The 139,084-nt window shown below is 47.0% G+C and overlaps 4 protein-coding genes across 4 annotated transcripts; 2 read left to right on the forward strand and 2 right to left on the reverse strand.

Moving 5' to 3' along the window:
* Positions 1-4,735: 4,735 nt before the first annotated feature.
* On the reverse strand, positions 4,736-9,482 carry LOC144254605 (protein RoBo-1-like). Its single transcript, XM_077797977.1, has 7 exons — positions 9,411-9,482; positions 8,902-8,998; positions 8,328-8,435; positions 7,707-7,786; positions 7,637-7,676; positions 6,826-6,957; positions 4,736-4,999 (listed from the first exon to the last, which is right to left on the reverse strand). The coding sequence occupies exons 2-7, from the start codon at positions 8,981-8,983 to the stop codon at positions 4,794-4,796; spliced, it is 648 nt and encodes a 215-aa protein (XP_077654103.1). The 5' UTR covers positions 8,984-8,998; positions 9,411-9,482; the 3' UTR covers positions 4,736-4,793.
* Positions 9,483-35,876: 26,394 nt separating this feature from the next.
* LOC144254621 (olfactory receptor 11L1-like) lies at positions 35,877-80,637 on the reverse strand. Its single transcript, XM_077797999.1, has 8 exons — positions 80,602-80,637; positions 79,626-79,697; positions 78,171-79,124; positions 43,900-43,969; positions 41,163-41,264; positions 39,028-39,186; positions 38,101-38,226; positions 35,877-36,094 (listed from the first exon to the last, which is right to left on the reverse strand). The coding sequence occupies exons 1-8, from the start codon at positions 80,635-80,637 to the stop codon at positions 35,877-35,879; spliced, it is 1,737 nt and encodes a 578-aa protein (XP_077654125.1).
* A 13,719-nt stretch (positions 80,638-94,356) lies between these two features.
* LOC144254629 (E3 ubiquitin-protein ligase TRIM58-like) lies at positions 94,357-107,413 on the forward strand. The gene is made up of 6 exons (XM_077798029.1): positions 94,357-94,779; positions 96,935-97,030; positions 100,144-100,374; positions 102,365-102,387; positions 102,481-102,581; positions 106,827-107,413. Exons 1-6 carry the CDS (start codon positions 94,357-94,359, stop codon positions 107,411-107,413), a joined length of 1,461 nt encoding a protein of 486 aa, XP_077654155.1.
* Positions 107,414-122,911: 15,498 nt separating this feature from the next.
* LOC144254137 (olfactory receptor 2W3-like) lies at positions 122,912-123,856 on the forward strand. Its single transcript, XM_077796861.1, has one exon. The coding sequence runs from the start codon at positions 122,912-122,914 to the stop codon at positions 123,854-123,856; it is 945 nt and encodes a 314-aa protein (XP_077652987.1).
* Positions 123,857-139,084: the final 15,228 nt, after the last annotated feature.

Raw genomic sequence — 139,084 nt, forward strand, 5'->3', positions numbered from 1 at the left:
AACTAAGAGCTCTACAGGACACCCAGGGACACCACTCCACCCGCAAAACAGTTTCGCTTTGTAAAATGTAGTATTTCTACCTAAAACCATACTTGTGTCGTTGTCTAATTATTTTTTGAGTGAATTGTACATGATTTCTGTATTTTCTTAGCTTTGACTTCTAAGAGAAAAATATGTAAATAAATAAAATATAAATAAATAAAAGCCGTCTGGGATCCTCAGAGTCTTCACAGATGACCTGAGACCCTGAGTTTGAGAACTACTGAGGATATCCACTGCCCTTTGCACATCAGGGTACTACTGAGGGGGGACAGCATGGTAGCAGGGCCAGTTCGTCACACTGGTTCCTCACGTAATTGTTGCACGTCAGAAGGGAACGTCACCAAGGGATGCAGAAAGTGCTGGGAATTGAGGTCCCCCGCAGGGGAAGGGGCATGGGCACAGAGGGCAGGAGTAGGAGGCGGGCAGCAGCCCAGGCCAGCACACACTCAGGACATCACTGGCATTTCCACAGGGCTGTCCTTGGCAGCATTGGCTGGCAAAGTGGACGTGCTTCCCTGAAACCACGTGGACGGTGAAGGGATCCAGCTCATGCATGCAATTCTGTCCTGAGCAGGACATGTCCTGGTACAGCCTGAGGAATTCTCCTGCACAGAGGCAAGCACGGCCATCACCGGGGCTCAGAGGCTCCAGCAAGGCTCCCAACAGCCACTGCAGAAGCACAAGCCGCTATCCCAGCTCAGTGCATCTGGAGGCTCCCCTCAGGCACCGCCCTGACTGACCAGGAGCCCCAGGGAGGCCAGCTGAACACAGGCAGAGGCTGAGAGAGGCCTGGAGGTGGGGGGTACTGGTGACCCAGGGCCACCTGTCAATCCCAACCTCCGTAAAGCCCAGGAAGCAGATGTGGTGGGTTTGGGGCCCTGACACCAGAACACTGCCTGTGTCCCTGCTCAGAACCAGGTAGCAGCTTGGGCTCTGAGTCTCTCCTCCTCCCTCCTCCACACAGCCTCCTGGCTGGCTCACGGAGCTGGCAGAACTGGTGCCTGGTGAGGAGCCCTTGAGGAGGTGTTACCCAGGCCACCTGTCTGAGTCCAGCAGCCTCTGACCACAGCTGTCCAACAAGGCAGCCCTGGCTCCATGCAGGACTGATGGTGAATCTAGATTAATTACAATTAAGTACTGTTCACAGTTAAGCACTTAGCCACACTAGCCATATCACCAGTGCCCCAGAGCCTCCTCAGCCACCTGCAGGCAGTGTGCAGGACCCTGCTGACATGAACAGTCCCCCAGTTGAGGACGGGGCCTCTGGACAGCAGCAGGCAGGGCACAGGGATACCAGGAACAGGAAGACAAGCTGAAGGTCACCACGGGGAAGTCCTTACCACAGCCAGAACACGGGACAGCCCCAGGGAGGAAGACCCTTCCTCCCAACAACCAAGGGGACCTCACAAAACTGAGGAGACCATCATAAAGCAAGACCCACAGAACAGGTCTGAGGGAGGATCTCAGTGTGGGCTGGGGGTCCTCCTTCTAATGCCAGCTCACTGCACATGGCATCTCTGAGACAGCTAAGAAACTGTACCAGGCTCGGGGTTGGAGGAGATTAAGGGATCACAGCTAATCTCTTGGTGGGATTATGATACAGCAATCATAGCTTACAAGTCTAATCAGGGATGGACAGTGGGATACTTATGAGGGAAATGGCAGGTGACAGATAGCTTTCGGTCACAGAGATACATGTCACACACACATACACATTTCAGAATACAGTGGCGAGGCACAGGGAGGCTGACAGCTGCTGACATGGGGCAGGTGCGAGGGCTCTCCGGTCCCCCATTGCTCTGAGGGGGGAGCAAGAGTCAAGGTACCTGCTGAGCAAGGCTGAGGGAAGGGTGTTTGTTAGAAGAGAAGGAAACCAAGAGGGGGACAGGACAGTGCTCCAACACAGGCCTCTGGTGCCCCATCTCTCACACTCTCAGCAACAGTGCAGGGTCAGCTGCCCCCAGCACGGAGTCCACCTCCCGTGACTGTGCCTCAGGCCCATGGCCCCTCCTCAAGGGCACCTCGCCAGGCACCAGTGCTGCCAGCTCCATGAGCCAGCCAGGAGGCTGTCTGGAGGAGGAGAGATGCAGGGCCCAAGCCACCACCTGCTTGTCATTGAGGACGGCCCAGGGGTGGCTATGGGGTTCCCTGGGCACACACCCACCTCAGCCTGGAGCTGCACAGAAGGCCCTCACTGGTGCCAGAGCCCAGCACAGAGGATCATGACTGCATTGAGAGGTGGACACAGGAAAGGGCCAGGTCAGTGGTGAGCAGTGGCCACAGAGGGAGGATCCCAAACACGGCTTCCCCTGCTCTTCCCTTGGTTGGTACCTGAGCTTGTGCCCCCCACCATGGCTCCATCTGTGTGTCCAGTGTAACCGGGGAGAACCAAAGTAAATGTTTCATTTTTATTTTCTGTTTAGCCTACCCCACTTTTAAAATCTCTTTTATAGATCAATAATCTTCCCTTGCTTTAAAAATAGATAAGCATAATGTTTGCATTTTATACTAAAATCATTTTTTAAAGTATTTTTATTTTTTTAATATTTTTTTAGTTGTAGTTGGACACAATACCTTCATTTTATTTGTTTTTATATGGTGCTGAGGATTGAACCCAGGGCCTCACACATGCTAGGCGAGCGCTCTACCACTGAGCCACCACCCAGCCCCTATACTAAAATCATTTTTTAAAACTAAGTTAATTTGCTTTTTGCCACTGTGCCCAAAACAGAATATCCCCCCACCTCCTAGGGCAGCTCCTCTAAATGGCACAGCAATATGGGTCAAATAATGAAATTTATTTTTTTAACTTTGTAAGCAAACTAATTCCTTGTCCTGCAGCTCACCTTCAGAGGTGGCCAAGGCTTTCCTGGGTCATAACTCAACCTTCCTGCTGCTGGCAGCTCCTGAGGCCCAAGGTCTCATGAGAATCTCCAGGCACACATGTGCCCTGGCAGCCAGCTCCTGGACACCTTTCCCTCCAGGCCCAGCAGACGCTTCCTCACCTGCAATGGAAGTCCATGAATCGCGTGGCCCTGGCTCCACGTTCACCTGTTATCTTGGAGAAAAAGCTGGAAGAAGAAAGCTGACCGCTCCTCCCTCCAACCCCAGGAAAGCCGGGGCAGCCAAGGAGAGCAGGTCTGCTCTCACAGGCGCCCTGACTGCAGGGTCCCTGCAGGGGCAAAGGCTGCTCTCAGCCCTGGTGAAGAGAAGGGACAAACCTCAGGCCCTGAGATTGCTGATTAGAGGAGAGAAATGCAGGGAACACTAGTGACACTGGGAAATGATCATGGAGAAATAAAAGGAAAATTGAGTGAGAAATGAGAAGACAGGGGTAGAGATGAGGAGGAAAAGGGAAGGGGCTTGTGTGGAGTGAGGAAGACCTTGTCTCTTTCTTCATCTGGGAGATGGGGATGACCATAATACATACATTGCATTTTGTGAGAATGGAGTCAACACATCTGGAGTGAGTAGTACAGTGGCTGGGGTGTAGTAAGCCCTCCACATGTGTTACGCCTTTTTATCATTTTTTGAAATCCAATCTCTGCTCATGGGGAACACAAGGAATTAATTCTTCCTCATCAATTACCAGGTCCAATAAGGACCCATACATCCCTTCCCATATCAACTCTGTCCATCAACAATCCTAGTGCCAACTTGGGCATCTTCTCTCCTATTGAGACTCCTATTGGGTCCCAGAGTCTACCACACACAGCTACAGGTACAGGAAACGAAGATGGGCATGTGTCAAAGGGCTCCACAGAGCAGGCTGGAGGTGCGCTGCCCTCACCCATGGAGAATGGCAGAGAGAGCTGTGGGCTGGGCATGGCTTGTGCCCAGGAGGAAAAGAAGAGCTACTCACAGGAGACCCAGGAAGGCCCCACCTGGGCAAGGACATCCTTGGTTCTACAAACGCCCAAGAAAGAAACACCTCCTGGGACACTCTGCTGTCACTTCAGGAGGGAGGCTGCACCCTGAGGGAGAGAGAGCTAGAGAACCAAGGTGTCCCTTTGAGAAGAATGCAGGGGCACTTTGTGGTGGAGTCAGCACCAGGAGGTTTCTGTAAAAGGCTCTTCCTCTCCTGGAACCCCCACCTCCTCACAGGCACCATCTGAGGTGTGCAGTGGCCACCATAGCCTCAAACCTGCCTTATGAAGATGAAACACACCTGTCTTGAGTGCTGATGATGCATCTTCATTCTTTAATGTAGCCTTCAGAGACCACCTATGCCTGTGTCCATCTTTGGAAGCAGAAGTGTCCAGAGACCATGGAAACGATTCCACACAAGTAGATCTGAGGTAGGGAGAGTCAGCTGAACCCAAGACTCTACAAACTGTGGGAGAGCACCTGCTGCACCCTGAATCGTTCATTCAAAATCATTTTCATTAGCAGAGGGAAATTGAGGATTGGGGGGCAGGGGCTGAGCATATCAGAAAAGAGGTGTGATCCTAGATGTGTGGCCGAAAACATGCATTGAGACCATGGAGGGACTTTAGAGATTCTTAGAGATCTCATCTCAGACTTCCTCTGAAGTGTGCTACTTGGGTGAAGAAAGAGCCCCTGAGAGAATGAATAACAATTATTATTTATTTTAACTTGAGGTACAAACAAGTAATCCCATATATGTGTATGTGTGTGTGTGTAAGCATCAGCTTTTTAATTCTGTCCTTTTGGGATGTTGGAGAAGCCACAACCCAAGGAAGCTCACATTTGGTGGTTGTCAGATGATAGGCTTGCCAGCCCCTGAGTCATCAAAGCAAGACTTTGAGCAGGAGGAGACTAGTCAGAGTGGACGAGATGATGGGTGTCAGCTGGGAGCTCGCACTGATGGGGTTTTCACAGTAGGTCCAAATGTTTGTAGGAGTTTGTATTACATTTATGTCTTTCAAGTTGCAAGCACTTTCAGTTGCACAACCCATAGCAGACATCGTTAAAGAAGAAACACCATTAAACACTCCTGCGGGAGAAAAATTGGCAATGAGACTCTTTCTCACCCTGTCTCCCCTCCTTCCCACTGTGCTCAGGTTAATCTGTCTGCTGGTTTTGCTCAGAATGGCCCTTGACCCCTGACCTCTGTCTTCTGCATGAAGAAGAGTCCCATCTAGGGACCAAGCTAGTTTCCCTAGGTCCCTCTGTCTCCCCAGAACTGGAGGTACCTTAAAGGGACCCTGCTAGCTGGGCACAGTGGCTCATGCCTGTAATCCCAGAGGCTCCGAAGGCTGATGCACAAAGATGACTCAGCAAAAGTGAGGCACTAAGCAACTCAGTAAGACCCTGTCTCTAAATAAAATATAAAAACCGTGCTGGCTATGTGGCTCAGTGGTCGAGGTCAATCCCGGGTACCTCCCAGAAAGGGATGTGTGGTGGGGGTTGGGGGGCTGCTGTCTAAGATGTGAACTGAGACTTGAGCCTCTATGGCCTCCTGAGGAGAGATGTGGTTGATAAAGGCAGGGAAGGAGGTGGAGGTCGGACCTCAAGGGTTTGGCTGAACACATCTGGGATCCCTGTCCTCTTCTGCACCTTCACTTCCTTTGGGAACCCAGAGGGAAATACTGTAGATAAGGTCCCCTCTGCCCAGGGTTGACACATACTACAGAAACCTGGAGCAGAAAGGCTGCCCCACTGCAGAGAGCCCACCTCTCCTCTGTATCCCAGGTGACACCCATTTCCCTCATTCAGGTCAGCTCAGCTAGACAGAGGGCCCTCCCTGCTAGTCTCAGACCCTCCTCCAAATTACTCAAAAAGAAAAAGAAAAGAAAAAACCGTGACAAACCTTCATTCTCAACAAACTCTCAGCTCCAACATTCTTTAGTTCCTCAAATGCCACTAATTCCAGGGAACCCTTTACATGTTGATCAGAAAATACTTGACAGTGCCCCATCTAGCTGTCCAGCCCAGAAAGGACACCCCATGGTGACTTCTCCTGCACCCATCTGAGGGGCTCCTGCACCCTCACCACAAACACAAGCATTCTCCTACTCAGGAAAACTCGAAAACCTTCACTGGAGTCAGAATGACACCATGCAGAACGTCAGTGCTTGGCCCCGAGGGTTTGCTCTTAGAGGTATTGGTGTTGAGGGTGACAGAGAGGACTGTGGGTGTCCACACTTCATGTCACTGAGACACGGTCGTCCCTTTCCAGGACAACATGACAGCCTGTGTGTCCCCAGTCCTCTCCTCTGTTCTCCTCGGAGCTGCTCAATTGTCTCCTGCCCCATGGCTCCCTGCAATCCTAGGAGGAATACCCAGGCCCTTGGCCCTCTACCACCTCTTGCTTGTGGGCGTCAGGCACTGTCACAGCAGCTGCAGGTCCCACCCCTGCTGACGGTGCCTCCATGCCTTCCTCCCCCAGTGCACCAGGGTGGCTCTATGTGACTAGGAAGGTAGGAGAAATGAAGCAGTGTCTCTTCTCAGATGAGCTGTGAAGAGCCTCAGCTCCCCCATCCACTTCTCATCCCTGCTCTAGGGAAGCCAGCTGGCAGGTCATGACCCCCAGGAGGACTAGGAAGAGGCCCAGGAAGAGGAATGGAGGCTACCTGGGCTTGGAAGCACATCCTGCTCTGAGCGACCTCAGCCCCTGCTGCCTGCTGGACCACAACTCAGGAGACAGCCTAAAGCAGCACCACCTCTATGACGCTCTCAGACCTGCCACCTGCAGATCACGGGGGGACAAATATCCTCTTAAGCTGTTAAGTTTGGGTTTAATTAGGTACACAGCAATAGATGGCTGACACCTTGTGCCCATTAAGAGGATGACCCAAAATGCTTGGGAAATCTCCATACCTTTGCCTGTAACCTTGACACACTTTGTCTCTGTCCCTGTGCACTTGAGGGGCTGTGGGGTACAGATCGTGCCATTGTCAGAGAAGCAGGCAGGACATACAATGCCATTTTCTTTCTTGGACACTGGAGACACTGAATAAAGAGAGAACGTTTTCATGGTGAGCAATGGGCAAAAAGAATACCTGAGAGAATTACAACCCCTCAGGATTCGTGGATATTCCAAAATCCCTCAAACCATTCACAGCTAGATTGGCATAGGAGGGATTAGGGACAGGATTCATGGATTAGGTAGGAAATAGTAATCAGAGAAAGCTTGTAGGGATTTAGTGTTATCTTCCCCCTTCATCAAAGACTTTTCTTTCCCTAGATAATGGGGCAGAAGGTAATCTGAGGCCTGAAATGATGCTGCTCACACAGTGGAGGACAGGTGGGTGTGGCCTGGGCCGCGACAGTCCTAGCCATGCCCACCCTAGAGGCTGAGGTTGCAGGGTTCCTCAAGCCTGGGAGTTGGAGGCCAGCGTGAGAATATAGTGAGAGTCCATCTCAGCAAAGCAGAACAAGAGAGGTGAGGAGTGAGATAGGTAAGGAGAGTCTCTCTGCTGGGATGCTGACCCAAAGCACAAATAGAGAAAATGCCCAGGCCTGTCCCACCACTCAGCTGCCCATCTCCCATGCAGAAGGGACTTAGGTCCAACCTGCCCCTTCACAAGAAAAGAAGAAAAGGCTCTGGGCCTCTCGGAAGTGGAAGTGGGTTGTGGGTGACTTCCGAGGCAGAGGAAATCCAGGGGCTAGGAGAGCAGCAGGCACTCACGTTGGATGTCAGCTTTGTTACACTGCTCGCCCGTGCAGCACTGGTTCTCTTACACAAATGTCCGTCCAGTCCTCAGGGTGGCAGAGAAGGACAGGGGAGTGCACGCACGTGAAGAGCAGCCTTTATCCTGTGTAATTATTGGTGAAATACCTGTGCAGAACCAGAACCAAAGAGAATGTTCCCTCTGAGTCCTAGAGAGGGGGGGGGTGTCCAGACGGGCAGCCAGTATCAAGGAATTCTGCAAGGGCACCCCTCTGTCCTTAGTGTTTCCACTTTCCCGAGAGTCCTCCCCAATGGTCCTCTTCATAGAACAAACTGATGGAGGAACTATTTGTGGGTGCTGCTGGAGTGCTTGCCTGTTATATGTGGGACCCTGGGTTTGAGCTCTAGCATCACAAAAAATAGAGGGTGTCCTTTCTCACTGATCCCCCACCTCTGAGACGGATGTGGGGACTGGAATCACCCAGCACCTCTCCCTGAGACCCTTCACTTGGCACAGTGCCCACCCCTGCCACCACTCCCCACCCCCCGCCCACACCCAGCCTCATCCTGGCAGGACCTTAGGTGAGGGAGCCAGGGTAGAATAGAGGAGTAGAGGGGAGGGAGCGGCTACACCGAATCCTGAACTGAGCAGCTCCTCCCTCCCAGGTCCTGTGTGCACCCACATGGGCCGGAGGCAGGCAGGGCTCACCTGGTGGGCTAAACTGTTGCTTGTTATTGAAGCAGCCCTGAGGGGCCTCACAGGTCTCAGGTTTAGACTGACATGTGTTCCCAGTGCATTTCGTACACGTGTAACTCTCTACAAGAGGGAAATAACACCAAGGGAGGATGATCCAGTTATGTTGTGTACACTGGCAACTCTGCCACAGTGAATTCCTCCATAACCACATTGGCGAAATTTAAAGATAGGTTAATGGGAGGAAGACCAAAGTGTAGAGGAAGCAGGGAGGAGGGGAGGAAATGGAGCACTGGGCACTGGAATACAAATAACTTCCCATTATGCATGAAAAGAGCCCCACAGTGATGCAAAACTGCAGGGCATTGGATATGGCCATGCATGTTGATTTAAGCAACACTTTAAAGTCATCTAGGAGGGAAAACTAGCAAGGGTGGGAGTTGCTCTTTCTAGTAGACAGACACACCTAGGGATGGAGGGGACAGGACATCTCTCTCCCTGTGGGCAAGATGGGTCCCGCAGGCTCCCTCCCTGAGGGCTTATTGCCCACCTTCCCACCCTTGGGAGAGGGTTGCTTGCTGGTCCTTACCCACGGTGCTGAAAACCAGGGCCACGAAGATGCACAGAGTGGAGAGACTCCTCAGGGTGGAGGCCTGGACACTGGTCACCATGCTGACTCCAGGACACTGCAGAGGCCAAAGGGAGCAAAAGGGTCAGAGGGACAGTGCTCTGGCCTAGAGTCCAGCCCTCCAAACGCCAGACAGCTCCAGGGGTGGCTCCTGTCAGGGATGCAGGAAGGAAAGTGGCTATTTCCATCACCAAGGCACCCAGGGAAGACAGCCGCCCTTCCTCAGAAGGCCTCTCCTGCAGTGGGTGGAAGGTGCTGGGGCTCCCTCCAAATCTGAAGTGGGTGACGGGGCCAAGAGGGGGAACCCCCCATCCAGGGAGCAGATGGGGTCTCTCCTGTGCTGGGAAGTCCAGGCTGTGTTTCCCCATAGCCCTCAGCTGAGGACATGGATTTCTCAGTCCCAAAGTCATCCTCTCAAGAAAAGCGGAGCCCCACCATGCAGGTGTCACCACCAAATTCAAGGTGCTCACCACCAGGTGTGTATGGTCTGAAGAGACTGCCTCTGGGTGGAGAGGGAGGTCAGCTCTCTCTGCCAGGCAGAAAGGGATGTCACACAGTGATGAAGGAAGGCAGGCTCTGTCCCTGCCCTGATGTCTTCACCGCACAGGAAAGAGTCATATTCAACCTTGCACACACTTTTTTTTTTCTTTTTTTGAAATATGTTGGTTATATACCTAGAAGTGAAACTGCTGGGTCATGTAGTTAGTAACTCTGTCTTAACTGTGTTTAACCCCCCAGAGCACATTCCAAAGTAATTCACCAGTGCATATTCTCAATGCAACAGGGTTCCAATTTCTCCACATTCTCACCAATTCTTTTATTATTTGTTAATTTTTTATTGTAACCATCCCAAAAGTTAGGGCATGTCTCACTGTGGTTTTGAGTTGTTCTTCTCTGAATGTTAAGATGTTTAGCCTCTTTTCATGGATTTATTTTTGGCCATTTGAATAATTTCTTGGGAAAAGTCGACTAACGTTAATCTTGTAACGAATGCAAACTTTCGTTAGCTAATTTTATTTTTTTCTTTTAGTGGGTAAACACAACCCTCTTTAAAACTATATCTGAGGGGCTGGGGATGTGGCTCAAGTGGTAGCGTGCTCGCCTAGCATGCATGAGGTACTGGACTGGATTCTCAGCACTACATAAAAATAAAATAAAGATATTGTGTCCAGCTAAAACTAAAAAATAAATATTAAAAAAAAACTACTGAACCCTAAAGAACACTTTGATAGTGCAAATGAAATCATGCTCCAGGGTCTCCTGCTAGGCTGATTCCATGATTTGCACCGAGCTTCACCTAAGTTCTAGGGAGACGTGAGACCTGGAGACACTGCACAGTTGGATAAGGAAAACACAAGAATTGTGTGTTTAAGTCACATTCACAGAGTTTGCCAGTGGGCACCGGAACATAGTTATTAATTTGGGGACAAGTTGAAAGCAAAAAGGTGTTCCCGTCCACCAACAGAGCCCATGGCCTCCTCTACTCCCTCTCCTTCAGAACACTTGAAAGGCTGAGGTGAACCTGGTTCCAAATCCAGCACCAGTGGCACATCCACAGCCCATTCTGAGGAAACGGTAGAGGCTTTCCTGTTTGGGCAACCAGTGGTAACACTGCCGAGTCGAGGTGTCCTGTGTGGGTTTCCAGGAATGTTGGCAATACTCACCGAGGGCAGGGGAGGAAAGCCGGAGGAGAGCTGAACTTGGCTGCAGCAGCCATCCCAGGCAGCCCTGTCTGGAAGGAGCATTTCATGTGGAGGCTCAGGAAAGTCCCTAATTGGGTGGGATGCAACAGGAAGACAGTGGAATTGTTCAGGGGTGCAGTGTCAGTTGGAGGTGATGACAGGCTTGGGGAAGGGCAGTGCTTGTGGGACATGGTGGAGGTGCTGAGTGCCACCCATGTACACTTGGAGTTGGCTTCCAGGGTCAGTCCCAGGGTTTGCCACAACAAATATAATTTTATAACTTTATGACTGTTAAGGTCTGTAAACAAGTCAAGATGGCGCCTGGCATTTTGCCAGAGGGAGTGGTTTGTGAAGTAACGCCAGCAAGCCATTAAGTGTGGAGATTCCTTATTGGTTGATTGCTGTATCTAGTTTATGTTAATTAAGATAAGCTGTGTGGAATGTATAAATACCGCTCCTGTCCTACAATAAACGGCTCCCACTCCTGCTGTATCAACGTACACAAGTTGTTCGTCACCCCCCGGTTATTTTGCCCAGCCAGCCGGGCTGCGGCATATGACAATAAAAAGATTTTTAAAAGAAACAATAGGGTACATTTTTAAACACAGTATTGGGGTTTAAAAGGAGGTTCCAGGAGGACTGAAACACAGGAGAAGGCAGAACAGTGCACGTCAGCCTTTGGGGACCCTGTGCGGGAACCCCACACCCAGGTGGCCATGGAGGCTGGGCCCTCCACACAGGCTTGGTGTTCAGAGGGAAAGAAACAGGGACATGCAGCCAGGTCAACAGCAAACCAAGCTCCTTGCCTTGGGGAAATTTGTGAATCTGTTCAACAAAGACTTATTTATTTTATTTTATAGCATGGCAATTTTTTCCAAAGGTTCGTGCACTTATTACTCATTTTATCATCACTATAATTCTCTGAGAAAAATGAAATTCAGAAAGATAAAATTTACGTAAAACCAAAATAAGCCACTCTTCAAATACACATATTTTAAAATTTCAAATCTACCCTTTATTTTTTGACAAGTCTGGGAGTTGAACCTGCAGCCTCACACTCGCTAGGCACATCCTCGACCGCTGAGCTACACAGGAGCACCTAGCATGAGAGCTACCTTCTTAATAAATTTTTAAGCATATCTACAGAATTGTTAACGTGGGCACTATAGCCTTGCAGATCTCCAAAACTTACTCATCTTTCGAATCTGAAAACAGGGTCTCAGGTTCATTGCAAAACTATTCACCAAGATGTGGACACAACATGCAGGTTGGTCAATAAGAGGGAAAAAAAAAATAAAGACTGTATATACACACACTCATGTATTCACCAGCCTAAATCCTGAATTTCAGGGGGAAACTTGGACATTTTCAATAAATGGATGAACCTCAATGACAGTATCTGAAATAAAATTTATCAGGCACAGGAAGACAAATGCCATGTGATCCCACTCCTAAGAGGCATCTGTAAGAGTTAGATTCATAGAGCTGAGAGGAGGACAGTGACCGCCAAGGTCTGGGCAGAGAAGCGTTAGCTGGTGTCGAAAGTGCTCCAGGGTTCAGCATGAAAATTGGGGGCAGGGCTCAGGAAACATTTGTAAGCAGTGCATAGCCCTAAGCAGTGCATAGCCGCAAGCAGAGACAGATATCAGGAAGTCATAAAGGAAGTTGCCAGGAGCTGATTAAAAATAAATTCCCAGGGTTGCCCTAACCAGAGAGACTGAAATAGGCACAAAGAAAATTAATTGGACCCCAAGGTCCCAAATCCCAAGGGAGAAAGCTCTCTGGAGGTGCCCCATGAGAGCTCCTGGGAAGAACCCTACTCAGCCTCACAAGGCAACTACACCAGGGCGGATACAGGAAATGTAATGCCTCACTGAAAGTTAAACCTGGGGAGGTTCAGTTCCTGAAAGTGGAGTTTACAGGAAGCCCCAGAAACCACAATGTATATATAGCAGAGACCAGCATCTCCCAGCAACAGGTGCATGGATCAAATCCCCAACACCTAGGCTCAGAGTTCCCCAGCTCAGACAAGGCAAAACCCCAATTACTAGAACATGCATAATAGAACTCTACCCCACTCTGCTGCAGGTCCACACAGTTTATCAGCACCCAAGACTGTGCCACCCTGTGCTAGGAAGCTAAGAGCTACTGCAGCCAGCCTTGGCTCCCAGCCACACCAGAAAGCAGCCAGGGGAGGAGCACAAACATTGACTGCACAAGCCCAGCCCTTGACCCCAGAGTCACAGAGCCCAAAGGAAATATGAAGATTGAAAACCCAACCCTTCAACGTTTTGACCACCTCAGCAGAAACAAACCCCTTATTTCTCAATAAAATGTTCTATATTTTCCTGTTTCATTTTCCTTATTTCTTTCTCCATGTTCCCATGCTTTATCTCTTCTTTAATATTTTGACTTTTAAAATTTCTTACACATCATTTCATCACATTGCATCACTTTCCACTTTCCCCATCATTCATGATTTTGAGTGCATGGATGTGGGGGAGGGGGGTCTCACTGTGCTGATAGGTGCAAAGATATGTGTATATTCATGCCATCTTACTTTCACATCAATTGCTCTCCCCTGCACTTGTTCATTAGTTGTCATTGGACATGTGTGGGGTAAACTTGTACAAGGGTTTGAGTTGTTTTGATCTTACATTTGCTACTTCGTTCGATTCTTGGTTCTTGGTCCCAATCTCCCCTTCTTCACTCTCGTCCTCCACTGACTGACAGATTTTCCTGTTCCCTCTTCCTCTTTTTCCATTACTTTCAGTTAATTTTTATTTATTCTTCTTTATAAGCAGCATCTGCTACCCACTCTCCCTCTCCTCTTTCAAATGTTTTAAACCTTCTCATTCCCACACTATTCTCTCTTTACTTAAAAACTTAATCCCATTAATAATAGAATTATGTCATTCATATCATTCCTACCCCCATGCATGTTGTACTTATTAATATATAGATGATGTACTATACTCCTGCTATTGAATGCCTGATATAGTTAAGGTGTTTTTTTTTTTTATTGTTTCTAGTGATGTTAAATGCTGACCCCAACATTCCTGTACTGGTGACAGCTCGAGTTATAGATGTCAAAGTAGACACCACACATTTATCCTAATGTTATATATCTGTTGCTGACATTAGTGCAGTTCTGGCTCCCCCTTCCTCTAAGAGGGTCTGGAAAGTGATTGGGACACTTCAAGATCACAGAATAGAGATCCTGCTGCCAAGCAATAATCACAACTCAGCAAAGCCACAGTTAATCTCACCCACACACAATCTAGCCCCATTCACGTCTCAACGTTACTTCAACTTAGAGAACTGGAGAGAGAAAAACTCCAAACCCACAACTAGGCCCCAACTAGAAGCAACCCAAGGGGAACTTCAGGTCCCAGCCCTTGACATCTACCCATATATCAAAAAGGCAGAGAAACCCCACAACACAAAAGATAACTACATATGAAAGGACATGTGTATAAAAGAGGAAGAGGAATCGATCTCAACTGATATGCAGATGCTAATCCTCTGAAAATATGAGGAAACAGGCAAACCAATCCACCCCACCCCCAAATTCACAATCCTTCAACAAATGATCCCACAAATATAGAAGAGGATGAAATTCCAAAGAAAAATGATAAAAAATTGACTTTAAAATATTCAATGGCTCAAAGAATAGCTAAGACATGAATTAAGAGAGCAAATACAGGAGATGAAAGCCCATTTTATCAAAGAAATAGAAATATTGAAAAGAAACCAATCAGAACTGGAATGAAAGACACAATGAATTGATTTTAAAATGTCTGTGAGAGCATCAGAAAGAGATTAGATCACATAGACAATAGAACTTCAGGCATGAAGACAGGGTATATGCACTGGAGTGCACCATGTATGAACTAGAGTGCACTATGTATGAACTGGAGTGCACAGTAGGCAATAAAGGAAATCAAAAAGAACGTGAACAGAATATACACGAACTCTGGGACAACAGCAAGAAACCACACCTGAGAGTCGTTGGGATAGAGGAGAACAGGGAGATCTGAGCTAAAGGCATCAAGAGATAGTAACAGAAAACTTTCTCCTGATCAAAAATGAGATATACATCCACATACAGGGTACTTATAGGACCCCACAGAGACAGGATCAGAAAAGAAGTTCTCCAAGATACATCATAAAGAAAATATGCAACCCTGAAAAGAAGGAAAGAATATTAAAAACTGTAAGAGAGAAACATGAGTTCACATTTAGACGCAAAACAATGAGGTTCACTTCTGACCTCTCAACACACACTGTCAAATCAAGGAGGGCCTGGAATGAGATATTCCCAGATCTCGAAGGGAACAGTTGTCTGCCAAGATTGCTATTTCCAGGAAAGTTCTCCTTCAACACAACAAGGATGAACTAAAAGAATTCATGACCACCAAGTCAACATTACAAAGAATATTTAAAGATAAAAGCACACAGAGGAATACATAAACAAACCCCAAAGCTCCCAAATAGATGAAGACCAGAGAAAGGTCTAATCAACAAAATGAGAATCAAGACAGAATTAAACATAACAAAAAATAAAAATGACAGGAAACCCCCGCCCACATCCCATGTGGGCAGTGGTAAGGGAGTTCCCCTCCGTGGAATGGGTTGGCTGAGAAATAAAAGCTAAGGGAAAGAGAATGGCAAAAAAAAATCCACAGAATACAGTAGTTTCAAAGCAGGGGCAGGACAAACAAGCTGACCAGAGGGATTGAGCTTCTAGACAAAATGGAGCCCGCACCTGCTTTATTTATATGAGGGAACATCAAAGAGATTCTATAGAATGTTCTTCTCCAAAAACGGTTAAAGGTGGGCAGTTCAGTTCCCAATGGATTATGCCCATGTCCAGAGCTACTATGAGGAGCCCTCCTAGCAGAGCAGAGGGGAAGGTCACAGGCATTGGGCAATCTATTGCTGGGGGAGAGCCATGGAAAGTTCCCAGTGCCAGGCCTCACTCTCCCTGGCTTCCATGCTGACAGAAGTTCCTCATGCATTTCACAGATGGCTTCCCAATAGTCCCCCCTTTTTACTTTGCAAATGTCAATGATGAGCCCTTATTTCAAGTTCCTGGATTCTTGTTCTGAGGGTGTCACAACCTAATATCACAATATAGAAGAGAACAAGTAGCAAACATTTCATTCCAATAATCTACCATGCAGGGTGTTTCCGCGTGTTTCCAGGAGGAAAGCCTTTCAATCTTGAAGTATTTCATCAGCTAGAGGGTCGGGTCCAAAGTTCAATTTTGCTTTGTTGAATATCCTGGATGTGGTGATGTAACTCCATAAGATCCAGGCTATTATAATTTCTATGCCAAATACCCATTCGATGATTTTTAACCTTTTCCCAATCCCAGTGGGAAGCATTATATTTGACCACAGTAACACAGACATATTTATAGTCAGCATGGCATTTAGGCCTTTCCTCATGCTTGAGAGCAGAAAGCTCATTGCCAATATTTATGACAGTGAGTATCTAAGGCATTCAATTTAGTTTCAATCTTTTCACCAATGTTTATCTGATTATGGGAGGTTTTGGAAGTATTTTGAGCCAAATTACCAAGAAAATTTGCATATTGAATGTTTGGAGAAATAGCCACTGAGTTTGTAACCATAGAAGCAATGAATGAAATTAGAGCAGCCACTCTGAGAATTTTGAGACCAAGAGTTTGCTTGGGTTTGGTTAACTGAGCATGCCTCTGTGTAAAACCTCAACACCAGCATCAGCATACCATGGTTCTAAAATATTGGCTGTAGTAAGACAAAGGAAGGTTGGTGAAGGATTAATGTTTCTTTCCCTCTGTTACATCTAGAGATACAATTAGATTGCATTTTTTACAGGCTACAAGATGTTTATCATCCTTTCTCTTAACTTTTATACTTCCAGTAATTAAAGCAAAAGGAGATTGAACACAGGCCTGAAGGCCATAGCAGGAACCCTCTTTGAAATTCCTGCCTACAAAGTCAGGCACAGGGCTATTTTTATGATGTAGAAAATCTGAGGCTGCAATTAAGCACCAAAGATCTTTCTGGATACTGTCTTCACCGAAGGTTAGAATATTACCAACAAAATTTCCAGGGGTCATGGCATCCTTACATAATTGTCTTTTGCCAATTTTTGGAGACCAGTCTAAAATATATCCACTATTTATAGAAAATTTATGTTGTGGGGCTGGGGATGTGGCTCAAGTAGTAGCCGCTTGCCAGGCATGCGTAAGGCACTGGGTTCAATCCTCAGCACCACAAACAAAGATGTTGTGTCCGCCAAAAACTAAAAAATAAATGTTGAAATTCATTCTCTCTCTCTCTCTCTCTCTCTCTCTCTCTCTCTCTCTCTCTCTCTCTTTAAAAAAAGTAACATTGTAAAAGAACATTAATTATATATAATTTAAAATGATTTCATAAGTTTTGAAAATATTAGTATGATTTTATATTTATAAGACCTGTATATCTATATATATAGATAACAGTTTTGAAGGCTATATATTAAATGTTAACAGTAGTTATTTATGGACAGTAGAATTTTATGAGATTTTTATGTATACTTCTTAATTTTTGTAACAATGGGTCTCTTGGCAAAAGTTAGATAAGGTGCTTTAATATTGAAATTAATCTCAGTTTCTCATTTGAATATCAGCCTATAAACTTTGTTATGTAATCCTTTAGGTCAATATAAACTAGTGAGCCCATTTTAATATTATATCTAGAACATGAAATGGGCAAATTAAGAGAACCTTTAATCCCTTCTTGACAAAGGTCTTAAAACATTTTTATAACTTATAATAATACCCTTTAAATAAGCTAGTGTCTCTCAATTTTTTTAAAAAATATAGCTAAGTTTATTTCTCAGTGTAGAGAGTAACATGAAAGTTTTCTATTATATAATAATAGAAGAAGGAATCATAGGATTAGATTTTTAATTATTTCGTTATTATTGTATAGGTTAGTAAGAGCATTATATAAAACTTTAGTTTGGAGACTATCAATTTAGTAAAATGTTCTCTTAAACCTAATACTTTAAAGATTTATATATTTAGGAAACAGAGAAATAATTTATATATAAAAATGGCAATAATTATCATAATTACATTGATACTTTTAAAGCAATTAAATTTAGCTTTTAAAGAGAAGTTTGAAAATTGAATTTAAGATGGTATTTGAAAATAGTTATTACTTGATTGAAACTGTAGGAATCTTATTTTTTTAATTAGCCCTTTATTAAATAATCAAAGTTATGAGGCATAATAAATTAATCTATAATTTGATTTACATTAGCATATTCATATTTGATCTTAGTGAAACATCTTAAATATTTTTAATTGATCACTCCATTTATTTATTTATTTATTTATTAAGTATTTATTTTTTAGTTGTAGATGGACACAATGCCTTTATTTTATTTATTTGTTTTTATGTGGTGCTGAGGATCTACCCCAGGGCCTCACATGTGCTAGGTGAGTGCTCCACCGCTGAGCCACAACACCAGCCCCTGTTCCCTGTATTTAGTTACATACAAATTGGGTTTTTATTTACTCAAATCATTTACATCACTTTTGGAGATAAAGGGCACGTGCATTGGGCAATCTATTGTCATGGCAGAGCCACATGTGGTTCCCAGTGCCAGACCTAATTCTCCCTGGCTTCATACCAAGAGAAGATCTTCATGTATTTCATGGATGTCTTGCCGTAGGAAACCACAAACACATATCCAGGGCTGGGGATATAACTCAGCTGGCAGAGTGCTTGCCTCTCATTCACAAGGCCCTGGATTCTAATTCCCAGCACCACAAAACAATAATAATAATAACAACAACAACAACTGAATATAAATGGTTTAAATCCCTAATTAAAAGATATAGATTAACAGAATGGATTAAGGGAAAAAAAAAACAAGATCCAACGACATGCTATTTGCAAAGACTCAACTCATAGGCAAAGACACAGGCTGAAGGTAAAAGAATGGAAAAATATTCAATGCAAATGGAATAAAAAAGAAGCAGGAATGGCTGATCTCATATACCACAAAGATGGTTTCAAGCAAAAATTAATCAGAAGAGACAAAGACTATCACTACATCCTGATGAAGGGAAAAATCCAACAAGAAGTTATAATGAATATACTACATAATGTTTAGATAGATATAAAGATATAAAATATAATGCATATATCATATTATATATATATACATTATATAATGAGTATAATATATACACATTTCAAATGTCAGCACACCAATTATATTTAAAAAATTCTTTGACATTAAATCTCAGACAGATGTCAATATAGTAATAATGGGTGATTTCAACACACCCTAATCACCTGCTAATGCAGGTCATCAGAGTATAAATCAATAAAGATTTATGGCTGAAATTATACCATAAATCAAATTGACCTAATAAACATCTACAGAATATTTCACCCCAAAACAGCTGAATTCACATTTCTCTAGTAATTCATAGAACCACTTTCAAAATAGGCCATATTCTCGGTCACAGTGGAAATCTTGGCAAATATAAAATAATTGATACAATTCCATGTATCCCATCAGAACATAATGAAATTAAAATAGAAATCTACAGCAAGAAAAATAATATAAACCACATAAACACATGGAGACTGAACAATACTCCCTTAAGTGAAGAATGGATTGAAGAAAAAGTGAAAGAAGAAATCAAGAAACTATTAGAAACCAATGAGAACAGAGATGTAACATATAAAAATCTCTGGGACAGTAAGAAAGTAGAACTAAGAGGAAAAATCATAGCACTGAATGCCTACATTAAAAAAAATAGAGAGATCTCAAATAAATAAGCTTATGCTCCACTTCAGGGCCTTAGAAAAGGAAGAACAAACTAATTTCAAAATCAGTAGAAGACAAAAAAAATCATAAAGATCTGAGCCAAAATTAATGAAGAAATAAAAAATTATACAGGATTGATGCAACAATGAGTGCTTCTTCCAAAGATAAATAAGACTGATAAACTTATAACCAAACTAACCAAAAGAAAGAAAAGACCCAACAACAAAATTAGATTTTAAAAGGAGATATTATAAAACATTTATGAAATTCAGAGGATCATTAGAAACTATTTTCATAATTGATACTCCAATGAAACAGAAAATATAGAAGACATTGATAAATTTGTAGACACATACGATCTGCCCAAAGTGAGCCAGGAAGATCCAGGAAACTTAAACAGACCAATATCAAGTAAGGAAGTTGAAACAGCAATTAAAAGCCTTCCGACAAAGAAGAGCCCAGGACCAGATGGATTCTCAAATGAATTCTACTAGGCCTTTAAAGAAGGACTAATATCAGTCTTTCTCACATCATTCCATGAAATCAAAAGGAAGGAATACTCCCAAATACATTCTATAAAGCCGCTATAACCCTGATACCAAAACCAGGCAAAGACACATCAAGGGAAGAAAATTACAGACCACTATCTCTGATGAACATAGATGCAAAATTCCTTAATAAAATATTAGCAAATCACTTTCAAAAACACATCAAGAATATAACATGCCGCAAACTGCCCGGCCCCGGGCCGGCTGAGTCCCGCTCCTGCTGCCGAGCACTGCCTGCGGCACCCCTGCTGAGCGATTCCCTGCTGAGCTGTCAGTGCACGCGGGCTTGCAATCTTGCAACCCGGTTGGGCACAAAAACACAAGCCAGTCAAACTGAGACAAAGTTTTATTTAGAGAGAGGCCGTGTGCGTCCCCTAACAGGTGGGTCCGCCACGTGTGTGTTCTACCTGAGCCGGGGGGTTTTCCCTTCCCCCGGAACACCCTCCTACCATCCTTTCCCAACCAATGGGAACTCTCCCATTACAAGAGTGACATGAGTAACCTGAGTCCTGAAAATGGGCCCAGCTAGACAGCATGAGTCCAATTACCATATGAATGTGAATTGCTGGCTGGCAGTCATAAAATCCAAAGGTGCCTGTATCAATATTTTTGCTGTGGCTCCTAACATCTGCCCCCTTCTGTTTAAATAAACAACAGGCAAATGTGGCTAGGGACCGTGCCTGTTAGGTATGTCCAATTCACATATGGTTCTTACCCGTCATGGGAAAACTGACCTTATTGCGTCAGTCTCCTGGCTTAGGTTGATACCACTGTAACCGAATCATACCCGTCACTGACTACCGGTCCAGTATATAGCCATACCTGTGTAATAGGCCTATGCACCAGTGGGGGGGTGAGGTTCTTGCCTCACCTCTGTTGGCCCCCAAATTTAACCTTGGTGCCAGTGGGGGGGGTGAGGTTCTTGCCTCACCTCTGTTGGCCCCCAAAATCAGACCATCACTAGCAGAAGGGAGAAAGACGCAGAATTGCCACGACACCAAGCCAATTGACGGCTCCTTTGGAAACACTGGTGACACATCGGCTAAGATATAGCACTACCAGTTCGCTGTATCAACAAATAGAGCACAATGCATACAGGTGATACATAGTCCAGGCAAGTTGTGTAAGCAGTTCAAAGTGGAGGAGTCTATCAATATGTCCATTTCCTCCCAAAGTAAATTAAGTCCTTGATTGAGCAGTTCAAAGTGGAGGAGTCTATCAATATGTCCATTTCCTCCCAAAGTAAATTAAGTCCTTGATTGAGCAGTCTTATTGAGTTATTTTGATAGATGTATCAGTTTATACAGTTTATAGTGATAGCTATCATAAAAGTTGTAGTTTGGTCTTAGTCTTCACCGGCACTGGGATGGAGATGGGAATTATGGCCATGTTGCTAAAGAGACATTATCCTGAACAGAATTATGAAATATAATGAAAAGGAAAGGTGAAAGTAAACAAACATTTCTGTTAACCACCTTTAAAAACAAAATTTAATAACAGCTGTTTACCTAAAGTAAATTAAACCATATAAGTCACGTGACTAAATTTTTTTTTTGAATACTTGTATCTATATATACATGAGCGCTCCTTATAAATGAAATATGGACATACACACATACAGACATACAACACAAAACAGCATACATAACATAGAACATATAAGACAATAGTAAATAAAGGCCTTGTAGCTATAGCTAGGTGAAATCTCCATTGCAATGTTTAAAAACTTTACAGTTAAAAATAAATAAATAAATAAAACACAGTCAAAAAAATAAAACTGATCAGAAAAACATTAACCTAGGTTTGTATGAGCTTAAAAAATAAGGTAAAATAAAATAAAATAAAATAAAATAAAATAAAATAGAACTTTATGATGTGGGAAAAATGCAAATAATAAAATAGATATTGAAAAAGGCACCGTGGTAAATCACTGTCGCAGATGCAAGAATAGCCAGGCTGGAACTCTGGATATCAGCTGTTATGGATTTGAGTCAAATCATCTTCTTTTTCTGTAGAAATTGTTTTAGTTAATCTCTCTGGAATCCAAATTGGTTGCTGTTCCTCCTGTGGAAAAACACAGACGGAGCCCCGACTCCAGACTATTACTGGGTCCGGACCTTTCCATTGTCCTGTTAGAATATCTTTCCAAAGTACCTTAGGCTTGTGTACATTTTTCGGATACATATGTCTTTCCGCAGCACTAAGTCCTGATGAATCCAAATTTAGAAAGTTTAGAGTAAAAAGGGTTATTTTAAGTTTATCTTTGGGGGATATATACCCCTTACTAATTCCCTCCCTTTGCTTTAATAAGTACATTTTTATAGTTTGATGAGCTCTTTCAACTATGCCTTGTCCCTGTGGGTTGTATGGGATTCCTGTTATATGAGTAATGCCAAATGATGAGCAAAATTGTTTAAAAGACTTGGAGATGTAACCAGGACCGTTATCGGTTTTTAACTGTTTAGGAACACCCACAGTGGCAAAATTTTGTAAGCAATGAGCTATAACATCTTTAGTTTTTTCTCCGGGATGAAGGGAGCCCATCAAAAATCCAGAAGAAGTATCAACTGTAACATGTAAATATTTTAATTTTCCAAATTCTGGCAAGTGTGTGACGTCCATCTGCCAAATATGGTTAGGTATCAGTCCTCTAGGATTGACTCCAAGATTAACTTGTGGCAAAAATGTCACACAATTTTGACATTGTTTTATTATATGTCTGGCTTGTTCTTTAGTTATTTTAAAACGTTTTTGTAAAGTATTAGCATTGACATGGAACCTTTTATGAAAATTTATAGCTTCTTCTATTGTGGAGAAAATATGTATGTCATGTGTAGATTTATCTGCTAGTTCATTACCCAAACTAAGGGCTCCAGGCAATCCTGTATGTGCTCTGATATGTCCTATAAAGAATGGATCCTTTCTATCCCAGATTAGACTTTGTATAGCAGAAAACAAAGAGAAAACAGTAGAGGAAGGAGAAATCCTACCAGCATCTTCAAGAGATACGATAGCATTAACTACATACTGACTATCAGAAAATAAATTAAATGTAGAATCTTTGAACATCATAAAAGCTTGCAATACTGCATTGAGCTCTACCTTTTGAGCTGATTGTTTGGGTACTAAAAATGTAAAAGTTTGATCAGGAGTAACTACTGCTGCTGTACCATTGTTTGACCCATCAGTGAATATATTTGGAGCATTTATGATAGGGGTTTTTCTTGTCATTTTTGGAAAAACTATAGGATGCTTAGACCAAAAAGACAACAAAGGATTAGATGGCAAGTGATTATCAAATGCAACACTAGATTTACACATGATTATTGCCCAAGTATTTAACTCATTAGCTAACTCATCAATTTGATCCATAGTATATGGAGTAATAATTTTATTGGGAGAAATCCCAAACACTCCTTTTGCTGCCTTTATTCCTTTGAGTATTAATTGCCCTACAGCCTCAGGATATCTAGTAAGAATAGTATTAGGAGAATAAGATAAATGTATCCATAATAATGGACCTTCTTGCCAAAATACCCCTGTAGGAATATTTTTTGTCGGTAATACAATAAATAATAAAGGCAAACTTATATCAATTCTATCCAAATGCATATTTTCCATATATGTTTCAATGATTTTTAATGCCTTTCTAGCTTCAGGCGTTAACATGCGGGGTGAATTTGGATCTGATGGACCTTTTAAAATATCAAATAAAGGTCCTAATTCTCCTGTTGGTATGCCTAGATAAGGCCTTATCCAATTTATATCTCCCAATAACTTTTGAAAGTCATTAAGTGATTTGAGTTGATCTACTCGTATTTGAATTTTTGGTGGACGGACCATGGTTGAGGATAATAGAACTCCTAAATAATTAATTGGAAGATTTAATTGTACTTTATCTATTGCTATCTCTAGATTATAATTTTTTAATAAGTTTGTAAGCGTGGCATAACATTCTAGCAATGTGTTTTTATCTTTATGTGCCATTAACACATCATCCATATAGTGAAATATCTGTAGTTCAGGGTTTTGATTTCTAAGTGGCTGGATTGCTTTATCAACATAAATTTGGCACAAAGTTGGGCTGTTAGCCATCCCTTGAGGGAGTACTTTCCATTCATATCTCTGATCAGGACCTTCATGATTCAGTGCAGGGATAGTAAATGCAAAATGTGGACTATCCTCGGGGTGAATTGGAATTGAGAAGAAACAATCTTTAATATCTATAGCTAGAACATGCCACGTTTTTGGTAAAGCAGACAGTTGGGGAATCCCTGATTGAGCAGGTCCCATAATAACCATCTCATTATTAATGGCTCTTAAATCTTGTAATAATCTCCATTTACCAGATTTCTTTTTAATAACAAAAATGGGAGTATTATGGGGAGATACGGAAGGTTGTATATGTCCTTCCGCTAATTGCTGTTTGACCAGATCATGGGCTACTTGTATCTTTTCTTTAGTTAGGGGCCACTGAGGAACCCACACTGGTCTTTCTGATTTCCAAGTAATTTTGATTGTCTCAGTGGCCCTTTTTGAAAACCCAATCCATGTTTATCTATCTCTTGATCTACTTGAATTGGTGCTGTTATATCTTGTTCTTGATTTCTTAATCTCTTTTCTTTTCTAAAGCCTTGTTTTGCCCTAGTAGTGGGCGCGTTAGGATTGACGTTATTTGTTAATGTCAATCCTAATTGATCTAGGACGTCTCGTCCCCATAAATTTATGGGGAGATGGTCCAATACATAGGGCTGTATAGTTCCTTCACATCCTTCAGGATCCCTCCAATCTAATACCATTGCACTTCTATGGGGATTAGTTGCCACTCCTAGGCCTCTAAGCGTTTGGGTCGCTTGCTGTAATGGCCAATGTTTAGGCCATTCCTGGCGAGATATGATGCTGAGGTCAGCGCCTGTGTCCAGCAGTCCATTAAAATCATGCCCTTGAATATTTAATTTTAGCATAGGGCGAGAATCTAAATTTAAAGATAGCATAGCCCAATCTACACCTGTGGAGCCTAATCCCTTGGAACCTCTTTCTACATTACAACTGGAAAATTTATCATGTAGGCTTGGTATTATTAATAACTGTGCTATTCTATCTCCTGATGAAATTACTGATATACCTCTTGGAGAACTAGCTATGATTTTTATTTCACCCTCATAATCGGGATCAATTACCCCAGGACTTATCATAAATCCTTTAAGTGTAGAAGAACTGCGTCCTAATAATAAGCCTACTGTTCCCTGGGGAAGAGGTCCTTTTATTCCTGTGGGAATGATTTGAACTCCCATCTCTGGAGTTAATACTGCTCTGGCAGAGGCACAGATGTCCAACCCTGCGCTCCCTCTAGTCTGTCTGATGAGGGATCTGATGGATAATGCGTCCTGGGCACCACCTTGATGGTGCTGCTGGGTTCCTCCATTGCCCCGTATATTTGTGGTTTTGGGCCCCGGGGCATTGGGCCCTCCAATTCGTTTTTTGACAACGGGGCCTGATGCCTTTCTCCACGATATCGTGGGTAAACACTTGGTCTTTGTCCATTTTTTGATAACGGAATACCCTCTATGGTGGTTTGAGAATGGCATTCATTAGCCCAATGTCTCCCTCTATGGCATCATGGGCAAATACCCGGGATTCTACTCTTTTGATACCTAGCTTTGTTAAACCCTCCTCCTATGGGGCAATTTCTTTTAAAATGCCCTTCTTGATTGCAATTATAGCATGTTTTTGGCTTGGTACTTAAAGCCTGTTTTACTTCAGCTGCCATGACTTGTCCTTGTTCATTAATGTCTCTACATAATTTAATATATGTGTTTAAATCTTCCTGTTTCCATGGTCTAATGACCTCTTTGCAGCAACGATTTGCTTGATCGTAAGCCAGCTGTTTTATAAATGGCATTGCCTGTTCTGTATTTTCAAATGTCTCAGAGGCTGCTTCAATAAGTCTAGCTACAAAGTCAGCGTAGGGCTCATTAACTCCTTGTATTATCTTAGATAGTTGACCTTGAAAATCCCCTTGTCCCTTTAAAGTTTTCCATGCCTTAATTGCATTTATAGCGACCTGAGCGTATACGACAGGATCATATCTGAGCTGTTGCATTTGCTCTTGAAATTCCTCTTTTCCCAGTAACATTTTCAGGTCTCGTTCAGGGTAACCTGCTTCTGCATTTCGCCTAGCTGTCTCCTTGCAAAATTCCTCATTGGCAATTTTCCATAATAAATACTGTCCTCTATTTAGCACAGAATTACACACGTTAGCCCAATCTGCTGGTGTTAAGTTCCAGCCGGTAATAGATTCGACCATACTGACTGTGAAGGGAGCGGCCGGGCCGTAGGCTGCTACAGCTTCCTTTAATTGCTTTATTATTTTGAAATCTAAGGCACGGTAAACTCGTTCTTTTTCTTCTCCCTGCTCAACTACAGGGCATGCTAGTTTTTGGGGTCCCGCCTCAGGATTCCGTTCATCATCTATGGAGGCAGGTAAAGCTGTTGGTTGAACTATGCCCTCTGGTGGTGGAACGGAGTTAGTAGCAGCTTCCCTATCTGACGACCGTTTTTTCCCTGAGCTTGCCTTGTTCAAATTTTCTTCTATCTGACTAGCTTGAGAGACCTTTTGTTTTGCTTGACCTAATATGTTTTCTGCCATGGCTTGGACCTCTAACAATTTACTTAACAGTTTTTCGGTTTGTTTTTTACTAGATTCTAATCTACTATAAAGGTAACGTAACCCAATAAGATAGGATAGAAGAAAGCCAAAACAGAATGAAACAGAAACGGAGAGGAGGAAAATGATTATGTCAATTTTCTCTCTCTCAGGGCCGAATAACTTCAAACCTTGAGTTAACCATTTATCCCAACTCGTCTGAAAAAATTGTAAGGCTAGAGAGCCTGAAATAAGAGCAGAATAAATCAAAACAGAAATACCCATTCTGTCGCCTTTCCTTAGGGGCGAGCGATATTACTCACCTTTAAATTTTGGGCGTTCCCGGTACAGGGCCACCAAAATGCCGCAAACTGCCCGGCCCCGGGCCGGCTGAGTCCCGCTCCTGCTGCCGAGCACTGCCTGCGGCACCCCTGCTGAGCGATTCCCTGCTGAGCTGTCAGTGCACGCGGGCTTGCAATCTTGCAACCCGGTTGGGCACAAAAACACAAGCCAGTCAAACTGAGACAAAGTTTTATTTAGAGAGAGGCCGTGTGCGTCCCCTAACAGGTGGGTCCGCCACGTGTGTGTTCTACCTGAGCCGGGGGGTTTTCCCTTCCCCCGGAACACCCTCCTACCATCCTTTCCCAACCAATGGGAACTCTCCCATTACAAGAGTGACATGAGTAACCTGAGTCCTGAAAATGGGCCCAGCTAGACAGCATGAGTCCAATTACCATATGAATGTGAATTGCTGGCTGGCAGTCATAAAATCCAAAGGTGCCTGTATCAATATTTTTGCTGTGGCTCCTAACAATAACACACCATGATCCAGTGGAATTCATGCTAAGGATGCAAGATGGACTCACCATATGCAAATTAATAAATATAATTCACCACTTAAGTGCAATTAAGAACAAGAAATATATGATCACCTCAATAGATGCAGGAAAAGCCTTTGATAAAATACAGCACCCATTCATGTTAAAAATGCTGGAGAAATGTAGGAAAGAAGGAACTTACCTCAGCATTACACAGGGTATATATGATAAACTCAAAGCAAATACCTTACCAAATGGAGAAAGATTGAAAGCATTTGCTCTAAAATCAGGAATAAGACAAGGATGTCCACTCTTACCACTGCTATTCAATATAGTATTCGAATTTATAGACAGGGCAATCAGGCAAAAGAAGGAAATTAAAGGCTGAGCACAGTGGCACATGCCTGTAATCCCAGCAGCCCAGGAGGCTGAGGCAAGAGGATTGCAAGTTCAAAGCCAGCCTCAGCAAAAGCGAGGTGCTAAGCAACGCAGTGAGACCCTGTCTCTAAATAAAATAGGGTTAGGGATGATGTGGCTCAATGGTCAAGTGCTCTTGAGTTTCAATCCCCAGGAAACTCCCCCCCCCCCAAAGAAAGAAGGAAATTAAAAGGATACAAATAGAAAAGGAAGTCAAACTATCTCTGTTTGCTGATAACATGATCCTCTGTCTAAAAGAAACAAAACTCCACCAGAAGACTCCTAGAGCTGATAAGTAAATTTAGCGAAGTGTGAGGATATCAGATCAACACTCGTAAAGCAATAGCCTTCCTATGCTCCACCAGTGGTTCTGCTGACAAAAAATAAGGAAAACCAAACCATTGACAATAACCTTAAAGAAAAAATAAAATACTTGGGAATTAATCTAACCAAGGAGGTGAAAGACCCTTACAATAAAAACTATAGAACACCAAAGAACAAAATTGAAAAAGACCTTAGAAGAGGGAAAGACCTCCCAAGTTCCTGGATAGACAGAATTAATACTATCAGAATTATCATATGGGGCTGGATATATCTCAGTTGGTACAGTGCTTTCCTGGTATGCACAAGGCCCTGGGTATTGAACCCAGGGCCACACACATACACACACACACAATCATATTACCAAAAGCAATACACAAATTCAGTGCAATCTCCATCAAAACGCCAATGATTTTCTTCACAGAACTAGAAACAACAGTCCTTTAATTCATTTGGAAGAATAAGAGACCCAGAATAGCCAAAGCAATCGTGAGGAAGAACACAGGCAGCCTCACATTACCAGATCTCAAATTATGTTACAGAGCTTTAGTAGCAAAACCAGCATGGTGCTGGCATCAAAATAGACACGAAAACCAATGGAATAGAACAAAAGACACAGAAACAAACCCCCATGCTTACAGCCATCTAATGTTTAACAAAGGTGCCAAAATATTTGTGTGGGAGAAAAGATAGTCTTTTAATAAATGGTGTTGGGAAAAATGGATATCCGTATATCAAAGAATAAAATTACATCCCAATCTCTCACTCTGCACAAACACCAAATCAAATTGTATCGAGGACATAGAAATTAGACCAGAAAAAAAAAAAAGAAATTAGACCAGAAACTTTGCAATTGCTGGAAAAACAAAAACACTCAATTATATAAATGCCAGGTACCAACGTCCTCAGCAAGGCCCTTGAAGCTCAAGAAAAAAACCAGGAAACAATAAGTGAAATGACATCAAATTTAAAAGCCTCTGCATTAGCAGAAGATATGACTAAGAGCATGAAGAGAGAGTCTACAGAATGGGATAAATTCTTTTCCAGCTGCTGCTCAGATAGGAGAATAATATCCATATTATATAAAGAACACAAAAACTTTAACACCAAAAAAGCCAATAGCACAATCAATAAATGGCAAAACAATTGAATGGACATTCAAAAGAAGAAACACAAATGACCAACAAATACATCAAAAAATATTCAACATCCTGGAGGCTGAGGCAGGAGGATCATGAGTTCAAAGCCAGCCTCAGCAATGGTGAGGCATTAAAGAGCTCAGTGAAATCCTGTCTCTAAATGAGGTATAAAATAGGGCTGGGGATTTGGCTCAGTGATCAAGTGCCCCTGAGTTCAATACTCAGTATCAAAAAATATATATATATATCAACATCTCTAGCAATCAGGGAAATGCAAATCAAAAGTACACTAAGATTTCATTCTTACTACAGTAAGAATGTCAATTTCAAGAACAAAAATGATAATAAATGCTGTGCATAGGTGTGGGGGTTACACTCTTAAATGGTTGGTGGGACTGAAAATCAGTATAACCACTCTGGAAAGCAATTTGGAGATTTGTCAAAAGACTAGGAATGGAACCCCCATATGACCAAGCTATTTCATTCCTTGGTATTTAATCAGAAATAACCACAATCAGGAGACTACAACAATCAAGCTACTTAAAATGTTTATAGAAACATAAATCACAATAGCCAAATTATGGACTCTACCCAGATGCCCATCGACAAAGGGAGGGGTGAAGAAGGATGAAATCGTGACGTTTGCCAGTAAATGAATGGGAATGGAGACCATCAGGCTCAAAGAAATGAGCCAGACTCTAAAAATCAAGGGTCCAGTGTTTTCTCTCCTATGTGGAAGCCAGAGCTAAATAAAGGAAAGAAGGTGGGGGTCAGATATGAGAAAATATGGGGAAGACCAGGGGAATAAACATTGGAGAAGAAGACGGAGGGAGGAGAAACGGGAATGGGAAGAAGATGCAGAGTGAGTTTAACAAAATCGCATTATACAAAGGGAACTTCACCTTCATATATGTGCAAAAATACCACTGAAAATAAATAAAGGAGTGAAAGGAAGGTCAGTAAAGAGGAAAATAGAAGAGGCAAGGAGGAGAGGGAAAGGGGGAGGAATGGGGACTGAAGACTAATTCATTTCACGTATGATTTTGTCATAATGAACCCATCTACTACATGGAGCTACAATGCTCAAATAAACAAATAAAAAGATGTCTGTGTTGTATCTAAGTGGTTCTGTTTGGAGAATCTACCAAGGAGCATCCCACCAGGGAGGGCTGGTGCATGGCTCTTTCTCACAGCTCTGAGTGGCTGTCACCCAGGGCATTTATGGGCCACAGGAGCCAAGCCATGGCCATGCTGCAGAAGACAGGCCCTCCTGACAGCACAGGCAGCAGAAGGCCTGGAGAAGTGATCCAGAGCAGGGACTCAGGCAGAGGCCCAAGGCCCTGGAGCCTCTGGAGCTCAGCCACAGAGCAGGAGCCCAGGTGGAGTGAGGCTCCTGGCAGGGCTAGAGGCTCCTGAGCTGGGGTTGCGTGGTGCCTCCCCAGGCAGGGTGAGCCGAGGCCAAGGCACCCATCAGTGCCTAGGATCTATTGCCACCAGGGCAAGAAGTGCCTCCCCAGCACGCCGCCACCAGCCTGTCAGACTTCACTGGGCAAGCAACCCCCATGCAGAGTGAGTGGGCATATTAAGCGCAAAATTCTGGACACGTTAACTTTAAGTGGGTTTATTTGAGTAGAGAAATGATTCTTGAATAGGGCAGCACCCAAACAAGCAGCCCCACCCAGGTGGGAGGAGCATCCTGAGGGCAGCAATGAGCAACATCCTGCCTGTGCCTTCAGGGACAGGTTGGCCAATTGGGGAACTCTGCCTGCTGGGATGGGTGGGCCCCCCTGGTTTCCAGAGCACAGTCTTCAGGTAGGTAGTGGTTAGGTCACCTCTTGAGTTAGTCCCCTGTGCCACGTGGCTTTAAGACAGCTTACCTTTGCAGAGGCAGCCTTCATGCTCAGCAGTGGGGGATGAGCAGACCTTGGGCTGGAAGGAAGGCTGGAGACGCTCCTGGAGGGGTGATCATGGGGGGGGCAGGATGCCCAGGCCACTCAGAGTCTGTAGGACAATGCAGAACTGCGTGGGTTCCAACTGAGAAGAAGTGTCTGGCTGACACGGAAATGTCAAGAGAGTTCATGGTCGTTATTTTCTACCTGTAATTTTCACTATTCAATTGTAAAGTTTAAAAATATAGACATGCCTGAATAAAGCAACTTATATTTAAATATCTTAAAACAATGCACAATTTTAGAAAGCAATGAACATTTGAAGTGTCCACTGTGGCGACAGTGTCTGAGGTTTCCTGCAGGTGTGAGCCAGAATGTCCACCCAAGCCCTGGGCCTGGCTCCTGGACACCTACTGTTTCAAGCCTGTGCTTCACCTTGAGGGTTGGCACTAAGATGCGTTTTCCTTCCCCAGATGTCCATGTCTCCCTACTTGTCCTTCTGGCCGTCAGTGGGTCCAGAGACAGAGCACCAACATGTAGGGCCCCCCTCAGGCCACCCAGGGCAAGGCCCAGAGTCCCAGTCTCAGGGAATGATGAGGGGACCCAAAGGTCTTCTCAAAGGGTGAATTTGAGACAGCCTGCAGGATCCACAGTGTGATGACCTCGAAGTCCAGGCCCAGGGAAGACCTTGTACAGAGCACAGAGGACCCGAGAATGCAGCCGAGCTCAGGAGCTGCCAAGGAGCCAGGCATCAAGGGGCAGAGCGCTGGCCTGCTTCCATCCTTCAGGACCCCATGGGCCACGGAAAGAGCTGCCAAGTCTACTTCAAGCCTCTGGGAGGTTCTGAAGGTGTGTGTGCCCTGGCCACCAGGGTTGTGGGCAGCTGTGCCTGCTCTGTGCAGAATGGGCTGCAGGAGACACGGGCAGTCAGGAGGCCTGAGAGGACGACTGGTGGCATGGACAGTGGGGTGTGACCTTTAATGCCATTACTTGGGAGAAGAAGGAGTTGGCAGGTTAACAATGATAATCTCCTTAGCTAGTCTTAATTGAGCATCACTACATTCTAAATACTTCTGCATACTAACCCTGTCAGTTCTCAACACAGGCCCTCAGGAGACTTCTGCCCTGACCTGGATCCTACAATGAGGACCCAACCAGAGGCTGGCATCGGGGTGTCCCACATAGTACACAGCAGGCCCCATGTGCTCCTTGGAAAGCACCAGGTGGGCTAGCGGGGGACACGGGGCAGGGCAGGAGGCAGTAGGGATGCTGCTGCTTCCTCTGCACAGCTGGCCCTGAGGTGCCCGCTGCAGACTGACCCACTGAGGAGACCCGACCTGGTGCTAAGGCCCACAGAGGCAGAAGTCTCCCAGAGGCCATGGGTGGAGTGCGCTGCAAGGGCTCCCAGCAGAGCCCCTGCTTCCTACTGTATATCCCTGCATCAGTTCCCCAAGTCACTGCCCACGAAACCAAGAATCCAAGGGCCTGCCCTCCATGCCCTGCCTGTCTCCTGCCTCAGTTCTACTTCCTCTACCTTCACCAGCCCTGGAAGCAAAATGTCTCTGCATCCTGTGGATCTCCTTGGCACAGGCCAGGTGGGACCACCCAAGGAGCAGGGTGTTCCCCAGACCAGCCAACAGGGCCTCTGTGTGTGGCCCAGCTGGTTCATTTCTTCCCCACAGGCTGAGACCAGTAGCTCAAAGCCACCATCACCAGACTCAAACCTTTACTTGGAGACAGCTTGGTTAGCCTACCTCAGGAACCTCGACCAGCAGCTGTTGGCCACTGGGAAGACCTTGTAGTTTCCAGGCCACAGCTCCTAATGAGCAGCCTATCCTGCTGCTGGTGACTGTCACCTGAACAGGTGACCCCCCCCTGACACCCTCCACCCCAGGAGCCCCTCACCTTCCTTCCCCCATGATGGCCCCTGGCCTCAGGCCCTTGGACAGTGTCATGTTAGGGGCTTCCTCTCCTGCTGCTGTGTGTCACTGCCTGCAGAGCCTGAGAGGCAGGGCTCCCTCTGTGGGATGCCCTCCATCAGCTCCAGAGCTCCTGGGCCTCCGAGCACACAGAAAGGACTCAGATATGCAGGGGAGACTCAGGTGGGCCTCCAGCCTTGGCTCCTCCTGCTCTCCATCTGCCACAGCAGTGCCTGGAGCTGCTCAGGGGTGGAAAGCAGATGGCGAAGCCGCCTGAGGTTCAGTGCTCAGCCAGAGGCTGCTGTGCCAGGTGCCAGGCAAAGCCACCTAAAGGGGGGCTCCAGCAGAACATTCCATCTAGCACTGTCACCTGGGTGCTCTGGAGTCACTGGGCAGGCAGTGGCCCTGAGGATGCACCAGACAACTGGCCACAGGAAAGACAGCAGGGTGGGGGCTTCAGATGCACAGAGGGAGACAGGGTGCACATGCAGACCCTGACCTTGAGTTGCCATGTCCAGCAGAGTGGCCCCAGAGGTAATCCACACAGAACAGCAAAGACCCACCTGGGCTGACTCTTTTATTTATTTATTTATTACTGGGGATTGAACCCAGGGATGCTTCACCACTGACCCTTTATTTTCCATTTTGAGATAGGGTGTTGCTATGTTGCTGAGGCTGGCCTCAAACTTGCAGTCCTATGGCCTCAGCCTCCTGAGCCTCAGATCACAGGTGGATGCCACTCTGCCAGGCACCAAGTGTGCTGCGCTTGGTTGAAAGTCACAAATGTGTTAGAAACCACAACACAGACAGGTGGGATCCATGGATGAGCCTCTGGTGCAGGTACTAACAGGAGAGATCTCAAGAACACCACTGTGAGGGGGAAACTGCCAACACCCAGCAGCAGGCGCCACCTGCTGTCACCTACAAGGGTCCAGAACAGCCAATCCCAGCAGGCGGCTCTCAGCAGGGGACTGAGGCCCAGGGCACATTCCACACTGCCTGGAGACAGAGGGCAGTAGGGAGAACTGCTGACTCAGAAAGGCAGCCTGTCAGCCAACAGCACCATGTCCTGCTGCCCTGCTCCTGGTGCAAGTTTCTGGAACTGTTTCTGGTTCCTAAGAGTGAACTCCAGGGGAGGCTGGGGCAGGGAGACTACAGCTCGGTGCTGCTTTTGCAACTTTCCAGTAAGTAGGAAAGTATTTCAAAATAAAGGTGGAAGGGAGTGAGCATGCATGTGGAGGTGCAGCGCCATCAGAGGGCCTTGGAGGGGACTCTGTTGCTGATGCGTGGTCAGCAATCCAGACAGTAGGGACCTACACAGATCTGCACATTTAAACTCTTTATACAGCAACGCTCCACCCAAGGCCACTCCAGGCCACCTTACTTTCTAAAGCTGAACATGGTCATGTCCTGGATTGCAGGGCCTTCTTCTCCCTGGGTCTCTGACACAGTTGACATCCTTGTGTTGACTGCAAGTCCCCTGAGGAAAGGGACTGGGGCTCTGTTGCCACATTTGTTCTGCACAAGGGTACAGGCACTGAGCCAGATGAGGAGCGTCAACACCTGATCATGTCCCCACCAGGGGAGGCTTGCCCAGGGGAGAGCTCTGGTCTTCAGCAGTCCTCTTTGGCCCCCATGGTGACCACAGCCTGGACAGTTCTGGAAGAGCCAGATGTCAGCTGTTTTAACTGCTGTGTCATCTCTGGGGTCAACATGGGGCATTGTGGGAATCAGAGGGGCACCTAGTTGTGAGCATGGGGACAGTGTCATGTGGGACACGGGAGGCCCAAGGCAGCAAGTGGAAGATGCCAGCAGAGATGAAGGACCAACTTCTCAGAAGCAAGATGGACCAAGAGCACGGACACCCTCCTGTTGTAGGGACAAACGAGGCAAGGCACCGAAGACAGCAGGAAACAGTTTTATTTGGCTGCAGCCAGGTTCAGAGGGTTCAGTCAATCCCTGAACCCCGAGTTCAGGGAGTTTCAGAGTTTTATACCCAGCATGTAAGGGAAGGGGCTCAGAAGTTCACAGTCTGCAGAAGTTCACATAAAAGCAGCTTTTTCTTTCATTGTTCTGGGCAAGTTAATTCTTCAAGGACAACACCTGAGAAGGGGTGAGCTTCTTCTCCCCTTTCTTTCCTCCCCCTGCCAGCTGTTACCATGGAGCCCAGTTGGTAACATATCTTAAAAATGCAGACATCTCTGTGAAGCCCAGCTCAAGGCCAGAGGCCTTGTTGCACATTTCTTCAAAGTACTATACTGGATACGATTGTGAAAAACGTATCCAGTATAATACCTGGAGTGCTGGTATCTTCTCGGCCAGTGGCCAAGTAAACAGGGCGACATGACAATAGGAAGTTTATCTACATTGGACTCTCACAGAGACTCTTTTGCTGACAGTCCTAAAATCAGCCGTGATGAAGATTTCTGGAGAGGCCCAGTTAAGACTTTTCTGTGGAGAAACGGGGGTGCCACTTCACTCCAGGTCCTGAGACAAACATGCACCTACTTCAACAGCAAGCTCTGCTTCCAGCTCAGAGGCGGGAAGTGGTGCTCAAACCAACCCCAGCCCATAATGCATCAGGACGGACTTGGCAGATGATAAACTAAAGCTTTAATCATGGAGGTCAACGTGGCCCTTGGCATTACCCAGAGGCCCTATGACTTAAGCTAAAGGAAGAGGGAGGAGAACAGAAGGGTGGGCATGTCCCCAAGTGAGGCAGAAGCCCCGGACCTCAGAGCAGCAGCCCCAGCAGGAGGAGGCTACCAAGGACCCAGGAGCTGAGGGAGGCTTTGAAGCTGCCGCTGGTGTTGGGGACTAAGGGGGCTTGTGAACACTGGACCTGTCGGAAGACGACTCCCCCGACTGTCTGGTTGGCAGTGCCCAAGAGCTGACAGGTGGAGTTACTGATGTCGGAACAGCCTTTCAGCAGGAGGTGCTGAACTTCGAGGCCTGTGAGGCAAAGGGACAGTCAGGTCCACCACCCCTCCACTCCCTGCATCTGCCCTGCTCTTGACTCCTGTCTGCTGCTGGCAGCTTCGACCTGCAGCTGGTCTGCCCCTGACCCCACGCAGCAGGGAGGAGTCAGAGTCAAGGGCAGAAAGAGAAAGGGAACAGGAATGGTGAACCTCAGGGGCCTAGACCCCTCCTCCGCCTACCCTGAGGACCCTGAGGCTGTGAGAGCTGTCCTGAGCCCGCCTCAACATCAGGGCCAGAGCTCAGACTCAGACTCCCAAGGTCCCCTGAGCTCCCCTCCCTTCCAGGGTTTGCTTTCACTCACCCCTTCTCTGGATCTGACTCTCGCTGCCTGAGGTTTCCCTGAGGAAAAAAAAGGGAAAAGGCAATAGAAGGGATGTAGGGAGACTGTGGCATCTCCACTCTAAACCTGAGGGCTCTCATTGCTTTTCCATGTTGGAGATTTAGATTCCAGAAATAAGGTCAAGGACATTTGGATATAAGATGTGGCCACAGTAGTGCTACCTTTTACTGAACAATTACTATGTGGCCCTATTGATCTGTCACCTACAACTCCACACCCTGGGAGAAGAGCAGCTCTCAGGATGGAGGATCTCAGGGAAGTGGAGGGGCTGTACTTGCTTCTTATCAGAGCAGGGCCACAGCGTGGGAGCAAGGCTGACTCTTGACTTTCTCTGAAAAGTAGGGAACCTTCCAAGGCCAGTGTGGAAAGCAACCCATGGCTGTTTTACAGCGAGGATCGTGCTGGAGTGGGTATTAAAATGAGCTAGGAAGACTCTAGAGTTTTAAAAACCATGATCTTGAGCAGGACAAGCAAGCAAGAAAAGCTCCTTTCATAAGGGCCTTGTCATGCTGGCTGGCCTGGACTTCAGTCACGCCCTGGGGGCCCCAGTGGGACAGTTCTTCCCCTGCAGCCTCTGCCCAGACCCAGCTGGAGAATCACAACAGAGCAGCGCAGATCCCCCCAGTCACGGGCGGGGAAAGAGCCTTGGCTGGGCTGCAGGTCCATGCAGAGTGTGTTTTCAGCACATGTGAGGCCCTGGGATCAACAGCAGCCCCAAACAAAGCAAAAGAGCTTGAAATGCTCCTGCTATGAAAACAAAGCCCTTCTGAGAAGACCCCGTGCTGTGTGGCCAGCCACAGGACATTCTAGGGAAGGAAACCTTCAGGGACAGCAGAGGTCGGCAGTCACCATAGTCTCCTGGGGAAGGATGGAGGTCTCAGGGCTGGGACCCAGGGACATAGAGAAAATGCTCTGTCCTCACTGCAGTGGGGTCATGGACATGTCAATTCACCCCTGTTCAAACCCCAGCATTGTCCATGCTCAGAGAAACTCCTGATGTCCACTATAGACATTGGGAACAAGGACATGCCAGTGCAAGTTGATCCCTGGTAAGGAGCATGCCCTCTGTGGGAAGGTGACAGTGAGGGGCTATGTGGGGTAGATGGGAAATCTCTGTCTTCTCTGAATGTTGCTGTGACTAAACGTTTTCTAAAAGGTGAATTCTATTTGAAACAAGAAGCACAAAGAAACTCAGGATAAGTCTGGTGTTCGACCCCAGCCAAAAATCCATGATCACAGTCAAGCATTGGAAATGACATGTGGCAAAAAGTGAAGTCAAATTATACTCAGATGTTGGTGCCCTGACACCCTACAGTGGAGTGGAGAAGTGCAGGTTTTAGAGGAAGAAAAGTGGCCCCATCCACACCACAGACCAAAGGCAACCAGGAAAAGAAGCAACGTGAGGAGTTTCCTGCTGCCATTCATGAGCCTGGCTGGACCACAGTCACAGGAGGACAGGGCCTGAGGGGGGCACAGGAGAAGGAGCTCTGGGCTCTGATGGCAGAAACCACAGAGGGCTCAGTGCCCCAGTAGGCTCCATGTCAGGCATCCCACTCCCCAGCCTCTGTGTGGACGATGACCCAGGGCCTGAAGTGCTCTCAGCTCAAATCCATGAAGGACCTTGGACTCCTAGACGTACCATTCGTGAATTCCACCTCTATCTGGACATACTGCTGTCCCCAACTACACCTGTGGGTCTTCTCGCTGCAGGAAGTCGTGTTGAGTCCATAGCAAGCAGGGCACATGGTGTTGCTGGACCCGTCATCTGGGGCAGGGACTGGGCAGAGTGAGAACCATTAGTAAGGACCCGTGACCACATGGAAAGTGTCCCTGCCCTGGGGGAAGGGACCCACACAAGAATAAGCAGCCCCCTATCCTGGCCTCAGTACCCAACCCAGACACAGGTCAGCAGTGCTCAAACTGGGGTCCGCGGGTACCTGGGTCTGTAGATGCAGGCCGCGTGAGGGCACCTCCGAGCCTCACAGGGTTTCCGGAGCCCGTGGGGGGAGTAATGCAGCTGACCAGCAGCTGGAGCAGGCAGCCAAGCCAGCTGCCCCAGGAACATAGGGCTCTGCAGGACACCCAGGGACACCACTCCACCCGCAAAATGGTTTCGTTTTGTAAAATGTAGTATTTCTACCTAAAACCATACTTGTGTTGTTGTCTAATTATTTTTTGAGTTAATTGTACATGATTTCTGTATTTTCTTAGCTTTGACTTCTAAGAGAGAGAAATATCTAAATAAATAAAATATAAATAAATAAAAGCCGTCTGGGATCCTCAGCGTCTTCACAGAAGACCTGAGACCCTGAGTTTGAGATACTGAGGAATGTCCACTGCCCCTTTGCACATCAGGGTGCTCCCAGCACCTGTCCTTACTGAGGGGGGACAGCATGGTAGCAGGGCCACTTCATCACACTGGTTCCTCACGTAATTGTTGTACCTCAGAAGGGAACGTCACCAAGGGATGCAGGAAGTGTTGGGACTTAGGTCCCACCCCAGGGGAAGGGGCGTGGGCGCAGAGGGCAGGAATAGAAGGTGGGCAGCAGCCCAGGCCAGTACACACTCAGGACATCACTGGCATTTCCGCAGGGCTGTCCTTGGCAGCACTGGCTGGCGAAGTGGACGTGCTCTCCAGAAGCCACGTGGACGGTGAAGGGGACCAGCTCCTGCGTGCAGTTCTGTCCTGAGCAGGACATGTCCTGGTACAGCCTGAGGAATTCTCCTGCACAGAGGCAAGCACGGCCATCACCAGGGCCCAGAGGCTCCAGCAAGGCTCCCAACAGCCACTGCAGAAGCACAAGCCGCTATCCCAGCTCAGTGCGTCTGGAGGCTCCCCTCAGGCACCGCCCTGACCAACCAGGAGCCCCAGAGAGGCCAGCTGAACACAGGCAGAGGCTGAGAGAGGCCTGGAAGTAGGGGGTGCTGGTGACCCAGGCCACCTGTCAGTCTCAACCTCCATAAAGCCAAGGAAGCAGATGTGGTGGGCTTGGGGGCCGGACACCAGAACACTGCCTGTGTCCCTGCTCAGAACCTGAATTGAGTCCAGCGGCCTCTGACCACAGCTGTCCAACAAGGCAGCCCTGGCTCCATGCAGGACTGATGGTGAATCTAGATTAATTACAATTAAGTACTGTTCACAGTTAAGCACTTAGCCACACTAGCCATATCATCAGCGCCCCAGAGCCTCCTCAGCCACCTGCAGGCAGTGTGCAGGACAGTGCTGACATGAACAGTCCCCCAGTTGAGGACAAGGCCTCTGGACAGCAGCAGGCAGGGCACAGGGATACCAGGAACAGGAAGACAAGCTGAAGGTCACCACGGGGAAGTCCTCACCACAGCCAGAACACGGGACAGCCCCAGGGAGCAGGCCCTTCCCCGCAACAATTGAAGGGACCCAACAAAACTGAGGGGAGCGTCATAAAGCAAGACCCATGGAACAGGTCTGAGGGAGGATCTCAGTGTGGGCTGGGGGTCCTCGTTCTAATGCCAGCTCACCGCACATGGCATCTCTGAGACAGCTAAGAAACTGTACCAGGCTCGGGGTTGGAGGAGATTAAGGGATCACAGCTAATCTCTTGGTGTGATTATGATACAGCAATCATACCTTAAAAGTCTAATCAGGGATGGACAGTGGGATACTTATGAGGGAAATGGCAGGTGACAGATAGCTTTCGGTCACAGAGATACATGTCACACACACATACACATTTCAGAATACAGTAGTGGCAAGGCACAGGGAGGCTGACAGCTGCTGACATGGGGCAGGTGCAAGGGCTCTCCCGTACTCCATTGCTCTGAGGGGGGAACAACAGTCAAGGTGCCTGCTGAGCAAGGCTGAGGGAGGGGTGTTTGTTAGAAGAGAAGGAAACCAAGAGAGGATAGGGTTGTGGGAGCTGCATGCACCGGGGGCAAGCCGTCTGCCTCCTTGTGTGACTAATCGCCTCTCTCTGCACACACTGCTGTGGCCTGGAGGGAGTCCCCACCCACCCACCACAGTGGCCTCTCTGTGACATGCAGGCTTATCTGTGCTGGCTGGGCCCCGTGTTCCCATCTGACTGCTGCCCAGCTCAGCCACGTGCTGCCTGCCCTGAAGCCACCTCCACCCTGTCTCCCTGCTCTCCCAGCCCCACCTGGGACGTCCTTCTTCCTCTTCAGCTCCAGCCCCGAGCAAGCCCCAGAGCTGAGGGCCACACAGACGGACCCGCTGCTCACCTAGAGAGAAGTTGTCCGAGGAACTCACGCAGCTGGTGTCAGCTCCTACAGCACACTGTGTGGAGGTTTCTTTGGCACAGGATCCTGACCACGAGCTACACTGCACACAACTCAGGGATTCTGGGGACACAAAGTATCCAACGTCAGTCAAAATTCAGTAGACAGGGACAGAGCATACTCTGGGCACAGTAGAGGATGTAGACGGGCTGGCGACCCTGCCCCATGGGTACCCCCACACCTGCTACTGTGAGCTGGAGACACACCCATTAGTTTTTCCCCACTGTTCCCCAAAAGGAAGCCCCAACTTCATCGATGACACAGAGGGGCCCTTTGGAATGCAAGGTACAAGGACAGGTCCCCTGCTCTCCACTGACCACACTTTGACACCAGAGGCTATGTGAGAGGTCCCCTGAGCAAAAGACCAAGAAGGTCCAGGCCAAACAGATGAAGCGCCTTCTTCCCCAAAGAAGCCTTGCGTCCTCTCACCTGCAGTGGCAGTTACAAGAGCTGCGAAGATGGCAGCCGTGAGGGTGACTTTCATGGTGCTGATGCTGACCTTTCCCAAGGGTGGGCCACCAGGGGTGAAGCCTGAAGGACACAAAGAGAGCCGACCCAGGGGCTTGGAGAAATTTCTGTCACCCCCAAGAGGTTTTTATCATGCTCTAACAAGTCCCATAAGTGCTCCATATTTGTGACAGAAAGAATCAGAGTCCTGTTCCAGGAGCACACAGCTGTGACTTAGAGTCCACGCTTTCAGTGCAGATGCCTCTCCAGGATTTCAAGATTCAGAAAACAAGGGCGTAGCACAAATCCTGCAGAAGCATCTACGTGCAGAATGAAAAGCCTGGGCCCATCCTGTGGAGCCACTTCAGGTCCAAAAGGGGAAACATAAGCCAGTTTCCAGTCCCACTGAGGATAAGATCTGTGTCAGTTAGTTTCCACGGCTGTGACAAAATACCTGAGAGAAACAACTTATGAGTAGGAAAGGTTTATTTTGGCTCATAGTTTCACAGGTTTCAGTCCACGGTCACTTGGACCTGTTGCTTTGGGCTTGTGGTGGCACAGGACATCATGGCAGAAGCGTGTGACAGAGGAGGTTTGTTCCCCTCAAGGTAGGAAGGAAGCACAAAGGAAAGTCAGGAGGAGCTCAGGTCCAACATCTCCTTTGAGGGCTATCCCCATGACCTACCTTCTGCCCACCAGCCCCTGCTCCCACAGGCTCCCCCACCTGGGTCTCCAGACTGGCAACCAAGCCTTCAGTACATGGGACTCCAGGGGACTTTGAGGACCCAAACTGCAACAAGTACCACAGAGAAGAGCTGTGCTGGAGTCCCGTGTCCCCGCCCTCCCAGAGCCAGTGTCTCCTTGCATCCATGCTTACCCCTAGGGCTTTCCTGAGGCTGCCACTGCCACCCTGATGCAGATGAGCAGCCACTCTATCCCAAGCCCTTCAACGTAGGACTCTGGGTAATTCACTCCCCACACCAGGCAGGCAGCCACTATTACTAGCACCTGGGGACCTGGAAAACAATGCTCTCACACCTGAGTGGTGTCAAAGCTGGGGTACAGCCTGGCCCCTCACCGTCACTCCACCTGCCATCCACCAGATGGCAGTACTGAGTCAGCACCTGGGCGCCTGTGACCTTAGGACTGGAGTGGAGGCTCCAGCACTCTGCGTCCTGTGTCACTCCACCCTCTGCACCTTGCATTTGTTCCTGCAAGTGTCTGATGAGAGCCTGGAGGATGGCTAAGTTCAGCTGTCGTCACTAGGATCCCAAGTCAGAGCTCTGGAGTTTCCCCTGGCCCGTCATTCACACAGAGCAAGCCCCCGCCTCACCTCGCTGGCCCTCTCATGGTAGCCGCAGGCCACACTGGCTACTGAGCCAACTCCTGAGGTCAGGTCAAATAAGCGTCCCCTTTCTCAGAGCCACATCTCCAGTGCTCAGCAGCCCATGGAAAAGGCCACCGCCCTCGCCAGGGCATAGATGGAGCTCTCCATCATTCAAGTCCTCCTGGACAGTGGCCATCACCAAGGCTGTCCAAGGACTGAGGAAGCTGCCAGGTGCAGCCAGCTCAGGGCCAAGGCCAGGACTCCCTCCCAGGTCCCCCAGCCCCAACAATGCCACACCATGAGAGCTGGCACTTACTGAGGAGGGACCAACCTTCACCCAGGAGCTATGGCCCTGCAACCCTAGGAGCCCAGCACACAGAACAACCCCGCTGTCACCTGCACCACACCCCCACACACACACTGTGGTCCTCACCCGACTTAGTCGAGGTTGGTGAAAAGGAAGGGGAAATAGCCCATGGGGGCATATTTCCTCAGTGTCCACTGTTTAGAGATCCAGGGGAAGGCCAAGCAGGGCACCAGGCATGGGGCTGTGTGCTGGACCCTGCATTTCCTTACTTAGGGACGCTCCTCCAGACCTGGGCAGGAAGAGGTCCTGGTGGGCCTCCTGGGGAGGAGGAGGGGAGGGAAGAGACATGAGAGCAGCCACAGTGAGCACATGAGAGGCTCAGCACATGGCACAGACCGACCACCACCAGAGGGAAGGGACAGAGGCCAGAGGGTCCCAAATGTCCAGTTCATAACAGAGGTAGAGCCTGGAGCTGACCTCAGGAGGACCCAGGGCCTGCTAGCCTCCCTGTGAGTGAGAGGGAGCAGGGAGGCTGGAGGCCAAGGCAGGGCCTGGGTGGGCCTGAGAAGCAGCAGCCTCTGTCCACCCCCAGAAATCTTTTCCTGCCTGTGAAGTTCTGCCACCAAATCTTCAACAGTCCGGCAAGTTCCTGCCACGCTGCACTCATCTTGCAGGAAGCTGGAGCCCAGGGGTTCTGAAGATTCAGGGCCACACAGAGAACAGAGAGCCCACTACAAGCCACTACACTCCTGGCCCAGACCCGCCCTCCACTCCAGCCTTCCCTCTGCTCAGAAAGCAGCAGCAGGGGCCCCGCTACCACAGTTGTCCTGGTGCCCCTGTAGGCGGCCTGAGCTGGCCCTGGGTGCTCTCCTCTGGTTTCAACTCCTCCCAGGCTGAGGCAGGGGCTCACCTGCTGGGTCTGGGCTGGACACTGTCCTGAGGAAGGAGGTTCCTGGCAGAGGGCTGGAGCAGGTGAGGGAACGGGTCTTATATGGCAGGGCACAGCTGCCTGCTGGGAGGGGCCTCACCAGGACTCAGGCTGATAGGTTGGTTGTACCACCCAGCCACCAGGATGTGACACTTACCCTCTCTACGCCAGCCCTTGGTGTCCTCTCCACAGCCTCCCGAATTGGAAGTGACTTTCTCCAAGGCTGCCTATGACAAAATGCGCAAGGGCAAGCCATGTTGCTGAGTGTCCCGGCATCAGCCATTCCCTTTAGGCCTCCTCCATGGCCCATGGTCCATTGTACCTCGTAAAACAGGTCCATTCACACTCCCCAAAATAACCTCGTTTAGAGAAGAGGAACCGAGGCACAGAAGAAAACACACACACACACACACACACACACACACACACACACACAAGACGTGCCCACGGGGACAGTGCCAGGGCAGGGTTAGCATTCAGAACTCAGAATCAGACCATGTGGGTGCAGACAGCTAAGAAAGGGTGTCCCAGCCCCGGGGCAAATCTAAGCCTCACTGAGCTTCAGGGTCCGCCAGCCTAGAGGAGGCTCCATTCTGGAGAGTACCAGGGGAGACAGAGCCTGAACAAATGTGATGAGCAAGCAAAGCACAGGGGAGGCCAGGGTGCCCTGCCAACATAGAGGGCAGGGTCGGCCATGGTGCTGGGCAGGGGTTAGTCTGATTGGGGAGGTGGGGCGGCCTCGGGAGGATTGATGTGGGAGGTCTTCCTGTGAGCAGGACTTCGGCCACTTCCTGCTCTCTGCCCTGCTCCCAAGATCCTCGAGCTGCTCACCACAGCATTTTCCTAAGCAAAGGTGGGTCCCTCCCTGAAAGAATCCTGTTGTTCCCACCACAGGTAAGCCACTTCTTCACTTCTGCCATCTGACAGGGATGGGTGGCCGAGGGACGTGGGTGTTGAGGGGTCCCACACGCATATCTTCTGAGCTCTAGGTGGAAGTCCTGAGTCCCCAGGATTAAGACAGAAATCTGGGGAGGCCCCTCCAGAGCCAGGCTGGGGACAGAAGCAGAGACCCACGCTATTCAAATCCCCTCCTCCCAGTAAGCACCAGGTGCCCAAGCAAATGAGCTCAAAGCACCCGGCAAGTTCTGACCTGCATGCAGGGCCTGCCCCTGTCATGCACCCGACTTCCTTACCTGGCTCTCAGGCCTGCCTGCTGCCCGGAGAATGGGGACCTCAGGTCTGAAGAACCACATGTTGTCTGTTGCTCTTGGAGTCCTCACCAGGTGCCACTGCGTTTCCCAGCTCCACCCGTCAGCATTCCTGCAGGGTGTCCATCAACCATGCTCTCAGTCAGGAACATGGAAGACAATCACACCCCCTGGCCTGGGTTGCACAGGTCCACACAGCTGCTCACAGCAGCCCTGTCCATTCCTCTGGAGGCCCTGGGTACTGCTCAGGGGTATCGTTATCCCCTTCACAGATGAGGAAACTGGTGTCCAGAGGGGTCTTCTCTAGGGCCTTCAAACAGGTGAGCCACAATACTGCTTTCCCACTCAGCTCAGGTGGCACCACCCTCTACCCTGGACAGAGAAACACTAGCTTGCCTCAGCTTCTCCCCATGCCACGGTCACCTTTCTGTCATCAGTGTGGGGTCCCAGGACCTAGATCATCAGGAGGAGCTATGAGAACACACCTCCCAGAAGCAGACCCTCTTTCTGATCAGCCAAGAAGTCCAGGGACCCAGGAGAAGCCAGGTCTGCCACTCTGCATCTAGGAAGCACTGGGCACACCTCAGGCACCTGAGTGCCATCTCCATGAAGGAGTGCCAGTTTCCTGTTCTTACAACCAGCTCACTAAGGCAAGCCCAGGACCTCAGAGTCACACTGCTGTGTAAACCTGGAGCCACTGTGAAAGGGTCTCCAGGGTCCTTTCACCTCCAGCAAAGCATGGAGGTGTTCCCAGGGTGCCCCCATAAACACACAGAAATGTGCAGGGTCAGGACAGGGAGGTCAGAGCAGGAATTCCATCTCCACGGAGGGAGAGTCCATTGAGAACTCAGCAAAGGGTCCCATCAGGAACACCCACCTTCTCTCCTGCTTCTGGGAGCTCCACTGATTGACTTATTTCTCCATTTCAGAGATGTAAGATCAGGTGTAAAATGATAAGATGACTGTCCCCAACACTCCTGACCATCAGCCACTGCACACAGGAAACATGGATGCCCTGGAAGATAAGCTTCATTAGTCTGTGCTCTTGTGTAAAAGGATGACCCCTTGAGTCCTGGGCTCCTGTGTTTCCAATGAGAGGAGTACCACCACTCACCTTTTAAAAACTTTTTACTGGTGCATTACAGTGACACAGAGTAATGGGGCTCAGGGTGACATATGCCACATGCACACAAGATAATTAGGCCTATTTCACTCCAAAATGGGCCCCTTCCTTCCCCTCTACCTGGCCCAGGTCTCCCTCCTCTAGTCTATTGGTCTCTTTTTCTGGGGTCCTTTTTCTTTCCTTCTTTCTCTCTAGCTTTCCTAGAGAGAGAAAGCATGAGGCCCTTGGCTTTCTGAATGGCTAATCTCATTTAGCCTAATGATCTCTGGCTCCATCCATTTTCCTGCAAATGACACAATTCCATTCTTTTTTACGGCTGAATGAAACTCCATGGCACACCAGGTTTTAGAAGTTATTCTAAGGGTTAATAGACCACATGGGCAGACCTGTAGCACATCATAGAGAGCCCTAGAAACGGTGGCTGTCTCCTGCCATGGCTTTCATGAGCTCACACCAGTGACTGTCACAGAGCAGAGAAACCCTGCGGACACAGAGCAGTGGTCTAAGGTGAAGCTCAGCCTTGGGATGCACTTTTGCCCCTACCAATTGAGTGACCTGGGAGATTGGACATAATTTGGGTCTCAGTTTCCTCTTGAGACAAAGTGACAGCTATAATACCTAATGTATTAGAAAGATTAAAACATGTTGGGATTACTTTTAGCATTTGTATAAGTTATACCAAAGCATCCACTCAAGATTTTCCATTGGCACCATTCCTTCAAGTAAAGTAAATTTATACCAATATATAAATAAAGCTTAAGAGAGAAGACATATTTTGTTTTTTGCACCGTGCATAGATCATAAATTTGGTCCATGAAGGTTCGATTTTTTTTTTAATTTTTTAGTTGTAGTTGGTATAATATCTTTATTTATTTATTTATTTATATGTGGTGCAGAGGATGGAGCCAGTGCTTCACATGCTCAAGGCAAGTGCTCTACCACTGAGCTACAGCCCCAGGCCCTCTTTCTTTCTTGCTTGCTTTCTTTCTTTCTTTCTTTTTCTTTTTTTTTTTAACTTTTTTAAGTTGTAGTTGGCACAATATTTTTATTTATTTACTTATTTTTACTGCATGTTTAAGTTATCGGGTTTTTTGTTTGTTTATTTGTACTGGGGATTGAACCCAGGGCCTTGTGCATGCTAGACAAGCACTCTACCAGCTAAGCTGTATCCCCAGCCCCTGACAGTTTGATATTGTTATCACTAACTCAGGCATGAGCAGTTAGCTGACACTCCTTGATGGTAGGCAGATCTGTCAACAATCTTGGGGAATTTTCAATACAATTTCCCCCAGAAACTTCAGACCCTAAATATCTGGTGTTTTTCAAAAATTGTTGCATCCAACATTAGAAAGCCAGTATTTTATCAATTATTGGCTTAACTGCACTAATTGATATGGTTCCATGTGAAAAGATAATATGTGGAGACCATGTGTAGTGATGGAGTGGCCCTTGCTTAGGCTGGCGATGAAGGACTGAGCCCCACAGGCTGCTCTTGTCCACAACTGTGACCTGGTTGGAGGTGCTCCTGTCACCATCAGAACAAAAGGCCTATTGTGAATAAGAGCCCTCAGGTGACAGAGTGCTGCTGCCCCCTCCCTCCTGCATCTGGATGGGTGAGGCTTAAACTTATGTCTTCAGCAAATAGGCACTGGTGTCCGACATGCCACATTCCAGCACAGATGGAACAAGAGATGAACTCCTTGCCCTCCCTGTGATTTCACACTAAGAACAACTACAAGCAGGTAAGTTGACATATTAATAGAACAAGAAGGAAGAAATAAAAATAAATACAAACTGAAATGTGAGGAAAACAGAAAGGAAGCCGAAGTAGGTGGGTGCCTAAGACTGGTTCGGGAGACCCCTGTGAGAGGGCAGAAGGCAAGACGGCTCCAGGAAGAGGACAAAAGCCACAATCAAGAGCCCCACTGGGGAGGGACGGGTGCCTTGCCCACAGAACTCAAGAAGTTATGGAAGAACAGCCACTTTATTGAAGAGCTAACTACAAGATCAGCATTCCACCTTCTTCCTGGGCTCCCATCAGTCCTCCCTGCTGGTTCTACTCATAAGCAGAGCAGACAATATGCAAAAAGGCACTTGACTCCTTGGGCACGTGGTCCTGCAATTTATGAGCTGCGTGTTAACTTTTCTTCCTGACTACAGTTTCCTTCTCTATAAAATGGTGAGTTTTGAAATTGGCATTTTTATACACCAATAATGAACTTGCAGAGAAAGAGATTAAGAAAGCAATAATATTCACAATACCTACCAAAAAAAAAAAAAAGTAAAATGTCTAGTAATGAATTTAACCAAGGAAATAAATGCCTCTACCTTGAAAATTTTTTAAAAAGTCTGATGAAATAAATCAAAGAGAATACAAAAAAAAAAGAAAGATCTCCCATGATCATGCGTTAGAAGAATTAATATTATTAAAATGTCTACACGACCCAAATCAAGTTCCAGATTCACTGCAATCTCCATGGCATACCAAAGGCACCCCTCACAGAGCTACAAAAGACAATTCCAAAATTTACATAAAACCACAAAAGTTTTCAAATGGTCTAAGCAATTCTGAGCAAAATGGAAGCCTGGAGGTATTGTAATACCTGAGCTCAAAACATTCAGCAATATCTATCGTGTGCATGCATGAACACACAGCAGCGAATCCACTGTTACATATACAACAATGCACCAGTAAAAATATGGGAACAACATACAAAAGAGCTATGATAGCCCGAACACCACAGCATTGACCTAAAGACCAACATGGACACCAATGGAAGAGAACAAGAAACCCAAACATGAACCCACATCTCCACAGCCAAGGTGCCAAGAACCACCGTGGAGATAAGACGGTCTCATAAATCAGTGGTGCAGGAAAAATCAGATAACTTTATGCAGAAGATGAAACGAGACTCCCGTCTCCCCCAGTTATAATAGTCAGCTCAAAGTGGATCAAAGGTCTAAACATAAACCCTGAAACTAGGAAACTACTGGGAGAGAACGCAGGAGAAACACTTCAAGACATTGGTGCAGGAACAGGAAACTAAAGTCAAATAGACAAAGAGAGGATGGGTACCCTGTGCCCCTGGAGACGCAGGGGTCCTTCCTGGGGAGAGGCAGGAGCAGAGCCAAGGCTTCCAAGGGGCAGGTAGAAGCAGGACTCGGGAGGAGAGAGGAAGATGGAGAAGCAAAGAAAGAAGGGTCCTCAGGATCCTCAGCCCTCCTCCCACCTCCATGAGACCCTGATGGGCTGCACCTGCAACATGCCCTTCCTGGGTTGGTGCAGAGACAGGACAAGACCACCCACTTCAAAAGGGGATGGCATCACCTTGCAGCCCTCTGAGTGGCAGCCCAAGGTGGTGGGGTTTGTGTTCTCATCAGGACCTGCCTCCCACCGGGCACCCTGCAGGCCTGTGGCAGTGAACATGTGTGTGCGGGAGCCATGAGACACACTGGGTTCCTCCATTCCATTTGTTACAAAGGCCACAGCAGAAATGGAGGATGGTGGGCACCAGCGGGTCCACAGGGGAGAAATGAGCCCCAGGCAGCCAGGCCAGACAAGGTAGGGAGTCTCCCCACCTGCTTCCCAGGCAGCATCAACTGCCCCCAGCCCAGGACGGGTCCTGCCACAACTTCATGCCTCATGCAAAGGGCCACCACGCGGTTTCAGGAAATACTAAATGAGGTGTCAAAGGGTGATGTTGGCTCGTGAAATGAAGGTCCGGTTGTTACTTCGGTTCTGACCGGCTGTGTGACTTTGACCCAAGCCCCTGTCCTGTTTGGACCCCAGGAAGACTGGTGAATGGGGAAGTCCTCTGGCTTCAGGTGCACCACTGCAACCAGATCCAGACCTTGCGTTTCAGGCCTGGGTTCAAGTCTCTTTTCAGAGTCCACACACCAGCAATACCAAACACTGATGAGGACATGGAGCAGCAGGAACGAAAATGGCACCACCACTTCCCAAAGCGGGTTGTAGGCTCCCCGCCCCCAAGCTACCCTTCCCATGTGGTCTTACCACATGACCCGAGGACTGCACTCCCTGCAGTAAATTTATGTCCACCATAGATATATGCACATGAATGTAACAGCAGTTTTATTCATGGTTGCCCAAACTGGGAGGCTACCAAGATGTCCTTCAACAGATGAATGGCTAAACAAGCTGGTTCATCCTTATAGCAGAGTTATTCAGAAAAGAAGGGGAAAAGAGGTATAGAGGATTTTTTTTTTTTTTTTTTGGTACCAGGGATTGAACCCAGGAGTGCTTAGCTGCTGAGCTACATCCCCAGCCCTTTTTATATTGTATTTAAAGACAGGGTCTTGGAATCTTAAATGTATATTATAAAATGAAAGAGGCCATCTTGAAAGTGGCTACATACTGTAATTCAAATTATATGGCATTCAGGAAAGGGATGATGGCAAAAGTAAATAGAGACAGTGTAAAGATCAGCAGTCACCAGCGTCTTGTGGGAAACAAAGGAGAGTTTCATAAGTGGAGCACAGAAGATTTTGAGGGTTGTGAAACTACTCCATGATTTTATAATGACAGACACAGGCACTGTCAATTATCAGAACTATAGGAAGAAAAAAATGAACCTAGTATAAACTGTGAACTTTAGTTAGCAACAATGTATCTCTATCCATTCATCTGCAGTAACAAGCCTGGTACACTAGCAAGGTGCTAACTGGAAACCACAGGGAGATGGGAACTTGCTGGATAGTCTGCTCACTCTTTATGTAAACCTAACACTGCTCTCAATATAGCATATTCTGTATAAATGAATGCAATATATTAAAAGAATGTAGAAAAAGCACTTGATATTCTTAAAGGATACTGAAAAGAGGCTTTTACACAACCCAACACAGTTTCAAGATTAGACGCAACAAGTTCAAAATAGAAGGGACCTTTATCAATCCTATGAGGGCAATTTATGGAAAACCCACCCGTAACATCAAACCTGATCATGGAAGACAGGAAGATTTCAATAAGATAAGGTTATACAATTGCCTCTTCTGTTTAACTTATTGGAAATCCTATCTAGAGAAATTAGGGAAGAAAAATCAAGTAAAGGGCATCTAGTTTGGAAAGAAAAAAAAAATGAAGCTATCTCTAATCCCAGATGACATGTTCTTATGTAGAGAAAGCTTTAAAGAATCCACAAAATACTATTAGTGCTAATAGCTTTTCAAAACTTTAGGGTAAAAGATGTATATGCAAAAAGAATTTGCATATTTAGACAATAATAAAACTCAGAAAAATTTACTTACAGTTACAGGAAGAATAGCACACCAACAATGAGCAGTTGAGTAGCAGACTTGGAAAGCAATTTTATTTATTATAGCATCAAAAGGAACAAAATGTCAGAAGCCTCCAGGGTCATTAAAGTCAAAATTGTTGGGGCTGGGGATGTGGCTTAAGCAGTAGCGCGCTCGCCTGGCATGCGTGCAGCCCAGGTTCGATCCTCAGCACCTCATACAAACAAAGATGTTGTGTCCACCGAAAACTAAAAAATAAATATTAAAAAATTCTCTCTCTCTCTCTCTCTCTCTCTCTCTCTCTTAAAAAAAAAATACATTAAAGTCAAAATTGTAATGAGATAGCACCTCACCCCGGAAGAATGACTGGGACCAAAAGGAAATTTAAAAAATGATAGATATTGGTGAACATGTAAAGAAAGGGTCACTCTCATACGTGTTGGTGGAATGTAAATTAGCACCACTGTTATGGAGGAAAGTAAAGAGGTTCCTCAAAAAACTAAAGTGGATCCACAATTCGCTGCAGCTGTCTACTTCTGAGTCTCAATTCAGAGGAAGTGAGGTGAGCACACCAAAAAGACACCTGCCCACCCATGAGTATCACAGCACTGTCCATACAAGCCAACATGTGGACTCAACCTAGGTGCCCAAATATAATTTGGTCATTAAAAATGAAATCCTGTCTTTGCAGCAAAGTAGGTGGAACTGGAGGAAGTTACATGCAGTGAAATAAGCCAGAGGCAAATTCCAAGTGTTTTCTCTCACATGTGGAAGTTTTTTTGTTTGTTTGTTTGTTTGTTTGTTTTTATTGGTTGTTCACAACATTACAAAGCTCTTGACATATCATATTTCATACATTAGATTGAAGTGGGTTATGAGCTCCCAATTTTTACCCCAAATGCAGATTGCAGAATCACATCGGTTACACATCCACAATTTTACATAATGCCCTATTAGTAATTGTTGTATTCTGCTACCTTTCCTATCCCCTACTATCCCCCCTCCCCTTCCCTCACATCTTCTCTCTCTACCCCATCTACTGTAATTCATTTCTCTCCTTGTTTATTTTCCCATTCCTCTCACAACCTCTTATATGTAATTTTGTATAGCAATGAGGGTCTCCCTTCATTTCCATGAAATTTCCCTTTTCTCTCCCTTTCCCTCCCATCTCATGTCTCTGTTTAATGTTAATCTTTTCTTCCTGCTATTCCTCCCTGCTCTGTTCATAGTTGCTCTCAGTATATCAAAGAAGACATTTGGTATTTGTTTTTTAGGGATTGGCTAGCTTCACTAAGCATAATCTGCTCTAGTGCCATCTATTTCCCTGCAAATTCTATGATTTTGTCATTTTTTATTGCTGTGTAGTACTCCATTATGTATAGATGCCACATTTTTTTTTATCCATTCATCTATTGAAGGGCTTCTGGGTTGGTTCCACAGTCTAGCTATTGTGAATTGTGCTGCTATGAACATCGATGTGGCAGTATCCCTGTAGCAAGCTCTTTTAAGGTCTTCAGGGAATAGTCCGAGAAGGGCAATAGCTGGGTCAAATGGTGGTTCCATTCCCAGCTTTCCCAGGAATCTCCATACTGCTTTCCAAATTGGCCGCACCAATTTGCAGTCCCACCAGCAATGTACAAGTGTACCCTTTTCTCCACATCCTTGCCAGCACTTGTTCACATGTGGAAGTTAAAAAAAAAAAAAAAAAAAAAAACTTGACTTGAAAATAGGGTAGTGATCATCAGCACGTAGGCAGGTGGAGGGAAGGTAAAGAAAGGCTAATTTGATCAGTGCACATTGAAAGTAGGCACTGAAATATCACACTGAACCTATTAGTATGCTCATTAATAGGTTGAAAAAATTAAAGGACAACCAATCAAGAGGCTAAAAGATTTGCACACTGAAAACTACAAAACTCTGATGAAAGAAAGGGAACACAAATGGAAAGACATTCCATCTACGCAAATTGAAACAAGGATTGTTAAGACATAGATACTCCTTAAAGTGATCTACAGATTCAATGCTATCCCTGTCAAAAATCAGTGGCAATTTTTGAAGAAATAGACATTTTTAAAGTTCATATGACCCTGAATCACCAAAGCAATCTCGAAAAAGAAGAACTAAGTGGGAGTCCCCACACTCCTGAGTTCAGGACTTACTACAAAGCTACGGTGACCAACACTGTGTTACTGACGTGAAGACGGGCTCGTAGACCAGTGGGGTACAACAGAGGGCTCAGAAACACGCCCCCGAGTCTGTGGCCCAGTGATCTCTGATAAGGGGTCAGCACTACTCCACAGGGGAAGAACCATCCTCTTTTTTTGGTACCCAGGATTGAACTCAGGAGGGCCCGGCCACTGAGCCACCTCCCCAGCCCTATGTTGTATTTAGAGACAAGGCCTCACTGAGTGGCTTAGCACCTTGCTTTTGCTGAAGCTGGCTTTGAACTTGTGATTCTCCTGCCTCAGCCTCCCGAGCAGCTGGGATTACAGGTGCGCACCACTGGGCCCAGTGGAAGAAGCATTTTCAACACAGTGATGGAAAAATGTTTCCTGGTATTGGGTATGGTAATTTGTTGGATAGACACCAAGAGTAAAAATGAATTAGACTTGCTGAGATTCAAAGCTCATGTGGTCCAAGGATGCAGTCAGCTGAGTGGAAGGCACATGGGAGCAAATAGTTAATAATGACATGTTTGAAAGGTTAATACCTAGCCTATGTAACGAACTCCTACCACTCAATAATAAAAACCCAAAAGACCACTATGAAAACAGTGAAAGAATTTCAATACATAGTTCTTCAAAAAAAAAGATTGAAAAATGACCACCAAGTGTGTGAAAAAAGGTTCAGTAACACTAGTCATCAGAAAATGCAAATTGAAACTGCAGTAAATGCCACCTCATGCCAACAAATAGGATCACTGTTGAGTATGCATGTGTGCACACCCACACACACACACAAAAAAAATAACAATAGTGGTTAGGATGTGGAGAAAACTGGAATCCTTGGGCACTGTTAGTGGGAACACACAAGGTAGCAGCTACTACCATGGGACACAGTATGGTAGGTGGATCCTCAAACATTAAAAACAGACGACTCTAGACAGACATCCAAAGGATCAAAAGCAGCATCTTTGCAAGATATTTGCACACCTATTTTCAGAGCAGCATTATTCACAATAGCCAAGAGACAGAAGCAATCGAGTGTCTATTATTAGATGAAGGGGTGAACAAAGTGCAGTACCGTTCAACCTTTAAAAAGGAAGGATATTCTGGCAGGCACAATGGTGTGTGCCTTATTCCAGCAACTCTGGAAGCTGAGGCAGGAGAATCATAGGTTAGAGGTTAGCCTGAGCAACTTAGCAAGAACCTGCATCAGAATAAAAAAATAAAAAGAACTGCTCAGTGGTATAGTACCCCGGGTTCAATCTCCAGTGCCAAATAAGAAAATAAATAGAAGGAAATTTTGAGGCATGCTTACATTGTGGATGGACCTTTAACTCATATGCTAGGTGAAATATACAAGTCACAAAAAAGTGTGCTACGTCCACTATGCTAGGCACTGTGAATAGTGCCTGGCATAAGGTCCAGTGACCATCCATATGGTCAAGTGATTTTTACCAAAGCCACAAGTTTATTCGATAAGGAAATAATATGCCTTTTCAATAAATGAAGGTAGGATTACTGAATAGCCACATTACAGAAAATGGCTTTGGATCCATAACTCAGACTACATGCAATGAGCCAATCACAAGGCACCACAACTGTGCGATTCCATTTATACAAAATTTCCAGAAAAAGAAAATCTATAGACAGCAAATAAATAAGTGGTTGCCAGCACTGGGGAAAGGAGCTGAGATTGAGAGCTAAGTAGCATGGGGTTTGCTTTGAGAAGAATGGAAATATTCTAAAATTGATCATGGTGATGTTTGCCCGGGTCTGAAAATAAATGAAAATCGCTGCACTGTATACCATGAGTGAGTTGTATGCATAATTTACTCAATCGTTATCTTTATTGAATTGTAACTCAAAAAAGTTATAACAGAGAAGGATTCACACCAACCAAGCAACATCTGTGTTCAAGACATCGTGTCGGGCTCTGGAGACTCCGTCTTGTTTAGAACTAATATTTTTTTGTAGCAATCCTTCTCCAGGATATTCACGCTTACTAGCACATTGTGTACATATAAACACTGGCAGCAGTCTTCCAAGATAGGTAAGCATAATTATTAATTTCAAGTTCAGCCAGGCTGGGCCTTTCCGAGAGGAACCAGCACCTTCCAGGTGCTGGAGCACGTGGGACCTTCTCTCCTGAGGCTGGTAGGACCTCTTAGCACCGAGGAGGCTGGGAGCACAGGCAGGGAAAGGTACTGCCCTGCTCCAAAGCTGGTGTGCTTTGGGCTGTTCTTCTGCAGACCTAATTGCAGGATATCGTAAGAGAGTTCTGAAATGCTGCATCGCTGGAGAGAAGGCACAAGTGTACTGAGGTTGGCCCCACAAGGCAGATCCAGGGGGCCAGATGAGGTCATCCCCTGGTTCCACCAACACAACCTTGACCTGTGAAGAGGTGAGCAACGTGAGTGGCACGCAACATGCCCTCAAAAATGGCAGCTGCCACCTCAGCCCAGTAGGAAGCACTGCATGCTGCCATACTACCATGCTACGACGTGTTCTGTCACCACCAGCATCAACACTGCCATCCAAGGGTCAAACCAGAAACACAACCTGCAGTGAACTCGGCCAGATAACTTGAAATTCACACTACACAGAATGCCTTCTAGTCAATAAGGCTATTGCAAAATTTTTTCACTGTGACCAACTTAAATAGATTTTATAGTGCATTCTGATACATACAACTGAAATCAACGTTTCACAAAATAATACTTAGCTCCACTTGAAATGAAATCAATATTTTCTGACTTTTGTTTGTGTGTGTTTGTTTTACCAATACTGAGTGACGGAAAGACATCAGGAAAGACCACAGATTCAAGGTCCAGCCCTCCTCCTTTCAAACCCCAGCTCTGCTCTGCAAGTGTTATACAAGAACTCGGTGCTTCGCTAGCCCTTCTGTGATGCAGGAATAATAACAGCACGTCTCCCAGGGTCAGGGTGAAGGTTAAAAGAGGAAATAAGTGGAAGGCACTCAGGACCGAGACTGAGAGAGAGGCTGTCACCCATTTGCTGCAACAATAGTAATTACCAAGCTAGTCAAGACCTGCATGCTGACCCCATAGTGTGTCAGGACCAACTGAGGAGAATCATTAGGCTGGACTAACCCCTGGCCTGAGTCCCCGGGAGCAGAGGAGGCCAGCCAGGGCAGCACAGGGAGGACTGATTAATATGATACTGACAAAAATTTATAAATAGACTTTTGCTGATGGGTATAGTTTGTTTGTGTCTCTCAGAAACTCACATTGAAGCTTAACCCCCTGTGTAGCAGTATTAGAAGGAGGGCCTGTGGGAAGTGGTTAGGTCCCTGGGTCACTCACTGTCTTTGCCTGTTACATCCTTTCTACCATGTGATGCCACCTTGGTAGGTGTAGGAACAGCCTGGCCTGCAAAGCCTCATTGACTGGCCCAGAGCACTGCCACCAGCGTCAGCAGGCACCCAAGCAAGTGGCCCATCCCCAGGCAGAGGCAGTAGCTGCCCACAGCCCTGGACCCCAGCAGCCTCCTGATCACTAACCCTCTGACTCACAACTCTGGGCTCCTCAGGACCATCTGAGGACCATCTCTCATGCTGACTGACAAGGGATCACCAGAATAGGTGCTGGCTGGGCGAAGGATAAAAGGGATGTGTTGATGTCACATGTCATGGTTGGATGTGGTTTGAGAGCGTCCCCCAAGGGCCCATGTTGGAAGCTCGGTCCTCAGTGTGGTGGTGCGAGAGGTGGTGGATTCTTTAAGACCTGGGACCTGGAGGGAGGTTGGGAGACAGGGCTAGAGTCTCCCAGCCTCTCAAAGGGGTGGATGGGGTGCTTCACTCAGCAAACCACATGGGTTCCATTGGGCCCAGCCCCTCCCTGATTTTTTAATTTTCACATCTCTTCTCTACTGAGTCCCTGGTCACAGTCACGTCCCTCCTTGCTCCCCACCTCGCTTTAAAACTCCCAACCACTTCAGCACAAATGAGGTCAAGTTCAGCTTGGCCTCACCCTTCCCTGTCACAGACAAATGGTGAGAATCTGTCGTGAAGTTAGCCAGTGTCCAGCTCTGTGATGCCCCCTCCTCCTGGGAATCAGCCCCTTCCAGGCCCCTGCTGACTAAGGAAATGCTGAGGCCCTGGGCATCGGCACTGACAGGGGGACCTGTCATCCATATGGTCAAGTGATTTTTACCAAATGGTAAAAATCAAATGTGGACTGTTGGGTGGATCAGGCTTGGGGGACGTGGTGCTGAGCTAAGGGGCTGACTGGCCAAGACCAGGAGGAGTAAAAGGGTAGGTGTGGGAACAGCCTGGCCTGGGAAGCCTCACTGACTGGCCCAGTGGAGACCACAGAGTCGTCTAGAACCTGCTGGGACCACATCACACACCTGCCTCTGCTCTGTCCCCAGGTCCCAGGACCATGGCAGGCAGGAGGCTGCTTCTATTTTTAAAGTCCTGGTGAGATTGCAGAACCATGGAGAGGAGCAGGAGTTCTGAGATCTTAAGTGAGACAAGTCCTGAGAAAAAGCAGGACTAGAAAGAAGACAAGAGAGGGTCGGCCGTGGACAGTGGCGCCGGGTGCTGGAGGAGCATGCCCACCCACGCGCTAACGGGCTTCGGAATCTGGCCCACACCTCCTCCTGCCTCCAACCCGGCTGGAGCATTTGATGAGATGCTGTGTTTAGCTTGAGAGGCTAATGAAATATCTGGGGTGCTTTGTTAATTTTCCCACCAACATTTGTACATCGGGGAGACGTGGATTGTCGAATCTGTGTGCAGATGCTGGAGGATCATCCATGCATCCCTGTTAGAAAGGTCCTGGGATGTGAGACCAGGGAAGAGGCTTCGCACAGTAGGCATGGGTCTTAGGCATCACAAGGGACACTTCAATGACTTCCAGGAGGGACCAGGGCAACACCCACTCACCTTTTTCCTTCTCAGGGAAAGAGGCTGGGAGGATGGAGGATCCAGGAGCAGGGAGAGGAAGGGCATTATCAGAGCTCACAGGGCAAGGTTGGGCGGAGTAGGAGGGACACTGGGCAGTGGGGAAGGGGGATAAGAGTGGCCCCTGAAGCCAGCCTGGCTCAGGGCCTAGAGGATGCAACTCTATCCCTGGAAATGTCCCTTTATCTTCCCAGGTTTGGCTTTAATGCCTTCAAGTGGGGTAACTCCTGCCTATCCCCACTCCTTCACCCAGGGCCAAGGGGACAGGACTCCATCTCCCACACAAAGGGATGCTGTGAGGAAAATCCCTAGCTGTTCAACACATCAGCCTCTGGAGCCCCACACCCTGGCCATCACAGCTGACTGTGTAGGCCACTCTCTAGAAATTTCTGGTACTCTGGATGATGGAAAGAAAGGCATCTCCCTCCAGACTCAGGGTCAACTCCCTGTGTGGTCTTGGGATCACCAGTGGTTCTCCCTGGACCTCAGGCTCCTTGTCTATAAACTGAAATGGTTGTCCCAATTATTCCAACAACTCATTCAATTTCTGCATCCTGGGGAGGGTGTGCACAAGTCCTGAATTCCAGGGATAAGAATGCATAGTCCTTCATTTTAAGGCACTGGCAGCTTATTGAGAGATTCAGAGACATAATGCATGAGATTATAATGGTAGATACAGATTATAATGGTAGAAGGCCCACCACCAAGAGTGAACCCCGATAGAAACCATGAGCTTCAGGCAGCAGCAACAGGCCAGAGCAGGCACATTACCTGGGGGAGTTTGAGAACAGGGAGGAGGCTTATCCTATGCAGGGCAGAGGTGATGAGGGAAACCTCTATCTTCTTCCCAATTTTTCCATTCACTTAAAACTGCTCTTGAGCAACACGGAAAGGCACGATTTAAAAGTCATCTCAATAACATAGGAACTCAATTCCTTTCATTTCTCCTGAACCACAAACCTCATCAGAAGAGATTCTGGTGTCCTGAGATTAGTGGTCCGATCACAGCTAAGCTCTCCCACGCTGTCCTGGTGTTACATGGTCACCAAGTCCCTTGAATTCGTCTTTCCACATCCTAGCTGCCGCATCCCCAGGCTCATCTTCTAGAGCCTGCATGCTGACAGACCCAATCCTCGCCTTCTCCCATCCCAAAGGGGCTGCCCTAAAGGCCACGTTTCCCAGGATGCTTTGCCCACTCTTCCAATCGAGCTGGCCAGTGGGAGGGCAGGCGCCACATCAGAGGCGAGAAGCCCATCTCCTCCCGACCATCCCATCCCCGTATGCCTCCAGCTGTAGAAATAATTTAGAACCAATACAAGATATCCTGCCCCCTCTTCCCTACATATTTCAGAAGGGGTCTCCGAAAACAAGTTTCCTTGCACAGCCACATGGACATAAAAGCACCCTTTCTAAAGAACACAGACACCAGCTCAGAGCCTCCAGGACCTCAAAGATTGAAGGGGAAGAAGCAGGACTCAAAAGCAAGATCCCTGACTCCACACCACCAAGCCCAGCTCACACTGTGTCACCAACGCCCATCCCACTCCAACACTCTTTGGGCAGACACAGTTTGGGCCCCTAGAACATTCTACAGCAGTCCCAACACACGTTATCCACCTTGGCATGGATCTCAGGCTTCTGTGGAAAGTTTAGCCAGGGTGGATTTCCCCAACCCCTCCCTGCCCCATTTCTGTTGTGGTGGAGATGGATCACAGTGAATGCCAAGGGCAGGAGGGGAGCAGGTTAATCATTAATAGCACTTTTCTGTATGTTTGTAATGGGGTTACTGTGAAAATAAGGAGGCTAGCACACAGAAGTCCACCTTCAGGAGTTCCCGCCCTGTAAAGGGGCAGAGAGCCTGGAGCAGAAGGCAGCTTCCTCACCGGATGCTTGAGCGAGGGCTGGGACCAAGGGGTGCAGTGCTCAGGACGCACTGCTGTCAGCTGGTGTCCACATCTATCACCTGGAGAAGGACGTGCACACACATACATACACACACACACACACACACACACACACACATGCTCTGACAGCCCAGAACACCAAGCCTTCTTCTAAGGCAGACCTCTCAACTGTGACGTTTTCTACAGATCCCCAATGATAGGTGAGGCATGCTCAAAGCAACTACTAACAAATAACAGCTAAGTAGTCTAAACCGAAGTCTCCCCCCATCGAGGTGGGCGTCCTCCTCAGGTCTGGCCTCCCTGTGACGCCCTTCTCCCACCCTTGTGCCCGTCTGTCTTGTATCCATGACCACCCCCCCCCCCCCCGCAAGAGGCTGGCCGGTGACTGAACCCAGGATGACTCTAGCCAAGCTCTATCTCTCCCCTAGTTTGCTTCTCAAAACCCTTTATTTTCCTATCTCACCATCCATGGTAGTAATGGTACCATAAGCAACCTGCTGTCTGGCCAGAAACCAGAAGTTAAATTCCTCCGCCTAGCGCTCACCACCCTGGGGCCTCCCCACTGTGCCAGCACAAGCTGCAGCCCATGGTTTTCTTGTGCTGGGGTTTATGCCCTTCTGCTTGAGCACAAAAGAGGCTCCTTTCCAGAACCAGAGGGGCCGTCCACGTGCCCTGCTCCTCCTCCAGGATCTGCTCCTGCTCTGTGGTGGCCTGTCCACTGCACTGTCCCACTCTCTGCACCTCCATCTCTGCCCTGCTCCCACAAGGTTCCACGTTTAGTGGAGCAAAAGCACCTCATGCTGGCTAGTCCCTGCTCTGGAGTCAGGCCGGGGGTGGTGTGGGTCAGGGTAACTCTCCGGGACTCCAGCCTGGAGCTCAGAGCAAGGGCACCAGTGACCACAGTGAACACCTGAGAAGGCGAGAGCTATGTGCACCTGTCCCAAGAATCGGCTGGACCAGAAGGGGCTTCCATAGCCGGTGCCCAAAGAGGGTCGGACCAGCCGCCCGTGCCTCACACTGACACACATACCCCAGAAGCTGCCCACCTCCCTCTCCCACCACAACTAGCATGGGAGCCATCAGGATCTGCATTCTAAACGCTCTGAACTGGAGCTGCCCACTCCCCAGCCAAGGGACTTGGTGTCTTCCATCTTCCTTTCATAAATACAGGAGCTCTATTGTACAACACAGTGACAATAGCTGATAATGTCTATCTAGAAATTGCTAGAAGAGATTTTAAATGCTTTCACCATAAAAAAAAAAATATCAGGTTATGAGGTGATAAATACGCTGACTGGCTACACTTTGTCATCCCAGAAGATATGCATATGCCAAACACTGTGTCACTCTCCAGGGACTTTCCTGAGGGGTGCCCACCTGTCACAGTGGACTTCTGGACTGGGGCTTTCCAGGAGGGAGGGGCTGCTGGCTGGAATTGACCCAGGCTGCGGGGGCGGAGCTCAGGGAGGAGGCACACTGGCCCAGGACCCAGGGCGGGGGACCCGCATTTGTCCAGCTGTCTGTGCGCATGGAGAAGGCAGGATCCCGGCGAGCTACTTTTGCAGAGCAGCCCACATGCATCCTCCGCTGTGAGCCCCGTGCAGGTCTGCGCCAGCTGGGGGAGTGGGTTAGGGTCCTGGGCAAGGCCTTGCCATGAGACCATGAGGCAGTGTCCCCTGCCCACAGCCTGGGGGAACCAGACTGACAATGTTGAGCAGACTGAAAACTTTTGACGTGATACACGACAAGCACCAGGCTGCACGCGTCCCTCACGCTCCTGAGCAGCTAGTGTCAACGATTTCTCCTTAGACTCTCTGAACTGTGCTGTCCATACCTCCATCAGGGCCAGCGGAGCGGAGGATGCACCTGAAGAGGCTGGGTGGAGAAGAGGTGAAGGAGGGGGAGCTGAGAAGGTGAGGCAAGGCGTCAGGTGAAGCATATGTGCTGAGGTCCGGCTTCTCTACCTCTTCGGGAGGGCCTGAGTATCAGTACTGCCCATGAGAGGTACCTCAAGAAACAACTGAGCAATGGGGACTGGTGCTAATTTTCAGACTGGCTCAGGCCCAAAGTCTCCTGTGCCACCAAGGGCTGGGAAGCACCCCGGGATGGCCTGCCACTGGAGACAAGAGTTCACACAGCCCAGCCTGGGCATTTGTAGAGTGGACTAATGCAGGGTCATTTGCAGTAGAAAAATGGGTGCTTCAGGGTGGAGATGTTTGGGCAAAACTGGAAGAGAAGACATTCGCAGAGGCTGGCTGACTGGAATTAGGAGGATGCATGTTGGAGGAGTGCTATATTTGTCATCCTTGAATGTGAGCTAAGCATGCACAGCTGTGTATAGGTACCACGTCACTACACATCTGAAATGACAGAGGCTGACTGGGACACATGGGATAGCTTGGTCCCTCAAATCACCACGAATGGCTCTGCTGTGAATGACAGGGATTTCCAAAGCAAAGGCTGTCCGAAAAGTCCTGAGCAACGAAGTCCAACCCTCCCTGAAAACATGCTGCACATACATGTCAATAACAGGTGCCTTCTGGGATAATTCAGTCCAAAACACATGCACTCTAGTCATGTTTGTATGTTAGCCTGAGTTAGGTTGTAGCCCCAGTAATCATACATTTCTGACTGAAACGAGTGTCCTTCTGAACACTCGGAGACGCTCAGGATGTGGGCCAATTCTTTCCTGTTCAGGACTGTCCCCAAAGTAGTATAGTAGCCACTGGAGATATGCTTATGCCAATATAGTAAGAATGTAAATACTTACTATAATAAGTATTAACAGGACATCTGGCCTTTCTAGCCATGGACAGGCCATGAAATGACACAAATAGCCACTCCACTAACAGTAACTGTGAGGATGTTCAAGCTAAAACACACCAGAATGGTGCCCCATGCAGAGAACTAATGGCCCATGGCTAGAGAGCTCGGCTCATGGGAAGACCAATGTTGACTGCATAGACTAAAGGGCAGCCAGTGGCCTGTAGGGAGAGGGACACTGACATCACAGAGCCACCAGGATGTGTCAACAGTTAGAGAAGGATGTTTTAAAGTGCCAGCCACAGGGTTAAGTTATGCTGCAGCAGCAACCTCAGAAGTCCCTGTGGCCTCACACACCACCGTTTACTTCTCCTATGCTCCAGGACGAGCGTGCGTTGGAGACTGTAAGTGAGCCTGGCCTGACAGAGGCTCTATATTAACGCTCAGCTCCCTCTCGAAGCTGCGGGTGGCAGGTGGGGTAGAGGCAGGGGTGGCTCAGAAAACACACTGAAGACATAGCCACAACCTTCGGAAGTCATAGGCCACTGGGAAGGTAAGACATGATTGACATGAGTGCAGAAACCTGCAATATGCTCTCCCTGCTGTGGGGACACTGCAGAGGAATAATTGGCCCACAGCAGAGAATAATGAAGAGGGGACAGCAAGCCAGCCGGGAGACCAAGCCATGATATTGGCACAGACTGAGACCTCAGACTGGGGACAGGTCCGACGTCACATGCAGGTGCCAGTCACACACAGGTGTCTGCTGCTTCCCAGCCATGCTCTGGTCTCATGGCCCATGCCGTAGCCCCCTTTGCCTAGTGGCTTTGGGGTTCCTTGCTGTCGCGATCAGATCCAGGAGCGCGACCTTAGCACTTAACACTGCAGTCCTCTGTTTTCCAGATGAAGACTCTAGGGCTGAGGGAGGAGGCAGACCTAGGCAGAAAGTAAAGGAGGGTTGGGCCAGGGGCTGACTTCCTCTCCTGCCCATTGCCCTCGTCCACTGCTGCCAATGTCAGGAGGCCCAGAGAAGAAGCCGTGCTGCCCGACTGCTGCCCCACCTTCCTGGTTCTGAGGGGAATTGCCATAGGCTTGCTCTTAGATCCAGGCAGGGGCAGAGAGGCTGTGAGAAGGTTCCAAGGCCCTTCCTGGGGTTGATTATGCTCCTGGTCCTTGGTGTCAGACTTGGTGAAATGACACTCTGATGAGTGAAACATGGGAAGTGAGGTCTTGCCTCACAGCAGAGGCCTGAAGAACTAGTGAGCCTGGTTCATGCTCTGACTTCCCACGACGGTCAGCAATACTTCACAGGGTCTTTGCCATCAGCCTGGCTCCCAAGTTCAGATGACATGGAACCCTAATGCAGCTGCCTCAGACAAGACATGCAAGAAATCAATCTCTGATGCTGTAACTCCTGGTACTTAGGGACCACTTGTTACAGCAGCTCTACCTGGCCTGGCCTGTGATGACTGACTCACAGGACAGCACAGCCCTGTCCACACTGCTGGTTAAAGGCCATGAAGGGTCATGCTAAGGCATTTGCCTTATGCAAAGGCAGAAGGTGTGTTTCTATCCTCAGAAACCTCAAGATACAGAACCAGGTTGGGGTGGTAACCCACTGGGAAGCAGGGGCAAAGCACACGTGAAGAGCACCACTTGCCATTATGGGGCATGTTCCAGGGCGCATCCCTGCCTGTTGAGAGAGGCTCTGCCTTAGCTCAGAGGGCCCAGCCCCTTCCATCTCCTCCTCCTGAAGAGGGGCAGGGAGGAAGAGGAGTCGGGCAAGGGCAAGTTGTTTCCCCATCACTATTACCTGGACATAGGACGTTATTGTGGTCTATTCCTCACAATGTGCAGATGGACAGGCCAAGGGCATGCGGGAGGGTAGGGCTGTCAGATTGCCCACCCAGCCCGGGATAGCCCACCACAACTCCCAGCAGCCTGCACCCAAGATAACAGAGTCCCTTGGGGTACCGAAGGCCTCTGCCAAACATTGATAAGAGACAGATGGCATTTGCATGTCTTTCAAGGACAGACCTGTGTCATGCAAAGGTGGAGGAGGAAATAAGGACTGCACAAACATACTCAGTCCCTCTTTATGGCACCCATTTATGTGTCTGGCAGCCGGCCAACCTGTCAAAATGCTGTCCTTCCTGGACATGGAAAATAGGTGCAAAATGACCTGGGTCGGAGTGTGAGGGGCCAGGGCACAGCCATCCCAGAGCAGGGCAGCGGCTATGCACCTCTGCTGGCCTCGGGACCCTCATGGACCCACCTGAGGGAAGTGTAAAAGCCTATCTTGCACAGACCCCAGCGTGAGTGCTGAGCCTGAGGCACCCCAACAGCCCCTGATGTGACTCAGCCTGACGAGTTTTAACTGTGGCCACAACCCCCACACACACTATAGCGCTCCTGGTTCAGGAAAGCTGGTGAGGGAGGGAGGCTCTGAACTTGAGCCTTGGAAGATGCATGAGATGCAGGTAGGGCCACAGCCCTGGTCTCTGGAGGTAAAGGGAAGAGGCAGGCGTGGGGTGTGGAGAAGCCAGCAGAGCGAGGGTGAGCAGCCCAGCCCACAGCCCCACTCAGGTCCAGTTCAAGAGGGAGAGACTGGCAGCCATGGTTCATGGGGCCAGCAATGAATGTCATTCCAATCCCACCATCACTTATCCAAGAGGTGGAGGAGACAGAGGAGGAGGATGTGGAGACAGCCTGGTGACACTGGGCCCAGCTGCTGGTCTGAGGAAAGAGGCATCATGCCCTGTATGGCTGTGGCTCACAGAAGCCTCCTTCCAGGATGGCCTGAGCACCATGGTTAGGGTGGCGGATATGGACTCACCCCAGCATGATTCCCTGAGGCCATCAGGGGAATCCAGACCATGAAGACAGGCGGTGGCCACTGTGGGGGTATGACAGGAGTCAGGCAGAGGTAGCGTCACCCCAGCTGCTGCCCTTCAGCACCTGCATGCACTCTGCTTCACAAGGACCAGCACAGTAGGGGCAAGGAAGGTGGGGCAGAGCCCCAGACCCAGGGAGTGTGGAGATGGGACATTTCCAGGTTGTACCCATCCTCTTTCCCAGGCCTCTCTACACTCATCTTTCCAGCTGCCCACCTGAGTGGCCAGCATGTTGCTGCTCCAGGAGACCCAGGCCTGGCAGACCCAGCTTCCTGTGTGAAGCTGTTCCATCACCTCTGAGGCAGGGCTGTTGGCTAGTTTTCTTTCTTGAACTTGTAATGGCTCCTTGCTCCTTGACTAGAGGAACTCTAGTGGGCAGAAAGATGCAGAGTAAAAGGTGGTCAAGACTTACCATGTGCACAAAATCACCTGATCCTCATGGAAATGTGATGGAGATACCATTGTCATTTTACAGTAAAGAAGCGACTCTCCGAGAGCTAAAATCACAGACCCTCGTTGGGAGAACTGGTGCAGAAGTAGTGGGGGTTTGAACTCAGGGAGGGATGGGTCAGGAAGCTGTTGTGTAAACTGTCTCTTCATCGTCAACAAGAGCAGCTCTTTCTCTAGGAAATCCTCGGCCCAGAATCTTCCAGCCCAGAGAACAATCATGGGACACAGAAGCCACCAGAGGGGAAAATCCATTTTTTGCATATTTGCTTCTATACTCCAACGTTTTATGTTGTCTTTTGGTTTTTGTTGTTTCGTTTTGTTTTTGGCACAAGCATGTATTCCTTGTAGTAATCTTTTTCCATCCAGGTGGTATTTTAAAAATCAGTCATGGTATGAAAAAAAAGTGTTGAGACAGAAACTATGGCTGAGTTTGTTAATATTAACATTAATCATTGACATCCATAAAAGTATTCTTAGTATCCAATTAACATGAAACTAAGTAAACATCAAGAGAACATTAAGTCAATTTAGCATGATAGTGTTGGCTCTTGAGCAGGAAAGAGGCCAAGGAAAAGGAGCCACAGCAGATTGCTCAGGGATGGGTGAGTGCTGGGGAGTCGGCCAGGATAAGCAGGGGCTACCTCTATCCTCCTCCAGATTACTGCAGCAGGTGCTGGGCTGAACTGGAAGCCTTGGGTCTGCACCTGTAGTCAAAGCAAAGCAAGGAAGTTGTAGATGTCAGTGGAGAATATTTTCCTCCTAAACATGTCATTGGTAGGGGCTGTCCTCAAATCTTCACTCTGTATTGGCTGATGTGCTCGTTTGAGACCCTCCTTTCAAAGACCCTCTGGTCATTCTGTAGCTCTATCAATAAACTTGGTCTTCATAAATTGTAATGCCAGATTCGTGGGACCCCAATAGACCTCCAGGAGCCGAATCCAATGCAATCACACAAGAGTCTTTATTGCAAGCTCGAGCCTGGACTCACAACCATTCCCGACGCAGTGGTCCTAGGGAGTGAGCCCAGGTCCTTTGTTCAGTGAGGATTTTTAGGTTTTGGGGGGATACTCTATGCATCACAACATCACACAGCAAATCATTCCATACCACGGGAAAATCCACAACAGCTCTTAACATTGATTAGCACATTCACTGGCGGGAACAAGTTGGGTAGGGGTGATTGGTTAGTACAAGAGGGGGATTCCTTTGAACTGATTGGTTTAAGCCAAGAGGGGTGTACATGCTGAACTACATGGTTTCCCAACATGTTATCAACCACCATAAACTACTGAGGGGGTCATCTGGCATCCCAGGTATTTTCCCTGTCTCATGCTGATTGGTGGTTGCTAGGGGGTTACTATGGGTCCTCACCTAGCCTAACTGAGTCAGGGACACCTGGCTGCAGATCTCTCCTGTTATTTGCAGACAAACAACTCAGCAGGGTGGGAATGTGCCAAGGAGTGCTCAGTGGGTTTTTCCAAGGACAAGGGTCACGCCCCCTTCCTTGGACAGGCTTTGCTCTGAGGTAGAGGCTGGTTTCTCAAAAATGGAGTCACATCAGTTTTAGCCTTGATTTAATTCCAACTTTTCAATTTAAAAACAGAGCAAACATTGGAATAAACTTGGCAGAAGATGACTTCCAGCTTTACACGGACAACCATTTTTCCTTTGAGTGTGGATTCACTCCTTCCTTTCAGAATTGTGCTGTCTTGGACTCTGGAAGCCATGAGCTTGTTCAGCTGGGACAAATCACCTTCTGACGAAGATGTCTAACAGTAGGCGTCATTCTCCTGGGGAAATGTGCCATCAGCTTTCCTTTATGTGTCATATGACATTAATTTTTTTCAGCAAAAATCCCATTGTTCCAAATGGATTAAATCTGCCTCAGAATACCACTCCATTTCTTTGTCAAAAGTAGGTACAGATATAATTGTGTCAAGAAATCAAAGAAGTTAAGTGAATTCTGTGTAAATAGCCCTTTTGCTTATTGAGACACAAATTTTAAAAATGGAAGATATCTTTTTTAAATAATAGAACTTTTAATACAAAATAAAATCACTTCTAATATGATGGGTTATTTCCTTTTATCCATACATTCTCTATTTTTCTCTGTTTGCCAGATATATTCTCTATTTTGGCTTGTTCAGCCTAACTCAAGCTTTGAAGGGAGCATGTGTCCATCAGAAACACTGAGAAAATGAGCAGGCAAACTCTGAGCCATGCAAGGTGAGCTCCGGTGACTTGGTAAACATCCACACAGTGACACACACACAGAGAACAGGGGAGGGGATGACTCAGCTGGGTCTTGGTTGACATGCTGTGGGCATCAGCTCAAGCAAGTCTTTGCCAAGGAGAGTGTATGCTCTGGCTCTGGGAATGCCTCAGTACCAGGGCCTCCAATGGTCAAGCATGGACAAGGTCAGGGCAGGGCATGGACAAGGTCAGACAGCCAGGAGGCCCTTTCCCATGGAAAAGCAGCCCACAGGCACAGGTGCATGTTGGGTTCTCAAACCTGAGAGCCAGATTCTGCCTCCTCTCGGCAGCCTGCAGTTCCTCTCATCTTAGAATATTTGGTCCCTTGATGCTGTGTGTTTAGGAGGGCATAAGACAAATGTCCCCAGCATGTATCACTTATAGTCCTGATCTGAGGTGAAATTTGGGGGACTGAATTTCCTGAACCATAGCTGTAGGTATCATTCAGAGATCTTTAGACACATATGAACTGGAAGAAGAGGGGCTCTAATTTTTTTTAATCTTCCTCAGACACTCACATGCAGTCTGGGGTGGAAACTCAGTACAGACAACCCAGGGAAGGGTCATAGGGTCAGAATCATCTAGTGCAGGAATCAGCAGCAAATTATAGCTCACAGTCAGTGCCTATTTATATAAATAAAGTTTTACTGGAATGCAGAAACAGCATGTATTTTCTTATTGTCAACAGTTGCTTTTACTCCACAACTGCAAAGCTGAGGACCTGACACAGAGTCCACACAACCCACATTCCTAAAATGTTTTTCCCCATCCTGTAAGAAAAAGATTGACAGCCCCTGGCTTATAAAATCCTCAAGATAAGCATAAGCTCATTTCCCCTTCTTTATTTCAATAGACTTACAGTTAGTTAGGACATGTTAGATTGTGCTGAGATAACAAATGAACCTCACTAGCTTAACAAATACTTCTTCCTTGAAGTACACATCAAATAAGTGTTGAGGGCTATTAAATAGGAAGGTAGGTCTGTTCCACAAATCAGTGAGGGTCCCTTGTTGATGGAGACTCCACTGTAACTGAGTTTTCTGGAATAGGAGGTCTTAGTTTCCTAGAAAGAGAAAAGCACATGTGAAAATCTCACCTCCCTTCTGACCTTGTTTCAATGCTAAGGAAATAAATGTCACTTTCCTTCTCAATCAACTGGTGAGAGCTAGTCACATGGCCCCACTTTATTTAAAGGTATCTGGAAGTGAAGTCTCCAAAAGGAAACAGGAACCAGCTATATCAGTGGGAATTAGCAACGTCTGCCTGACAAACTTCTGCTTTAGGTAGCCTATTAGCATTTACAGACTGACTGACATGCAAAGTGTGTGTGAATACATCAGTATGCCACTAATCCATTAGGACACTTTTTCTCTGAACCTCCAAGGGAGCCCATGGCCCTCCCCAACAAGTAGCCAAACACCTACTACCAGCCATCCAGCCAACGTGGCAGACATGGCAAAGTGGAGAGGGCTCTATTCTGTAAGCCATGTTTACAAGTTAAGGGTTCCCAAGGAGCTGCGCATTTGAATGTTCTGTGTTGATTCTGTTGTCCTGTGGCCCCTGCAACAACAAGGAAACTTTGGTGTGGACTGTGTGATGCATGAGAAGTGATCAGAAGCACTCAGAGCATACCCTGTTCCAGCAGGGATCCCTGAAGGCGACCCTGCTCCTCCAGGACAGCCATAATCCCTGCAACCTTCAAGGAGATGGCTCAGGAGGACGGGTCCTGGTATAAGCCATATGCCTGCCACGCCAATCAGTTCTCCCAGACCTCTACCTCTATAGGGAAGACTTCGTCTTAAGGGTAGAGGAGTGGGACAAAATGAAGAGATGAACTTGGAGATAAGGGAGAACATTCATTTGTTGACCAGTCTTGTTCCTACCAGCAGGCATCCCAAGCAAGCATATAATGCAGACTGGATTATATCTGGAAAACCAGAGGAAAATGCTGCCAGTTATTCTGTGGGTCTGAAAGCAGTCAGTACATCCAGCTGATAAGTAAGAAAGATGGCTTGTCACAGTGAGTCAACATGGAAAAAAGGGTCTCCAGTGGCAGAAGAGATAGAAAGGCAGGGCTGCAGGAGGAGTTCGGGGGAGGCAGTTGGTCCCAATGTGTTGGGAGAAGGTGGGTCTGGCTACCAAGAACCTGACTATATGACCTTGTGGAGGAAAGTTTACAGATAAAACCACCCATTGCACCCATCACGGGTCCAGATGAGTCACGGCAACATATTTTCAAGATGGCAGTCTGAGGCTCAGAGAGGAAGAGTCAAGGACTCTGAGGAGCAGCCAGGCCCAGACAGACCTGCTTCACCCTGATCTAGCCACAGGCTTCTCTGGACATTGAGTGAAACCCAGAGACCCCTTTTCAGAAATATTTTTTAAATGTATAAAATAAGATACATCGTCTCATAAAATAAATTAATTATATATCTAAATACAGCTTAAAAGGTAATAAACAACCACAAATAATAATATATGACCTTCTGTATTGACTTGAAGAATAAGCTTAGAGGAAGGCCTAATAACTAGTGACTTTGAAGTCATGGTGATGATAAATGAAATTTAGAGTTTCAAAAAACCTGTGGTTTAAGAGAATTTGTGGTCTCTCTTGGCAACCAAACCACCAATCTTCCTAACCCACTGTTTGACAATCTTCCCTCATCATGGAAGACAAGGCTAAATTTGTTTTTGTTTTTGTTTTTTTTCTTCTTCTTCTTCTTCCCTTTTTGGTACTGGGGATAAGTTCCTAGCCCTTTTTATTTTTACTTTGAGATAGGGCCTTGCTAAGTTACTGAGGCTGGCCTTGAACTTACAATCCTCCTGCCTCAGCCTCTTGAGTCACTGGGAAAGACAGTTGTGTGTCTCCTCACCTGTCAAGGCTAAATTTCTTATAGGACTGGGAAAGTAAGACTTTTTCACACCATGTTTACCGACCCTTGAATGCTATAGACAGATTCCTGGCATGCACCAATGCAGGCTGAGAACTTCTGCAGCACTGGCCTGCATGGGTGGAGGGTCTGGTTAGCCCACTCCTGGATTGATCCACCACATTTCCAGTAGTAAGAGGTGGAGTGAGGAAGCCCCCAACCATCAGGGGCAGTTAGATTCCCTGTGAGTAAACCATTCCAAAGGAACAGATTTCATTTATAACATGTGGGAATGTTCAAGTCTAAGGTACACCAAGAAGAGTGGGGTGAAAACAGCAGAGATTGTAGGGAAGGGCAGTCAGGAGGCAACTGAACGCGTCACTTCCATGGCTGCAGGGTGCATGTCACCTCAAACTTTATATATTGAAATGCAGTCCCCACTGTGATGGTACTGAGGACAGGGCCCCTTGAGGGTACATAGATAAGCAGGGTAGAGCCCTCACGAATGGGACTCTGCCCTTATCAAAGGGACCCCAGAGAGCTCTCCTTTCTCGTGTGAAAGTCCAATGAGCAGTTACCCATCTACAACCTAGAAGGTGGCCCTCACCAGAACCCAGCCTTGCTGGTGAGCAACCTCAGACTACCAGACACCAAAACTGGGAGAAAGAAGTTCTGTAAGCTTAGTATCGCCCAGTTGGTGGTATTTTGTTACAACACACTAAGCTGACTGGGATAGACACAGCCTAAACTGTAGGACAGCTCGTTTTCCAAAAAATACAAGGAAAGAAACACGTGGAAGAGCCCTCCTAGAATCAGAACAAATTTCAAACATGGGCTTTGGGAACTGTCCCTTCAAATGAGTGAATTTGATCACATAACTATGAGGCCATGGAGGCCCAGGACTTGACTGAAAATGACTGAGCAACCAGCCTGCAGGTGGGGAGTTAGGAACCGCTTAGGTCTGGCAAAGGTGACCATAGCAGCAGCCATCAAGGCAACCCAAGAAGCTGTGTCCTCTGAAGGCCACCTGAGGAGGCGTGCCTCAATATCTGGCACCATGGACTGGCTAAATGGACACATAAAGGTAAACTTCACATGTGCCCAAGACGTCAGACTTAACCCGTCTCCCGAGTAGACATCTGTTCAAAGAACCAAAAGAAATTGGTGAAGAATTAAAGGAAGGTGCAATGACAATGTCACATGGGCAGAAACTGTGGAATTGAACTGTAGAAATTTCAGATGGAATTTCTGGAGTTGCAAAGGGCAGTTGTGGAGGTGAGCATTTTGTAGAGGGTCCAACAGCAGATGTGAAGCAGCAGAAGAAAGAACTAACAAACTTGAAGGTGGGCTGGCAGAGGTGGCAAAACCCAGATGACAGACAGGTAAAGGACAGAAGAAACCAAAGACCAACTGTGAGTCGTGAGACACACATGTGTGTTGCGACCCACGCGTAACAGAAGCACCAAAAGAGAGGAAAAGTGGAAAAACATCCAAGACACAATGACTTGAAACTTCCTGAATTTATTGAAAAACTACATATACAGTAAGCTCAACAAAGCTGTCCTCCACTGGCCCACTCTGCACAGCTTGGACCTGCCGAGCCTCCACAACACATGAGCAAATTCCTTAAACTCCTTCTCCATGTACATATGTCCAACGTAAATAGCCAACATGTGACAAGCCGGATGTTCGAGGTGCATTTGTACCATAGAGGAGCATCCTGACTCTGCAGCACCCTCTTGCCCAACTCCAGGGCTGGTTTCTGTCTTTGGTCTGCTGGCTAAGCAGTGATTGACCAGATGGCTGCTGTGAGGTCTGTTCTCCCATCACCACCCCTGAGCTAAGTAGGACAAATGCAAAGGGATCCGCAGACACATAAGAATAAGAAAGCTGAAAGACAAGAGGAAATCTTGGAAGTAGCAAGAAAAAAACAAACTACCTGTCTACATGTTCAGTGTAATTCCAATCAAAATACCAATGATATTATTCCCAGAAATAGAAAAATAATCCTAAATTTTGTATTAAACCACAAAAGATCCTGAAAAGCCAAAGTAGTTCTGGGGGGGGGGCAATAATCAATTTTAAAAATTTGAATAAATTTAAATAAATTCAAAATTATAGCTGGAGGTATTAAAATACATAACTTCAAAACATACCACAAGGGGCTTGGGGAGATAGCTCAGATGGTAGAATGCTTGCCTCATGTGCACAAGGCCCTGGGTTCAATCCCCAGCACAACAACAAAAAAAAACACAAAACAGCATGGTACTGACATAAGAAAAGACGTAGAGACCAATGGAATGGAACAAATCCACATGTTTATTGCCAGCTAATTTTGAACAAATGCAGCAGGAAAATTTCTTTAATAAATGATACTGGGAAACTGGATATCTAAAATCAGAAACTGGACCACCATCTTTCACTTTATTCCCTCCCCTCAAAAAAATCATCTCAAAATGGATCAAAGATTTAATATGAGACTGAAAACTGCAAAAGTACTAGAAGAAAACATAGGGAAGATGCTTCGGAATATTGTTCGGAGCAAAGATTTTTTTTTTTTAATGTGACTCCACAAACAGACAGCAGAAGCACAAACAGACAAATACTCTGACATCAAACTAAAAACACATCTCAACAGCAAAGGAAATGATCCACAAAGCAACAGAGAACCTACAGAACAAGTGTGGACACCTGCAAGCTACTCACCCCACAGGCCTTAACAGCCAGAATAGGTAAGAATGTAAGCAACTCAACAGCAAGAAGAAAGGATGATCCCATTTAAAACCCGGCAAGTGACCTGAGTAGGCATTGCTCAGAAGATACCCAATGGGCCAAGAAGTATTTTTAAAAACGCCCAACACCACTGATTGTCAAGGAAATGCAAATCAAAACCACAGGAGACAACATAACACTCAGTTAGAATGGCTATTATTGAAAGAGAGCCCCAGCAGCGCCAATAGAAGAACACAGAGCCCCAGATCGCCAGGGGGAGAACACAGAGCCCCAAACTTGCCAGGTGGAGAACACAGAGCCCCAGCCCTGCCAGAGGGAGAACACAGAGCCCCAAACTTGCCAGATGGAGAACACAGAGGACCAGCACTGCCAGAGGGAGAGCAAAGAGTCATAGGCACCACGGGCACCACCACCGACCTTGTAAACATAAGCAGGTGAAAGTGCCCAATCCTATCTCCATTTCTAAGACCTCATCCAAGGAAGACCTCTGCCTTCTGCCCCTGAGGCTGAACCAAGTTCTCTCCCTCTGAGCACTGCCACTTCACACTTGTCCTGGACCCCGTCCTGCCCAATCTCAGGGTTCCTTGTTATAATTAAAGTTTCCTCCTGGGGTTTCACAAACTGACTTCCAGACCACTCACCTATAATCGAATCAAGCCTTTATTGAAGCACACCGGTGGCGGCTGATCAGAACATAAAGCTGTTCCCCTGATCAGCCCCAAACAATTCCAAGGGTGCCCCCCCTTATAAGCCTGAAAACCGCAAAAGGGACATTTGGGGGTCTAGCCAATGCAAGCAAGCCAGGTTACAGAAGTGGGAGAATGTAGTCAAGTGGCGGGACCCTTAGCCAATCACAATTAGCCCAGTCACCCCAGTTACAGAAACAGAGCCCTGTTACCCTAGTTATAGAAACAATGCCCCATTAGGTAGTTTCATGTTCTTAAATGTTTCTATAGCAAAAGGAAAAGAACATCTTGCTGCAGTCATAATAACCCTTCCACTTAGCATGGTTGTTTTACAAAATGGAGTCACAAAACAAAATGAAGTCACTTTGGCTTGACTATCACATCAGGTGCCACTTATACTAGAGACCTCTCAGGCTTTTGCACACTAATGGCCTTCCCCACCTGTGCTGGAATCCACCCAGGTGCTAACATCTTACAATTTATAAAAACACAACTACACCTCCCGTGAGATATTTGGCTCTCACCCCTTCAACACTACCCTTCAGGAAAACTGTTTGCAAACACAGCTGCTCCCTTCCCTCCGGAGCATTCTCAGGGGCACTGCCCCCTGTGGTATCACCCTCTGCATGACAAAGACACTGCCCTCTCGGGACAGCAGTGCTCTGGGTCAGGAAGAGTGCAACCCTCTGGCTCCAGCTTCCCTGCTGTCCCTTCCTCCTGCCAGCTCCGCCCCTGAGCCACCAGCTTTGTCCCTGAGCCCCTAGCTCAGCAGCCTCCTGGTGCCTCTTACCACGTGGGGTTCCTCCTCCCACCTTTTTGTATTTTCCATTCCTTTGCTCTGCTCTGTCTTTGCTCTCTTGATTTTTTTGGTTACACTTTCCTGAAGGGACCTGCTTTCATGAATTTCATTATCAAATCTAAAATCAAACCAACTTCCTCTACCCCATGAGCTGCTGCATTAACCCAACAGTTCCTTCTCTATCTTTTCTTTAAATAGTCTTTAAATAGTTGTAAATGCAAACTTCATCTTCAATTCTATATTTCATACCCTCCAATAATCAATCATTTCTCTTAGTGAAAAATCCAAAACCTCCTCAGGGTTACTAATGATCCACAGGAACAAGGCTCTACCCCTCCCCAGGCTGACCTCTGTCCACCTCCCCAGTCACTCTGCCTCCCTCTTCTGCCCTGACTGCTACTATTTCAGCCTGGACTTCTCTCTCCACTTCTGCTCTCCTCCTCCCAGCAGTGAAGGTTGAGCACTTGGTGGGCAGAGCTTCCCTAAACCCCTGCTGATGCAGGCCTTGCTAAGGTCTGCCTTCACGCCCAGCCTACTCTCTGTTCCACAATGTTCTAGAGAAACAGAAGCACATCCTTATTCTCTATAGAGATCAAACCCTCTTGCCTTCTGGAATTAGGCTTCATTGCAATCTTCCTCACCTTTTGTATATCTTGTATCTCCAAGCACTGCAGACTGCAGCAGGAGACCTCCTACTTCAGGGAATTAAAAGTATTTGTGGAATTAACGAATGGAACTGGTCAAGGTGTGTGTGTGGAGGGGGGGGTAGTGGCAGAGATCTCCTAAATCCTGGCTGAGTGGAGGGGGTTTGTGTTGTGCTGCGGGCCTGACTCCAGGCCCATCATAGCAGAGAGCACTCTGATCTTCCGCTCCCTTCTCCCCTTCCTTCCTTCCCTGAAACTTCATTAAGCAGAAAATACTAAAAGTCTAACTTATCCAAGACAAATGTTTGGCACTTCAAAACTGCTTATTCGCTCTGGGCCTGGGGATATAGCTCAGTCTGTAGAGGGCTTGCCTCACATGCATAAGGCTCTGGGTTCAATCCCTACACCATTAAAAAAAAAAAAAAAAAAAAAAAAAAAAAAAAGCTTTATTTGTTCTCTTATCACTAGGAGATAATGCAGGACAAAACACAATTCCAAAGTCTTGGTTTCCTTTTTTAGTCATTGTTGCCCCAGCTGTCACACATCAGGTTTGAGGTGTGCAAGGCCAGTTTCCAAACAGTGCGTAAAAGGGAATCCCTCAGGGACCAGCCGAGCTGCCTTCTCAGGGCTTTTCTATAATCCTCCTTGAAGTCTTTCTTATTCCCAGCAGAAGTGAGGATGGTCTTAGGCCTGAGCCTAAGCCACTCCATTTTTAAAACTCCAGTTTGAAACCTGCAGTCTTACCAGGACACCCCAGAGCCCTCCATTGTGGCCTCAAACAAGTTACTTCCTGTCACCCTGATGAATGGAGTGAAGCCCCTGGCAGGCTGTCCTTGCCTGATAAGAGGGAAAGGCGAGAAGATCAGGGGGGAGACCACCAGACCAGATGTTTCTGACCCCAGGGTGAATGATGTTACTGAGAAATCCGGTGGTAGCTGATAAGGATTGAAAGGGAGGTCAAAAAGCCCCCAAATTTAGTATAAATAATAGAGCAAATGAACAGGGATTCAGCCAGCCGAAACAAGGATGCACTCGAGCTGGAGAGCCTGATGAGGACCTGACATTCCATCACTTGTCATGGTTCCTGAGCCTCTGGGTGATCCTCACCACTCTCAAACTCTACCGCCTCGACTGGACCTTGGTGAGAGCTGCAACTTCTCCCTACGACCCTCTCCTCAACCGGTCGTCCACTCCACCCAGGAAAAGCCTGCCTTGGTTCTGGACCTGGTCACCACGGTCTGAGTGAGTGTGCATCTGCTGGACATAAAGCCTAAGGCTTAAGACTTTTGAACTTAGCATGCAGAGGGAATGTCCGTCATGAGCCTGTCATGATTAAGTGTGTTTTGCAGTACTTAGAATTGTTTGCTGTGAATTGATTACGTCTATAGCATTAAGGATTGTTGTTTTCTTGATTAACAATCTATAGAGTTAAACTGTATCGAGTAATTTGAATGCATAAAGCATTGAAAAGGGCAGAAGCGTATGGACATTCCTTATTTCTCCCCTCAACTGCATAAGTCGAAATTTTGCCCCTTAGCGACACATGCCTAAAGACGGAAGGTCCCCACACAGAAGCCCATCTTCTGACGTCGTCGTGGGCAGGGGACCTCAAGTCACTGATTCCTTACAGCCGCAGGACCCTCTGCACACCAGCAGGGATGCTCAGCCTGGGCTCCGAAGCCAGAGTCCTCATCCTGCCTTGGCTCCAGGAGCTGCTGCCTATAGACTCTCCCTACCTAATGAAGACCTGTCCTCTCACTCCGACTCCACAGAAGCCGTGCTGCCTTCTGATAGCTTTTCTAACACCCTCCTTGAAGTCTTTGTTCCTCAAACTGTAGATGACTGGGTTCATCAATGGTGTGACCACAGTGTAGAAGACAGAGATGATCTTGTTGATTTCGGGTGAGAGGTGGGCACAAGGGCGCACATACATGGAGATCATGGTCCCATAGTAGATGGTGACAACAGCCAGGTGGGACCCACAGGTGGAGAAGGTCTTCCTCCGTCCAGAAGCTGAAGGGATCCTCAATATGGAGGACACAATGAAGACATAGGGCATGAGGGTCACGAGAAAGCAGATGCATAGCACTTCGACCAACAGGACAAAGATGGCCATCTCGGTGACGTGGGCACTGGAGCAGGAGAGTTGCATGAGCGGCGGGAGGTCACAGAAGAAGTGGTTGATCTGGTTGGGCCCACAGAAGTCTAGCTGGGAAATCATCATGGATGGCAGAAAGCCTGTGCCCACCCCTGTCAACCAGCAGAGGGCCACCAGGTGCCTGCAGGTGTCAGGGCTCATGAGGAAGGGGTAGTGCAGTGGACTGCAGATGGCCAGGTACCAGTCGTAGGCCATCATGGCCAGGAGGAAACACTCAGTAGCCCCAGAGAACACGAAGAAGTAGAGCTGCGCCATACAGGCAGAGAAGGAGATGGCCCGGCCCCAGGAGGCCAGGTTGGCCAGGAGAAGGGGCACGATGGTGGACATGTACCAGATCTCCAGAAAAGAGAGGTGCTGGAGGAACGTGTACATGGGGGAGTGCAGGCGCCTGTCCTGGCTCACCACTGCGATGATGACGACGACGATGTTCCCGGTGAGGGTCAGGATGTAGATGAGTAGGAAAATGGTGAAGAGCAGGGTCTGCCACTCCTGAAGGGTCCGGAATCCGAGCAACTGATACTCGGTGACTGCAGACACATTTGGGGCTTGCTTCGTCTGGGGGCAGGGAGTGCAGAAAACATGTATGATAAGCACAGGGTGCGAGGACAAGAATATTATGACCGCTGGTGTTTGGACCTTCAGGGCTTTTTTGTTTTGTTTTAGGTTTGCATGTGCTGCTCTTGAGAGGTTCAAATGCACAATCCCATGCTCCTTTTATTTGACCACATTTGGATCTGAATATCAATGGCTCCAGGCTTCCTGACCCAGTCACTCCTCCTGACCCAGTCACTCCTCCGTCTCCTCAGTGAGGATTGCAAATGTGTTCTGTTTCCAAACCTCAGCATGGCCTTATCTCTCTGTACCTTCAACAAGTGATCTCTTTGACCAGAAGTCTGAGGTCCCCATGGGAGCACGTGCAGGCTTAGGCCACTAACACCCCCACCTACCATTCGTTCGTCTGTACCCTGAAGGAGTGGTGTGCCTGGGTCTCAGCTAGTCCCTCACTTGGGCTGTGTCCTCCCCCATGCTGGGAGGTGCTGTAGGTTTCCAGCTCACCCTCTCCTGGCCAGCAGTGGCCACCTCTCTGCTGGAGTTGTTCCAGTTTGTCAAAAGCCTGGTTTTCGCTCCCTGTAAACAAGAGGTGAAGCACACATCAAAGGTCCAGCTGTGTTGCCTCCATGGGCTGCCCACCCCCATGGACTCCTTCCCTGGTGGAGACCGTTCCTTTCTTCAGTGGCCCTTAGTCCTCTGCTTCATTTATGAGTTGGTTTGTGCATTTGCTTGTTGTAGTGGGGGTTGAACCCGGGCCTCATTCGTGCAAGGCAAGTGCTCTACCACTGAGCTCCACCCCAGCCCTTTTGATTTTAGACAGGGCCTCACCAGTTGCCCAGGGTGGCCTTGCACTTGCCACCCTCCTGCCTCTGCCTCCGAGAAGCTGGGATCACAGGCATGACCACCACCACCCCCAGCTCCTCTGCTTGCTTTGTCCACTGCTCTCAGGACCCCTCCCTCTTCCTCATCAGCTTGTCACTTAATATCCGTGACATTCCTCTGGGTTCCACCATAGCAGGCTCTTCACATTTGCAAACTCTCAGGGTTTACAGCAGCTCAACATGCAGCTCTTGACTTTACTCATTCATTCATTCATGGTGCCGGGGTTACACCGGGCCTCCTGCTAGCCTGACTCTAGGTTCAGTCTCTCAGCTCTTAACCCTCAATTTCACGTGTCAGTCTTGCATATTAGTGTGCAAACAGCTGTCCTATCTGAAATGCACCACAGATGTCCACTCAGCTCCTGAGGCTACTTTGACCTCATCTCCCAAAGCTGCCCAGCAGACCCTTGGTGCAGCTGTCCACCCCCACTAGGGGGCACTCTTTACCAGTCGCTCAACCAGAAACCTTGACTTTGACCCAATATTAGACTGTTCTGCAAAATCAGCTGGCTCCACCTGCAACTATTTCCAGGTCCAGGGGGATCACTATTATCTGCCCACTTTGCTTGCTGCCTGGAATAGGTTCCACCATCTCTCACCCTGATGGCTGCAGCGCTTTCCCTGCGGCCCTCCATGACCACTGTGCCCTACTCAGTAACTCAGTCTCTGTGAGGAAGTGAAAGTGCCTCTTACAGAGGGGCACAGTGGAGCTGCGGATCGGATCATCCCTGGTTGGTGAACAGAACACTGGCCAGTCCACGCACTCCCCTGAGGACCCTCTCTTCTGCTGATTTGCCACTTTGCTCATCATCTCCAAGACTGCAGTTCGGTTTTTTGCTGTGTTCTGTTTTCTCCTCTTGTGCCTGGGCAAAAGCATCAGGAAGGCTATGTCCACTGAACATGGAACCTTTACATGGACTGAAGATGACATCGTAAGCTCTATGAAGCTGCCTTCAGGAGCCCAGCACGGAGCAGGAAGCCTCACGCACACACTGGATCTCTTAAATCCAGCTCAAGACGAGGCCATAGGGACCCCAGGGCATTCTTGGTTGGCTGGGCCCTGCTGGTTCTCCCTGCCTCTCACACCTGGGTCTGCTCTTCTCCTTGCCCATTTGGCTCCTGACTCTCATCTCCTCTGGATTCTTCTAGCCACCCAGATCTTGCCTTTCTGTCCCCTTCACAGGCCCCTGGGATATTGTCCCTGGACATGTCTGCGGGCTCATTTCCCACATCCTTTTGCCCCCTCAGAGACCACTTCCTGCCTGAAGTCTGGAGGAGCTGGTCACCTGTGTGACCAGCAGGTGACACCATCCAAGGCAAGCACTGCCCCTTGGCCTGAAGAGCATATCCCAGCAGTTCTGCCTCCGACCTTCGCATGAACAACCAGGGGATGCTGGGTGCTGGAATTTAACCACATAGAAGGATTTGCTCCAAGACTGGGTGATACTTAGAAGCTGTCTGGGCACAGAGCCATGATAGAGCTATGCCCCCAGATTCTTATAGTTATTAACTACGCCATCTTGGAACATGGTCTTTTCCTACCTTGGCTTTCTCACTTTTTGTGTGTGACATTATCATGTAATTAAGTAAATCTATTTACTGTTCCTTTTAAATGTAATATCCTGCTTAACTCGCTCACTTTTACAGACCCTTATATACACCTTATATCATATTTTTATTACATTTACCTTGATCATGAATAAATTAAAAATAAATCATTTAGCCATGGGGAAGTATGATATGCAGGTTTGTGAGACCCCAATAAGAGCAAACAAGCACAGCATCCCACTAGACTAAGTTTACAGAGTTTTGGGCTCAGTTTCCCAGTTAAAGTTCCTTTTTGGGGGGCGGGGTACTGGGGAATGAACTCAGGGGCACTCAACCACTGAACCACATCCCCAGCCCTATTTTGTATTTTATTTAGAGACAGGATCTCACTGACTTGTTTAACACCTCAATGTTGCTGAGGCTGGCTTTGAACTCCAAATCCTCCTGTCTCAGCCTCCTGAGCCTCTGGGATTACAGAAGTGCACCACAGCTTCTGGCTAAACTTTCTTTTGTATGTTCAAATGCAAGAAGAAACTGAAATTATTTAATCACCATTCATTGCTTAAATACTTTCAATAATAAACTCACTACAATTACTTAAATATTATTTCCAACTTTTAAAATTAGCTTCATGAGCCGGGTACGGTGGCGCATGCCTGTAATCCCAGTGGCTCTGGAGGCTGAGACAGGAGGATTGTGAGTTTAGATCCAGCCTCAGCAAAAACAAGGTACTAGGCTCTTATCTCTAAATAAAATACAAGGTAAGGCTGGGAATGTGGTTCAGTGGTTGAGTACCCCTGAGTTCAATGTCTGGTACAAAAAAAAAAATAGCTTCATTACATTAGCTGAAAATAATAAAGATTGCTGCCTCTCAGAACGCTGCCTGCTTCAGTACTAGGGCAACCAGCATAAACTCAGGTCTAATTCTGTAGGGTTTTTTTTTTCAAATTTTATGAGAATAAACACAATCAAGAATATTATTGTTCTTTTTTTAATGTTTTTTAGATGTCAATGGACCTTTATTTTATTTATTTATATGCAGTGCTGAGAATCGAACCCAGTGCCTCACACATGCTAGATAAGTGCTCTACCACTGAGCCACTTACCCCAGCCCCTTTATTGTTCTTACATGCCATCTGCCTACAGTACATTAAATGGCTTTGGTGTCTCAGGAAGCCTTTTTAAGTTTTTGTTGTTGTTGTCATTACAGTTTTATATCCCAGCACATTTAGGCAAGACCATCTCTTTTTACATAGGCGGCGCAAGTTGCCCTGACAAGGAGGAATCCACAACCATAGCCAGGAAACTGTGCCCTTGGATGTGAAACACATACCATGCTGATTTTCTCCTTGAAAAGCTGCCTCATCTGCACACGCCTCCCCTGCTGTCCCTCTGGCCACCACACGGAGACCCAAGGGCTGCTGCTCTGAAAGCTGCCTTGCCCTCCTCTGACCCAAAGTCCGCCTGCATTTTCATTGTGAGAGCTGGAACTTGTCTCTCCTGCTGGTGTCTGGCTCTGGGTGGAGCAGACTTCTCCTTTCAGTAACCCTGGGTATCTTGGGGACCTGGTCCTACTGAGAATCCTTTTCCCCAATGTGTTCTATAATTTGCCAATCAAGTCTGTAAACAATGAAAGCTAACTTCTGAGATTCCTCTGTGTCCACTGAGGCTTTCCTGTGGATAAAACGTTGAGATAGAAGCAATTTGTACATTCTTTATAAGATGGATTTAATTTTTTCTTAACTTAGAATGGGTCCCACCTTTGCTATAATATATGTATATATATATATATATATATATATATATATATATATATATATATGTGTGTGTGTGTGTGTGTGTGTGTGTATAGGTGTACATATCTACATGTATGTGACAGCAATGGTAGGACCATATACATATACACATATATGTATATACATATGTCTAATATATATCTCCATGTTCAAACTAACTCATTCAATTAAAGAAATCTTGCAAAAGGTTATTCTTTTTTTTTTTTTTTTTTTTTTTTTTGGTACCAGGGATTGTGCTCAGGGGCACTTGACCACTGAGCTACATTCCCAGCCATATATTGTGTTTTGTTTAGAAACAGGATCTCACTGAGTTGCTTAGTGCCTCACCATTGCTGAGGCTGGCTTTGAACTCCTGATCCTCCTGTCTCAGCCTCCTGAGCCATTAGGATTACAGATGTATGCCACTACACCCAGCTTAAAGCTTATTCTTGGCCTGGGGATGTAGCTCAGTTGGTAGAGTGCTTAACTCAAGTGCACAAAGCCCTGGGTTCAATCCCCAGCACCACAAAAAAAAAAAAAAAAAAAAATTCATTCTTAGTGAATCTCTCAATCTAAGAAAATGTAACATATGAATTACAGACAAATTGGAAAAGATTATCAATCCAGGTCTTAAGTATAGCAGGATTTATTTTTAATCTAAGTATGTGGAAGTCTGTCTACTTAAAATTCAATTTGTTAATACTTCTAGTGAAAGTGATTTTGAATATTTCAGTTTAAAAGAAAATGTTGAAGTATTGAATAAAGAAGTTAAAAAATAGAAACTTTTTTTTTTTTGCTTTTTTAATCAATCATTAATTTAAGCACCTACTACATGCCTTGACCTCTTTGGAGTATTAGGATACACAAGAGAATCACACAAATAATGTGACAGGGAAGGCTACATCATTAGTTATTTGTTGATGCTGATTTGACTAATACACAGTTTTTTAAAAAAAAATATGATTTATATGTATAGTTTTAGAAAATTTGGAAAATGAAAGAAACTACAGACAAAATGTGTATTTCCAAATACCCAGAGTACTGTCACCCAGAGTCAGGCTCCTGGTGCTCTGCCTTACACACTCCTCATGTGGCCCACCTACTAGGTCACACAGCAGGATTCTAGTCTATGGTCTGTAGCTTGGCTTTTCCGCAGGTTTTTTTTTTTTTTTTTTTTTTAAATGGTTAATATCCAGCCTGGCGCGGTAGCACATGCCTGTAATCCCAATGGTTTGGGAGGCTGAGGCAGGAGGATCGTGAGTTAAATAGGGCTGGGATCTGGCTCAGTGGTCAAGTGTCCCTGAGTTCAACCCCGGGTACCCCTCCCTCCCAAAATAATAATAATAGTTAATGTCCATGATAGGCCTTTTCTCTCTAGTGGGAAAATTAACATACTGTTTATGGATCCTGTTTCAGGATGGACCGTTTCCATCTGATGCCATTATAGCTCTTCTAAGACCTGAGACCTTGCAGAGAGAGGCTTAGTGGGGCCTACAAAGTAAACTGTGTATTCTTTCTTTGTCAGCTGCAGAAATAAGGTGACCGACCTATGTGCAGGTCAACCCCAGCTGGAGAAAAGGAGAAGGCCAGCTGCAGGTTTTCAAAGACCATCTCAGCTCACCTCCTCAGGCCAGAGGGGCCCTGGGAAGAAGCAATTCGCACAGCCACAACCAGAATATATCAGCTGCACAAGTCAGTCCAGCTGCCCGGTGAGAGCCGGTCATGGCAGGCAGGAGCATCAGGAGGCTACTGTCCAATGTTCCACCATGTCATGACAGGGTGGGCTTCCCTATCCTGCATCAAGAAGACACTAGCTGGAGACACATGGTCTCTAGAAGGAAGGGAATATTGACATGGCTTGAAATGTATAAAGTGCAGGGCACAGTGTGCATTTTTATGTTCCCACAGGATTAAAGACATCAACATGTGTGCACCCACAGGCTACGGGAACTTAGTTTTGGAAGGCCCTGCTCTGTGCTCCTCTCCCACTCAGTCATTGCTACAATGTGGCTCTTACTTGTCCCTCAAGAGTTCATCTGCTGGGAGTGTGGATGAGCCCCAGAGAGATGGTGATACAGCCAACAGGGCCAGCCAGAGCCTGTGCCAGCTGTTTGGATTTTCAGTCACAAAAGTATCAGCTAAATTGTTCTTTTCCTTATAAAGTTAGCCCATCTCATGTATCATGTTAAAGTAATGCAAAATGAACTCATGCATTCATCTTCTCCTCTTCCTCCCAGCCCAAGTCACGTGGTCATTCTTTCCAAGAACCTTTTCTTCCTGTGTGCACCATGATTTCTGATAGTGACTTAAAATAGTAATATGTCCCAAGAAATGCTCATTTATAGTCATTAACTTCATAGTGGATCAAGCATCCTGATACTGGCTTCTCATTTTGAATGTGGCACACTTATTTTTTAATTGCATATTAATTAAGAATTATGTTGTGAAATTGGGTATGGTGTGGTCTACCTATAATCCCAGCAACTTGGGAAACTGAGGCATGAGGATAGTATGTTCTAGGCCAGCTTTAGCAACTTAGCAAGACCCCATCTCAAAACAAGAATTTAAAAATAGGCTGGGGAAGTAATTCAATGGTAGAACACTCATGAGTTGAATCCTCAGTAACACAGGTACACACACAAGGTTACACTGTTGAACTAAAAATAAGTATCCATTTGTGCATCACACTAAATTAATATATTTACTAATGTGTAAATATTTAAATTTTATCTTGGATTAATATTTTAATTTTTTAATATTTTCCAGTAAATTTTAAAATTTTTTCTTCATAGGTACATAGTTAATTTATTGTTGCACAGAGAAGTTTGAAATTCTGAAATGAGTTAGCACCATGATATTGGTGATATTATGAGTAGCCTGGATATGTTGTGGTAACTGCTGTAGATATTTTGGTTCAATAAAAGAAAGCGTGTTCTAAAACTCAGGCTGAAGTTGCATGGAAGACTATCCCTTGCTTAGATATTACAGAAGGACAGATGATTTGATAGATGGGATAGACAGTCAAGTGTTTTCTAAAATTTAATTCTTTAATTTCATAGACAAAATGATCCTGAACTAAGGTGGGGACACAGTTTGTTGACAAACCTAAACTCAACTTTGTCAGTATAGGAATTGCCTCAGCACAGGGTGGCAGGGGAGGGATTTCCCAGGAGTGCCTGTCAAGGCTTTACTGCCCCAAAGCCCCAGCCCCTCATCCTAACACTGCACCATTGCTAACCTGCAGAGAGGGCTTGATGTGCAATGGGTACGTTAGATGTCCAAGTCCTGCAACCTAAGTTATTGGAAGAATTATTGTCACATATATTATTTTTATTTCTATTTTTTAATAAAGGACTGGGATTATCTTAATAGTCTATGTCATTTCTTGCTGCATTGTCTGTGTACCTATTTGATCCCCTGGGCTATTATGAATAATGCTTTGCATTCTTCCCAGCAGAGTGACAGATGACATTGTATTTTATCAATATGTTAATGTCCCAGGAAAAATTGTGCCAAATGACTTCTTTTAAAAATGAGAACCATTCTCTGGAATCAAGTAATTGAGTTAAACTAGTGAATTAGCTGAAGCAACCAGCCACAGAGGATAAATGAACAGGCCCCAAACCACCAGTCACTCTTTCCAGGACAGCCACATCCTGAAACTGGCAGCCCACTTGCTGTTATCCCTGTCACCACCCGACTCATAACTAGAGATGGAGCCTCACAAAGGAACAGTTCTGTTTGGAACACACCCTGGAGATAAGGAAACTCAGAACAATTAGCCTCTGCAGACAACAGTGTCCCCAGAGACCTGCACTTCCTCTTCTTTCTCCCGTGGTGTTCTGTGGCTGGGGAGCCGGTCTTTGGAAGAGCATCCGCTGGGTCACATCAGAGCCACATGCTCCACTCTTAGTTTCCACGACGCCTTATTTAGAAGCCATGTCACCACAGGACACAGGCAGAGAAGTCCGTGTGAGCACCAGGGTCACTGCAGGGGCAGGTGGGAACATGGGGTTTGCAAGTTGTCTCAGCTTCAAAGTGCTCTAGGGACAGTCACGGGATTGCAGGTGCTACATCAATAGAATGAAGCTCCAAGGGACACCAAGGGACGAGAACTCATGACAATTACACAAGCCATTCAAGGTCCCATCCTACCAGGCAGCTCAGGAGCTGGTAAGGGAGGCCCACAGGGAGGAGGCCAAAGCAGGCACAGCAGGGGGTGAACCTGCTGGGTGAAGGGTAGACAGAGGTCATCCACCAGGGCTGGGACGGCTTCTGGATGTAGCTGCTGGGACGCGGCTGTCACCACCACATCCACCTAGGAAGATCAGCTTTTCAGAGTAATTTTACTTGTAAAGTTAAATTTTGGATGAATATTGCTTTTGAAGGGCCTAGTTAGGGTCACCTACCTTTACTTACACACTTTGAAAATATGTCCATTTCCAAAATAAGTTTATGCCAGAATCTCTAATCTTTTGGATTTTTTGTTGTTCTTTGGTTTTTGTTTCTTTTTTTTTTTTTAGGTGATCCTTTTCTCTCTCTCTCTCTCTCTCTCTCTCTCTCTCTCTCTCTCTCTCTTTTGCATTACAATTCTTAATACACCTTTATACCACAATTTATCATCCGCCTCCTCTGCATCCACCTCTGGTAGGCCCTTGGTCAACATACAAGATATGTTGACACTTGTTTCTTTATTTAAGTGTTGTACCTCCTGTTTCCACTTTTAGGAAACCACCTTCAAACACCATGATGAGTTTTTTCCTGATTTCCCTCCCACCTTGCCTCGAATTAATCCAATAACTATGTCCTTTATCTTCCTTTAAATGTCATAGAAGGCAGAAGAAAATTGTTTTTCCTCTGGCTCATGATTTTTCCTTCTTTTCCTGCAGTGGAATTTGTGGGAGACCCATACATTCAGACCCTCTTAGCGTGGACCTGCAGCAGGAGTGCTCAGGGCCAAGGCATGTTTCTGTATTAAACTGTCATCCACAACTGCACGGTGTGAAGCCTGGACCTGATCTAGGAAGCGCCTGAAGAAGTGTGTAAGTCTGAGGGCTGGAAAAGTGCCCCCACCTTTCTCCTGCGTTTCACACAGACTGGAGACTGGATCCACACGAAGGGCTGGGGCGGCCTCCAAGCTCCCTGGAGAGCTTCCCAGACACCTTGCCCAGTGGAGGCCAGGGAGGCCTGGCATATGTGTCTTCCATTTGTCAGATGGACAATGGGTTCTGTGCAGCTGCAGCCGGGGCGGGGCTGCCTCTAATAGCCGGCAGAACACCCCACGACTTTGCTGTGCCATTCCACCCCAGCTGTCCTGGGATGTCCCTGAGGATATACAAAGCCTCTAGTCCACACTGACCCAAGGGCTTCCACACTGACTGCCTCATCAGCAGTGTAGACATACTGTGTGCCGTGACAATGTGAGTCAGCCATTGGGATCCACTTTCTACCAACAAAAATCACACTTTCTGGAATAGCACGCACAACTAGCCCTATCCAGTCTCCCTGGAAGGCCACCTAAGAAGGAGACACATCAAATTCCTGAGGACCCAGCACACCAGAAAAACAGAGTCCTGCATCTTCGGCCGCTCTCTGCACACTGCTTCCTCTGAGTAGAATCCTCCAGAATGACAGGGCAGGCTGTATCTGCCAAGCCTCCGGAGCACCAACTTCAGACACAAGCTCCTTTGTGAGTTTTCAGGTCCGTCCCCGGGCTCACATGCTACCTGTGTTCTGCTGCCCCTCCCCCCAGTACTTGGGTCTGGCAATGTCACACCTCTGTGTCACTATTTTGTCCATGTGCCAGTTTCCCCTGAAGCAGGACATGCACTCTGGTGCGTGGCAGCTGAAATCATCTATTAAACCAGTAAGTGGTGGCCTGCGGCCAGCCTGAGGAACACAGGACAGCACTGTCCAGTCCAGCCCTGTCCACAGCCAGTACTGCTCCCTACATGTGCTCAAGTGGAGACTCTCTCCCATCTAAAACACAGAGCAGGTATAAGAGAAATGGCGAGTCTCTGTTGGGCCATCACATAATTTTTTATATTTCTTATTATATTTATTCCATTAAAAATACTTCCAAAATCTACAAAAGTTAAATGTTCCTCTAAAGTAAATTTGCCTCACAACATCCATGGGCCATCACATTTATTAACTTCCTGCAGGAGCTTGACTCTACTTTACTCTGTCCTGGCTCAGAGGAAAGGGACTTGGGAATAAAAATGTGAACAGAATGCATTATTGTCCCTGAATCAGGCAAACTGCATAAAATAATAATACAAACCACTCTTTAAATGTAGCATTATCACATAGATACAGTTTGTTGAAATGCAGTTGCGCTGCCTGGAGCTCTGGGCATGGAGAGTGCTGGGGAGGGCATCTGCCTCTTCGTCATCCACCTCTGGTAGGCCCTTGGTCCACTTTCACCACCACTGGACCCTGGGAGTGATCAGAGCTTGGCCCTTCTCCCTGAATTCCTTCCATGGCAGCACCAAGGTGCACTGGGTGCCAGCATCCCTCCCTGGGCAGGGAAGGCTGTTGCTGTGCCTACAGGGAGTAAGAGACCACCTGAGTGGGCCAGGCTTCAGTGGGGCTTCTGGGGAGAAAACGCAGGGCTAGGAGCTCACACTCATTAGGTCAGTGCAATAGAAAGCAGGAAACAAGGCTGGAGACACGGTCGCAGTGGAGTGTTTGTCCAGAATGTGCAAGGCCCTGGGTGTGACCCCAGCATGAGCACTGAAAAAGGAAAACCATGAAAAATAAGAGCAGAAAATGGCAAGAGTGGGGAGCTTGTAAAGAAAGTGGAAACTTTGGCACTGTTGGAGAAGCTAGAACTACCTTATGATGTGGAATCCCACCTCCAGGTACAGACCCACCAGAATAAACCAGGGTCTGGAAAGATTGCATGTGTATTTGTGCTCTTAGAGGCATTCCACACACGGCTGAAATACAGAAGCAGCCCATGAGTTCCTGACAGAGGAGTTAATAGTCAACTGTGGTGTGTGTGTGTGTGTGTGTGTGTGTGTGTGTGTGTGTGTGTGTGTATGTGTGTAAAATGAAACATTATTACGGTTACACATGAAGAAATCTGCAACATGTTATGATGAGGATGATTGTTGCAGAAGTGACACTGAGTCAAGTAAGTTGACAGGAAAGACGAGTATTAGAGGATGCACCTGGGTGAGTCACCTTGAGTGGGCAGGATGAGAGGGACAGAAAGCAGAAAGGTGTCGCCAGCCACGGGGCATAGCAAGCAGGAAGTTATTATTTAACAGAGCGACAGCTGTGTGCAGTGAAATGTTTAGGAGATTATCATCGTTTTCAACACTATTGATGTATTTAATATTACCGACTCTATGCTTACAAACAGGATTATAAATTTTTAAAAAATGTATTTTTTTAGTTGTAGTTGGACACAATACCTTTATTTATTTATTTTATGGGGTGATGAGACTTGAACCTAGTGTCTCACACATGCTAGGTAGGCACTGAGCTACAGCCCCAGCCCCCAGGATAGTAAATTTTTTGTTAAGTGTATTTCACCCCATTAAAAAAATGTCAGGGTTACAAATGCAGGGTGCAATTGCTTAAGTGGAAACAAACAGAGACATTTTAACATCCCCAAGCTGGAGGGAAATGCTGAGTCAGACCTGGTGCTCTTGAGGTTTCAGCTCAGGCTGTGGGGCTGGGAGATTGTAGATCCCTCTAGCAGAGTGGAGGGTGGCACCCGGGAGAGATGAGGGCCTTGGCCAATAGGGCTCCTCGTAAACAGGAGGCTGTGCAGAGACCAGGAGCCCCACCCCTGGAAGGAAGCTAAGGCCACCAGCAGAGGAGAACGTGGGTTCTGTATTCCAGCCAGCTGATGGCCTCAGAGGAGGCAGGCCAGGGAGGCTAGAGGAGGAGTGGAGGATGGGCAGGGTTTCCCCGGGAGATCCTAAACTCTGCACCCTGAGTCGGTCAGGATTAGGGTCAGGAATGGAGAGGCTGAGCATCAGAACCACATTAACAACAAGGAGTATTGGCACAAAGATTGTTCAGCCTGAAAGAGAGACCATGAGAAACAGGAATTCAAGTTAAATAATCAGATGCCCGGGAGGAGCTTCCCATGGGGCTACTATCATCCATCCCACCTCTGGCCCACTCCTAAGGGAACTTTGTTTTTAAGAACAATGTTATAGACCTCATTAGCCTCCCAGTGTCAGAAAACAAGCTTAAGAAGCAATTTTATGCCTGGCCCTGAGGTGCACGCCCTAATTACAGCGGTTTTGGGAAGCTGAAATGGGAGGATTGGAAGTTCAAAGCAATTCTTATCAACTTAGTGAGGCCCTAAGCAACCCAGCAAGACCCTGTCTCCAAATAAAATGTTACAAAAAAGCTGCGGATGTGGCTCAGTGGTTAAGCACCCCTGGGCTCAAGCTCTGGTGCCAAAAAAAAGAAAAAGAAAAGAAAGAAAGAAAACATTTTGAGCTTTGCGCTTAACAGCTCTAAAACAATAAGTGAGCTCCCCTACCTCACCCCAACCTCCTAAAAACTACCATGATCCCACCAGAAATGGTGACCTTTCCTTAGCCTGCCAATCAGATGGGGGTGTCTGGGTTCAAATGACCCTAATAATCAACTTATCCATGCATGGGAGCCAATAGGTTGCTTTATTGCCCCAACCCGAGGCAGCTCATCTTCTGACTCATTATCCTTGCTCCACTTATTTTGTCATCTCTTTTTCTGTCTTTAGTTAAATATATCCAGCTTATGCCAGAACCTCTCTTTGGCATGTGGTGCCTCTTAGCTCATGTGACCCTCTCTGAACAGCCTCGTAAGAGGGCCGCAGCACTGACCTCCAGTGTGAGATGAAATGCAGCAGGGAAAGTGACCCAGCTCATCCCAGCCTCTTAGCAAGTGGCACAGCCTGCAACCTGGAACCAGGTCGGCTTCTCCAATTCCAGGCCCTCGGCCCTTTCCCTTTCTTCTCAAACCTCACATCTTCAGTGTCCTGCTTGCACCTGAAGTGCCGATCCATTTCACCTCTCCACCTCACCTTTGGGCAGGCAACCTCAGGGTCCTTTACACCCCACTGATTACCAAAGCCCAGGCCAGGATTTGTACTCATAGGCATGAACCTTGGAGGACAGGCCAGGGCCTGAGTCATCTGGCCCAGCCACTCCCTGCAAACTTATCTTGCTGCCACTCCTCAGGCCCAGCATGAGCCTGGCTGGCCACCTCTGGCCACCTGGTGCCCCAGCTGCCTTCCTCCACAGCCGCTGTGTGCACTGGTGGGGGATCTACCTGCAGCTTCACTCGCCCCCACACATCAGCAGACCTGGCAGGGTCTGCCTGGACCCTGCAAGTCACTGTAGAGTTTTCTGCTATATTCCTGCAGGACCGGTGGGTGATGTTTCTCCCAGATAATAACTTGTAATGACCCATTGGCCTGACTCTGTGCTCATCTCTCCCAGTTGACCTCAAGGCTGCTTGAGAGATGAGGTCCTGGCTCTGTTCCTCATCCTCATGCCTCAGGTCCCAGGGTTCCGTGGCTACCAATAAACATAAACATGCACAGACAGACTGATTTGACAGAAGCATGACCCACTGTCACCTTAAAACTCATCCATAGTGAAAGTACACTTTGCTCAGATGACGGACATTCCCACCGACCTGCCAGCCTTCTAGATGACATTAAAGACCTCACTGTACTCCTACAACTCTGCCTCCCCATGGGGGAGCAGGTCCTTGGTTAATCCCCTACCTGCTCCTATCTCAGTCCCCCAAGTGTCCTTTCCAACAAATACCTTGGATGACCTCTTTCTCACTTCCAGTGTATGTGTTGCCCCAATTGTAACACACCAGTCAGCAAATGGATGCCATATTTTTTTAAATATTTATTTTTTATGTGATGCTGAGGATGGAACCCAGTGCCTCCCACGTGCTAGGCATGTGCTCTATCATTGAGCTACAACCTCAGTCCCAGTGCCACATTTTTTAAACCTTCAGAATTGTTGCTGGGCTGTAGCTCTATCATTATTATATGCATCTATTCAGGTATCTCCTCTTCAGTGGTCTCATTTCTTTATCATTAGGTAATTCACAGAAGATAGAAAAACTGAAGTTCGGTGGACATGCTACAGGGACACTGCTACATCGATGTTCATAGCAGCTCAATTCACGATAGCAAGACTGTGGAACCAGCCTAGATGCCCTTCAATAGATGAATGGATAAAAAAAATGTGGCATTTATATACTATGGAGTATTATTCTGCATTAAAAAATGACAAAATCATAGAATTTGGAGGAAAATGGATGGCATTAGAGCAGATTATGCTAAGTGAAGCTAGTCAATCTTTAAAAAACAAATACCAAATGACTCCTTTGATATAAGGGGAGTAAACAAGGACAGGGTAGGGACGAAGAGCTTGAGAAGAAGATTTACATTAAACAGGGATGAGAGGTGGGAGGGAAAGGGAGTGAGAAGGGAAATTGCATGGAAATGGAAGGCGATCCTCAGGGTTATACAAAATGTCATATAAGAGGAAAGGAGGGGCAAGACAAGATAATACAAATGGAAGAAATGATTTACAGTAGAAGGGGTAGAGAAAGAAAAGGGGAGGGGAGGGGAGGGGAGGGGAGGGGAGGGGAGGGGAGGGGGGATAGTAGAGAATAGGACAGACAGCAGAATACATCAGACACTAGAAAGGCAATATGTCAAGCAATGGAAGGGAAACTGATATGATACAGCAATTTGTATATGGGGTAAAAGGGGGAGTTCATAATCCACGTGAATCAAACTGTGTAATATGATGTATTATGAATTATGTAATGTTATGAACGACTAATAAAAAAAAATAAAATAAAATAAAATAAAATTATCCCCCAAATAAAAAAAAAAAAAAAAAAAAAAAAGTGGTTAATTAAGACTCTTGAACCCCAGCCAGCGATAACCCATCCTGGCCATGAGCCCTTCTCTTGGTTCCAGGCGACAAAGGAGATAACCGACGCCGCGGGGCAGCGGCAGCCACGCGGCCAGGCGAGTCCAGTACCATGGCCTCCGGGACGCCTGGGGAGCGGCTCCGGGAGGAGGCCCGGTGCTCCGTGTGCCTGGATTTCCTGCAGGACCCCATCAGCGTGGACTGCGGCCACAGCTTCTGCCTCCGGTGCATCTCGGAGTTCTGCGAGAAGTCGGACAGCGCGCAGGGCGACGTGTACGCCTGTCCTCAGTGCCGCGGCCCCTTCAGGCCCGAGAACTTTCGGCCCAACCGGCAGCTGGCCAGCCTGGTGGACAGCATGCGGCAGTTCGGGATGGGCGCGGAGCCCGCGGGGGCGCGCCAGTGCGCGCCGCACGGCGAGGACCTGAGCCGCTTCTGCGAGGAGGACCAGGCACTCCTGTGCTGGGTCTGCGACACCACGCCCGAGCACCAGGGCCACCACACGGCGCCGCTGCGGGAGGCCGCCAGGAGCTACCAGGTGAGCGCGGGAGCCGGGGTGCCGAGCTGGGCAGCGGGCCGCTCGTGTCGGGCGGAAGGCACCAGCGCGGGACCGACTGCCGAGCGAGCTCAGGACCCTCGGTCCTTGGCTTTCAAGCCGGTCTTTTTCTTCCCGATCCCGAGCCGGCGGGCTGCGCAGTGAGTCTCGGTGACAGCCTTGCACCTCTGTGGTACTCGCTTCCACTGACGGGATTCCAAGGGCGCAGCGTTTGCCTGGTGTCTGTCTAGGTCCCTTAACACGGACACCAAGGCCACCCTCTGGCTGAGGAATAGCGTCTGCTCGTGCCTGGACTGTCTGGGTCCCCTGAAGTAGGGGGCCACTCGACTCCACACGAAGGTCTGGGAACTGAGGACTTGAGCATTCCCCTGAGGAGGTGCTTGACCCCGAGAGCGCTCCGAGGGACTCTGCCCAGGTGTCTTCCCACAGGTGCCCTCGGGTCCTGGGACATACTCTAAACACGTGCCTGTCCCGGCATCTGGAACAGCTGCTAGCACAGAAGAGGTCAACGCTGTCTTTTTAATCTATGGCACAGTTAGCCAAAGCACTCCGTCACACTGGAATAAGTTCCAAGCACCAGCTTTCTTAAAACGTTCATTTATTTATTCTATTTGTTTAAGTTAAGGACTGGGGTATTTGCCAGTCAACATTAATCTGGACAATCTTGGAAATTTCTCCCTTGATTTTTTCCTCTTGATTTCTGTTATCCTCTACAAAGTACAGGTACTAGGCGCTCTCTAGCCTACCTGAAAAGTCAAGTATGCTCCTGTCTGTCTAAATCCCCAAGGTACCATCCAGAACATGGCTGCTGTGATATGCTAAAGACGTTCTCTGTTTTCAGTAGTCAACTAGATAAAAAACAAGTACCATCCAAACTCCTTGGCCTGTCAATCACGATTTTCTAGGTTCTGAAGTTCCCTTCCTTCTGCTCTTATCCAAGCCAAACAAGGGACCCAGCAAAATTAGCCTAGTCACTCTTGTCCCCAAACATGCTCTTCTTTCACCTCCTTGTTTTTGCTCAGTGTCTTTGGTCCCAGGGAGCTTTCCTCTGTCTACAAGTGAGAATGGCTCTATTCCTTACAAACACCAAACATATGCCTCTTTTTATTCTGATGCCACCATGAATTCTAATGTTACTTTATGTGTACTTTATATAGAGTATTATAATATTTTAAAGTGAATGATATATATGTAAGATTTATTGAATAAGTTTGGAGGTAGAATTTGTATTATTTTCTACTAAAAACATATTTCTGTATGTGTTTTTATGGGAGATTCCTGTTTTAAAAAGAAAGGCATGTATTTGCCTCTTCGAAGGGTCTTATCATTGAAGAGAGATGTAATTTCTGGGGTTTTGTTTGTTTGTTTGGTAGGCTTTTTTATAGTTATTTTACTCCTTTTAATATGTACAGAATATTGTGTTTTTCACCTAAAATATTTTATTTTTATTTTATTTATTAATTTATTTAATGATACCAAGAATTGAACCCTGGGGCTTTACCACTGAGCCACATCCTCAGACTTTTTATTTTTTTATTTTGAGATAAGGTCTCACAAAGTTGCTTAGGGTGGTGTTAAATTGCTGAGGCTGACCTTGAACTTGAGATCCTCCTGCCTTACCCTCTAACTTGCTGAGATTATGGGCATGCACCACCGCACCTGACTTCATTTAACATATTTTAAGCAACAAGATTTATTTTGGGTGAAATACCATGACTTATAGTACTAATAACAAATACACTTTTCTCATGGTAATTAATAAAAAATTGTATCACTCTTCAACCTAGCACCAATAGATGACATTTCACCTAATGATGTCTTCATTTCCCTCCATCTATTTTTTTACATATTCATTATAAGCATTTTTTTTCAAAATTGGCACCGTTATAAAATGTACTTATTTGACATTGTAATTCTATTTCTTGTCATTAAGTTTCCTATCGTGTTGATGTAAAATGTTTTGCCACCCATTTTTACATTTTAGTCATTGTAGTTTTACTATTGTAATGGTGCAAGGAGTACGATTTTAGATGAATCTTTGCATCTGGTATTAACTGAGTTACCAGCAAAGGTGTCCACTGCATTCTAGGGAGTTTTCCAGTTGATCCTGCAGGTCCTCACAGTCTGCTCCACACAGGTGAAGCTGCAGACGTCGCTGGAGCTGGTGAGGAAGGAGATGGAGGAGGCGATGATGCAGGAAGCCAACGTGGGGAGGAGGACTGTGCTGTGGAAGGTAGGGGGCCTTGGGCCTGGGGAGCTGCAGGCACCACCCTCTTCCTGAGTCTCCATTTGTTGAGAGCCACAGTTTAGTCAGAATGACACCTGGCATTTTTGCCAGATAGAATGGTTGAAAGGTGACCCTGCTCCGGGATTAGGGCGGCTCAGGGGATTAGGGCGGATCCTGCTGGGAATAGGGCAGCTCCAGGATTAGGGTGGATCCTGCTGCCTCTAGTTAGGGCTCCCACTACTTTGGAGTTCCTTTTGAGTTACTTTTGAGTTCTCGCAGGGTTCTGAGAGAATTGGCGCGGGGAGCCTGGTGGAGGCAGTGTGTTCCCTGGAAGTGTGTGTAGAGTGCTGGTGAGAGTTCCGGAATAAAGGTTGCTGTTTGAACCTACAAGGCTGTGTGGCAGCTCGGGTTATTTTGTGCCCAGCCAGACTGCGGCATCCATTCTCCAGCGAGCTTGCCATTTACTTAGGTGCTCCATAGAAACATCTCATGGCCATCCTGAACTGTCCCAGACCCCAAATGACACTGTTCATTTTTGTTTTTACCTTTGACCCTATCCAGATTATAAATAGCTTTACTCTTTTGATCTAACTGTGAAACTCACTGCTGGGGTGGGTGCCACCACCTGCTACTGTAGTGTCAAACTGTATTTGTCGGACAGTTAAATAGTGAATGCCACAGGCTTGGTGACAGATGTGGTGCAGTTCCAAGGGACCATCTATACAGGGAGGGACTGGAGCCTTCAGCCTCCTTGGGTCATCCATCCACGGTACCCTCTTTCTGCATCTCAGCAGCCCCTCCCCCCTTGTTTTTCTCCTACATTTCATTTACACACAGTGGCTATGAACCTGGACCACATGCCCTCCTCTCCAGTTCCACAGCTGGATAGGCTTTGGGTCACCACGCTTGCTGCTACCATTCATGGCAGAGGCTGGAAAGTTGCTCGGCCCCCTACAGTGCCCAGAGCAGCAACTACACCCCTCAACAGTGAATTGTAGGTCAAACCTGCCACAGTGCCAAGGCTGTGAACCACATATAGTGTCATGTTGGAAGGGTTTATTAGGTACACAGCACAGTATATAACATGATCAGATATATTTTATAGAATATTCCTTTTCTTTCTCCTCCAAGTCACCCTGCTGGAATCATTCTTTATATTATTTTCTTCCTCAAAAATTTAGTTTGATACACTGTCTTCATACAGATATTTTCATAAGGACCTCTATTTATTTGTTTGTTTGTTTGTTTAGTGCTGAGCATGGAGCTACATCCCCAGCCCTTTTTACTTTTTATTTTGAGATAGGTCCCACTAAGTTGTAGAGGGTGGCCTCAAACTTGTGATCCTCCAGCCTCAGCGAGTCACTGGAGTTATGGTGTACCACTGTACCTAGCTCGTAAGGACCATTTTTGCTACATTTTTCTTATGAAATAAGTCTTATCTTCTCCTATTGCTATGTCTATTATTGGTAAAGTTAAGCACTGATTCACAATCTTTATTATTTAAAGCTAATAATATTTAATTTTTTTAAATATTGGCCTGACCACAGATTTATGAAATCAGGAACCCAAGTGCAAGATCTGAATTCCCGTATTTTAAAACCTCCAACGCATGTCATAACATAGAAGTGATGCTAAGATATCTTGTTCAGAGACAGTAGCCATGTCTGAACTTCTTGGTCGTTCATGTTCACATGAGCCAGACCATTAGGCACAGGCTTGATGAAAACGAGCTCTAAGTTCTGTAGCAGCACTTCTTTCTTCACGTCTAGAGGAGATTGTGGCACTCAAGAGGGTGACGTGAAGGAAGCTGGGCTGCCGCTGCCCCTCCACCCCGTCATCCCTAGTGCACCCCTGGACTCCCCTCCCTATGGCAGTGCTCAGCCCTCTCTCCAGCAGCCTGACCTGGGAGACAGTTTGCATTTCTATGAGCCAATCAGAATGTGGAATGCAGAGTCAGTGTCCCTCAGGAGGAGGCCAAGAGTGTATGAATTAGTGATTTAGAAAACAGTAAAGGAGGTAGGAATGCAAAATGGGAAGAAGGAAGTGGGAGACCTTGGTGCTGTGGCCACTGGGCCATCAGCTCCTTGTCAGGAGGTGTAGGCGCTGTCCCCGCAGGCTGTCTGTCGCTCAACAGCACTCCCACCTCTGCGGTGGATGGCAGCAGCAGGCGGCACCTCCCCGAGAGGGGTGATCCAAAGTACCTCCAGACATTTGGGGAGAACTATTATTTGGATTACAAATATATATATATATGTGTGTCTTTTATAATAATTTTGATGATAATTTATGCCTTTCAATTAAACCAAGAAACTATCAGGTTTAAAAACAAAACGGACAACCCAAGGTGAATATGCTTTGGGAGGGAGACTTGCCGCTCATGCTCAGTTTAAAGCTGGGTTTCTAGCTACTAATTTCAAGAGAATAACATTTAGATGCGATCCCCTGCGCACAGTGTGATCCTTAGGCTCAGTCAGACATCGCCCTGTGAGGGCCAGGTGTGCCTCAGGGGCTCTGTCCTCAGCACCAGGAAAGCAACAACAAGAGCCGTGATGGGAGATTTGGGTAGGGGCTGGTGTAATAGCCTGGAGTGAGTGGACTGCGTGGCAGTTAGTTCTTCTGGACTCTGCAGAGGACACAGCCTTGTGCTGGTTTCTTGCTTCTCCTGGGACAAGAGAACATCTGTGTGTTCTCCTGTCACGTTGTCCCTCACAGCCCAGGCCTCCTGCTCTTCCTGGCCACCCATCCAGCAGCAGAGCCAGCCCTCTGCTGTGGGGCCACACAGGCTCTCAGAGGTGCCCAGATGATCCCCACACTTCTCTTTCTGCTGCATTTGACTCGTGATATTGAAACCCGCGTGTCGAAGGCCTTGCCTCTGGCCCTGCAGCAGAAGGGGGCCCACAGCCACAGTCTTCCCAGACTCTGAGCTTGAAAACCCCACCGGCCACCTCTCCTGTTCCCGGCCTCTGGTTTCTGAGGTCCTCCCCAGAGGTGCAGAGCGAGGGGGGTGGGTTCAGGGGTGGGGGGTGATGCGGGACGTCCCTTCTCTGGCTGCCCGTCCCACACTTGAGGCAGGCCCCGCACACCTTCCCCCAGCCTGATGGGGTCTCCTGTTGCTCCAGGAGAAGGTGGAGATGCAGCGGCAGCGCTTCAGGTTGGAGTTTGAGAAGCACCGAGGCTTTCTGGCCCTTGAAGAGCAGCTGCAGCTGCGGAGGCTGGAGGAGGAGGAGAGAGCCACCCTGCAGAGACTGCGGGACAGTAAGGACCAGCTGGCCCAGCACAGCAAGGCCCTCAAGAAGCTGGCAGAGGAGCTGGAGGAGAGGTGCCAGCGCCCAGCCCTGGGGCTGCTGGAGGTGAGGCGGCCTCAGGAGGCCAGGCCTACAGAGGCTGAGGGGATGGGGACAAGCCTTGGCATGGGACACGAAGGCACCCAGCTCTCTAGGACAGAGCTCCGCAGTACTTCCTTAGAAGGCATCTTACGACTGAATACTGGGCCCTGAGTCAGGAGGCACCCAGAGGACCATTTAGCTCATGCAAAAGACAAAAACTTCAATACGTGATGAGAGAAAATTAATTATTTATGTAATCGTGAACAGCTGGGGCAAGGATAAGCTGCGCCATTCTGGCTGAGAAACCGTCCTTTTATCAAAGATGATATTGCTGATTTTCATGAATGTTCAACCCCCAAAGCCTCTGGCAGCCCATTTCATGGAAAATAGCCAGAAGTATGAGCAGTGCTTCACCTAGTCCAGCTTGAAATTCCCATGTTAAGTCCTAAGGTGAACACTAATTTCCTGGCCTGTACTGCACACTCGTCCCAGGCATGGTGGGAATGTATGGACCTTCTGTGCTGATTTCTCAATCTGTTGGGACTTCAGAGCAGCCTTTTTAAAGTTTTAATTGGAGACAGGGTCTCACTCAGAGGCCCAGGCTGGCCTTGAACCACTCCCTCCTGCCCCAGCGTCCCCAGGGTCTGGGGTCACAGACACAGCTGTTCTGCCCCACAGGTGTTGTTCACAGGGCCGCCTGCAAGAGAAATTCATTCACCTGGTACTTTTCTCTGTACCTTGCCCCAGTAACAGGCAAGGATTCTAACCTAAAAGAGAGTGCAGATCCCCACTGAGCAGCTGGCCCACAGTGTCCCAACTGACTAGCCTCTGGACACTGCAAGTTCCAGGCACATAAACCCAGTCGCTGTCTTGTGACATTTGCAAACACAGTTGTCAATATTGTGGATCTGATGGGGAATCACTAAGTAACTGCATGAAACGCTTTTATCTACCAAGCACTTTATTTAATCTGCCCATTCTATCTTCATTCCCATTACCAATGTCATGGCTGTGCTCATTTCCTAATGAGTAAACAGAGAGCCAGAAAGAAATTAATTTTTCAAGTATAGGTGGCAAGTAAGCACAGGAACGTTGGCATTTTCAAAAATAATATTCACTGCATTATCTCAGATAAATCTCATTTAAAATGAGTATTTCTTTGCACCATATAAATGTTAAAATGATTTATAGTACAAATCATAGTAAGAATATACTCTTACATAATTTTTGTCTGTGTCCTCTCTCTTTCTTCTCTGATACCAATGATCTTCATTTTACCCCACTGGCCAAGACCCAGGCCCATCATGTCCATAAAGGACAAGGCAAATGGTTTCCCTGCATTCAAGCCTTGTTGAAATTTGTCCGACTGTTGACCACTTTTAGGGAAGAAGACAAGTGTGTTGGAGGTGACCTTTTTGTTACCTGCTTTGAGATACACTGTTGTTGGATAGTAATGACTTCCTTTCTTATCTCCTTAGACAGTTAGTAGCTTTGTCTGTTGGTTCAGAGAATTCGAATTTGAGGATGACTTTTTCTGGAGTACTGGGACAGAACACAGGGCCCTGCTCAAGTCAGGCAAGCCCTCGACCATGAGCGATATGCCCAGACCCAGGATCTGTGCAGTACTTATCTCTGTTCCTCAAGTAAATTCCAAAAACATGTAGGATTTTTACCCTAATTCCATCTGTATAAAGTGCAGAATGTAACTGTTAAAATAGCCCAACAACCAGAGCTATCAGTTGACAATCCATAGTTGATGGATAGGTTTCATGGGAATTAATATAAACTTTGTGTAGTCTGACTCTGTTCTAATTATATGCCTGATTTTTAAATTTGAGAGTCATCTGAGAATTCAATTATAGCCTTTTTTGCCTTTAATTAACAGAGATCCACTGTCATCTGCAGTCTTATGTTGCTTGTTAATTATTTCCAGTATATTCTAAAGACATTTTCGTGGTGTGTCCCCAGTCAACTGTGGGAAGCACTTACACCTGCTTGTGTCTCTTACTTCCAGGGTGTGCAAGGAGCCCTGAGCCGGTAAGTGTACTTTCCGCTCCAGTGAGGGAGCTGGGGAGGCGGAGAGGGCTTGTGTGGCCATGCTGACATTTCCGGGTTCTCTGCTCTTCTCAGAAGTAAGGCTGTGATGCGGCTGGAACCAGAGACCATCCCCATGGAGCTGAAGACCACGTGTCGCATCCCTGGCATGCGGGAAATGTTGAGGAGATTCCAAGGTGGGTGGAGCCCCCGAGCCTGGGAACTGATGCTGGGAGTGTGGGGCTGACTGCTGCCCTTACTGCCCTGGCCTGTGGCCACAGCAGAGCCTCAGGTCTCTGAGACTCACTGTGCAAGTGTGCTCTCATATGCGAGTGAGCTCTCAGGTTGTTGCCTTGTCGTGGCCTCTCACCTGGGGCCCAGCCTGGCAAACCTCCAGGTCCTTCCTGGGGCACAATGCGTCAGTCCTGCCCAGCAGAACATGTGGGTGTCTCCCTCGAGGAGTCAGTCAGTTCTCCGGGGTTGCCCCGCTGGCTCCCACTCACTCTATTCTGACACTGTCCACCTGCAGACATCATCGAATCCCACAGGTTGAGGGCCTGGTCCAGGAAGGCTGTGCCCTGCTTCAGGAGCAAGGAACAAGCAGGCTGTGGCTTGTGCCTCTGACCAGCCAACTGCAAAGCAGCTTTCCCGGGACCCGCTTTATGAGCGTGGTTTGTTTGCTAGAGCAGCCCCCAGAACTCAGACCCTACTCACACTTGGTCAGTTATTATACAGGGTGTTGCAGAGGATGGGGACCAGCAGCCGGGTGGAGGAAAACAACAGGGTGATGTGGGGAGAGGCAACACACCCTCTCTGGGTGCTCCTTGCAGGATCTCCTTGTGTGCAGCCACTGGCAAGCTCCGTCTTTGGGTTTATGGAGGCTTCATTCAGCAGGCATGACCAATGACACCACTGGCCACTGCTGACCCCTGGAGCTTCAGCCCCCACTCTCCTCCCAGAGGTAGGGGGATGTTGGACTGAAGGTTCTATCCCTTTAATACAAAGGGGGTTCCCTGGAAACCAGCCCCATCCTGAGGTCATCTAGGCCACCAAGCACCAGACATCTCATTAGCATGCAAAAGAGTCCCTTGTCTCAGGACTTTTGGGAACTGGTGTGTCAGGACCTGGGACATAGACCAAAAATACACCGCACTCTCTCACCATGACTCAAGCACTGCTCTTGGCCTTCCTGAGGATTTCAGTGTTGGGGTGAGTCAGGCTGTGAAGGGGTGGAACAGTGCACCTGCCTGCAGGAAGGGGGAGGGGACATTTGTGCATAATCCGAGTGGATACCAGTCAGGGACACCCAGAGGGTCTGCATGAAATGGCTTTGTTCACCCAACATGTTGTTCTTTCAAATGGTGACGATTCAATATTTTTACTATTTCCTTTTAAAATCTACTTTGTTCCACATAATACAAACTGTGGCTTCCCAGGGACAGTCTTGTCCTGTAATGAGAAAACCTACCTCAGTTGTAGCACCCAGTGACCACCTCCCCCGTTTGGTGGACAGGTGAACATACACTAGCCATGTGACTTGATGAGGGCCTTAGCAGCACATCCCCAGACTCTGTCACCTCCTATGCTTTTCCTTTTTACGAATGAAATAGTTAGTGAATGAATCCAGCCCATGCTGCCTTTTCTACCAGTGGAGTGAATCATTGAAGAACAAAAGCAAATCAAATGTGCTATGACCCGTGATTCACGGTGCAAATACTGACTTCAGTTACCCAGGCACACGGCTGTGAGGAGAGGACACAGGCTTCTGTAGAGTGTGATGAGGGTGGCCAGAGGCTCCAAGTTTGAACTAGATGAGAGGAAACAGTGACGTCCACTAATTTCTACAATTGATGCATGTTAAGAATTATATTAATAGAAAGAAAAAGCTGCACGTCGGGCAGCAGGAAGTATGGCAGGTTTACTGGCACTGTGAGGACAGGATGGTGAGGGCAGCCCAGGGGGAGGGCAAGGAGGACAAGGCAGCAGGGCTGGAGAGGTGGGCTGCTTCTGTGAACGGCACTCAGCGGGAGAGCACAGGGTGTTCCTGGGGAGACAGCACAGTAGGACTGGCATGGTGTGCACATCATCCGGGTGCTTTATTGTGATGAATTAAAGTCACCAAGACAGCAGCTGGTGTCCTTTGTCACTGTTCAGTGGCAGATGAGTGTAGGTGACCCCCAGTGTTGGTATGAAAGGTGCCAGATGGCCATATCCTTGGCCAGCCATGGAAGCGGAGCTGCTGGGATCTGCTCCTGGATGAGCTGTGTGTTGTGGTGAGAGGAGAGTGAGGAGGACCCAGGGTCTTGGACCCCGAGAACTGCCACACAAAACGGCTGGTTGTGCTGATGGCCATGCTGCAGGCAAGGCCCAAGAAGGGCGACTGGTTTGGGGGCAGGTTGGTGCTGTGGCAGGTATTGAGAATCCAAAACTGGCCAGGGAGGCAGATGAGTTCACAATAAGAACCTTCAGGGGAGAGGCCAGGCTGGCAACACACACTGCAATCAGTAGCAGAGGACTGGAGTTGACTGGAGTGTTGAGTGAGCCAACCCAGACCTACAGGGCATGAGCCGAGAAAGAAGTCCCCAACTTGGCACTGCAGCTTGTCCTGGGGCAGTGACAGAGGAGAGGGGAGATCAAGAAGGAGGGAAGCATGGGCGCTGGTGAGTCTGGAAAAGAGTAGGAATCTCTCCAGGACAGTCAGGTCCTCATGGTGTCAACTGACACAGGAGCGTCCCTTCACCACCCTGGTGGCCACTGGGCAGGGGGCAGGACAGTTTGTTGTGCGCAGTGGTCCCATTGCCCTTGATAGCTAGGTTTAGGAGACAGGAACAGGGAGAACTAGTCAAAGCTCGTTCACAGATTTCTTTGGCTAACAATGGAGCTGAGCATTGTGCAAAGAGGTGACATGTTAAATGAGCCCGGCAGTCCCACAGGAGCCACATTCCAGGCTGGTATTTGCTTCCTCTGGAGTTGGGAAACCAGGTACAGTCTTTGAATCTCCTCATCAATATTGTGAGGTGGTAATAGCCACATTAGAGGTGGCTTCCTAGCCGGGTTTGATGGTACATGCCTGTAATCCCAGCGGCTGGGGAGGCTGAGGCAAGAGGATCATGAGTTCAAAGCCAGCCTCAGCAAAAGCGAGGTGCTAAGCAACTCAGTGAGACCCTGTCTCTAAATAAAATACAAAATAGTACTGGGGATGTGGCTCAGTGGTCAGATGTCCCTGAGTTCAATCCCCAGTACCAAAAAAAAAAGAAGAAGAAGAGGAAGGTGGCTTACTGATTTAACATAGGTAATGAACACACAGAGCCTAGTGATGTGGCCAGTCAGGTTTAGATATCCATAGAAGTTCATGACGTGTGGCTTGAAGATGAATTAGACTAGTACGAGTAGTAACTGTTTTTGCCATGACCTTAAGGTCTATTAATGAATTTACTACCTTTGAGTACTTATAAGGAAGTACTCTGGTTTTGATGTATATGCGTTTGCCTACTATGTGCATCAATCCTGCATCAGTCTTGCGGGGACTCCACAGTACATGTTAGATGGTCCTCCTGTTGTGGAACCAATCACTATAAACAGCCACTTTGGACCACACCCACTAGTAAGCTCACAGGTCCAAAGATCAGACTTGCAGGTGGGAGCAGCTGGCTCCCTTGCTTGGGTTCGGGTCTCCGAAGGCCAAAACCAAGGGGTTGGCTGGACTGCGCCTCTCTGAGGAGTCTGGGGAAGGATCTTTCCAGCTGGACTTTCCTGCAGCTGCAAGGCCATGGTCCTTGTTTTCCTGCAAGCCATCATTTGGGGCCACTCTGCTCCAGAGTGCTCTCACCTTCCCCTCGTGACCCTTCCCACCTTCCACCCTGGCAAGGCTGTATCAGAGCCAAGTCTAAGACTCTCTTCTGCCACCATCCTGATAGCTAGAGGACTTTCTAGTTTTAAAGGGCTTGTGGGATTAGATCAGACCTTCCCAGATAGCCTCTGTTGTCCTAGAATGTCACATAATCATGAAGGTAATAACACCAGGGTGTGGAGTCAGGGCATCTAGTATACAATTCCCCCACCACAGTCACACCACTTTGAAAGTAGTGGATTTCATATTAATGAAATTATCCTATACGTTTTGAGAAAAACAATCCCCAAGCAGTTTATAAATTTCATGCCAAGCGCAGATGATCCTAAGTGCACCCAAGAGCTCTGGGTGCAAATGCAAAGTTGCCTTCTACTGGGTGTTTGGCTTCCCAGCAGGCTGACAGCGCTGCTGTCCTAATGGCCTGGTTAAGGCCGCCCTGGGCACCCCAGCAGATCAAAGACCTGCTCAGACCCTGGAGAAAGGCCTATTTCTTGGGGCAGTCTGAGAGAGGGCGTTGCCGACGCTCACCCCCCCCCAGGGGGGGCGTCTAGTCCTTCCCGTGCATTCACGTGTCCCATCACTCTCTCTGCAGTGGATGTGAAGCTGGACCCCTCCACCGCGCACCCCAGCCTCCTGCTGACTGCCGACCTGCGCAGCGTGCAGGACGGGGAGCTGTGGAGGGACGTGCCCCTCAACCCCGAGCGATTCGACACCTGGCCCTGCATCCTGGGCTTGCAGAGCTTCTCATCAGGGAGACACTACTGGGAGGTGGTGGTGGGAGCGTGGGCCGAGTGGGGCCTGGGCGTCTGCCAGGACTCGGTGCAGAGGAAGGGGGAAGCTACACCGTCCCCCGAGAACGGCGTCTGGGCCCTGTGGCTGCTGCGCGGCTGCGAGTACATGGTGCTGGCCTCTCCGTCCGCGCCCCTGCTGCAGCTCGAGCGGCCGCGCCGCATCGGGGTCTTCCTGGACTACGAGGCCGGCGAGGTGTCCTTCTACAACGTCACGGACGGGTCCCACATCTACAGCTTCAGCCAAGTGTCGTCGGGTGTCCTCCGGCCCTACTTCTTCATCTGCGACGAGGCGCCGCTGATCTTGCCACCGATGGCAGAAACGGAGGCAGGGACCTTGGCGTCCGGGGGCCACCCTGACCCTCCTCTCATGGGCGACCTTCAGTCCTGAAGTGCTGTGCTCAGGGTCCTCCCGCAGCCAGTCCAAGGGCCCTGGAGAGCGGCGGAGGACTGACATACAGCTTCACCAAGTGCCCAGCTCAGGGCAGCCTCTTGCTCGGGCCTGGGGAGGTTCCTTGAAATCCAAGCAGACAGGAGATGCTGTGTATGCGGGAACGTTGGACCTGGAGGGTCTCCTCAAACTTTTCCCTAATGGCCCCCCACTTACTCCATGGCTTTTCTTTCAAATTAATAGTCTCGTATTAAAGAGTTCTGTATGGTCCTTATAATTTCCATTCTCTTCAGTATCTTCCCATCCCTGAGGGATGGAAACCCTGCAGGGGGCCCAGCAGGCTGAGGCTGCTCCCTCCTGGACCCTCCCTCACCTTCCTGGCTGGCTCCTCCTCTGTCTCATTCCTTGCACCCCCCCTTTTTTTTTTTCCTGGATACCTCTGGTTGTTTAAAGTTTCATTTCCTTTTACATCGACATATTCAAAACCATCCTTCACACGTGTGTGTTTCCAGTCACAGTCTTCACTTGCTTTCTGTTGTCTTCATTCTGGGAACAGTTTTTGAGGATCGTGAAATTCATTGCTCCGACCATAACATGGATTTCGATCTTCTCTCTTTATCTCTGCATATGTTTGTAAAAGTAGGAATGCCCTAGAAATTTGATCCAACTGGTTTTCTTCAGGGTCAGGAGGGACTAAGGAAGGTTTGCATCAGCTTGCCAAAGGGCTGTGCCCATTCCTGGGGCCAGGGGACAGCTGCAGCCTCCTGCCTGCTCAGGGGACTGGCCCCAAGACCGCAGCAGGGGTCCTTCCCTCGGGGTCTTCTGTGCCTGGAACAATTTACTGGCCTCACAGTATTAGGGTAGGTATTTAAGGTCATGATTGATGTGACTAGTTTAAATTAACTGTGTTTTTTAAATAAAATGGTAATGTTGAAAATGAAATGATAAAAATAACTATTTTTGAAGTATATTCTGTACCTTTCCAACAAAATCCTTTAAAAGTCATGGAAGACCCTCTATTCTGCCACCTTTGTCTTCATTTTTATCTAATATGTAATTGCTAAACAAATATTGTAATATTCTAATGCTAAATGCTTAAATGCTGAACAAATATAAATTATGAGCAAATTTAATTAATGTTTTCTTGATAATCTACCCAAAGTGTATTCTTCCTTTTTAATTCCATCTCAAAGTTCAAGATGCTTTTTTTCTTCTGGGAGATTTCTGCGACTGTCCTTCCCTGGCCTTGCAATCATGTGAATGACAACTTTCTTTTCAGATTCTTAATTGTCTGATGACAAGCACATGCTTGCCCTCTCTGCCTCTCATTTGCAAACAGAAGAGGTAGAAAGATGTAGAAACCAAGCTGTCTCTGATGTGCAAGCAGTGCAGGGGACAGCTCTGCAGTGCGGCCTTCCCCACCCGGATGACAAAGGCTCTCTGGGGTGAAACCTCCAGGAACTGAGCCATTCTCTGGGACAGGAAGCCTTCTCTGTGGGAAGTGGCAAGTCTACAAGCCTCTGCTCTCTGCAGGGTGAAGGGGAGCCTCAGGAACACCCCTTGCCTGCCCTGGAACCTGACAGCCTTGTCTCAACAGTGGCCTTGAGACTTGTCACCTCCTGGGTTTTATTCTGATTTCTGTGGGCCACTAAATGTCAGTCCTTCTCAGCTCCAGTGTGCTAAGCTTCAGGGATCTCCACAGTTCCTATTGCAACCTCTTCTTCATTCCTTCCAATTCCTAAAAGGTTCCCACCATTCCCCTGGGATTCTGGCTCATTACCTGCCAGATCCTGTAAATCCACCAGATCGTCTAAATCCATATCTAATTCCTGACCTTCTTCATTCTTTCTCCGGAACCTTACTTAGCTTTTCACAGTCAAGTGCCACCTGTCATCAAAATAGATATTCTAGGGGCTGGGGACATAGCTCAGTTGGTAGAATGCTTGCTTTGCATGCACAAGGCCCTGAGTTTAATCCCTAACACACACACACACAAAAAAAAAAAAAAAAAAAAAAAAAATAGAAATTCTAAGCTCTATATGTCTATATGCCTAAATCTTAACCACAAATATCTCCAGGTCTCCCTGAATAATAAAAAGATATTTTAAAGCCTCCCCTTCTGAAGGGAGGCCTGCTCATTTCTTTGTCACGTAGCCCAAACACCTCAGTGACTCCTTTCTGCATTTCACTCCAGCTCCCATCCCTCAGCGGTAACACCCTGTTGGCTCCCATGGACCAGAGTCCAGTCAGCCCTTCCCCACCCCATCCTGGTAGTCTGAGCTTCCCCTCCCTTGAGATCACTGGGTTCATCTCACAGTGGTCCCTTCACCTCTGAATGTAGCCCTCATTGCTCTAAGGTTTATTTAAAAAAAAAAAAAAATTTTTTCCTCTCTTCTCCCCTCTCCCCCTCCCTAACAAGATTTGGAAGACAGTGTCATCTTTTCTTCCCTAGTTAACTGCCCTCGAACACCTGCTACAGGAAGAGGGTGCCTGCTGAGGATCTGGGAAGTGAGGATCTCCAAAATGTGAATACTAATAGGCCATCAGGGCAATTTGGAGGCCCCCTCCTAGAATGTAACCCTTGAAAAAGTTTTTTTTTTTTTTTTTTTTTATCTCCTTTGCTAGCAAAGCAATGAAGCTTCTCTTTCCTTTTCCTCAAAACCTTGGCCTCATTATCAAATTGGCATTGGAGACAGGGAGTGAGCTTTTGGTTACAAATCTTGGCACCCCAGATGGGACCCGAGAAGAAGCCCTGGCTCTGGGTTTCTTGGACAGGCCTGACACCCCATGAACTGCATTTCTATGCTGAAGATGTAAGATGAACTTTTGGAGAGCTCCTGGAAAGTTAGGGGTGAGTGGGCCTCGGGTGGAACTGAACCAGAGGAGCTATTCCTGTAAGTAAAGGGAGGGACACAGGGACTCCCAGCAGCTGCTGAAGCCCCTGAGCTCCGGGGGACTCCGCCTTCCTTCCTTGCACTGTAAGGATCCCTCCATCTTGGTCTACTTGGAGAAAAAGGAAACTGAATGCAGTAAAGTTTCGGCACCTTGGCCACCTGGTAAATTGCCCGGTGCACACTGAGACCTTTGATTCTACACTTCTGGTCTCCTTTGTGGGAGCACCTGGTTCCCCACCCCTATGGGAACATCTGTGACGCCAGTGATGTAGGAGTCACGGTTAAGCAGAAGTTGGGAACTTGGGGAGATTTTCCCCCTATCTGGTCTGTTTTAAAGGTCCCCATCTGTCTGCCATGGTTTGGGGATCCTCTCTGTTTCTCTGTCATTTTGTTTCTTTGTTTGTATCTGTTTCTGGCCCTTTAAGACATGGGCAATAGGGTATTGATCCTATAGATTGTTTCTTGGGAAAGATCTTGGCTGAATGGGCCACCTATAGATGCAAACGTGTCTAAGAAAAAAATCATGTTTTACTGTGACAATCTGGTCTTTGAATGGTTTTCTAAATTATTGTACAGTTGGGAGTTGGTCTGTCAGAGATAAAATAAGTATTCTGTATATACAGACATGTAGGCCATTACATAATAAGGAGTCTTAACAGCCAAAACTAAGTTGAATGCAAAAGGTGCTGCCCTAATGTGTGAGCAGCAGGACACCAAAGGAGGATTGGAAAAAAAAAAAAAGAAGTTTTTTCCTTTCAACCCAGTGCTGACAGTGTGAGCACCTTCTCAGCCTGGCCCCAGGCAACTGCAAATCATCCTGCTGTGGGTCAGGATCACCAGTTCTGGGATCAAAGAATAAATAAATAAATAAATAAATAAATAAATAAATAAATAAATGAATGAATGAATGAATGAATACAACTCAAGAAAGCTGCCTGGTCTGTAGAGAAATGGGCAAACAGGATCTGCCCTCTACTCTGCTTTTTAGCCATTCTTTGCCCAGGGATAAAAGTTTGAGAACAGGGCTCAGTTTGCTGCCTCTGAAGACAAATGAAATGTATGTGGGCTGTAGGTCTCACTGATTTTCTTTCTGTGTTCTTGTCTCATGGGTTCAAAGAATGAAATCCATGGAGGATGGCAGAGGATAAAAATTTTTTAAATTATTTTTTGAGTGAGGAAAAAGAAATGAAATTCCCTGTCATGTGAGGAAGAAAGTGGCCAAAAGCTTTTCCACTTGAGTACACTAGTCTGGGAACTTAAGGCTGCTGGATAAAGGCTCTGATCAGAGTCCATGCTGAACAGACATTAAAAGCATTCGAACTAATTGTTGGAATCTATGCTGTAGGATGTTGGGGAGGGATGAAAGTTATTGGTTTGGCCGTGACTTTCTATTTGGCTGAATGCCTTTAGCCCTCAAGTCTGAATTTTTTTTGCAACCTCCATTTGGGTCCACCTCCATTTCCATTTTCCTGCCACCCTGGGGACAAAGGAGTGGACTGGAATGCTGGATCTCACTGGGTTTACTTTATATTTGGAAAAAATAAACAAATAAATAACTAGCCTTATCTGGAGCCCATTACACTCATTGTCTGATGATTAACTAGCCTATCTTAATGGGGGGTAAAAAATAAATAAAAGCTGCCAGTCACTAGGAAAGGGGCAATGGGTTCCAGTACTCTTCATTAAACAATAACCTGGGGAGAAGATAGTCTCCCCTTTCTAAGCTCTGACAGCATGTCTTATTTGCCCAGAGGACACTTCTGGGTGTAGCCCTACCTGTTGCCCAAAGAACTAAAATACAAGGGTCTAAGCACCTATATCTTGGCCCTGCTGATTTCTGCAGAGAGAGGTCCCTAACAGTCTTTGTATGGTCAATGTGACCTTCCTTGTACAGAATTCCCTAGATACATACACACATACAAATGTAGAGAGAATCTCTAGGTACAATTGACAGTGGGGAACTCACTTAAAGTTGATGGCATTATGATGATGATAAGGGAGACTGGTCAAACCTCTTGAGCACAAACTGGAAGGGAAAAAGATTAAGGCATAGATTTTGTTTTTAACTATTCCAGCCTGATCCCTCTCCTGGGATAAAATTTGTTATAAAAATTAAATGTACAGATAACATGCTCACGCAGAGTAAAAACTTCATTTGCAAGTGCCTTCCTGCTCTGCTGGAGGTATCCTAGAAGAGAAGGAGGCTTTTCAGACCAGAAGGACCCTGAGAAAGTGATCAATGTTTTCTCAACCACAATTTTATTTTAGGAGGAAATAACTTGCCCTTGAGGAGGAGGGGATAACCCCTTAAGAGAGAGACATTAATGGTGATTCATCCTCTTCTGGACGGTTGTTGGAAATGTGACTTGAGTCAGCTTTGCCAGATCTCCTACTCTGCCTATGCTGCCTGTTAAAAAACTTCACACTAATGAGTAACAGTTTGTGCAAGGCTTGAGCTCTAAAACATTAAAGTGTGATGCCTATTACTTTTAGGATTTTTCTTTGTTAGAGAAACAGATAACTCACAATTTTGGCCAGGCTTGATTTTTTTTTCATGAATAACCTGAATATATGTCCCTACATATATGTATACATCTGAAACTAAATATGTTTGAGCCTTATCTAAATGTTTTGTAAAAGTTTATAAAATTAAAGTTCATATAGGTTTAACCAACAAGCGTTATCTTTTATATATTGCATCTGACATAAAAGAGCCACACTGCCAATTGAGAAACTGATATAAATCTGTCTGCTTTAACTAAGTCTAGTTCTGACCATTAACACTGTTCTCTAAATGCATAAGAGATTTAAGGCTATGCTTTGATTTTTGGTAGTGCTGCTAAACTCTGCAAACCTGTAACGATCTATGAATTCTGAATTTTACTGTAAAAAATAAAACTGATTAATATAAGGACATCTGTGTAATCATGATGCTAACTACTAGTTCTCTGCATATTAAGTATACTCATGTTCTTCTAATATACAAGTTTTAAAATATAAAGCTTGGAAAAGCGCTTTACCAAGCTAATGTTCTCCAAACTAAATTTGTCTGAAATGGTAATTTTAAACTTAAAGAAATAGCAAATTTAATTGGAGATTTCTTTATGTCATTTAATGTTCTGTAACAGGACCTGTTATCAATTATACATATATATATATATAATTTTGTTACTTTTATAAATATTTATTTGTTTATTTTTAGGTTTTTTTTTTCCCCAGGTGAACACAATATCTTTATTTTTATTTTTATGTGGTGCTGAGGGTCAAACTCCATGCCTCAGGTATGCCAGGTGAGTACTCTATGGCTGAGCCACAACCCCAGCCCTTCTGTTACTTTTTACACTGGGGTAAATGTATTTTTAAAAGATAATTAGTGACTGATCTTTTTAAAGGTAAATATTGTAAAACATGAAAACATTTTACCACTTTCCACAAAAAGGGTTAAAAGCTCTCTAAGCTTTTCTTTCATTCATATTTCAGATATAATGAAGAACCCCACCCTACCTTAGATAAGGCTCAGGCTCCCACTTCAGCCCTTGGCCAGGCCAGGTGTCATAGGTGAAGGTTCCCTACCTGGGAATCCAAAGGGAGTTTGAATTAAAGAGACAGACTCTAATTACCTTTAAACCAGCTCCAGGATGGCTTTCTATACCCCCAGCCTCGAGCTACCTATTAGAGGTTTACTGAAGAGGAGAGGGGGAGAGAGAGAGAGAGAGAGAGAGAGAGAGAGAGAGAGAGAGAGAGAGAGAGAGAGAGAGAGAGAAACAAGCCAGGGAGTGGACTTTTATTGAGGAACAAAAATTTCTGGGGAAAATCCCATCCAATGAAGATTAAGGGGGGGCAGTGTCCCAAGGTCAGGTGAGACAATTGAGTCTTCAGGGGCTGTAGTCAGGCACACCTCCACACGGACAAGCCCTAGGACCTGAGAAGGGTGGGGAAAGCTCTGAACACAAAAATGTGTCTAAGCATCTCTCACCCAGCAGAGGAGGTGACTCAAATCGCATGCAAGAATGGCATCCCACATCCCACCTTATTCCATGTTAGAATGGCTCCAAAAGAAGCTAGACTTCTGTGTTCAAAAGATTGATTTTTGTTGTAAAGATTACTGTGATCTCAAACAGGGGACAGAATGTATAACTATGTAAAGGTTCAAGATTATAAAAGTCATTTTTCTTGGTTCATAGCTACTACACAAACTGAATGTTTTTGCTCAGTTAATTTCATTTTTTTAATTTTCCTTGTAAACTTTATAAGTGTTGCCTGTTTGTGTTTTGCAGAGGTACTGCTTCTAAAAGAAAAAGGAAAAAAACAAAAACCTTGGGTTAATTTGGGAGAATAAGCCATCACCTACAGGATAAATAGTATAAAATGCTGACTTGCAGTACTAATACTAACCCAATTAAGTGAAAGGGTTAACTGTAAACTTACAGATATTAATGCTATAACCTGTTACTCCCTCTTTAAGACTGGTGCAATTGGTTTGATGGGTGTTTAAAACCGAAAATTTGGAGATCAAAATCAAGGAAGTAAAAGGGCAAAGGAAAAAAGCAGCCAATATTTGGCCTTTGCCCTCTAAGGTCAGCCAGCACACAGGGAATCATGGGACCCTCTAAGGGCTCTGAAACCCTGGTGAGTCACCTCATCTGCCATAAGGGAGATGGAGAGGACCCTAGAGAACAGAAAGCCAACTGGTGGTGCATATTCTGCAAAGAGGAGGGTCATTGGAGAGTGAAATGCATGAAGCTTCCAAGAGAAGCCACATGTGTGGTCATCAAGACCCTGACCTGACCCAGCCTGGCCCATGGCACCACTGATAGAGAAAATCTAAAGGAGCCAGGAGGCTTCAGCCATGTCCCCAAGAGTGATTGCTGATGAATCTCAGCTGACTCTTTAGATGGGAACAAGGTCAGTTTTGACCAAGTTGGTCTTGAACACCTGGCAGAGCACAGTCCTACAGGGACATTTACAAAAATACTATATATATATATATTTTTTTTTAAATAAAACTTAAGATGTACACTTGTGTCAGCCCTACCAAAATTAAGGAAAGCTGGAGGCTGTAAAGGAAGGGTACTTAGGAAAGTGCCTAATATTTAACCATCACGGAGGACTCCAGAGACACAGGCTGTCCTGCATTCCAGAGACTGGCTGAAATACCAATTGTTTTCATTGTACTTGTTTGCCAAAAAAGTAAAGCTTTCTGTCATGTTTCTTGTTGTCCTGTCATAAACCTTGCCTATGGATACCTTGTCCAGTCACCTGCCAGCTGCCATCATGGACCTCTGGACTGCTGTGGTGTTGAACACTCTTAACACTATGCCCCACCTCACAGAAAACAAGGACTTTGGTCACTTTCCCCCAATTTGGCCCTCCCTCAGCTCAAAGTAGCTTGGACATGTGGAAGTAGCCCCTTTTCCATAGAAATGGAAGGTAGAAATTGACAGTGGGGAAATGTAACAGTGGTCCCTTCACCTTCTGGATGTAGCCCACATTGCTCTCTCTCTTCTCCCCTCCCCCTCCCCAACAAGACTGGGGAGACAGTGTCATCTTTTCTTCCCCAGTTAACTGCCCTGAACACACCCACTGGAGGCCTGCTGAGGATCTGGGAAGTGAGGATCTCCCAAATTAACAAGTGAATCCTAACAGTTTCAGTCCTAGCGGTCCCTGTCCCTCCCATTCATTCTCAGCTCCAGTGGATGAACTGACCCTGACCCTTCCCAGCCCGTGTGTGTGTGTGTGTGTGTGTGTGTGTGTGTGTGTGTGTGTGTGTGCGTGCGCGCGCATGGGGGGTAGCTGCTCCTTTCATTTTAAAGACAAAGATCCCTGGTGGCCTCACTTCCTGCTCCAGGACTTGCCCAACTCTTCTGCTTGACAGTCCCTTCCTCAGGCTTCCGGGACTCCCTTTCTTCCCTCCTTTGGGCTACACTAATCCTGCTTCCCTGGAAGCAGGAGGGAACAGCTGCAGGAGGGAGCAGCTGTGCTTACCCACAGCCCCTGGGCTCCCCTCCTGGAAGGCCCCAGGGCACAGGGGCTCTTTCCTTTCCAACAAGCTGTTGGTCCCTTATATATTGTTTTAGAATTAAATTATTAGTTTATTCATTTGGCAGATGCAAGACCAAGAGGGAGAGGTGTTTAATCTAGGGTCAACATAAGTCTTGGACACATTCCCAGCGCCTCAAACACGTGGTCAGCACTGAATGCTCTTACTTGTTGAATGAATGAATAAATGTTTGACTTTGTGGAGAGCAGAATTAAATTATGGATCTGAAAGTGTTTTGTGAAATGTAATAAGTTGTTATGATATCATTAGTAGTAATAGTAACCACTGTCCAATACAGGGTTTAAGTTATTGTTTGTTTTTTTAATTTTTTGGCAGTACTGGGGATTGAACCCAGGAGCTTTGTGGCACTGAACTACATATCCACCTTTTTTTTTTTTTTTCCCAAGATAGGACCTTGCTAACTTGCTGAGGCTGGCTTTGCCCTTGAGAACCTCCTGTCCCAGCCTCCCAAGTTGCTGGGATCATAGGCCTGCCTCACCAAGCCTGGTTTCCAGTAAAGCTCAATACCAGGGGCTCAGTGGCAATGTCAGTGTTTAGGTACAGAGACAGTGTGACAGAGCCCTGATGGAAAGTGCCTGAGTTCAGCCACACAGGAGCTCTGCATCCTAGGCAAGGCATGGAGCCTTCTGCCATTCCAGCTCCCCGTGATTTCACGGAGACACCCTTGCATTAGGCACCCCTCAGGCTCCATAGCCATCCCTCAAGAAGCTACTCTGGCTAGGAAGCTGGAGACCTGCTCTGAATGCCTATGGATTAAACCTTCTCATTGGAGAGTGGGTTCCTAGGTCCTCTGTGGGACTCTTTCTGAATATCAGGGCAGAGTGCTCACTCCAGAAACAAACTCCTGGGTCTGCCCTGCTCCCCACGGGCTCCCTCCACTGCCCTTCCCTTTCCTTGCTGTATGTTGAGCTTCTTCCTAGCTCACATCACTTTGGCTTTCCTGTCTCTGACAAATCCTTCAATGCAGCCCTAATAAATATCAAATTCCCTAAAAAACCTGGGTCCAATTCCCAGCTATAAAATACAAAAAGATGAAATAAGATGAAAAAGATAAAATACAATACGATAAAATACAAATAAAGTAAAATACAATACAATAAAATACAATACAAGGCAATACAAGAAATGCAAGGCAAAGCAAGACAAAACAAGACAACACAGGGCAATACAAGGTAATACAAGACAATATAAAGCAATAAAATACAATACAATGACTTAAAATAAAATACAGTAAAATACAATACAATACAAAAAAATACAATGAAATCAAATAAAATACTATACGATTCAATACAATAAATTAATAAAAAATAAAATAAAATACAAAACAATACACTACAATAAAATACACTACAATACAATAAAATAAAGTAAAATACAATACAATAAAATGCAATACAAGGCAATACAATTCAATACAATGCAATAAAATAAATAAAATACAATAAAATAAAGTAAAATACAATATAATAAAAGGCAATACAATGCAATAAAATAAAATAGGGCTGGGGATGTGGCTCAAGCAGTAACGAGCTCGCCTGGCATGAGCAGGGTGCTGGGTTCGATCCTCAGCACCACATAAAAATAAAATAAAGATGTTGTGTCCACCGAAAACTGAAAAATAAATATTAAAAAATTCTCTCTCTCTCCTCCCTCTCTCTCTCTCTGTCTCTCTCTCTTTAGAAAAAAATACAATAAAATAAAATACCATAAAATAAAATAAAACACACTAAAATAAAATTAAAGTTTAAAAAAGTAAAATAGAATACAATAAAATGCAATACAAGGCAATACAATGCAATAAAATAAAATGAAATAAATAAAATAAAATAAGTAAAATGAAATACAATAAAATAAAGTAAAATACAATACAATACAAGGCAATACAAGGCAATGCAAAGCAATGCAAGGCAATACAATGCAATGCAATAAAATAAAATACAGTAAAATAAAATAAAATAAATAAATAAAATATAAAACTAAAATAAAATAAAATAAAAAATAATACGAATAAAATAAAATAGAATGAAATCCTCCATGTTAGATCCCAGCGCTCACTTTCCCTGTAGGGCTCCACAGCTGGGCCACAGTCTGTGTTCCCAGAAGCCTGGGTTCATCACTCACGTCACTAATTTGACAGGTAAGCTCTCTTCTCAGGTCCCTCTCTAGTGAACAGGTGGCAGGTCCGTGGAGAGAATTAGCTAAGCAGCCATTTCGGGGAAGTGGGGACGGCCTGAGAGAAGGCAGCTGGGCGGTGGTCCCCTGGGGCTGGTGGGACGGGAGGTGAACAGCCCCTCAGGCGCCGAGAAGGGACTGGTTTAAACTCCCAGCTCCCGGAGGGCAGAGGAGTCGGCGCAGCGGGACTGGTTACACCGCCCGCTCTCGGCACCAGCCTCCCACTGAAGGATTTCCACGGGAGACTGGGCTTGCTGCTGGACCCCGCTGGGTCGGTCCTGTTGCCCAGGGGAGGCGGAGGGAGGCTGCTCGGTGCAGAGCCCAGCTCCGCCGATGCAAGCTGCTTGCTGCCCTCACGGAGTGGTCTCTTCGCCCCTCTCCACCACCTCTACCAAAGTACCTGAGCAGCATTTTGATTGACCCCTTGGTCACCCAGGACATCAATTAGCTGGCTCTGTCTCTGACACTGCCTTGCTGATTGCAGGGTCTCAGTTTCTCTTCATTTGATTACTTTTAGCCTGTGACACCGTTTTTCCCTCTACAGGAGCATCATCAACATGGGCACATTTGCGCAGTCTAAGGAATCAGTCACAAGGTGTTCGATGTCCTTCTGGTTAGTTTGAAATTAAAATATAAACCGGCATAGGCTGACACCTCCTTTCATATCCAAAAGTAAAAAGAAGTAAACATAAGTAAAACAAGCTTTTTGTTCATCCGGGCACCTCTGGAGTTCTTTCAGTAGGTGGACAATGGGTGTTTTTCTTTTTCATAGATAAAATTGTTAGCCAGAAGATGTCAACATACATTTGCCCTGTTTTTAGTAGATCCAAGCCTTTGGTTGCTTCTTGGCATGTAATACTTCTGGGGAGCGGGGGAGGGAAGTAAATGGCCCTGGGATTTATGTCCTCTGAGCAACCCTGGATGGAGAACTCCAGTTTTACTTGTGTGGGGTATTAATTCCTTCTGATCTCCAGTGCCAAATTCTCATGGTCCTCATTTTCTGCCTGAACCCTCCGGGAGGCTGGAACATTTGAGGTGAGGCTTGCTGAGCCTGGTGGTTTCAGAAGTTTCCCCAGAGCTTGGGGAGGCTGATGCACCTGGGCCATCCTCAGGTCCCTCTCTGATCTTTCCTCAGGGGAGCTGCATCAACCCGCAATTGCCATAAACCCCTCTGCACACACGTGTGGCCCATTGGATAGAGGAACGGGCTGAGCCTGAGGGCCCCCCCAGTTCCTCCCGTGCCTGGCACTGTGCATCAGGGGGGAGCAAATGGCCAGATGGTGACCAACCTTCTGCATCCTGATTGGCTGTGGCCCCTAGAAGTGCCCAGTGTGCAAGGAGAAATGGTGAGTGGGTTTCTAATTGAGAAGCTCATCTCGGAGATGTGCTCTTCCAGGTTCGTTTGCTGAAGAAAGAAGCTGAGCTGAGCCAAACCCCAGCTCAGCTTCTTTCTTCAGCTCTTGCCTGGAAAGCCCCACGCCCTGGGTTCTATCCCGGGTAATGGGAAAAAATCCCAAGGCTGCCTCAAAGGTGTGGAAGGAAAGAAAATGAAGAGCTTCCTCTTGAAGAGTTTATGGACTATGACAGACACACCAAAGACAGGTGCACATAGGAACATGCATATCCAACCCAAGTTACTTAAGTAAAAGAAGCAGTAAATTTTTCAATGTGAAATTATATCAAAGGATTAGGAATAAAATTGCTTAGAAGGTAACTCATGAAAAACAATTTTTTAAAAAATGATGGAACTGGAGTTTGTTGGGGAAAAAAGTACTGAGATTTGACAGGCAGAACTAAGAAAATGGAATCTCAGATGTGAATTTTATGGAAAACAAAACAAAACAATGGAAAGGGCGTGGTCCTCAGGCTCCAGTGGGGTTGAGGAGCCGGCAGCCAGTGCCCGGGTGAGGGGGCCTGTGCCCTTCTCTGAAAATAAGATCTCACTCTCCATCATCTGTCATAGCACTCATAATTTCTGTCAATTTTGAGTTCTTTAATCTTCAATGCTACAAAGTAAAATTATTTTTAAAATTCAAACAAAAATGATTTAGTTTTAATTTTACTTTTTTTTTTTTTTTAAATTTTAAGATTATCTAGAAAAACTCAACCATATAATTACCTCCCCCCTCCAGGAACTGAAAAGGACACTTCTTGGACTTGTGGCTTGCGAGTGGCCCTTTCTGAGACAGACAGTGAGTGCTTTGGAAAGCTTTCCCGCTGTATGACCAGCCCGAAGGCCCCCCCCCCCCGCCGCCTCCCCCGGAGAAAGCTGCAGGACCTTCGAGTGGCCTGGCCCCCAACCCTCGCCCACAGCGGAGCAAGTGCGTTCCTAACCCCCGGCCTCCTGCCTCAGGGGCGCCCCACTCTCTGCGGGCTCAGCGGGGCGCTCTGTCTGGCAATTCCGTGTTTGCAGCGGGTTCTTGGCCTCTCCACTGTCACCGTGGTGGGCACCTGGAGGGGAGCCCTCACCAGTTTGCAGCACTGCTGACCTAGTTTCCGCTTGGCTCGGGGAGAAGGAAGAGCTTCCCCAAGGTCAGGGAGCCCTGGCTGCAGCTCCACCGCTGTCACCAGCTGGGGGCTCCCTGAGCGCAGCGCCCACTGCGCCCAGGTGTAAAGGCCTGTGGGAAATCTACCCTTTCTCCAGGAGAGAACATGGAAGAGTGTTGACCAGTCCACAAGAAACACAGAGAAACCCACAGTGTGCAGGAAAAGGTGGTCGATTATTTAATAGGATAACCTTGGCAGGGATGGTAGAAGGTGTTTGCAAACCGCTGGGGTGCGGAGAGCCACCAGGACTGGGCCAGTGGCTGCAAGGGACCTCTCCATGCAGGGAATAGAGGATCCACTTTATTCTAGAGTGAGGATTCGGGGAGAAAACACTTGTCCTTCCCAGAAGGTAAAGGAGCCCTGCCCTCCTTGGGGGCCATCTTCCACAGAGAGGCAAGTGTGGGTGGCAGGACAGGTGCTCCTGCCTCTCTGCTTGGATTTATTTCTATTTATTTATTTATTTATTTTTGGTGGGGGAGAGGGAGGTGATGTTTATTTCCTGTTTTGAAAAGTGACATTTGGGTCAAGTTTAAACTAATGTGACCAAAGGCACTACTCCAAGGTAACTCCCAGCAGGGATTATGAGTCTGCTCCTCTCTCACACTTCCCTAAACTCTGGGTGTCACCCACATTTTTCAACTCTTAGATTAACCTATCAAAAAAGCAAACGACCTTATGCTCCAATTTGTACAGCCTCAGTCATCAGTGGGAACATTCCTAACACCTTCAAGTCACTGGGTTGTGAATCATTTATGATCCAGCGAGCTGTTCCAACTCATCTCTAATTTCTGTTATTATTGATTTTTCTTGCCAACATTTTGAAAAAATAATTGTACAAAGTAGTTTTTCAATTGTCTTGTTGAGTTTCTACTATTGTCATTATTTTTCAGACTTTGTTAGAAGCAGAGATTCTTTAAAAAATATATTCTTAAAAAACTTCATTTCACCATTTTTAAGAACTGAAATTTGGCTTGTGGAATCTACTTAAGTTCAAGATGAGGAGGAAAAAGAGAGAAACGTCTTCATACTTTCTTGGAGTAGTTGAACATTTTTAAATGTAATTTGATTTGTTTTGGCATAAGGAATACAGCAGGGATCTACAACCCCTTTCTCCACCCCAAATGTCACGTCACTCATGTCACTCATGTTTTAATTACTGCTTAGATATATGTTAGTATAGTTTCTCCTTCTAGACTTTTCTTTTCCTTTTAAAAAAAGGGAGGGGTCTTATTTGTTCTCTGCATGACACATCAGCTTTATTTAAGACACACAGAAACTTCTATATTTACACACATCCATATATATATGTGTGTGCGTATATATATTTATATTTATATTGTATATTTTTTTAAACATCTGTGCATAAGTGGACCGTGATGTTCAAGGATGAGCTGCATTGGTATTTCCTAAACCCTACCAGGTAGTTGTTTGGGGTGTTCTTTTGTGCCTCTGAGGTTTTGACAGGAGCTCAGGAACTTGTGGCTGTGGAAGAAGCAGAGGTTGGAGCTTGGCAGGTGTGTGCCTTTCCTCTCTGGAATGACAGAGCACAGGGGTGGATACGGATGAAGGTGTCAGGCACGTACCCTGGGGCAGACCAGCTCTGCCTCTCCACATGTGACATTTACTTAACACACCGGTGCCTCAGTTTCCTTTTCTATACTTTGGAGATAATAATCACAGCAGAGCCTCCACACCAGTGTTTAGGGCTTAGGTGAGTAAATAAACCTGCTCTGTGCTCCTCTAAGCCTGGCGAGGAGTCCATACTCCAGCATCAGCAGGTGCCACTACTGGTGTTGACACCTCTCCTCAGGTGCAGTAGAGATGGATGGGACCAACCGCAGCACCCAGAGCCACTTCATCCTCCTGGGTTTCTCTGACCGCCCCCACCTGGAGAGGGTCCTCTTTGTGGTCATCCTGGTAGCCTACCTGCTGACCCTGGTGGGCAACAGCACCATCATCCTGGTGTCTCGGCTGGACCCCCGGCTCCACACGCCCATGTACTTCTTCCTCACCCACCTGTCCTTCCTGGACCTCAGCTTCACCACCAGCTCCATCCCCCAGCTGCTCCACAACCTGAATGGCCGCAACAAGACCATCAGCTATGTGGGCTGCGTGGTCCAGCTCTTCCTGTTCCTGGGCCTGGGTGGAGTGGAGTGTCTGCTGCTGGCCGTCATGGCCTATGACAGGTTTGTGGCCGTCTGCAAGCCCCTGCACTACACGGTGATCATGAGTTCCAGGCTCTGCCTGGGCTTGGTGTCAGTGGCCTGGGGCTGTGGAATGGCCAACTCCTTGGTCATGTCTCCAGTGACCCTACGATTACCCCGCTGCGGGCACAACAAGGTGGACCACTTCCTGTGTGAGATGCCAGCCCTGATCCGCATGGCCTGCGTCAACACAGTGGCCATAGAAGGCACTGTCTTTGTCCTGGCCGTGGGCATCGTGCTGTCTCCCCTGGTCTTCATCTTGGTGTCCTATGGCCACATCGTCAGGGCTGTGTTCAGAACCCAGTCATCCTCAGGAAGACACAGAATCTTCAACACCTGTGGCTCCCACCTCACCGTGGTCTCCCTGTTCTATGGGAACATCATCTACATGTACATGCAGCCAGGAAGCAGGTCCTCCCAGGACCAGGGCAAGTTCCTCACTCTCTTCTACAACATCGTCACCCCCCTCCTGAACCCCCTGATCTACACCCTCAGAAACAAGGAGGTGAAGGGGGCACTGAGAAGGCTGCTGCTGGGGAACAGAAAGGGGGGCAAGGAGTGAGGCCCTGGACTGCCCAGCATCCAGCCTCAGGGTCAGCTGCAGTGGGGCCATTGCTGGCCTCTGAGCTGTGGTGCAGAACTGGTCTCAGCCTGCAGCTCAGCATCCTAGCAGGGCTGGCCTTCTGGAAACCTGTTTATGAGAGAACATCACAGGGCCTGTCACCCACACCCAGGTGTGCAGACCTCACCCACCAGCTCCTATTAGGGCCTTGCTGGAAGAAACCCCTCTCTTGAGTTCTGCTTCTGTAGCTTGTCGTTAGTTCACATTGTGCTCTCACATAGGCATTTTACCTAGAATCCCCCAGCTCTCTCTGGGCTCTTGGTGTGAACCACTGTCTCTTCCTGGATGGCATCAAAGGCTGAGTTCAGTGTGGTTTGGTGTTTTCTCTCCCATATTGCACCACAGGCTTACATGGTATTTCTGCACTTTGTTGGACAGATAGATGAGTATGGTGGGTACACAAGTTTAAGAGGATGACTATAAGATGGGCCCACTGGCTGATACCCGCCCTCCAAGCTTTCTTTGCCAAAAAAGCAATTTCCCTGCAGCCTTCCCTGGCCTAAGTGGACAGGATATGTCAAATTCATCAGCAAACTACCTGTTATCTGCATGGAAATGCAGTAGGAATTAGCATTGATGAGAGGAACCCAAGAGAGTTTGAAGGGAGTGACTTTTGTGACCCTTTTTGCAGGCCAGATTCTGAAAGATAAGCATAATTCCTCCTAACCATAAAACCTGTAAGAATGTATAGTTAAGAATCCAGGCTGGGCACAGTGACACACTCCTGTAATCCCAGCAACTCGGGAGGCTGAGGCAGGAGGATCACAAGTTCAAAGCCAGCCTTAGCAAAAGTAAGGTTATAAACAACTCAGTGAGACCCTGTCTCTAAATAAAATACAAAAGAGACATTTACTTAACACACCAGTATGGCTCAGTGGTCTAGTGCCCCTGAGTTCAATCCCAGGTACAAGAAAAAGAATGCAATTAGAACTGGTCAGCATGGGCCAAGGTGACATAGGGTTGCCATGACAGTGGAGACTTGAAAGTCTGAGGTCACCCTGTTTTCAATCTAAAGTCAAGAGGCAGACCTGGGCTGGTCTTTCTGGAAACTTCTCTGGGACCCCAATAAAACTGGAGTGCAGGAATGGTACACTGTCTCTCTCCTCTCTGAGTGGACCAAGTCTGTCACTTGAGAGTGTCTGCTTTCCCCTTTTCCTATCCCTTCGGTAAAGTCATGCCTGTTTCTCTGACTGACAGGCCTGAAACCTTTCTGATGTGATCACAGAGTCAGGGTTTGAAAGGAGTCTTTCCTGTGCCTCAGTTTCCCTGAAGGCCCCACACCTGTAACATCTTCTTCCCCAAACATGGTCATTGTCCCTGATGTCTGGAATCATGTCTGGATTAACACTCTGGATTCATGAAGATTTTCACATGTGACATTGATTTAGGGCTAATTTACATCTTGAAGCATGACGATTTTGCAGTTGTGTTTTAATTGTGCTTGTGAGAAGCACCTGGTGTTTGCCAGGTTCCCACTTGGTGCTCCCAGTTCATCTCACCTCTGTGCTTGTGAGAGGCCAGTGTGACTGGCATCCTTCCCACTGTACCCACTTGGTGCTTGAGATGTGGAGGTTGCATCAGGAGATTTGTTGAGGAGAAGAGAACCAGGATTTACCCAGGGCCTCTCTGACTCCAGTCCCTGAGGTTCCTACTGCACAGCAAACTTTTTTTTTTTTTTTTAAGAGAGAGAGAGAGAGAGAGAGAGAGAGAGAGAGAGAGAGAATTTTTTAATATTTATTTTTTAGTTTTCGGCAGACACAACATCTTTGTTTGTATGTAGTGCTGAGGATAGAACCTGGGCCCCATGCATGCCAGGCGAGTGCGCTACTGCTTGAGCCACATCCCCAGCCCCTGCACAGCAAACTTTCAAAGTGAAAAAGTCCTTCAGCCTTTGACAGGTAGAGACTTCCCAGGGCTCCTCCACTTGCTGTGCACACAGAACCCCTGAGAGCTGGGAGGCACACTCTGATTCAGGGGTCCTGGGAGGGCTGAGGGTCTGCACTTCCCTCATCCCCCAGGTGACACTCACTCTTGGGACTCAGGTTGCATTTTGAGGACCTAGGAGCAGGTCACCTTTGTGGTGAGGGCAGACACCTCTAGGGAAGAGCCAGGACAACAGCACAGACCAGGGAAAGGAGGTGGGAGAAGGTGGCTCAGGCTCCTCTGCCACCACAGCCCTTCCCAGCTCTGTTTCTTCCCTCACCTCCTTGGTGGGGTGCTAGCCCACCCCACCTCTCATTTCCTCCTCTCCACACCACAAGTCACAAGGCACCAGCCCTGAGGTGGGGTTAAGTGGAACCAAACCAAAGCTCCCTGGAGGGGCTTCCTGGGCTTCAGGGGAACCCAGGTGTGAATAGACAAGTCCCCTGTGTAAAGGATTAAGGGTGTGGTCAGGTTGAGGGTGAAAGGGAAACTGAGCTCCCTGTGAGACCCTCCCCAGAATGAAACCCAGGAGTCCTGCTGGAGCTGAGCCAGCCCTGGGAGGGGTTCCTGGGAATGGGGCAGAGCTCCCTGGACCCCTGGGACCCTCCTCCTTTTGGAAGAAGCTCACTAGTGTTCTGAGTGAACTCCATGCTCCTTGTCCCCACGCAGCTTGGAAGGTGCCAAACTCCCAGCCTCTGTAAAAATATCCCAGAGAGAGCAAAGTGTTGCCAGTTTTGACCCCAAGGCTGGGTCCTTTCTCACTCAGAACTGTAGAAGCAGCAACAGTGTAACAGTGACTGGGCACCTTTTGAAATAGCTCTGAGGCTTATTTTTAAAAAGGACTGTTTTCCTTTTCCTCTTCTCCCTGCTTTCCCTCTCCCTAACTGGGGGTGGGAACAAGATCATCTTTGAGTTATCTGTGCCTCACAGAAGCCAGACTTCTGCCAGAGGATCTAGGAAGTGGTTATCTCCCAAATTAACAAGTGAATCCTAACACACCCCTAGGGCTCCTGGAGATCCCCTGTCTGGGCACTCTTGGAAGGCAGCCTTTGAATAGCTCCTTTAAAGTCCCCCTGCTGTTCCTGCTGATGGGCAGAATCACAGCCTCTGGGACTGAAGTCCCCTGTGTTTCTCCTTTGCCAGCAAAGCAATAACACTTATTTTCCCTTTTCTCAAAACCGTGTCCTCGTTATTGAATTGGCTTGGGAATAAGAATTGAGCTTTTGGTTGCAACACAATCAAAATGCCAGTTGAGAAGCCAAGGAGAATTTGATTCTTGGTCAAGAACAGGATGAGTAAAAGCTGGACTCCCAAGTGAACTTCTCACCCTTAAAATGGGGCAGCATCCACATATTATGGAAAACATTTGGCCTTTGGTTTTTTGGGATTGGCTTATTTCACTTAGCCTTATATTCTCCAACTCCATCCATTTACTGGCAAATGCTATCAGATCATTCTTTAAAGCTGAGTAACATTCCATCATATATATAAAGAAAATGTGAGATATATATATATATATATCTCACATTTTCTTTATCCATTCATCTATTGAAGAACACCTAAGTTGTTTCCATAATTTAGCTATTGTGAATTGAGCTGCTATAAACATTGGGGTGGGAAGGGCACTAGAGAAGAATAGTTATCTCAGATTAGGTAGAAGGAAGTGAAGGGAGGGGAGAGGAAGGGATGTGGGAATAGGAAGGACAGTAGAATGAAACAGACATTATTTCTTTATGTATATATGTGACTGCATGACCAATGTGATTCTACAACATGTACACTCAGAAAAATGAGAAATTATATTCCATCTATGTATGATATATCAAAGTACATAAATGCATTCTAGTGTCATGTATAACTAATTAAAACGAATTAAAAAAATTAAATTTAAAAAATAAAAAAAAATGGGGCAACAATTAAGGTAGGGTAAAAGGAATGAAGGGGAGGGCTGGCTGCGAAGGGGAGAGACATTCAAGTGTGTTATTGTGATGAAGTCAGAGTTGTCTGGTGGTCACGCTGTCAGCATGTTAACTCCAGGTTCACCAGCTCCTTAAGAGGGACTCTGGCCTTGAGCAGCCTGTCCTCTGGATGGAAATTCAGTGAGACCTCCCAGGCTGGCCAGGACCAGGCAGGTAACAAATGTGGTTTGCTTAACTCTGTTTCAGAGCAGAGACCTTCAGGGAAACTGGGGCCCTGGGAACTCCCTTCAAACCCTGATTTTTGCCATCAAGTCTGAAAGATTTCAGAGTGCTTAGAGTATGGGCAAGATTTTATTAGGAGGGATGGAAAGGGAAAAGGGACAGTCTCCAGGGAGAAAGGGTCCTCCCAGACAGGACAGGACAGCATGTCCCTCCTGCCCTCTAGTTTTATTGGGGTCCCAGGGAAGTTTCCAGAATCCTGCTCAAGGCCACCTGCTGACTCTGGACCGACAGCACAGGAAGTGCATGGACCTCCTCCAAGAGATGGGGTGGTGCTCACTGAGGACAGAGTCACTGAATTTGCCCCCACTTCCTGCCTCCTCTGTTGGTTCCTTGCACTTTGAAGAGCCCGCAGCAAGCTTCCCTTTTGCCCTGGGCACACTGAAGAGGACTGTAATAAAGAAAGCTCCTGGATTCTAGTAGGGACAGAGGGTGTCAAGATGCGAGGACAGGCAGGTAGCAGTGAAGCCAGAACCAGACAGGCAGTCAGGATAGATAGGTAAATGGAGTCAGGTCGCAAATCAAGGACTCCTATTGGAGTGAGTCTGGGAAGTTGGAGGCTGTCCCCTGAGGGACTGAAAGGCCTTCAGAGCCCTTCCTCCACCCTATCTAGATAACCCGCTGAGGTAACCTGTCCCAGGGATTGCCCCTCCCTACAGGGAGTTGTGAAAGTTGTTGATTAATGTTTCCTGGGCTGCTCTATCTGGCCCTTCCCCACCCATCTGCTTCTCACCTTTTGGCCATCCACTGAGCAGCTCCTGGGCCTAGTCAGGCACATACAAAGGAGAGACCAGGGGAAGAGAGCAGGAGAACTCAGGAAGCCTAGGCAGGACACCCTCGCTTCCTGGGATACCAGCTATAGCCCCCTACTCCCTCCTGCAGAAGTCTATGTACCCCCTTTTAAATAAACTCTATTTATATGCCTGCCTTGGTGTGCTTCTCTAATGCCATACTTCAACATGGGAGGGAGCAGAACTCACCACCCTTAACTGGTGGTATCAGCAGCATGGCTGGGCACAGACGCTGCGCCTACTAGATGCTAGAACCTAGAAACCTGTGCATATAGCCAGTTGATCCCAGTTTAGGACTACGAATGATTGGGCCATCTAAGTTGTTCCCACCAGGCTTATGAAACCAAGAATAACTGGGGTCTGCTGAAAAGAGATCTGACTTGAGCCAGCTGAAAGATGATCACAATCTCACCTACTTTTTGGACCTGAGTCAGTTGCTAGATGAGGAGATTATGGCAGAAGTGAGGACAGGCCTCATGTTCCTCCACAGTTTTACTGCAGAGCTGGACCTGACTCAAGGAGGACTTCTGTGGACATGGACAAACACATTGGAGAAAAGAGCACATATTGGGTGGAATAATACATTCCAAAACTGATAAACAGTTATTGGCTTCTCAGGGACATTGGGTGGAAAAGAGTTTGATTTCACATAGTGGTAACAGAAAGACACAAGGCTATGACCTTATACTTAAATTTCCATCACTCCAGACTCAGAAACGCTCTTATATGGATGCCCTGGCCCATAGAAAGGGCGATTGTGGCCAAAAGCTATGCAACACCGCCACCTGGAGGAAGTAGTGAAGATAGCGCTTCATCCCACCGTCCGCAGGTGTGACTTGGAGGTAGCTGAGGTGTCCCCACTTGCCTTCTCACTTTTCCAGTGCAGGTCAGACCTAGAAGTTGCAGTGTGTCATCAGCAACACAGTGGCGGTGATCGCTCGCTTCTCCTTAGCTTTCTTCATTCTCCTGCAAGCCCACAGTCCTCAGGTGGTGTAAATAGGGCTGATCATAGGTGTACCAATGAAGCTCAGCTTTGATGTGAAGCACAGGTGTTACAGCTCCATTGCAGGTGACATGGACGTTTGCTTGGTCAAACTTTAGTCAGGCTTATGACTCATCCTTATGAAATGCACTTATAGCAAAGAACCCTTGCTACATCAGCTTAGGTAGAAATTCCTGGGCTGATCCCTGATCAGGGTCCTGGTCCCTCACCTTCCCACAGGTAGCCACTGACCATCCTGGGCAGGCTTCAGCGGTGGTCCCATTAGGTCAACTTAGCCAGAGGTCCCTTAGGCTGGTGCTTGGATTTAGCCACCTTCCCTACAGATCCTGCACCACTCCATCGCCACTTGCTGCACTCAGAGCTGAGCCTAGTCCCTCTCAGGCCTCAGCCGGAAGGCCCAGCACAGTGGTCCTTATCTATTGTTTTTCTACTTCATGTTAATTCCTATCACTGAATGATTCTTCTCAGCAAAAACATCACAATAATGTAAAACTGAAAGAGCCTTCTCCCAGAGACCATGGAGAAAATATGCCAGCTGGAATGATGAGCAGCTGGAAGGGGGAGAAATGCAGTATCTCTTAAAGTGGCCCTTTATTATTTATTGACATTTTTAAACTTCATGGAGGAATAGTTTACTGACAACCTTTAACAATGATCTTTGGGAAAGGAAGATATCAGTACGGGTAGATTCACTAGTAAAGGGATATCAACAGAAACGCCTGTTTTCCCTGAAAACAACGTACAGCAGCAAATGCACCGACACAGATATGAGACAGTCCAGGAGCCAGGGCGATCTTACATATGCTCCTGGGGATTTCAGATGACACACCCGGGAGTACCACCGTAAATCAGAGGCCATACGCAGGATGGCCAGCAGGGGGCACTCTGCTCACTGCGGAGTGTAGAAAACCGTCCCACCGAATCAAGGACAGGGTTCTAAACTCAGGAAACTGGATGAAGCCTTCTGGACCCAAGCACAGCACAGAGCGCAAGAAGAGACTGCAGAGGTGAGAGAGAGAGAGGCCTCTGGAGGTGCTGGGAAGGAAACCCTCCAGCTCCAGGGTCCTCTAGGCCGACTGGGGAATTAAACTGGCATACAGAGATTAAGGGAGCGGGCTGGGATATAGCTCAGTTGGTAGAGGGCTTCCCTCAACTGCACAAGGCCCTGGTTTTCAATCCCCAGCACCACCAAAGAGAGACAGATTAAGGGAGAAAAGCTATTCAGTGACTTGCATGTGCGTGGGAGTCGCCCTCATGTGGAGACCTAGAGAATGGCCAGGTAACTGAGATGGCAGAGCCTCTTGAGCTACAGAAAGGGTGTGGGCGTCTGGCATGGTGGAGGGAAGGGAGCAATCCAGGGAATGAGGGTGGCCTTGCTGTGCTGATAGGTCTGCGAGTGCCAGCACTGTGGGGTGCAGCCCTCTTCCTGGAAGACACCTTCACTGATACAATTTCCTCCCCAAACGAGGTTCTTCAGAGCCACTCCTGTGCCTGCTCAAAAGAACGACCTTGGAATCAATAGGCCAGCGGGCATATTGGGGGCCTACTTTGGTCTTTAGAGTCGTAATTTAGGGTGGGATGTGGTGAGCCCCAACATCAAGGCACCCACTTGGGAAAGGTCTGCCAACGCTGTAGGCTTCTGAAGGCCTCCTCTAGCACAGCTGATTGTCCCCAATTCCATTCCCCTTGTGCAGTCCTGACACAGCCACTGTCCCTCACTCCAGCATGCAGAGGGCACTCATCTGTGTTTCTAGATACACCCTGGTCAACCCCAGTCTGAAGGTTTACTGAGTCTACTCTGTTAACTTGATGCTGAGACCAAAATACCTGGCAAGAACTGCTTAGAGGAGCAAAAGTCAATCTTGGCTCATGGTTTCAGAGATTTAGTCCATGGTCAGCCAATGCCACTGCTCTGGGTGGGTCTTAGGTGGGGCAGAGCATCACCTTGGTGGAAGGGCATGGAGAAGGAAACCTGCTCAGGGTGTGAGATGAGCTTCTGTCATAGCAATCACTTCCTATCTGCAGAAGAGGGTGCTCAACAGGCCGTCACCTTTGCTTATGGGCTATGTTGGGTTTTGATGGCTGCTTGGGTTTCTTTTGGGGTGGGGGCTTTTGCTCAGTTTCTGCTGTAGTATTATGAATTCACATTTTACAGCATATATTTATAACATATAACATATTTATAACATATAAACTTTTCTCTACTTCCTGCAGCCAAGGTGTTAATGGACAGGTCCCAGACTTCACCCCAGTTCTCTCCTGCTGGGTCTTCTTTCGAAAGGGCAACTATAACTGTGCCCACTCTGCATGGTGACCCACAGTGCTCTTTGTCTTCTGACTCGGATTCAGTTCTAGGGTCATTCCCAAAGTGGACATTGTTCTTCACCATGTGCACCTCCCATAAAGCATTAATTTCTAGGATATATAATGAACTCAAAAAACTTAACACCAAAACCCACAAATAACTCAATCAATAAATGGGCTAACGAACTGAACAGACACTTCACAAAAGAAGAAACACAATTGATCAACAAATATATGAAAAATTGTTCAACTTCTCTAGCAATTAGAGAAATGCAAATCAAAATTACACTAAAATTTCATCTCCTGTCAGAATGGAGATCATCAAGAATACAGGCAACAATAAATGATGGTGAGATGTGGGGAAAAAGGTGCACTCATATATTGCTGGGTGGGACTGCAATTTGGTGCAACCACTATGGAAAGCAGTATGGAGATTCCTCAGAAAACTTGTAATGGAACCACCATTGACCCAGCTATTCCATTCCTCCGTTTATACCCAAAGGACTTAAAACTAGCAATTACTGTAATGCAGCCACATCAATATTTATAGCAGCTCAATTCATAATAGCTAAACTATGGAACCAACCTAGGTGCCCTTCAATAGATGAAATGGATAAAGAAAATGTGGTATTCAATGGAATATTACTTAACTTTAAAGAAGAATGAAATTATGGCACTTCCCAGTAAATGGATGGAGTTGGAGTATATCAAAATAAGCCAATCCCAAAAAACTGAAGGCTGAATATTCTCTCTAATATGTGGATACTGATTCACAATAAGGCATTAGGGAAGAATAGTGTTACCTTAGATTAGATAGAGGGAAGTGAAGGGAGGGGAGGGGAGGGGAAGAGATGTAGTGATAGGAAAGATAGTAGAATGAAACAGACATTATTACTGTGTGTATATATGTGACTGCAAGACCAATGTGATTCTGCAACGTGTACACTCAGAAAAATGAGAAATTATATCCCATCTATGTATGATATATCAAAGTGCATAAATGCATCCTACTGTCATGTAGAACCAATGAAAACAAACAAAAAAATTTTTAAAAATTCTTTCTCTGCCATCATAAAATTCGGGTGGTTTTGATTGCTTTCATTTTCATTGTTTTTATTTTGGAGAATGCATGAAGAAATGTGGACGTAGGTAGCTACAGTGTGCTGTGGAAGCCCCCCACTTCTCCTTGGGAGTTTTAGTGGGAGGTCTCTTCACTGGGTGACCCAGGCATGGCCATGGTGCGGAGCCACCAGCAGAGGAGTGCTGTCCTGAGGTCCTGAGTTGGAGACTGGTTCACCCCTCAGTGTGACAGCAATACGGACTGCCAAGCTGAGAGCCCCGGAGAGCAGACTGGAGATGGCTGACTAAGGCCTTCAGGTAGGACAGCCCAGACAGCAGTATTCTTAAATTTTCAACATCAAGGGGGAATCCACACTTGACACATACCATGTAGCTGTCTGTGAAAAGGTCTTGCTGCTCCTCACAACTTTGAAGGAGGCTCCCTGGCATGTGAGAGCAGGGAAGCAAGGGCCAGCGATGTGAGAGGCACTTTGTGCTCATAAAACTGGCCCCAAACAGCAACAGCAAACAGCAAAGCCAAGCAAGGGAAAGGAAAGACGCACACAGAGGGTGGGAAGGAGAACTGACCTCAGGAAGCCAATTTCAAGATGTATTAGAGAGCATATGTGCCAATAAAAATATGCTGTGCAGAGATATTCACTCAATAAAGTAAAATATATTCCTGCTAATTGAAAATATGGTAAGAAACCCAACAGAAGGGCTCGATGATCAGTGAGGAAATAGTCCAACAAGCAATCTATAATCAGAAAGAAATGAAAATAAGAGGAAAAAAACAGAAAATTGATACAGAAGATGGAACACTAAATAATAACAGTAGTCTTGAAAGTTGGGGCTGGGATTATGGCTCAGCGGCAGAGTGCTCGCCCAGCACGCGTGGGACCCAGGTTAGATCCTCAGCACCACATAAAAATAAAGCATTGTGTTGGGTCCATCTACACCTAAAAAAAAATAAATATTTTTAAAAAATTAGAAAATAGAGGAAAGGAATCACTAATGGGATCAGTTGATTGACAGCGTTTACCATCTGAAAGTCAGGTATTACCACATTAATGGGCTTTCTGAGACCACGGCAAGGTGATGAAGATGGTTTACTATTCATAATATGCAAGGAAAGCAATTTCTCCATAAGCTTCTGCAGAGGCTAAAAGGACCAGAAGTTCAATGGCTTTCAGTTTCTCACCAACAAATTCAAATTGGAGATTTTCAAAGTAGATTATTGTCGATAACCCAAATGTCATTCACACAGAGGCTAAAATAAATATTTTTAAGGTCATAAAAGTTTAACTTCTCTAGTAAAAGACTCTGTGTTTCTGTAAAAATAAAAAATATGAGGGAAGAAGATGTGAGTTAAAGGGCTGCAGGTCCAACAAGCAGCCGGGAAGTTCTGGGAGCTGAGATGGGGCTGTGCCTGTGGCGTGGAGGAGGTCTACCAGGGCAGAGCAGGCCCAGCTGACCCCAGCAGACACAGATGTCAGTCTAGACTCATATACAACCTGATGGGTGACTTTTCTGAGGTGCAGATAAGTTAGGCAATAGTTATTCTCTAAATTTCGCACTCTCAAGGTATGATTGTAGTGAAATATGTTTGTGCATGATCAGTAACTTGAAATGCCTTCTCTCTGCTCTAAAGAGTATGGAATAATTTATTCCCAACCCACATTTGTGTGGCCTTATACGTTTTATTCCAGTGATTTATAAGCACTGAATCCTCTATTGGGAATATCCAACTCTCCATTTTTGCATATTCTGCTGGTTTCCTGTCTGTAGCAGTATTTCTTTTCTTTTTGATACAATTTTAGTTTTTTTTATGTGACGTATTTATTATTCTTCTTGCTGTAATATTAGAGAAATAAGAATAAATTTCAGTATTTCTAAGTTGTGTTCTAGAACTCTGCTCTCGGATCTACCAAGGGGAAGAAGAGGGAGCCATTGCAGACACTAAGACTTAAATGACTAAATGATCCAGTCACATCTAGTGTGGGAAGCTCAGTGCTCAGAGCATGGACAGACGGTGTCTGGGGACCTACACAGAGGAACTGCAGCAAGATCCCTGTTTTGGAGAGAATGTGCTCAACAAGTTTAGAGCACGAACTTGCCCTCAGTCTCCTGGGACAGAACTGGGAGCCCTGGGACTCATTAAGCCCTCTGCTTCTTCCTCTAGTTGCTTCCAGCAATTAGAGTGTTTTCTGTTTCTTGTGTTCTCTGTGTCTCCTGGTGCAGCCTGTCTGTTGAACTGAGCAGGAAAAGACAGCCAAGAGTCTTCTGTTTGCTTGGAAGCGTAGGAATTGCAAGGTGATTTGTTAGTTTTTGTTGCAAGCAGTACTGGGCACTGGACCCAGGGTTGGTCCACCACTGAGCCACATACCCAGACCTTTTTATTTTGAGACAAGGTCTTGCTAAGTTGCTGAAGCTGGCCTGGAACTTGTGATCCTTCTGTGTCACTCAGCCTTGTAGCTGGGATTACAGGCAGGACTAGAGTGCCTGGCCAAATTGAAGATTTTGATTGATTTTTCTGCCTGGTTTTATTTGAGAAATGTATTTGATGATTTCATTTTCATGAAATTGATGCAATCCCACTGGCAAATCTCTTTATTTACTTATTTATTTTTTTTTGTTGCCACAAACTCGTATTAATGAATTAGGAATATACTTACATAAATAAGTTTTTAAGTAACATTTCCTAGTGAACTTCTGAATCTCTGTGTTAATTAAACTACAAATGTGGGCTGACTTTACTGTTTCATTTCGGGAAGAAATTAGCCTCAAGAATTCATGCTGCTCCCCAGAGAACATGCCTGCTGGTGCCCATGTGAGTCCATGGGAAGACTCAGGGGAGCCTTCTTCTGCCCTGGGCATGGTAAGAAAGTGGAGATGAGGAAGCATTGTTCTCACCTCTTTGCCCACAGGTGTGGGTTGCAAGGCTTGTGACAATAAAATACCACTGGAGGCTGGGTGTGCTGGCACATGTCTATAAAACTAGCAGCTGGGGAGGCTGAGACAGGAGGATTGAGAGTTCAAAGCCAGCCTCAGCAACAGCAAAGTTCTAAGCACCCCAATGAGACCCTGTCTCTAAATAAAATACAAAGTAGGGCTGGGAGTGTGGCTCTGTGATCCAGTGCCCCTGAGTTCAATTCCAGGTATTAAAAACAATTATGAAAATTACAGATTACTCTACATTTTTGGTTTAAAGAAGCTGATGAGGACATTCCTTATCAAGGGGAAAAAATATACAACTCTGGTTTTCTTGTTTTCTGTCACAGGCCAGAGGAAAAACGTGGTTGTACAAAACAGAAGTGTGACTGATTCCCTGTAATTTCTCCTCTGTCCCTCCCTTGAGCCCAGGGATCCCATGGGGAATGTGAATGCCCTGGAGTACCAAGCCCTGTTACTCTGGGTCCTCTTCCCACTGTCTCTGAGGATCCCTCTGATGTCAGCTTCACAAAACCCTTGTCCTCAGGGCCACTGAGGCCCACTGGAGCTGGAGTCCAGTAGGCAAGGGGAAGCTCCAGGTCCCTTCCTCTTTCTCTCCTGGTGTCTCTGCTGCTTTGTGGCACAGGAGAGTCATTCCCACCAGCTCAGGCTGGGCCTATTCTGGAGAAAGAGCGAGAAAACAAAGGGGCATCGGAAATCACAGGGCAGAGGGCTTTGCTGGAGTCAGACCACCCCTCTTCCTCCTTCCACAACCAGCCAACCTCAGCTGCCTTGATAACATGACATGCCACCAGGAATGGTGAGCAGGGTATGTACCTAACCTTTCTGCTGATTCTTCACTCCTTCTTCTGTGCATTAGCATGCTGACTACCGACCTCCTTGAACCATCCAGAGTGTGCAGGTAATGCCAAAGGAGAGGCATGGCCTCTGTTCTTAGAGAACTTAATAGAGTGATGCTGTGCACACCTGCAGAGTGCGTGCCACACACAGACCTACTCAGAGTCCCACAGCAGGGAAACCATGCACAGCCAACTGTCTGGAATTCATTTCTGCTAGTTAATCAAAGAACACAGGCTATAGAAAATACACTTTGAGCTACTCTTCAAATAAAATAATAGGCAAGGATATGCATATCGATATAAAGAGAATGGACAAAATTCGTTCATATCAATGGCCCAGGGGACAAAGAAGATACTGAACTGCAGTAAGTTAATGAAGGGCAGTACCCAGCAGAGAACACTTTCATCTGAATTTGAAGTAAACTGGGTGTAGAGATAGGATGGGAAATAAGAAACCCAACCCAGACAGGAAACAGAAAACACTCGGTCATCAGCCTCAGCCCAACACAGGCTGTGGTAGGAAATCTGGATGTGAGGAAGACCAAGGGTGAGGTATGAGAACTGAATGTTGGAGTGATGTGAACACACCGCCAGCATTGGCATTGATGTGGTGGGCACCAGGCGCCAGGATCCCACGGAGTCACTGTGCTCTAGAGCAGGGTGAGGAACAGTGCTGTTTTCTGCGAGGAGTAAATGGCCCTCACAGCCAGGTCCTGAGGGGGTGGGCAGAGCTCCTGCCACTGACCTGCTCTGTGCTGGTCATACCTATTGGCACTACCTACTGCACATCTGCTACGTGGGTGCCTGATTCCAGTGCAGGAGGGAGAACCAGACATCCTCTTGGGCTCAGCGACCTCCACAGAATAAAACCTCAGGCTAGAATGAGAGATAGTGTGCAGCAGGGGAAATCAATGCCTAGGTGTAGGGACAGAGGTTGAGTAGGAAGAAGGGAGGCCCAGGGGACAGGTGGAGACCAAGGCTGCCAAAGCAGGGTCAGTGCAAGCAATCTGAGCAGTCCTAGGAGCTGCACAGAGGAGGGTGAATCTGAAGGACATTATGAAGAATGTTCCCAGGGCTGAGGGCCAGGCAGGCTTGTACGCTGCAAATGGCCACATGCAGGCCATGGAGCTTGGAAAATTCTCAGCCCTGGAGAGTAGAAGTTGGGACAGAAGACACATAGGCCATTGATGAGGGAATGGTTTGGAAGCAAACCCGTGCACACGGCAGGGTTCTTGGAAAGCAGGCAAAGGCAGCTGGGGATTCATCAGGAGGTGAGCAAAGGGAAACATTTGAACATTGTAGGGGAAGAGTAGTAATTCAGCAGAGGACTGAAGGTCACGGACAATGGTAGGGAAATGGAAGAAGTGGGGGAACTAGAGGAGGAGGGAAGAGCAGAGGGGACACTCAGCATAAATCCAGGCTGCGGTCCAGGTAATGCACAGGCAGGCACAGTCAGCTGAGGTGTGCACTGTGGATACACAGGGAAGTGGGAAACTCCCCAGGGTGAAGCACCAGCTCCTCTCTGACCTCCCACTGGGGTTATAGTTCTTAGTGCAGTGAAAAGATCTGTGTCTTGCTTAGTCCTGGTAGCATGAGGTCTAAAATTTTGGTTTATATAAGCCTTTAAATTTCAAATATTTGAAAATGTTATCATTAATTTAAGAAGCAATCATAGCACCTTAAGTTCTTTGGGATTTCAAGGTGGCGTTTTATGGACTGAAGTTGACCTACTACTACCTGGACAATAGATGGAGTCTTAGGAGGCAAATGATACAAAGAGTGGGAAAACGGAAGTGAAGTTTGTTCCACAATCAAGGAACCTGCAGCAATGGAAGGAAAAGAGGCACAAGAGGGTCAGTCCCCTCTGCCAAGGGCACACTTCTTCATTATAATAGGAGGTGGAAAAGGGACAGGCTTATCTCCTTAATGTCTGTCTGAGACCTGCTTATAAACATTTAGTGATCACCAAACCCCCCAAAATCTGGCTAAAATATTCCTCCCTCTGGGTCCATAGGGAAGTCAGTAACCACTTCATTAATTAGTTAAAATGCAAAGTTCTCAAGCTGAACACAGGTACTAGAGACCTAGGATGAAATGAC

This window comes from Urocitellus parryii, chromosome 1 (genome assembly GCF_045843805.1).
Source record: "Urocitellus parryii isolate mUroPar1 chromosome 1, mUroPar1.hap1, whole genome shotgun sequence".
Lineage (NCBI taxonomy): Eukaryota > Metazoa > Chordata > Mammalia > Rodentia > Sciuridae > Urocitellus > Urocitellus parryii.

Excerpts from the sequence above, each read along its gene's own strand:
- LOC144254137 (XM_077796861.1), top strand. The coding sequence starts at position 122,912 with ATGGATGGGACCAACCGCAGCACCCAGAGCCACTTCATCCTCCTGGGT.
- LOC144254605 (XM_077797977.1), bottom strand. The coding sequence starts at position 8,983 with ATGGTGACCAGTGTCCAGGCCTCCACCCTGAGGAGTCTCTCCACTCTG. Across the intron at positions 7,787-8,327 it reads GCAACAGTTTAGCCCACCAG|GTATTTCACCAATAATTACA; the intron begins GTGAGCCCTGCC and ends GGTTCTGCACAG. Across the intron at positions 5,000-6,825 it reads TGTCAAGGTTACAGGCAAAG|GAGTGTTTAATGGTGTTTCT; the intron begins GTATGGAGATTT and ends TTTCTCCCGCAG.
- LOC144254621 (XM_077797999.1), bottom strand. The coding sequence starts at position 80,637 with ATGGAGGGCCGCAGGGAAAGCGCTGCAGCCATCAGG. Across the intron at positions 79,698-80,601 it reads AAAGCGCTGCAGCCATCAGG|GGAGCGAAAACCAGGCTTTT; the intron begins GTGAGAGATGGT and ends TCTTGTTTACAG. Across the intron at positions 41,265-43,899 it reads CAAGGGCTGGCGTAGAGAGG|GCTTCACCCCTGGTGGCCCA; the intron begins GTAAGTGTCACA and ends TGTGTCCTTCAG.
- LOC144254629 (XM_077798029.1), top strand. The coding sequence starts at position 94,357 with ATGGCCTCCGGGACGCCTGGGGAGCGGCTCCGGGAGGAGGCCCGGTGC. Across the intron at positions 100,375-102,364 it reads CAGCCCTGGGGCTGCTGGAG|GGTGTGCAAGGAGCCCTGAG; the intron begins GTGAGGCGGCCT and ends TCTTACTTCCAG. Across the intron at positions 102,582-106,826 it reads AATGTTGAGGAGATTCCAAG|TGGATGTGAAGCTGGACCCC; the intron begins GTGGGTGGAGCC and ends CTCTCTCTGCAG.